This window comes from Drosophila rhopaloa, unplaced genomic scaffold (assembly GCF_018152115.1).
Source record: "Drosophila rhopaloa isolate 14029-0021.01 unplaced genomic scaffold, ASM1815211v1 contig_2, whole genome shotgun sequence".
Taxonomy (NCBI): domain Eukaryota; kingdom Metazoa; phylum Arthropoda; class Insecta; order Diptera; family Drosophilidae; genus Drosophila; species Drosophila rhopaloa.
The window spans coordinates 15,308,826-15,451,067 of NW_025335083.1; the positions used below are offsets into that span (position 1 = coordinate 15,308,826).

At 39.8% G+C, this 142,242-nt stretch overlaps 6 protein-coding genes and 1 non-coding gene across 7 annotated transcripts; 3 read left to right on the forward strand and 4 right to left on the reverse strand.

The window, feature by feature from the left end:
* Positions 1–21,136: 21,136 nt before the first annotated feature.
* LOC108043999 lies at positions 21,137–22,316 on the forward strand. The gene is made up of 4 exons (XM_044460458.1): positions 21,137–21,212; positions 21,885–21,923; positions 21,986–22,147; positions 22,205–22,316. The coding sequence occupies exons 1-4, from the start codon at positions 21,137–21,139 to the stop codon at positions 22,258–22,260; spliced, it is 333 nt and encodes a 110-aa protein (XP_044316393.1). The 3' UTR covers positions 22,261–22,316.
* A 1,186-nt stretch (positions 22,317–23,502) lies between these two features.
* Positions 23,503–67,745, forward strand: LOC108041324 (chaoptin). Its single transcript, XM_044460118.1, has 6 exons — positions 23,503–23,886; positions 49,362–49,636; positions 57,188–57,332; positions 61,469–61,579; positions 62,028–65,304; positions 65,930–67,745. Exons 2-6 carry the CDS (start codon positions 49,363–49,365, stop codon positions 66,110–66,112), a joined length of 3,990 nt encoding a protein of 1,329 aa, XP_044316053.1. The 5' UTR covers positions 23,503–23,886; position 49,362; the 3' UTR covers positions 66,113–67,745.
* Positions 46,644–47,231, reverse strand: LOC108040143. The gene is made up of 2 exons (XM_017117437.2): positions 47,163–47,231; positions 46,644–47,108 (listed from the first exon to the last, which is right to left on the reverse strand). The coding sequence occupies exons 1-2, from the start codon at positions 47,227–47,229 to the stop codon at positions 46,711–46,713; spliced, it is 465 nt and encodes a 154-aa protein (XP_016972926.2). The 5' UTR covers positions 47,230–47,231; the 3' UTR covers positions 46,644–46,710.
* A 33,856-nt stretch (positions 67,746–101,601) lies between the features above and the next one.
* Positions 101,602–101,685, forward strand: Trnal-uaa. Its single transcript has one exon. It is a non-coding gene; the product is annotated as a tRNA-Leu (tRNA).
* Positions 101,686–115,979: 14,294 nt separating this feature from the next.
* On the reverse strand, positions 115,980–121,180 carry LOC108037565 (protein shuttle craft). Its single transcript, XM_044460068.1, has 5 exons — positions 120,439–121,180; positions 118,645–120,041; positions 117,087–118,160; positions 116,555–116,906; positions 115,980–116,489 (listed from the first exon to the last, which is right to left on the reverse strand). The coding sequence occupies exons 1-5, from the start codon at positions 120,790–120,792 to the stop codon at positions 116,388–116,390; spliced, it is 3,279 nt and encodes a 1,092-aa protein (XP_044316003.1). The 5' UTR covers positions 120,793–121,180; the 3' UTR covers positions 115,980–116,387.
* Positions 121,181–121,582: 402 nt separating this feature from the next.
* LOC108037564 (V-type proton ATPase 16 kDa proteolipid subunit) lies at positions 121,583–122,350 on the reverse strand. The gene is made up of 2 exons (XM_017114167.1): positions 122,322–122,350; positions 121,583–122,265 (listed from the first exon to the last, which is right to left on the reverse strand). The coding sequence occupies exon 2, from the start codon at positions 122,222–122,224 to the stop codon at positions 121,649–121,651; it is 576 nt and encodes a 191-aa protein (XP_016969656.1). The 5' UTR covers positions 122,225–122,265; positions 122,322–122,350; the 3' UTR covers positions 121,583–121,648.
* A 292-nt stretch (positions 122,351–122,642) lies between these two features.
* LOC108037563 (zinc finger protein 362) lies at positions 122,643–126,673 on the reverse strand. Its single transcript, XM_044459962.1, has 2 exons — positions 125,623–126,673; positions 122,643–123,870 (listed from the first exon to the last, which is right to left on the reverse strand). Exons 1-2 carry the CDS (start codon positions 126,580–126,582, stop codon positions 123,076–123,078), a joined length of 1,755 nt encoding a protein of 584 aa, XP_044315897.1. The 5' UTR covers positions 126,583–126,673; the 3' UTR covers positions 122,643–123,075.
* Between the last annotated feature and the right edge of the window lie 15,569 nt (positions 126,674–142,242).

Below are 142,242 nucleotides of genomic sequence, written 5' to 3' on the forward strand. Positions count from 1 at the left end.
GACGGACAGACGGACAGACGGACATGGCTATATCAACTCAGGAGGTGATCCTGATCAAGAATATATATACTTTATAGGGTCGGAGATGTCTCCTTCACTGCGTTGCACACTTTTGACCAAAATTATAATACCCTCTGCAAGGGTATAAAAATATTATATGTCCTTGATTTATACAACTCAGTTCAAGAGTGGAAGTTCCCCGCTCAACATCCTATTAAACGAATGGAATATGGCTAATTGGAACTTTTCCGTTTGTGTTTCGAAACGAGAAATATTCCCGTAGTTTAGTTCATCACTAATCTCACACACCTGGCAAAGGACTCGCAATTTATTCTCTGCTCCAACTCTGTCTGTCTGTCACCTTTCCGCCCAGTTCTGTCTGGCCCATTTCGATTTGGGCTCTGATGCGATCCCAGTGATAGATGTACACAATTTCGCCCATTTGCATACGTAGTCAAACCGAAGCGAAACGCATTTGGGGGCAATCCGGAGTGGGAGTCTGCCGAAGATAAGTTGAAACCAGCAAAATGATTTTCATTTCAATTATTTATTGATTGATTTGCAATTTGTAACCGACCAAAAAGCTGCACACCTGCACATATGTACATTGTACATATCAATCGGCTTTTCCAAGGATTGATGGCATTGGAGGGCGTGAGGTGAGGGCGTGGCAGAAAAATTCACATACATAAGTGCGTGCGTGTGTGTGTGTGGCGATTTGTGCAGCTGTGTTTGCCGGAGCTGCGCATATTTAATTGAAAATGTTACCGCATTTATGAAATTGTCAATATGCAATACAAACACACACCCCTTGCCACACGCGCACACAAATATGCAGGTGTTGACGACATACATTTGACATATTTACATACAATTAGTTTGTGAAATTTTTGCACAAAAACGAAAATGTAAATTCCCACACACACAGAACAACAACCGCAATGAAAAACAAGAAAGGAAAGCTAACTTCGGGCGGAGCCGAAGTTGATATACCCTTGCAGAATACTCTGTAAATTATATTCTCCAAAATTATTCAAATGATGCATTCTTAATACTCATAAAAAATCCCAACTTCCTAACTTTAAAAACACCAAAGTTATGACATTTCCAATCGTTCAGTTATATGGCAGCTATAGGATATAGTCGGCCGATCCTTATGAAATTTGGTAGGTCGGATTGGCTGGCCAAATATAACACCCATAGAAAATGCCAACTTCCTAACTTTACAAACACCAAAGTTATGGCATTTCCGATCAATCAGTTATATGGCAGCTATAGGATATAGTCGGCCGATCCTTATGAAATTCGGCATGTCGGATTGATTAGCCAAATATAAAACCCATAGAAAATCCCAACATTCTAACTTTACAAACACCAAAGTTATGGCATTTCCGATCAATCAGTTATATGGCAGCTATAGGATATAGTCGGCCGATCCTTATGAAATTCGGCATGTCGGATTGATTAGCCAAATACAAAACCCATAGAAAATCCCAACTTCCTAACTTTACAAACACCAAAGTTATGGCATTTCCGATCGTTCAGTTATATGGCAGCTATAGGATATAGTCGGCCGATCCCGGCCGTTCCGACTTATATACTGCGTGCAAAGGAAAGAAGGGTGTGTGCAAAGTTTCAATTCGATATCTTTAAAACTGAGAGACTAGTTCGCGTAGAAACAGACAGACGGACAGACAGACGGACAGACAGACGGACAGACGGACAGACGGACAGACGGACAGACGGACAGACGGACATGGCTATATCAACTCAGGAGGTGATCCTGATCAAGAATATATATACTTTATAGGGTCGGAGATGTCTCCTTCACTGCGTTGCACACTTTTGACCAAAATTATAATACCCTCTGCAAGGGTATAAAAAGGTTGGGACACGAAAAAAGAAATCAACAAACAAATTGAAATGGTGAAAGCGGCAGCAGCGGAGAAACTTTTATGGTTTGCTCCTCGCAAATGTTCACCAACAACAATGAGAAGGAAAACAAATTTTCGGAAAAATGCATAAATAATATATGTATTAGCATAGATTGGAACCATTCAATTAGCGTGTGTAATAATAATTGAAACGTTTCCAGCCCAAAATAAACTAAAAATGTGTGCGCTGTTTGACATTAAATTCGGAAGCGTTTTAGTAAGGGTTATAGTTGACAATGTGACGGTTAAAAGCTTTTTTGGCCTTTTAGGCTTAAAATTTGTACCCAGTAAATTTATTTAAATAAATAAAAGCCATTTTAATAATTTTTAAGTGTTACAACCAAATGTATTACTTTGGGAGCTGGTACATTTTTAATAATTTATGTGGTTTTTCAAACGGTATGGTAAATCGTTTATTATTTTATGATAGGAATAAAGAGTAGTCTAAAGATTTTAGATATTTCCTTTCAAGTTCAACATCTAACCACCACCAAAATTATCAACCCAACATATATTTTTTTTTGCAGTGGAGGGATAGAGCTTTCACCGCAGCGTTCTCACTATTACTATTGGCAAACATCACACTGCAACGTATGTTTTTATGGCAAAAGACTGAAAGAGTCAACTCGAGTTTCGGTTTTTATATCAAAACACATCAATAGTCAAATATTTGAATGTCATACCCCGGTAAATTCGTTATACAATTTCCAATCGATTGGCATTCACAGCTGAAAAATTTCATTGAAGAAAAATTTCGCGAAAAATCATAAAATACATTTTTCCAAATCAACCTGAAATCAATAGTTTAGGTCCTCAGGGGCAAAAAACAGTCATTCTTTTCCGCGTGCGCCGAAAAAATGGTTAAAACCCCAAGCAATCATCTCGAGTTTCTGTTTTTTGATGAAAGCACTGGGAAACAAAGGTCAAATGTTGAAATGTCATACATTGTTGAATTCGTTAAAAAATGTTTAATCAATTGCCATTAATTGCTTAAAAATTTTATTTTTGTCCAATTTTTGCAAAAAATAATGATGTAACCCCATGAAAAAAATGCGACATTCGGTCAAATTTAAGTCCTCAGCTGAACAAAACAATAAGTTGCAGGTCAAGGTCAACGACAATTAGTTCTCGAGTTTTTAAAGTTTCTGGGACTTCCTTTATAAATGAATTTTGGTCTTGTCGAATAGGCCTTAAAGCTATTTTAAATATTTTATTAATAAATAACTATTCGCGGTTGCTTTTCTGACAGATAAACTACTGTGTGACAATCATAGCTGAACTTTTAGTTTAGTATTTCTCAATACGGAAAGTCGTCTAAATTAAACAGCAGCATTTCTGGCTACTAAAGGGTTTTTGGCTGCTTTTCTTGATTTCCTTACAACGTTAAAATATTGAAAGTCGACTGCTAAGCGTATTTAATATACAATATTTAAACATGCTTTCCTTGATAAGAAATCAATTCGTTTTACATAATCGGTAGAAATCTCATTCTTTGTCTCAGCATTTGAAATTATGTTGCAGAGACTTTGGAAAAAGAATTTACGTTTTCCATAATGTCGAATATCGAAAGTACTGTCGTTTTACATTGAAAAAGCGAACGACATGTGGTTACTTCAAACTTCAATCTGCTCGTTTTACCTAATCTGCAGTTTGCTGAATTTCCATTTACTTATTTGCCATAACTCCTGCACCAAGGGAATCCTCATAAGAGGAATAGGTTTAAGATTTCAACCTCTGGGATTGAAGCACAAAAGGACGATGCCAGTGCACTTGAAAGTTTTCTTGGCTAATTTCTTAAGGCTCATGACCACGGTCCTCGGATTGCTTAATTGGCTCCACTCCTCACTGTCTCAAGCCAGCGAACCACCACAACAAATCGCCAAGCCGCGCTGTTGCCCCTTTTCTTTTGGTCTTGTTAAATTTACAATTGCATGGATTATGTCAGAACTCTGGCAGCGTAAAGCAGCTCAGCTGAGGCTCAATGTAGTCACTCCACTTCGATTTTTGCTGTCAGCCTCCTCGACTTCGACCCCCTCCCTCCATAGATCCTTCGCTTCGATGGATGGCATGAAGAGCTATCCTAAAGAGCTTTAAATGCCAATCAGGGCTTTGCTGTGATTGTCTGTGGGTGTTGGCCGGGTTGGAGGGATGGGATGGAGGCCAAAGTGGCAGAACATCTACAATCTCGACCTCGGCCAGTTGATAATTAATAAATTTCTTGCTACAGTCTTAAGCCCAGCACGCTTTGGCTGTGTGTACTTACTTATGTATGTATGATCTGGGTATGTGTTTCTTGGCTTATGTGTTTTATTTGCTGAACATAAGGTATCCTGCAAGGCATACCTAATCTCTTCACAAGAAGTTTATCCTTTAATTTAAGATGCTTTTTGTTAAATTTTAAAAAACTTTTTTTTTGGTTTTAAAATATATAAAAGTGGAAAGCCAATTCCAAAGTATTACATTTCATTTTTAAATGTTAAGGGTAAATGCTTCATAAAATAAATTTGTTTCACAACTTTTAATTAACATTTGGGCAATATGACAGAAAAAATCTCAAAAGTTTTGTAAAAAAATACAAATTTGAAGGATCAATAAAAGTGTCTGGAAAGTAAGTCTGATGTAATCTGATTAGGAGTTTGTCTACATTTTGATGTCGAACATTCAAAATATTTCTTCTAATTTTTGGTATATTTATTTGTGACTCATTTGAACACGTTTATTATTTTTGACCTTAACTGCAGTGTATACCAAATCTCGGTCTAAAATGTCTTTAATGCCAAAGTATTGCTGTCTTTCATTTTTATACGTACATGTCTCTTTTGAGGTTGTCGCATAACACACAATATTCCGGCGCTTGTCATTTGTCTCACGTTTCTTAATTAGCTGCAGGATAATGGGCTTCGTGCACATGTCGCAGGTAAACAAAAAGAAAATTTGAAGCCACTGAGCACGAATCGCTGCGACGCGTCACCTCGAATATGCGGTGGAAAATGTTTTCCCAATTAATCGCAAAGTAATTGAAATATTTCATTAAAATCTAAGCGTAGCGCTGAAAGACAAAACTTTCTTTAAAATATACCGTAACACTCAAAGAAAAGGGGGCGAAATTCGAGAAGGGATTATAAATCAATTTGGTGAAGCCGTCCTGGTGTAACCAAAAAGTAACGGAAACAAAACATAATCGAAAAAAGAAAAGTGAGAAGCAAACTTTTACCGAAAAATTCGACTTAAGCTGCTTTTTATTCCCTCTTTTCCCCCCTTTTCAATAACAAATCCCTATATATAGCACAATAAATATATTCTTATGTGTACATAAGTCTGTCGGTTTAGGCGTTGCTGATTTGTTTTGCTTGCCATTAGGTTGTTCTCTTCTCTTGGCTATTGAATTTCATTGTCCTGTTCCCGGTGCCGTAATAAATTTAATATGGGTCATTTGTATGACATTGTATCTGCCATCCCACTTGCTCCCAAATCTTCCTTTTTCCTCCCTCCTTTTGTTTCCCTTTTCCCCCTTAACCACCTTTCTCTCTTGCCTTTTTTTTTTGGTCATTTCCCATCGTCTATCACACTGTATATGTTTTTGCGGTGACCATCGTAGGTCGATTGAAAGTTTTCTTTGCGAGTGTTGATTAGAAACTAGGAGCACATAAATCATATAGATATTTGGCAAATGTCCAATCTCGAAATTTATTGTTTAAGTAAAGACATATTTTAGACAAAACTAAATAGATTATTGATTCTAAGCTAAGCCTTCTGGTAACAAACCATATTTGTGAGAATGAAACAAGTAAAAGTTATTTTATAATAACTTTAATTTCGTTATTGGCAACAAAATAGTAACCAATTGATTTCATATTTGGTTGGTGTATAAAAATAACAATTAAAATGCTTGTGGTACATTTTTATTTGTGGTATATATGCACTAGATATCTGTGTTAGAGAAGCTGTGATTTTATTTATTGAATGTGGTCAATTTAATTATATATTTTACAATTGTTTCTTGTAACAGCAGTTACAGCTGTTAGTTTATACAGGTAATTTTCAGCTTTTGGACTGCTATTAGATAACTTATCTGACTCCCCTCGCCGTGAATTTCGGCCGTGTCCTGTTTTGCCTGCGCTTCATCTTGTGTTTTTCCCTTCGCTGTCGTCGGCGTTGCTGCTAATTCTGTTTTTGCTTGGGTTATTTGGCCAAAGCGCAAAAAAGGAGCGTAGGGAAAAACCAAGAGAAGGCCCAACAAAAGGCGCAACAAAGCGTGAGTTGACGTGGGGGGGGGGGCGTGGCAAGGCGGGGACACGTCGACCCCCTCGGAAGCCCCCCGCCACCACGTCCCTTTTACTTGTCTTTCTGCCAATGACATGTTGCAAATTAAAAAAGGGTATATGCCCGAACAATCTTGGTTGCGGTTGCCCTCTGTCGACACAGAAGAGTTTCGGGGTCAAGCTCTGGCATGGCCCAAAGTCCAAAGAGTCCAGAGGCCGGTAACAGCATTTTAATGATGCCCGTTTTTTGTTTTCCACCCTGCCGTCGTGGTTTTTCACCGCACCGAATACCAAAAAACCGAAAACAAAAAAAAAAGCCCCCAAAAACGGCTACAACAATCGACATATACATAATTTGATGACAAACAATTTGGGCGCATGTTGTGGTGTCTCTTCTATTTAAAGTTATTGCCGGCAAACTCTTGAACTTTCCCTTTGGAGACCGACCAGCAATGCTGGGAGTTTTGAAGAGATGAAAAGGCACGGGAAATATGCCAGCGAAAACATCAACAGCAGCTCAAACTTCTTAGTTAGCTTTCCTTGCTCTTTTCCTTGAGAATTTCCCCCTGCACAGAATATAGTAGAGAGTGACTAAAGACCGGCAGCAAGTTAAGTGGAATTTAATAAATGTTCCCTTTTTAACTTTACCTAACATTTCTTTGAAGTTATTCCTTGGTTTCAGCGACAACATCAAGAGCAAAAGCAGCCCCAAAAATGTGAGACTGAGAATCTGTCAACAACTTTGGGGCTAAGAACCATCTAAGCAGCCATTCGTTTATCGATTATGACTCATTAGGAAAAGTAAATAATATCCCAGCGGGATATACTTAATGGTCGAAAGAGATTTTTAAGTCAACAAGTTTATGGTATTCTAGGAACTCAGCAATACAATAATTTGAAACGTTCTTGGAATTGTTTTTGTAAAAAATAAATACAGACCAATTTGTTAAACGAAAAAAGAATTGAACATTAGCATCAGAATGAATTACTATATAGATTTTTATGTTATCAATTTTTACGTAAAGCCATCCAACGCCTTGATGTGCCCTGATTTGCTTACATTAACCCAAGAGAGTGTCTATCTAAAAGAGCCCAAAATACGAAGCTAAAATCAGGCCTCGATCCATTGCAATTGAGACAAGATGACAACAAAGCCTGTCGTATCCGGAATGCTCGAGGGAATTGCCTCCAGGAACATTTGGCAGTCCTTGACCCGAGAGTTGCCTTCGATTATGCCATTTAGCAGTGCAAATAAATACAATACCGTTTCGCTCGCTGTGTGTCTCACTTTCAATTGAGTGGGCAAATGAGGGCGGTGGGTGGTGGGCGGTGTATAGTGGAGGGGGAGGACACGGCGGAGTAGGTGGAACTAGGATAAACAACAGCCGAGCGAAAGGAAGGATGTAACTTGGCAAGCAAGTAAGCAAGCAAGCAAGAGGAACTCACGACGGGCTTTTGTTATTTTTAACAGCAATTTCCAAGAAAAGCAAAAAGATGTCTTAGCAAGGAGCGCTCTCCAGTTTTTGTTGTTGCAGCTGAGCGAAAATATATTTGCCGCCATATTTTGAGACAATATCCCTCGCATTTGGGAAGCTGCTTACATGCAGGAAGCAACACTCATGTGCCCGTGTTTGTGCTGCGAAAGCTACGCATTGTGCTTCCGTTTCCGCTTTGTTGAACTCCACTTGTTTACTCGATTTAAGGAAATATTACCGGCACAAACAAACAGAGTGCAACGGCGGCGGCAGCAACAACAACATCAAGGTCTGTTCCAGGCAGACAAAAGCGGATATAGATCTCCTCGCCGCGTCTCCCAGGTCAGTTTACACCATCCCCCCCCCCCCCACACACAAAAAGTACCTTCATATATGGAGCTGTGTGCGTCCAACAGACAAGTCATAAGTTTTTACGGTTCGTTGCAGACAAGTAGTAAGAAATTTTTATGCTTCCCAACTTTCTGTAATAACTCCAACACAAAAAGAAGGTTGAAAAATTGGCAAAACCAGGAAAAGCAACGCCGAGGCATAAATGCTCTAGGGAAGGACAAGCAAAAAATTTATAGAATTTAAGCAAGTGTTAAAATGAATAAATTATAAATGAAAATTAAAGTGAGCGCAGCATTTATGCCAATGTAGATTTTTTTCTTTCAAAACAATTGGCAAATGAATGGAGAATGTGAAAAAATTATCATGGTAATGGCGGTGGATTTACATATTTCATAATATTTTTATATGCATTCAGATGTTATTTAGTGGTATAATTTGATTACAAAATAAAAAATAATGAGTAAAAATTAAGAACATATTTATGCATTATAAAGTTAACAATTGATTGAGGTTTTTGTGGTGTGCTTATAGAGTTCTATACAAATTGAAAATTAAAGTAAAAAAAATATAGTATGCAACAAGTATGGACTTTGGTTGGTGAAAAACTTAAAGTGATTTACCTTTTGTATCCGCATACTGAATAGCTTTAAGTATGGTATATAAATAAAGATCGTCCTTTTAACACTTAAATTAGGTTTTATAAAAATGTTTTATAAATTTAAAAGTTGCTTATAATAATTATATTAATTGAAAACTTTTGTCAACTAAAAAAAATTAAAAATGCTTATGAATTAGCATAGTAAAGATATTTTTAAATGACTCCTGTTCTGCTTTGTGCAACTTGCTTGAAGAAAAACTAAATACAAAAGAGTAGACCCTCACGAGCGAAAACTTGAACTGGGAATGGCCGAAGACGGAGTCTGAATGGTGGATGTTGGGGTGTTTGGGGCCGGAGCGTGCTTTTGCATGGAGGGATCGGAGCAGGTGCCTCATAAGTTGCAGCTGAGCAGATATTTCGTACTCGAGTGGAGCTGAAGGTGAAACTGGTGGTGGGGGGCCGAAGAAAGCTGCAAACAGACTGAGGCAAATTAAGTGGCAAATAAACAGAACCTTACTTGCCGTATTCCTTTGGTTTCCCTTGTGCTCATGCTTATTTTTCCGCTTGCTCGGCCTTTGAGGCGGCATAAAAAATGCATAACGAGCTTTAAAGTGGTTCGGCATTTTAAAAAATTTAAACGTTTCCCCTTATCCAACACCGTTCATTCGCTCTGTCTCACTCTGCACATAAACATAAAAAATTCGCTTTATTGTCAATTTTAATACGTTTTTGCATTTTATGCGATTTGCTTGAGAGAAGTTTGGGGGCCGGTTGGTTTATAATCCTTTTTTGCCTTTTGTCATAAAACCAAAAAAAAAAAAAGAAAAAAAAAGAAAGGGGAAAAGGAAGTGGAAGACTTTACGAGCTTTGGCTTTTGCCCTTTTGACATGACATTCAACAGATTTACGTGCGCTCGTGCCTAATTTAAGGATCAGGCAGCGCATCAGGATGCGCAGGATGTCAGAGTCAGAGATTTTTGTTCTTAACCTTTCTGGCATTTAATCGAATTTTATGCATAAAATAGCAATTCCTCTCCCCTCCGCGCTTTGATCCACTCAACTCATCTCATTTCATCCTTCCGCTCAGTGGCAGCCACTTAAATGGATTAAAAACTTTTCAATATAATAATGTCATTTTAAATTGACAGTGAAATCAACTGACGAAGCTGTAACACTGAAATGTTTGTTCGCACAGTTTGTGAGCCATCCCTTTATCGTCCTCAGCGGGGTCCACACTCGACAGAAAGGCTTTGGCCTTTCGCCCAATCGTTCATATATGAGGACCCCTCTAAGCCGCTTACGCATTACGAAAACTTAACTTTTGAGCCATTTAAATCACTGTTTCGATGGAGATCGAGTGAAAAGGGATGCCAGGGGAGGATTTGACGGGGCTCTGGCATCAATTACAGCGACAAGCGGCGGCAGTTGGCCTAATAATGCAGAAAATGCCAAACAAAGTGTTTAACGTTGTCAATTTAACAACCTCGAGCGCTTTTTTATGGGTATTCCCCATTCCTTAACCCCCCTTCGGCATCGTATCAGGTCCAACCCCACTCCCTCTGTTTGCTGGTATCTTCCCGCTTTTTCAACTGCTAACCAAAACAAAATAACAACAAAAGACAGCAACAAGCATCAGCAAGGAGTAAAGTTAAACAAAGGCCATAAAAGCACAGTGGACAAAGATATACAGAGATATTGGGAAAACAAAAATACCCCTCTTTCTGTTATCTGGAAGTATCTTGACTACTTGTAGATTACTATGTCTATTTACTCAAAAGAAAAAAACAAGTTTGGAAGTCTAATAGTTTTTAAGTAAAAAACAATACACCTGAAAAATCGAAATAAAAACCTAAACAAGCCTATCGATAATATTTAGTAACTGCTTAAAGATATAATTTTTGAAATTAAGCAATTTTGTAAACTATTGAATCGGCACGGAACTGTTATAGAAATATTAAATATAAATAAATAAATCTTTTTTTCTTCATTTTAAAGTTCTGTTTTTCCAAAAATATTAAAACTCTTGAAAAAGTGGAAACAGTTATTAAGTTATTATTAACTATTTTTAATTCGATTCTAAAATTACTATTGATTGTAAGAAACATATATTTTCCTCACCCAATAGTGAACATATTTGAATTGTTTATTTTTCGCAATGATAAGCACATGCACTTTTTTCCCCATTTAACCACTTGTCTCTTTATTGATAAAAATACTATTTTTTTCATTTATTAAATTATAAAGGTCACACACAAACGTATGATTGTTCGTGCGATTTTCCGCACAATTTGCTCCACTGTTCGACGCACACACAGGCGATTTGGCCGCGCCAGAGATGCCGCATTAGCCGGATGGCTATGTTGGGGCGCAGGGGGGATTCTCCGGCTCCGGTTCGAGCTGTAGATCCCAGACTTTGGGCTCCTGGCACGCCGCAGATGCTCAGCCACCCACACACACACACACAGATGGCCGGGCACGCACACAACCTCCTTACACACACACCACCGCAGAGACACGCGCCGGCAGACAACACACATGTTAACATAAACGTCAAACACACAAAGGCCGCCCGCGAAATGGGAAATGGGGAGATGGAAGTGGGTGGACGTCTCTGCGGAGGAGTATAGGTAATCGAGGTGGAGTGCCGTCATGGCACTACAACTACAACTACTGCAGTATAGGCTGCAAAAGTCGTAAGCAGGGAGCTCCCGTATAAATGGCCGTTCTAGTTGCGATTATCTTTCTCCGATGAATACAGACAGCACTGGCTAATAGCAATTGACAAGATGGGGAGAAGAAAAAAAAAGAAAAAAGGACAAATACAAGCCCTTAAGTCAAATGCCCCATATGAAAGTATTAAAATATTGCATACTTTTCAGCGACCTTTTGTCGTTCTAGCATAATTCTTGTTTAACCGCTAAAAAAAATTGGTATTATAAAAACAAAGGCTTTTGTTTTTCGTTCAGAAATCTCTATATTTTAAACTGTTTTTACTTTTTGTTTACTGGTAAGATACAGTTACAAAATTATAAACTTCAAAACCAGTTTCTATTTTTGGCACACTACTTATTTTAGATTTTAAGAAGCGTATTCATAGCCCAGACATAAATGCAATTTCCATAAAACAAATGTTTTAATCCAGTTTGGAAGAGATACCAAACTTTAAATTTCAATTAAAATGGGACATTTTAGGGTGAAGAATTAGAGGCTTCTATAACTTTATATTATGATCCCGCCTTAGGTATTTGTACAGAGTGTCCACTGTGGATAACGGGCTTGGAAAGCAGCGAAACGTTAAGACGGTTCTATTTTGGCAATTGATTGCCGTTTTTCTTCAGCGGGAAATTTCTCTCTTGTGTATAGACGTGTATGTGTGTTTTTGTGCGGCGAGTGTGCGCGAATCGTGATTGCTATCTATATCCATGGCTACGCCGGCGTTATTGTTCTTGCTGATGACCAGCACACCATCCCACATCCCAAAAATGCCACTTCAGGCGGACAGAAGTTGGAAGTTGGGCACCTGGTCCTATTGGGCGTGGTCTACAACTGCGATATCCATACAGTACATTAAGCTAACTAATGATGCATGCCGAAGACAACAACAAGGCCAACAATGTGGAAAACAACAACGCGGACAACTTAAGCTGGGCAGATAAAAAATTATGAACGCAAATCCTCTCATCCACTGTTCGGGATGGCCAGGATATCTAAGGACACGGCAGAGCAGAGTTAATTGAAGTCATAAAAAAAGCAAAGACAACAGCAGAAGCCGTTGCAAAAACAAGCAGCAAGCAAAACATCTTTATCAGCTTTTGTTGTTGGTGGTGCGTGCGAATTGCTCCCCTGGTTTTGTATGTTTATATGGCCAGTGATAAGGACTATTTGTCATGGAAGCGAGAGAAGAACGTCCAGAGATTAAGCCGCATATTCTTTATATACTACAAGAACACTTAACCATTTTTTTCCTTTGTTCCTTCCCACTGTTTATACGGCCCATTGTCGGCTATCGACAGCTACATAAAATTTAAGTATCTCGCATAAATTGAATTGTCCTACAGATAGGTCCAATGATCAAAGGCAGAACAAACTAAACAAATGGACAATTAAAGTTTGCCGCTACAATGCATAACTGAGTGGTTAGAAATATTGTGAAAGATATTTTTATGCCACTAAAAACACAATGTTAGTTATATGCCTTTATCATCACAGGTAATAAAAGTTCTAGCTTTCTAGATTAATTTTTGTTTAAATTACTTAACTTGTTAGTGTTAGCTTCAAATGTTTAAACGATATCGAGCAGTCAATAAAAACACAAACAAAAAAAACTTCAGTCATAAATTCCATACGAAGGTGTCTTTAAATTTGTAAACATAAACATTAATTAATTAAATTCAAGAAATTCAAATTATTCATTCATGATTACCACAATTGTATTGGGACAATTTGGAACTACATTTTTTTAAATTGAATGATATACTGGTAATAAAGTGTATTATTGAAAGGTAGAGGATATTATTCAACAGCTAAACATTTCATACATTCGTGTGTTTTTAGGTAAGTGGCTGTGGTATTATTATTGTGCTGGGTCAACTATATCAATGGGGAAACAAACATTTTGAGTGGCATTAATTATTCAAAGGCCTGAAACGGAATACTGTGTTCTACACAAGTATGTACTCCATATTTTCAGTTGGACTGCATTATCCAACAGTGTCCTGCACTCAAAGCTTTACACACACCAATAAACGAGAAACTGAAGGATAAAAATGTGTATATGACGTTGTTTCTCACATCACTTTATGTGGGCGGTGACCAAACAGAAGTATAGCATGCAGAAAGCCAAAAATTACTTACACTGTTTGGATTTTAAATTGTTCCTACGCTGTCAATTATTATGTTTAAAAAATCAAAATATTAAGTCGCTTTTGGACCACTTCAAAACAATCTCATTGCGGAGTCAGTATTGAAATAAAATAATTGGGCTTAAAACTTGAATATAAATCATAAATTGTTTTCCATAACTTTGCTGTAGCACATCTGAAATGTGTATTTAAAAATCGATTTATTTCTGATATGGCTTAAAATGCCATATCCATTTCTTATCATTCGTTTTAGTCTATAAAGGGGAAATAAATTCCTTTTGAATTTAACATTTAAAAAATTAATGGGTATACAAGAAGTTCAATAGAAGTTCATTTGTTATATTTTGCCAACCGGGCACCCAGTTTTTAATTGTTAATGCTAACAAAAGCTAATAAACATGAAAAACTGCTTTGGCTTTGTGTTTTTTATGTTTGGCTATCGTTTTTGTGAACACGAAGAACAACAATGCATTTGAATGGTCCTTTAACCAGACCACGCCCAGTCATTCCACCGAATGTCCTGTTTGTTCTCCGTGGGCATGAGTGGATGGTGTTTCGGATGGAGTGACATAAATGTGAATGAGTTGAAGTTAAAGTGTGTGAAGCTGGTGCTCCAAGAGCTCCAAGTGCTGCCCCCAAACAATAATAATCTTCATTGCCTCCCCTCCACCCCGCAGACATGTCCTTGATACACCCAGCTCATATCTGTCTGGCTGCCGGCTGTTTATTCCAACGAGGAGCAACATGTCCCCGGACGATTATTGTCCGTCTGTTTGGCCAGTTTGCCAGTGCATCTGTTTGCCAATTGATGTAACTGTAACTGACCAAAAGCGTCGGACGTCTTTTTGGCTGTCTATTTAGCCCAGAGATTCGGCCCCGCCCCTCGCAATCGTAATCCATTTCCCTGCCAAGAGTGTCTATTTGCCCAGCAAACCACTTCAGATGTATGCTTTAGCTCGAATTTGACCCGAAGCGGCCTGATTTCCGTTCCGGCTGCGTTTTATGCCGTTTCCCTTCCAATTTCACTTCCACTTCCCCTTCCGGTTCCGTTCCATTCCGTTGTCCAACTAATTGGCTGCTTAACAGCAACAACAACAGGGGCAGCAGGACATCTGTCCAAAGGCTGACTGCCAAGTGTCTGTGGCCAAAAACGAATGTGCAATTTCAATTAAGATTATCACATGCATTTAATAAAGCACTTAATACTCTTATCTGGCTTGTCTGGCATATTTAAATAGAAATCGATTGCCAAATTATAATAGAGTGTTTTTATCTGGGGTTTTAAAAGTGAAATGCAGTATAAGTCGTATACTTGCAAATAGCGACAAAGTTCACAAATAAATAATTACAAAATTGAATACATGAGCAAGTTTCTTTTTCAGCACAATACATTTAATAAAAAACGGCATTTCATTCTTATTTGTTTGCCGATATGGTTATAAAAGAACTTCTTGTATATTACCAGCCATTGTTAACTATGAAGAAAATCACATTGTAAAGCCTCAAACAATAGTAAGTAAAACTAGACTCAAGTCAAAAACAATGGACAATAGATGCATTTCTCAACAAAGACCACAAAAATGAATTCAAATTTCCTTTATATGAACAAGGTGTTGAGATAAATCGTTTGACCCATTCAAATACGAATCTAAATTTATTACATGTGTCTTGCACTTTACCCTGTTCGAGTAGTTTTAATTTCATTGTTTTTGGCGAAAACATGTAATTTAATAAAGTGGTAAAAGTGCAGTTATTCGGCCAACATGATATGCCATGCTCATGGCGCCCGCAACCCTCTAAAATCAATTGCGGTTGTTCGTGTAACTATTTGGTTCACTGGCCACCACTCTTTGATGGAGCAGGACTCGTCGGCGTGGCCAGTGGAACAGTGGAGCACTGGACTCAAAGAGGAGGACAGCAGGAGGAGCAAAAACAAGAGCAGGAGGATCCGGACCAGAGAGAGAGAGGAGCACGTGGCGCCACTTCATGCAATTCACATGAGCGGTCCACAGCTGTTCGCCTTTGGTCAGGACTCTTGAAAGGATGGGCGGCATGTCCTTCTGCATAGCGTTGTATGTAAATGAGATATTTTGCGGTCGAGCAGCGTGGGTGGGCGACGGGGCACGTACAAATTCAAATGCGGTTGAAATCTGCATTAACTATTGCAATTAGTGCGAAATTTTGTATAAATTATGTAAAGAATAGTTTTTGGCACAGAGTTTTCTATGAACTACAACTGTGTCCGTGTGTTTTTTGGTTAGATTTTGTGTTGGAAAAATATTTTAGCCAAATGGTTTGTTCATTTGCCTGTCCGTCCGCTTAGTGTGTATATATTTGTGGGCGTGGCAAGGGGTTGTTTGCCATTTGGTAGCCAGTCGGTTGCTGCATAATGCAATTGAATTTAAAATCTAATAATAGGTAGAACAATATCAATTGATTTATCATGTGAACCAGCTTTACGATTGCTCTTCAACTATTTTGATTTTATTTTGGAACAAAACGCTTGACGTGCGTTTTGTAATAGTACAAATTTTAGATAACTTTTTACTACTTTAAAAATTATTTACTATTTTTTAAGCTGTGCACCTAAAACATTTATTTGAATCTTTAATACAAAATTTAATTTAACCAGATTTCAATGAAGAATTATTGTTTTTAAATAATAATAAATATTATTTTATAGATTTATAGATTTTTAAGTAAAATTAAGCATCTATATTAAAATGAATATATAAACAAGAAAGAAAAGCTAACTTCGGGCGGAGCCGAAGTTGATATACCCTTGCAGAATATTCTGTAAATTATATTCTCCAAAATTATTCATATGATGCAATCTTAATACTCATAAAAAATCCCAACTTCCTAACTTTAAAAACACCAAAGTTATGGCATTTCCAATCGTTCAGTTATATGGCAGCTATAGGATATAGTCGGCCGATCCTTATGAAATTTGATAGGTTGGATTGATTGGTTAAAAATAGAACCCATAGAAAATCCCAACTTCCTAACTTAACAAAAACCAAAGTTGTGGCATTTCCGATCAATCAGTTATATGGTGGCTATAGGATATAGTCGGCCGATCCTTATGAAATTTGGTAGTTCGGATTGATAGGCCAAATATAACACCCATAGAAAATCCCAACTTCCTAACTTCACAAACACCAAAGTTATGGCATTTTCGATCAATCAGTTATATGGCAGCTATAGGATATAGTCGGCCGATCTTTATGAAATTTGGTAGGTCGGATTGATTGGCCAAATATAAAACCCATATAAAATTCCAACTTCCTAACTTAACAAACAGCAGAGTTATGGCATTTCCGATCAATCAGTTATATGGCAGCTATAGGATATAGTCGGCCGATCCCGGCCGTTCCGACTTATATACTGCGTGCAAAGGAAAGAAGGGTGTGTGCAAAGTTTCAATTCGATATCTTTAAAACTGAGAGACTAGTTCGCGTAGAAACAGACAGACGGACAGACAGACGGACAGACGGACAGACGGACAGACGGACAGACGGACAGACGGACAGACGGACAGACGGACATGGCTATATCAACTCAGGAGGTGATCCTGATCAAGAATATATATACTTTATAGGGTCGGAGATGTCTCCTTCACTGCGTTGCACACTTTTGACCAAAATTATAATACCCTCTGCAAGGGTATAATAAGAACACAACAAAATTTTGTATATGTATATTGATTCTGCGAACTTAAACCGTCCAAAAAATAAGTTTAAATAATTTATCAAGCCCTATCAGCCCACTTGAGCACTATTTATTGATTTCATCAAAGGACTGTGTTTTCCGTCACTCACGCAAAAGAGGAATCATTATTTGTGAACAATGCTCCGTATGCGTGATATTTGGCTGTCTATCTTTTCCCTATTCGCTCAATGAGCGCTCTTGTTTGTTTGGGAGAGTGGGGTGGCCATCCTAACATGTTTGTTGTAAATTTCATTTAGATGTGCAATTAAATTTTAATTAGTCTGCCTCTTCTATTACTATTCACGCAAGTGAGCCAGGAGGGGAATTAGAGGAGTAGCTTTTGAGAGAAGACCCGATTTATATTTCTAGTAATATATTGAAATACCTTTAATTGGGTAAAGTTCATGTTAGGGCTTCCGTGCTATTATACCCTTGATGTGTGCGCTTTAATTTGTTTTCGTCGACTATTTGCTTCCGTTTTCGAAAGCATTTTCTGTGCTTTGTGGTATTTGTAGTTTGCCACCCCGGCCCATCATTTGCGGAACAACCTTCAGCTGGTAGCTATTCCCATTTAACTGTAATCAATTAATTCATTATTATTCGTATTCTGCTTTCGAAAAACCTGCCACTTTGCTTTATTGCATGTTGAAGTAGTTTTTCATTATTGGCTCTACCTTGTTGCACACTGTCGGGGGGATCATTGAGTTCACCGGGGGGCTCCAGGGGGCAAATGCACAAACTTGTCGGCAAGTTTTCCAAGGTAATTCACAGGCAACTTGGCTCTGCTTCTTTTATTTATCCCCCACTCCCCCCCTCACTTCCTTTCTGTTCAATTTCAGTTTTGTTGAAGGCCTCTGGGGTAACATTCCAAACAAGATAGCTGAACCAGAACAACTGAGGCGAAATCTTTTAGCCTTTAAAGGATAAAGGAGCATTGCTGCCGTGCTTTGTGATTGCTCTGAGGATGGAAACAGACATGTAAAGATCGCTTTGGCTAGCCAGATAAATACAATTTAAATGATATTTAAATGAATGGGGCTTGATGAATGAATTCCGATCCTAAAAAAATATTTACAAAACTTATCCGGTTGTTTCATAACTCAAGGCCTCATCATTTAATTGGAAATTGAATAGAAATGAAATAAATTATGATATATTTTAATGGTGTAGATAAAATTAAGATAATTAAAATGCTAATTTTATTTTTATTTATGGGCATTATTAATATGTAATGTCTACAAAAATACGTAAACTGGTTGTTAAAATAAATAAATCAAAGTAAATCCTTTATTCTAATTTTAAAATCAAGAATAAATATTTTTAATTTTTAAGAGTTTGTAGTGTTACCCATTTAATATGTTGTCTTGTTTCTTTCCTTCAATAAAACCTCAACCATAAGTTTTAACGATAAAACTGAACAGGTGTTGATGCTGTGTCCAATCTGATACATTATCCGACAAGTGTTATAACAATTGAAGTCCTACAGTAAAATTCCAAGCCCTTCGATTTGAACAGAAAGAAGTAGAAAAAAGGAAACCTCTTGTAACGATTGTCCTGTCAGAAAAGGGGAAAACTATATTCCTGCACACATCGAATGCTGTTTTTATTGTCGCTGCCATTTTCATTACATTAACCGTTTGCCAAAGCATTCAACTTGCCAACTTCCACCAGTTTTACCTGTTTTTGTTTTGTTTGTATTATTATGCCAGTTACTACTGTTATTTTTCCTTCTTTTTTCCGCCGCCTTTGCAACAGTTTTACTGCGCTGTTTGTTGATTTTCCAGTTGCTGATGCGACAACCCCCTTTGAGCCCGCTAATCCACCCACCTGGCCAGATGTGGGGACAAAAGTTGAGCGCTTTTGCCGTTTAAAACATCACAAGTAGGTTTGGGGGGATCATCAGTGACAACAGCGAAAACAAAGGCATACTAACTACTCAAACAGCTTTCTTTTTAAACACAACTTCCCGTAAAATCCAGAACAATTCAGAATCCCCTCAGAGTCCACATCAATGGGCATATGATAGGCCCGAAAAATCCAGACATGTCGAACCCGTGCATCTCATCGCTGACCCCGCTCAACTTCGACAGGTCAGGCGTTTTTATAAAGCCATAAAATATACACAAACTAACTGAGAGGTCGGGACCCAACGCACACGTTTTATTTTGCGCCAAAGGGGAAGGTGGTTCAGATGATTGGGGATAGGAATGGGTTTAAATGTGGGGGAGGGATGGCCTACAGTCTGGGACCTTAGACTGTCAACGGCCTGCTCCGGCAACCTTTTTAAATAACTACAGTCAGAGGAGAGGCTGAAAACTTTGTGGTTCAAAAATATATATGAAAGTGAAATAAGCAGAGAAAAAATGTATGATCCTTGAAATCATATATATATTATAATTTAAGTCAGAAGATTTCCCATGGTTTTGCTTAAAAACTGAAACTTACATTTTTCGGGCTTATAACCATAAAAATGTTGTTTTAAATTAGACAAAATACGACGCATAGACAAAAGGATGATTGTTTTGTGTAACTAAGCCCCTAAACCATCGATTTATTTAGGCTTGGTACCGATTTCCGCACTCGTAATTTGTAGAATAAATAATTACATTGGAATAAAATAAAATTTTATAGCTGAAAATTCCAATCGATTAGCAATTGTATAACGAATTCGACAAGGTAAGGCATTTCAAAATTTGGGTATTATTTTCCATGGTCTTGATAAAAATAAAACGACACTGAAGTCGATTTTTCGGGCTTTTGGCAATAAAAAAGAAATAAAAGGCCATTATTTCCCAATTGTTTTGAAACAAAAATATAAGATATGTAACTGATACTTTTGCAAACCCATCAAGCAACTCTCGCTTTTCTAGCTTTTTGAGTTGTTGTTCGTGTTCTGTTTTTTCTTCGGTTAAAGGGTCCTGCTTATGTTTGGTTTATGTTTTTTTGCGGGCCCATTCTCAGTTTCGGACTTGGGCTTGCCCGAAAGATTTATGTGCGTAAATTTCATGCTGACGGCATCAGGTGATTTAACACTTTAGATAACTTGGAACAGTTTATAGTCGGAGAAGAAGTGTCCCCCACTCTTTAAGCTAACAAATGTCGAGGTCGCTTGGGTGAGTTCTGAGGACGGGTGAAAAGTTGTATTTTTATTATTTTATTTTATTGCGCTTACATCTTTAAATAAGTTTGCTTTGGCCGCCCTCTTATTGGGTGTGTATTGGGGTCCTTTGTTCGGAGATCTGCCCTTCGGAATTGATGCGTCTTTTGGGGTCATAAAAATTACAAAAAATTTCGCTTGCCTTTTTGGGCTGATTGCTGTGTGCGATTGAGCATCGTTGGTCCTGTTCCCAGGACCCAGGTCCCCTGGCGTTTCCTTTCGTCCTTTCCTGCTTGTTCTTCTCTCGTCCCTTTGTTTGTTTGTTGTCCAGATAGGATATAAATTATATTGAGCGCTTTGAATTAGTTTTTTATGTGCCACACATGTAGTGAAAATGAAATTAGATACGTGTTGGGTACGAGTTAATTTGAAGGCACAGATTTGCCCTCATTCCAAAACAAAAAATAAAACTTTTCCCTGATTTGTCTTCGATTGATAATTGGGGGAGGTGAACAGGAAGGAAAAGAGTTTCTCAACCGAGGGATATTTAAAGAGTTTACTTTAGTCGCACAATGCTCAACAATTGCAAACTCCATTGGGGAAAGTTCATCCTGCAATCGCTTCAGCACCACCAACAATGGCAAGCAATTACCAAAATACAAAAAATACTACAAAAATGGAACCAGAAAAAACCGAACCAAATACAAAAAAAACAAGGGAGATTGCAAAAATTCAACTCCAACACGAAAAGGGCAAGCGCGAGAAAGGAAACGCAAAAAAGCGAAAATAACATGGAATTGTTAAGGAACTGCAAACTGCAAATCCATTAAACCACAACAAGAACAAGATGAAGAAGCATAAGGATGAGGATGAGGATGAGGATGAGCAGAACCCAGCAGAACGGAGTACAACTCTGAACTGCAGTACGTATTGAATCGAAATGGGGAATGTCCTGACACAATTGACTGGAAATTGTTTGTTAAATGTACAGCGCGTTGAACGTTGAGCACCACGAAAGACACTTGTAAACGTATTTTTTTGGGATTAGCCGATACGGTTTAAATTGAATTTCCATTAACATTTTCCAGAAAATGGTAAAGCTTTCTAATGCGATCTTCTCAGGCATACCTAATTAAATGCTTTTAGTAAAATGCCATTCACTATCCTCCTTGCTTGTAAACAACAGCTTTATTTAAATAAATAACGGCTGCTTTTATTATAATAATAATATGCAACTACGTTATTTTATATCATTCACCACATTGAGTTTTAACAATATAAGGATATTGAATATCACAGCACTATTCAGTCCTTTCATGAAGCTTATTGAAAATTACCGTGTAGTTATAAATGCGGCGAATAGGTGTTAACATTTAAATTACAATCCTGATGTTGTTCTGAATCAAATAACTTTTAAATTCGTTGACAGTTTATCATAAAGGCATTAAAGCTACGAGTACTATTGAGACATTGACTAATAAACATAAACATTTCTCAAGTATTCAAGCGATGAAATTAGTTAGTTTTGCTTTTTAAATGCATTAAACCTTAACCAATTGGATACTATGGTCTTTAAAAAATTCACTTTTATTTAGCTACTTTGAATATGAAGTTATACATTATTGTAAATTTGGGTAAGCCATAGATGTTGACTTGTCAAAAATATATGATTATATATATTATATTTTCGAATTAGTTTTCATGTTAGTCGGTTTTGGATGGGGTCTAAATTGCAATAAGCCTTGTGGACCGTGCATTTTGCCCACCTGCAATTATGATGGAAAATGTTATTATGAGGGCGTCAGCGCCTGTGGATTGGAAAATGAGAAGTGCCGACGTAAGCAGAATAAGCTTCCCGGTGAGTTTTCCTAAAATACTTGAAGAATTCCAAATACTGTTTTTTTATAAATTTTAGAGTTCATCAAATCCGATTCTGGATATTGCGACGAAGGTGTTAAAATGTGTAAATAGTAGATTGAAAAAATGTGCTCCTTATTGATTTTATAAATACAAACCAATCAAACAAATGTTAAAATTGCTATTGAATAAATCGGGAGTTAAAAAATTTCGTTAATGAATGATATAAGATAATAATCAAGACAAAATAAATAAATGCGCTTAGAACAATGCTTTCTTCACCAAAACGAGTCGGTTGGGAAGTGCAATGACTACTGGCACAGCTAAAAGTCGAATTACTCCCTAGCTTGACCAATAGAAACCACAAGAAGGCAAAGATGAGGAAGATTCAGATCCACCACCCCCTGAACTCCCAACAGAGCAGCCCAACCGAACTGCCCAACCATGAAAAATTTAAACTTTGCATCCAAGCCATTTATTCATCCTGCTTGGCATCTGCCATCATATCTTAGCATGCGGTTCTGCCTTCGTCCCCTCCCTCCCCCTCTTCTGCATCTTAAAGCTCCCATCTATAACTTCAACCATCTTCGTGGTGATGCTCCTTTTTCCAAAGGAGCTGGGCAGTGGGGTGCACCTTAAAAATTAATTGAAACATCACTACCGGCTAATATTGTATATTAAAATGAGCAAAGGAGCAACAAAGCGGACCGAAATGGGCCGCAACGAGATGGGGCATATAAAACTTTTGGGGTTAGCTCAGTGCTCTAAACACTGGCAGCAACTTGCAAATTGCCAGTGTGCGTTGCCATTTATCAGTCTTAGTTTCGGGATAGTAGGGAAGAATGTTCCACAATAAATTCGAAGAACAAATTTGGTTGCTACTGGAGTTTATTAGCTGGAAGCCGGTATTTTGCGGTCAAAGGGCAAACTGAACTTGAATCCGGCCGGTCTTTGTAAACCCCCCACCCATCATACATTCATCTTCGTCTTTCCCCATTGCCATCAAATCACTGTCCAGTCGACGAGAATTCCTTTTGAATACTCCGGCTGATGGGGCAGCATTGCCAGGTGGCAAATTAATGTCGGCTCAGGCACGGCGCATGCTCAGATTCTCCGGCAATCGGGGGCACTTCGGGTTTGCTTCTCCCAAGCGATTAGTGCCACGACATGGGTCGTGCCATCTGGTCTCGGGTTTTGGGTCTGTTGCGCCTAGGACAACAATTTCCGTATTGCATGTTGCTCGCGTGCCGATGCCGTCGTGTGATCTAAAACGAAGCGAGTGTCGAGGTCGCCAACGTGCCATAAAATGCGCATAATGTGGCACGGATGTGCCAGTGCACGTTGGTTATTTGGCGCGTGAGCATCGCACATAGAGTCGCCCTGGTGGAGTGTGGCAAGCCGTATTGATGTTGCTCGTGTTGGTGCGCGGCCGGAAAGCGGCAACATCTCGTACTTAGCCGGCCAAGCTTAAATCGCGAAATGGTGACCGCAAATGGATAGGCTTCAAGGGCCCATAAATATTATATATTTTTCGGTGGCCTGCTCAGATTTCAGTGCCTATGAAATGGAAAATAATCAATCGGTGATTGCATAGTGAAGTGATCAGTAATCAAACTCAAGTGGCTAGAAAGGCAAAAAAGCAAACAGAGAAAAGTAACCTAGGCACATGCAACAACTGGATACGGATACGCTTTTCAAGCCCTGAAAAGCCGCCGACCCACGAACCCACCCACAAGTCAAGTACGTAACAGATTGATGTGGCAGTCGCCGTCCCCATCTTGAAAGCACCACCCCATGGGCCACCCACTGAACTGCCGACCCCCTCCCACCCGTTGGCCACTTGACTAAAAGTTCAATTTCCTGCAAGATGCTTTAATTGAAGCGCACAGTAAACAAGAAATAGAAAGCAGAAAACAGAAAACAGAGTGGGGGCAAGGGTCACTTGCCGCCTCGGGTGCCTTCGCTCTGGTCAGTCATTAGTCATTTGCTCATTTCCGCAAACGCAGCCCGGATGTGCAGCACTTGTCAGCCAATAAACAACCTCGGCGGGGGGCGGTGGTGGAAAGTGGGGGTATGGTGGGTGGTGGATACTCCGCCCACTCACCCACACTCCAAATTAAATGTGGCAAACATATCAACGTCCATCACCCATTCTGATGGGTGGTCAATGCATTCAGCAACATTGCTGGCGGGTCCACAGATCTGTTGGGGCATCCAGGAATTGCCACTGTGTATTTGCATTGCCCCCCAAGGAACTGGGTGAAAATTCGATTTCGTCCATGGCAGGAGATCAGAGTGGACTTCGGCATCCGTTTTCATCAAGCAGATGAGAGCTCTGCTGCCTTTCAAGCACCACAATGGGATCCTTGAAGGATGTATACAAATTATCAGCTATTCCACAATGACTTACCACAACTGAGTTGATTTGGCTTAGAATTTGTTTTACAAAATAATTATCATTTAAAGAAATCTAACTTGTCTTTTCCCAATATCAAAATGCAAATTCAAATATATTTTGTTGGCAGGGGAATAAGGTACATTATGCAGTTATCAGATATAACAATTTTATCAAAGACATGATAATTTATGGTCAACAAAAGTAAGTTTTCTTTCTTGTAACTTTTTAAATGCAGTAAAAGGAATTTGGAATGAAAATTTTAAATTATAAATTATTTTATTAAACAAACTCAATATATGTTCGGAAATAAATAACAGAAATTAAATAAATATCTTATTATCTTTAAATTAATTGCTTATTATTCCAATTTTCCACCTTGACTTTTATCTGCAATGGTCACCATAATCATTCCTAATTAAGATCCCATTAAAGATTATTTGAATCACGGACTCTTGAGCATTAAAATATTTGAGTAAGTCAAAACTTTTCCCATAAACTACTTTCCTCAATCCGATTGTTTGGTATTCAAGATGCTACCAAGGAAAAGTGGAACGACCCAGTGAAATCTGGGGAACGAGTGTTGCAGTAGTAGTGGGTGAGTGGGTGGCATGAGGAGTGCCGACTGCATATGTGTCACACATTGAGTTTCTTGGACAACAATAACCAAGACGGACAGGAGCAGGGCGCATCGTTCAGAAAGAGCAAAAACAGTGCATAGGTGCTAAAAAAAAAAAAAGAAACAACGAAAAAACAACAATGACACGGGGGCTGGGGCGAAAAATGTTGAATGGAGGGAGGAGTACCCAAGCTAACCCAGTTTTTTCTACGCTGCTTCTTCACGGCTCAGTTTTGTTTTGGGCCTCTTTTTTTTTTTGCCAGCCGCTGCTGGTATATTTCTTTTTATGGCTTTTACGGACTGCCCGCAAAACGACGACGACGTCGAGGACGAAGAGCCTCACTGACAGCAGAAGAAACGAAAATATTTCGACCAAAAACTGCCAGACTTGGATCACCCACTAACCACCAAAAACACCCACCCACCCAAGCAGCCCCTTTGATGAAACCTGTTTTGTAATTGTTGTGTTTTTATTCCGTGTATGCGTGTTGTTGCGGATTTCTTTGGCTTTCCGAGCGTTTTCTGGGCCCTGGCTTTTTGCCTGGGCCATTGTCACGTAAATCTGTGACAGAAATTAGCCTCGTTGACAAAAATATGCCTGCTTACACATTATTTGTACAAACAAATAGACGGGCAACAGTTAATGGCGAGCAGAGTGTCGTCCCCGAGGTGCCTCTGGGTGCTATGGATTCAATGGGGTTTTTTTTTTGGGGTTCTCTGAGGGGGTGTGTGTCGTAGGTCTGGAGAAATTTGCATGGGAACTGCGCCAGTTGCCGCTGTTGTTTCTTGGACTGTTATGCCCGGATTCCTTTGGTAGTTTTGTGGCTGTTGTCCCGGCTTTTCCACTTCTTCTTGTTTTATTGATCTGTTTATGCTTTAGGACCTCGGTCCCTTTCCACCCCCGCCAACCCCTGTCCAACCCTCATCATGGATAGACAAACAAAAAAGTTTTATTTGTGGACTAATAAAAATGCAAAAAAAAATAGGAGATGCGGGGACCGCAAATGTGTTTTTTTTTGGGCAAAGTTGTTCCTAGGTTAATGACCAGACAGGCGTGAAAGCAATCATAAACAGGGTCCACTCATTTTCCCACTCTTCACACTCGAAGTTAATTTACCTTGACCGGGGTCGGGCCTCCTCGGTAGAAAGTTTATTCTGGTTTTTAATCAACTCATTATGAACCCGCTTCCTGGAATCACAATATACATATCATGATGTCGATAAATTTATTTGCTAGCTCACGGCATTTCTGATTGACGGATGGACTTTCGATCCGATTTTTGTTTCCAATAAAATGTAATGAGCTTAATAAATCAAATAGTTGCTTAAAGCTTTAAAAATAATAATTTATAATATGCTTTTGATTTCGGGTAACGAGGTATACACTGTTTTTTAATGAAAATTTTAAAGATAATAAAGTGGATAATTAAATTTAAACTCTAAATGTGTATTTATTTTAGTACGAAGATAGAAATGCTTTCTGTGCTTTAACAAAAGTTTTAATGAAATGAAATGAATACAAAATCAATACGCAAATTAGAACATTGTATGGGGATGGGTCAAAATTATAGCAACGAAATACCAAAACTGGTCGACTTACGCATTATAATCCAAAAATACCAAGTTGAAAGTCAAACTACTGTCAATAGCCTGAAGTCTACAATTTCCAAAACCAGCACTAATTACTAGGACCTAACCTTAGCCACACAAAATACAGAGTCAATCTATCATGCTATGGGTGTTTCTCTGATTAACACGAAACCTTGCCCAGGCCGTGCAACAAAATGATTGATGTCCACTACAAAATTTTCAATGTATCGCCTCCCCGGCCACGCCCATCCTGCCCCTAGAATATTTCCGTTCATTCACGCTGCAGTCCAGCTTTTACTACGGATCCTAAACCTTGGCTACATAAACTGTTTATCGAACCATTCGCTTTTATGTCACAGCAACTGATTGATTTTTAATTAAACGTCCACGATTTCACTGATTGACGCTAATCATACGCTTGATGGGCTTAAGCCCGGCCACGCCCCTACTTATAGGGCGGTTACAAAAAAAATGAGCATTTTCCACTTTAATTCGTACACAATGTATGAAAACACATTCGACGGAAATTAGATATTTATTGAGCGAGGCGTTGTCAGCCAAACCAATTTAAAAGGTATTGGCAAAAGGCGAAGGGCATTGAAAAGGGGAGCGTGTGGAAATCGAATATTATCCAGATAGTGCCGAAGATCCATTTACGTGACTCGGAAATGCAAATAAAAAAGTGGAAAAAACCGCTTCCAGTTTGTTTTTTTTCTGTTCTTTTATTTTTTATTGAATTGTACATAAAGGAAGGAACGTGGGAAGTGGTTGCGGGCAGGGGAGGGGAGGGGCAGACCGACATAAATAAACCTCAACTAAGTCGTGTGTTTTGACATAGATTTAAATTGACATGGTTGTGTAAACAGACCGGGGAGGAGGATACCAAATGCAGACACAAAAGCAGAAACAGACGGAGAGGCTCACACACATTCCTCATTGAAAGCCGCACACAAATTCTCGGCGTTCAAGGCATTCCCTGGAAAAGCCCAATCCCTTGATTCCCCCCTTCCCCTCTTTCTTCCCCACCATGTTCAATATGAGCTGGGGCGAGAAAAAATAAAATAAAAATGCAAAATAGTTCGTTATTTAACATATTTGACGGCTGCCCGGCTGCTGTCGCTGCCGGCTCGTAAATGTAAATTGGCCGGCAGATATGGAGCTGATGACAAACAGGCCCGAAGCCAGAGTCATAGCCGGGGAATCTAAACGGGGAATCCAGGACAGGACGCACAACCTGGCATGGAAAACACACACCCATGGACACACAAACCCTTTGACAATTTTGTTGCTGCCTTCGCTTCGATGGCTCGTTGCTTTTTCTCCGGGCTCCGCAAAAATATTTGCCACGCAAATAGCTGGAAAAGTATTGCCCGATTATGTTTCTCTAACTGGGCACACACGCAGCAGTCAGCAAATTGAAAGGCAAACACGCACACACACACACACACATAGACATGGTCGGGAAAAAGATGAACAGGCCAAAACGATTTGAGAAGGATCCGAAAAAAAAATTGAATATGGGGGGAAAACTAGTGGCGAGAAGATGGGATAAATGGAGAAATGGTGAAATGGAGAAAAGAACGCAGTCTGGCTGCTTTCTATGAATGTCAATTGGTTGTTGCCCGGATGGTAAGCGGAATGGCAAGCTGTCCACGGAGCGGGGGGGGAAAGGGGCCAATTTAAAAGGGCTTACTTTTTAATGAAGCGAACTAAGGACGATACCCAACCCCAACCCGAAGGGTATGCAACACAATCGCTATAGCGACTATGATAAATGGATGAGCATATGTCGGAAGGAGTAAGTGGGTGCCTGGCCATTGAGAAAGTGCCAGCTTATTGACAGAGAACGGCAACGAGAATTGAAATGCTAGATGGGATGCAATTAGATAGGGCGTAAATGGAGCATGATAATACGTCATTATGCATTGTTAGTCCGATAAGTGAGATGTGTGTCGGCAGAATAATTATAACTAATGTCAGCTCGTTACTTGTGAAGGAGTTGCCCATGAAGCAAGCATTGTTTTAAATACAGCAATTTTATTGTAGCTTTGATGGCTATTAAACAGAATTAAAATATAGTAATAAATGTAGTGGTTACTAAATATATACCTAAGCATCTTTATTAACAATGACCTCCAGCATAAAGTATTTTAAATATATTTGCCATTTTTAATTCTACATCACATTTTGATGATGTTTATGGTATTTATACCCGTTACTCGTAGAGTAAAAGGGTATATTGTATTCGTGCAAAAGTATTTAACAGGTAGAAGGAAGCGTTTCCGACCCTATAAAGTATATATATTCTTGATCAGGGTCACTAGCCGAGTCGATATAGCCATGTCCGTCTGTCCGTCTGTCCGTCTGTCCGTCTGTCTGTCCGTCTGTCTGTCCGTCCGTATGAACGCTGAGATCTCGGAAACTATAAAAGCTAGAAGATTGGCATTTTGCATGCAGATTTTAGGAGTTCCTACGCAGCGCAAGTTTGTTTCAAAAAGGTGCCACGCCCCCTTTAACGCCCACAATCGTTTATATACGATTTTAAAAATTTAAATATTTCGGAAAAGTAAAAATGCAGTTTTATTGTGTTTATCAATACCTATCGAAATGTAGAAGAAATTTTTCAAATCGGACCATTCGTTAAAAAGTTATGCGTGATCAAAGTTTCTATCTCCATCTCCCTCGCACTCCCTTTACCTGAGTAACGGGTATCTGATAGTCGGGGCACCCGACTATAGCGTTCTCTCTTGTTTTATTTTGGGATGCATGTTTTTACATTTTACTAATCAAATCACAGCCTACTAAAACACAACGAAATAACAAGATATGTATTTCCGTTAAGATCATATTGCTCTTGAAAACATATAAGAAAAATTATTCGAATTAAATGTTTTGATCAAAGGCTATAAAATCAAGAAAACTGAAATATAAAACTATTATAAATCATTTATGCTATGTAGCAATTTAGATGAAAACTTCATAATTGATTAGCAAGTAACATTTATCGTGTGTTTTGATGCGATCCATTCACTCGGTTTCCGCTGTAGCTCTTTCATTGGTTTTGCCGCAGTTGCCAGTAGCCACAATCTGACATATTGGAATGTCAAACTAATGAGGTTTCCAAACCAAAACGTACTTACCCCCAATTGCCGCAGACCAGGCACCATGCACTGAAATGCGAGGGAGAGGAGGCGGGGCGAAAAGAGTGGGGGAGTCCAAATCAAATCACATAACATGTCAGCCATGTTGGCCACCGCCCCCCTGCATGCCACACCCATCCATTCGCGGGGTCCAACCATCCAAGCCATCCAATCCAGCCAAACCAGCCCACCAAACGAACTGAAACCAACTAAAACAATTCCCTTAGCTATGCTAATGACGCGCAGTTTCCTCTATTGTAAACTACCTTTTGCACTATTTCAACCTCTGACGTCCCCTTTTTTCTGCCCCCTAAGCTGTCACCTGTCCCCACGAAACCCCCTCGAAGCACGCTCATGCCATTCTTGGCAATGCCACTGCATTCTCCTCTGTTATGCATGCGCCGAGGTTAAATATATGTTCTGTTGTGGAGCCTATGCTAATGTGGTTGGCTGAGTGGGAGGGGAAAAGAGCGGAATATTTAAGATCTGCTTATGGTTCGCAGGCAGAAGCAGTCAATATTTGTGTATGAATTGAAAACAGTCTTGGAAATACATGGCACAGATATTTAAGACTGCCTCAATAGGTAGGAATATTTTTGGAATCGATATATCATTAATATTGCCAACTAAAATTAAAGTTCATAAAAGTGGTTGAAAATGTGGGATCAGAAAATTATGCTACAATAAATCTGATCCTGGATCCGCCACTACATAATAATTAAATTTTAATAATTGGAACTGTCTTTTATACTTAAGTTATGGCGTCAAGAGAACATGCCGCCAAATGAATAGATTTATCTTGATTAAAACCTTCTGGAAATATTTTTAAAGCAGTTTTAGTATTCCGATAGACAGAAAAATCGTTTGAGGAACCACAAATTTTAACTGAAAATAGGTACTCTTTTGAATAATTCGATGTTTAATTGAAACTGATGGTTTAGCTATCGCTAAGGTAGATTATTGGCTAAAAACGATTCCCAAAGTAAAAAAATGTGACTACAAATTTGGGGTTACAACCAACCAATTCTTGGAGACAAACATTTATGGGTCATGTAATCTTCGCTACGTCAATTTTATATCAGAGAAGTTTTCCACACACACCAAGGTACTTGAGGAAATATTTATGTGCAGGTATATGCATATAGCTTCCAATTCGCAGAGGTAGTGGTTGTGAGTTGTTGTCGACACCATCGTTTGGTTTGTTGGACAGGATTGGGCTGTTGCCGGTGCCCTCGTCTTTGGCTTGGCTGTCCTCGTCCAATATGTGTCAAATGCAAATTTAAATCTTATTGAAAAAGGGGATTATGTGACAGCAGCAGACGCTGCTAAAAAAGGGGGGGTGCACTTGGATTTTCCCTGTCCCATCTTGGCTTTTCATTCATTTTGCGGGTTTTTCCTGCTGTTGGCGCAACTAAAAAATGTCACTCCTTCTGCTGTAATCGAAGCAGGAGTGATTGACTGACTCTGAGTGGGAGTGTGCGGTCCTGCAGGGATATTCTCGTGTGTTAACTTTCGAAAGTGTGTGGAAGGAGCAGATGCAGCAGCAATAGCAGCAGCAGCCAGAGACCGATTCTCATTTGCATCTTCTGCTGTCTGCCATTTTTAAATGCTTTTCCCTATCCTTTCCAGCTTTGAATGCCCGTTCAGCTTCCATTCCGACTCTGTTGGTTTTGCGGTTCCTCTGTCATTGCACTCATATCATCATTCTGGCATCATCCCTGCCTAAGAGTGGAGAATATAATAGAAATTCAACTTCCAGCAGTAGTCTAATCCCCCGCCCGCTGCATACATTTATAACACATACAATGACATGACCATACAATATTTCCCTTTTCTTTCTTTTTTGGCACAAAATACTTTGCGCTTCGATGCTACCTCGTCCTGTCATCTCCTTTTGTGTGTGGGAGGGACATATTCAATATTTTCCAGCCATTGAAATCAAGGATCGGGGCAGCGGGTGAATAAAAGGACGCTTGTATATATTTCAAAGCTTTGTTATCAATATGTCGCCTGCTTATTGAAAATAATACAATATTCGTGTATGTGGGATATGTAAGGATGCCTGGCTGAACGTAATATATCTTCCTCTGTTGTCTTCCTCATTGTGCCAAGTATCTTGCAGATGTGGATGTGTTGGGGCTCTGTGCGAGCTTGTCACCTGTCGGGGCTTCGGCACTTTTGGGACATTGATTGTGAAATCATCATCATTCGAATTGTAATCCTCGGCGTTTCATTCTCAAAATGTGAAATAAAAACTTTTTGATTAAACTACCAAACAAATATGATTGTATCAATACTTCAGGCTGTTTGCTTTAAATTATATGTTATATGTATGCGTTTTGCAATAAATATGTGCATTGTGAGAAAGGGAAAATATTTTGTTAACTTGTTCGTTTGTTTACACCTTTGTTTGCTAGTTAGTTTTGTTTACTTTCGCCTTTTGTAACCAAACAACCAATTCCAATAATGGCCTGTGCCGTCTTCTGTTGGTGTCATTAAATATGCCTACTACCAGTCGGGTTTCTTCTGGGGGTTTCTTCTTGGCAAAAGGACTTTTCTGAAACTGGCAAATGCCCTGCACGTAGCCACATAAATTCCCCTGTTCAAGCTCTTGAGGCTCTTTTCTTTATACATATACATTAAACATTCCTTTCCAAGCCGTGCCATTCAATTCAATACCATTCGATTCGGTTCGACAATTTATGTAGCTGGGAGTCAAAGTCCTTGGCTGTGGCCTAATTGAAACATGCCCTGCAAATGCATTAAATCCCCAAATAGTAGCCATATAATGAAGCTGATTAATTCAATCAGTTGTAATGTGGCACGCCCCTTCGGTTATTGTACGACCCTGTTTGGGTATTAGGCCCAAACAGTCTTCCTCCGGCAGAACACAGGTTAGGTTGTCTTTCACCATGTTAAGTAGTTTAACACGCTAATGTGATTGAGCCCTAATGCCGAGGGTTTTGCCTCCGGAACACCCGGTGATAGATCAATGTATTTATCGTAACAAATGGACCAAGTGTGACACGTAAATAGATCAGCAAAACGTCTTGTTACCCTAAAAATGACAACACAATTAATAAAGAAACAAGAATTAATCTAACTACTGAAAGTGTAGACTTTTCTTAGAAGCTAATAAATAACAAAATAAAAAACTACTACTAAGTTTAATCAAATCAAAATCATTAAAATGCCCAGATTGCTTAGAATTATTTTGCATTATAAAAACGTTTTCCAATTTGTTTCAGACATTTGTCGCAGACAGCCCATTAGTATGTATTTATTATGAACAGACCGGATTACAAACATTAAAAATGTATGCAGCTCGCAAATTAATTGAGAATTAATGTCCAATAATGCAATGCAACCAATTTGTTAGTTATAAATGCTAATTTAAATATGTGCAAGCTGAGAAATAATTAGAAATTAACTTACTCTTAAAATGCAATAAACATTTAAGTGGATATATTTAGTTAATAATATATAAATTAACTGTTTCGTTGTTGTTTAAGCAAAGGTAAGTCGGTTGTACACATTTATGCCTTTTATAGCTTCTCTTCATTTATGTTCGACCTTGACTCCTTGGAAATCCACTTCATATCTATCAAGGAATCGCGTCGTTGATTCTCTGTCGTTGTCAAAAGTCAAAAGTTCAGTCTGCAATTTGAACATGACATTTGTCAGGAGACAAACACATGGGAAAGCGAGAACGTGGGAAGATGGGATCCTGCCAAGTGGGGCTGTAAGTGGGAGCGAGAGGCAAGTCGACATGGCGCCATATCCACTGAACCTTAAATCAAGTTGTAAAGAGGCTGGGCCAAAGTGTTTGGGGATTCTCTCTGCTAGTACCACACGGAGAAAAATACACAGCAATATCTATTCTATTTTTGATTTTGTCTATAAGATAATTTTTTTGAGTTTCATATAAGAAAATAAAATTAACAAGAAATACAAAAAGAAAAATTAACATTCCAACAAGAAATATTTTATTTTCACAGGATAAAACTTAAGTTTTATAATCCAAAATTGCGATTGTTTGTTTGATTTTAAGCCACAGTCAATAAAATCTTTCTAAGGTATTTTAATTTAAAATTGAACATTGGTTTAGTTTGAAGGATGGTGCTTAAAAACAGTTTGGACCAACCATTTTTTTTTAATATTTTTTTTCTGTGCAGCAGCAGCTGTTGATGAAACGACAGCAACAATATAAACAGCAGCAACAACAACTAGAGCGACAGAGCAGCGTAAAAAAGGAAAGGAAAGGAAACAGAAAGGAAAAACATACCAAAATGAAGATGGGCAGCTGCGAGGCATTTTCACACACACAAACGGACTCACACTCATTCGGACTGACACACTCACACACATGCGGCTATAAAAGTGACAAATGTTAAACGAAATGTAAAGAAAAACTGACAGCAGGAAGACGCCACGTAATGAAGCATAAAAAGTACATTTTTCAAGACGACTGCGAATCCAGCAAGAAAAAAAATAGATCAAAAAATATATAATGCCGGAAAAAGAAAAACCATAAGTGGATTCCCCATTGACGAATAAAAAACAAGAGAGAACGCTATAGTCGGGTGCCCCGACTATCAGATACCCGTTACTCAGGTAAAGGGAGTGTGAGGGAGATGGAGATAGAAACTTTGATCACGCATAACTTTTTAACGAATGGTCCGATTTGAAACATTTCTTCTACATTTCGATAGGTATTGATAAACAAAATAAAACTGCATTTTTACTTTTCCGAAATATTTAAATTTTTAAAATCGTATATAAGCTATTGTGGGCGTTAAAGGGGGCGTGGCACCTTTTTGAAACAAACTTGCGCTGCGTAGGAACTCCTAGAATCTGCATGCAAAATGCCAATCTTCTAGCTTTTATAGTTTCCGAGATCTCAGCGTTCATACGGACAGACAGACGGACAGACAGACGGACAGACGGACAGACAGACGGACAGACGGACATGGCTAGATCGACTCGGCTAGTGATCCTGAACAAGAATATATATACTTTATAGGGTCGGAAACGCTTCCTTCTACCTGTTACATACTTTTGCACGAATACAATATACCCTTTTACTCTACGAGTAACGGGTATAATGAAAAGCGATGATTATCCTAAATGTATTTTAACAAGAAAGGAAAGCTAACTTCGGGCGGAGCCGAAGTTGATATACCCTTGCAGAATATTATGTACATTATATTCTCCAAAATTATTTATATGATGCATTCTTAATACTCATAAAAAGTCCCAACTTCCTAACTTTACAAACACCCAAGTTATGGCATTTCCGATCAATCAGTTATATGGCGGCTATAGGATATAGTCGGCCGATCCTTATGAAATTTGGTAGGTCGGATTGAATAACCAAATATAAAACCCATAGAAAATCCCAGCTTCCTAACTTTACAAACACCAAAGTTATAGCATTTCCGATCAATCAGTTATATGGCAGCTATAGGATATAGTCGGCCGATCCTTATGAAATTTGGTAGGTCGGTTTGATTGGCCAAAAATAACACGCATAGAAAATCCCAACTTCCTAACTTTACAAACACCAAAGTTATGGCATTTCCGATCAATCAGTTATATGGCAGCTATAGGATATAGTCGGCCGATCTCGGCCGTTCCGACTTATATACTGCGTGCAAAGGAAAGAAGGGTGTGTGCAAAGTTTCAATTCGATAGCTTTAAAACTGAGAGACTAGTTCGCGTAGAAACAGACAGACGGACAGACAGACGGACAGACGGACAGACGGACAGACGGACAGACGGACAGACGGACAGACGGACATGGCTATATCAACTCAGGAGGTGATCCTGATCAAGAATATATATACTTTATAGGGTCGGAGATGTCTCCTTCACTGCGTTGCACACTTTTGACCAAAATTATAATACCCTCTGCAAGGGTATAAAAAGATTGATTATGTATAAGACCAAAAGGTTCGCATGTACAGGTTTTAATAATTAGTGACTATTTATTGAATTTGCTTAATAAATATTAAATCATTTATATTATTTAATTTTTGATGACTTGGAAAAAATCTATAAAATTTGTTTAGTTTAAAATATTTAGCCACATTTTTTGTGCGGATAATCCAATAAAATGTTTCAAATATTTTTGCTCGTAGGCCAGAATGCAACCATATTTTCTCAGCCCGCAATAAATTGCCTAAATAAACGAACCAAATTTGATCATTGGCCTTGGCACCCGAAGTGTAATCATATATGTATGTGTATTTGCTTTTTCTGGGCTCTCAGATATTTATCGATGGAAAACTGTATGTGCTAGATTTCAGCATTGCCTTTGATTACATTTCCGTATGCATTGCACAAATTACATGTGGCTCGGCTAGCCAAGCGAATTTAACCTGATCAGCTCAACCCACCGACCAATCGCTGTGGTGAAATCATAGCATACCTTGCGGCGCCAGTCGACTGACAATGAGTCCTGGCAAAAAGCAACGAAAACATTGTCAACGAACCCTCGTCCTTGCCTTCATCGCATAATCGAAATTCATTTTCACGCTTGTAATCAATGCGACAACGCCCCAGCAATGCCACGCCCAACTTATGCAAATCGTTGACTTCGTGCAGCCTTCACCCGCTCCTCCACCTCCTCCTTTTCCCCCCCTTTCCCCTCCCCCCGCCACGTAATTGCTAAAAAAATTTGTGCTGCAGAGGAAAAACTTGGAGTGGGGGAAAAAAATGAGAACGACAAACCGAATTTAATTTGTTTTTCGCTCGTTTTGTGCAAGCAACTTTCTCGTTTTCTTGTTGAATTCGTTTTCAATACGCAGACATATACATATATATGTTTTTTCTTCTTCTTTTGTTGTCTAGCTTGTAATATTTATTATCGAATTGGTAATACTGTGGGCCAAGGGGAAATCGGGCTAGAAGGGCAAAAGACATGACGGCGCGTTGCGAGCAATTTCAAAAACTCAAAGTTGAATTCAGGGACCACCTCCGGCATAAGTTTCAGTCGTAACTTCCGCTTCCTTTTCGATACCCTTCACCATGCCCTGGGCCTAGTAAAGGTATTCTATGGTTATAAAGTTTAAAAAACAAAAAAATATATTTAAAATGTGTCCTTTTCGGCATTTTTGTCGAGAACTGAAGAATAGTGTTTTTTTATAGATAGAACATAAGTTAGTATTAAGTAATTATAGAGAGGGATAAAACTAAGTAATTTTACAATAAACATATAAAAATAAGGAACGTTTTAATTAAAAGCAGCAATTGAATGAATATTATATGTGAATATATATATGAATTTCTATTAAGCAAAAAAACTAAGAAGTTGTCCTATTTATTAAGCATAGAGCTTTTATGCAAACACGAACACCAGTTAAAAATCCAAATTTGCTATCCCATTCATTTTTTTAAAAAAGTCTGTATAAATTTTTCGATTTATTACCCACTTTAAAAAATATTGTATAATAGTAGGGAAAAAAATCTCACAAGCTCACATTCACTTTTTAAATGAAACTATTTAAGTAGAATTTAGAAGATATACCATTTATGGATTTTATGAGCATTGAATGAATTACGGGTCATTTCTTGAAAGGGTATTTGTAGCTCTTGGCCCGAAGCTAGCCGTTGCCACTCAGTTCCTTTCGTTTTTCAGTTGCTGCCTTGTTTGCTGCAGGTCCTTCTGCTCGCTTCTCACTTCTCGCTCCTCGTTCTTGAAATGTTTGCTGCGATTGCAAGGACTGGTCGACTCCGATCCTTGGACTGCCTTGGGTTGTTGGTCGGGACATTGGTATGCACACGCGTGGACCTCGCATAGTTGTCCTCGACAGGAAGTCTAACCTAACCCGGGCATATGCCCTGCACGTATTGCCCTTATAAATTGTTGCCAAATACATATAGTATATGTATATACGGGACACATATATGTGCGGAGAGGACTCTCCACCTCAATTTCTGCCAACAACTTGCCCCTGCCCGCCGGGGGAATGCGTGCGTATGACAGTTGCAATTGTACTTTGGATTGGGGGATTTCGGTATGCACGGAGGACAATTGCACAAGTCGTTGCAAACTTTTCGCCAAGCCATGTTAACTGCCAGTCAATACACGAAATGCGAATGATATGGCTTATTTGTGTCCTACGGATGTTGCCGTACCACCGTTCCCGTTTCCTGTCTCCTCACTGAAAAGCCAAAACCTTATGACTTATTCAGTTGATGTTCGGTTTGAGTCCTCTCCGCCTGTTGTCTTCAGTGGAATTGCGAGTTTCTCTGACTCACGTCATTAATTATACGCCACGTGTCGCTGGCCAGGCAATTAAATTCTCGCATTTAATCAGAAAAGCGCCTCACAACGTGACACACTCACTTGCATGTGGGGATATAAAAGCTGGGCACCTCAAAAATTAACTGCATGCTAAATGTGTGCACTTCTGCCAAAACAAATAGCCTAAGACGTTTATATAGCTCGATTAGACCAAAAATATATTTACCGAATATTAGAATAATTCCTCACTTTCATGCTATCTTCACCTAAATAATGTATTGATATTGTGCTGGGGACTAGAATTTAATAGGCGGTTTGCTTTCATCCATCAATATTTGCGGATAATAAACATTTATATTTGGACTTGTGATATTTCTCACACAACGTATAATGTACAAATAATGCATTGATAATTGGTTTAAACTAAAGCTTGAAAAGTGATTTGCTTCTATTAAATTATTCTTTTCCTCAAAGAACAATAAATCAATTTTATTGTTTTAACTAAATATATATCTTATGATAAATATATCAAATATATATAAGTGTAGTCATTGATTGCATTATATAAATATATGTGATAATTTTTGTTGAACTTCAAAAATTAAGTTATAAAAATTACATTTTAAAACATGTAATCTTAGTAAAGTTGATTTTAAAATAATCGAAAATACATCTTACCAAGTCAACTGTGAAAGATTATCCAATTTCCGTTTCCATCAAATTCTGACAATGCCCACTATAATGAGCTTACATTCATCGCATCCTGCAACTTTAATGCATTCATTAGGTTTATAGCTGCGAACCGAATATGATCTGGTGCTTTCCCAGGGGTTACGAACCCTGGGGAGTCATTGGCACACATTTCATCGGAATGTCGGTGGCTGGCCGTTGAATTGGCCAAAAATAAATGAGCGGTGGGACTGCGCCATTGACGTAGTCTATTGGGAATCGGATGGGGCGCCATAACACTGGCCAACCTGATGAGCTAAACCAGGGTTCCCTTACCAATGGTGTTCGGTATTCGGTATTCCAGTGAAAGCTTTACACTTTGACCTTTCGACCAGGTCCTAAGTGGCGGTCAAGTGGCCGGCATAATAAGGCGACGATGGGCCAAGTCGTTTAAATATTCCAAATCCCAAGTATTTCGCCTGTGCGTGCGCTCACAATTTCCAATTTAATTATACACCTGACCGAATTTGAATATCCCGCCCATACCTCGCCCGTACATCTAAACACACACCGTGTAGTTTTTGAGCGGCCATTCACATGGCTGGGACTCGTAAATTTAACGCATTAAGATATTTAAATAATGTTTGTCCCTTCCTTCCCATTCGCTGGTTTATATGTGAAATAATTTTGGGTAATGGCAGCAACGTGATTAGCTTGAATCATGCCACAAATTCATAAATTTTAACTGGGACAACCAAGGTTTCGCCTCTCTTTTTCTCTTTACCGCGATTTTCGGTCCTTGTCACCCTTAATTTCTTAATGAAGCCATTCAGTAAGCGAAGTGTCGCTAACCTGATTTCTTGCTCTGTATTTATATACCCGTATAAACAGAAAAGTGTGTTGCTTTTGCGGTTGAAGTGGAAGATGCTTCAAGGAGCAATACAAACCGCAGATAGGATTTTATTAGGGTTGCCTCTCCCTTTAATTAAGTATAATTAATAAGGTCCACGTAAGCTGTATTTTGAATTGTAAATTGAAACATGTTTCTAATTTATTTAAATAAATATATAAAGCTTAAAAGGTTGAATAGTTTCTATAAAAGTAATGGACTATTAAATCATTCACAAATTACTTAATTACCTATTTTATTAAATTTAATTTGGCTAGGCAGACTTCTGGGAAAACGATTTAATTTTATTTAAAAAGTATTGTGTAAAATTGTACCAAAGAAACAAATTGACAAGCAGTCATAGAAGATGATCTAACTTCTGACCAAAGTACTTACAATTTTCAAATTCAAATGTTTTCTTCAAAGCACTCGTAGACTAGATTATGTTCAAAATTGGGCACCTAAATTGTAAGCTTAATCCCTTAGAATTTTATTCTTGCTAATAAATTCGTTTAAATGGTTGCAACCCTCAGATTCGATTCAACTTGAGCAAAGCAGAACAAATTACATAAAGATTTAAATAGAAGCTAAACCAAACCTTTGCTCATTGTTTCTTTTGCACTCAGAATGAAAATGTTTTAAAAAAAAATCGGCATGACCTCTTTTACTTCCACACGAACACATATTTTACTTCAGGCAACATTTTACCTTTCAAATTGTGAATCGAAAATTTAAGACCAGGCTTTCACTAATCCTTTGAGTTGTGGAGATGCGTTTGAGCATTTTTCTGGTCTTGGATTTGCCTGCCAGTTTCCGTTTGCATTTTGATTGGCAAAAACTCAGCTGAGCATGGCAAAAATCTGCGTAAGGCATTAATGGCTCCGGGTAATTTGCACTCACATGCACAGATTTCGAGCAAACACACAAATCATACGTCAAAATCAAAATTAATCCCGTTTGTGTTATGTAGAGCAATTGAAATTATGTGCTTAAAGGCTTAAATTCAGCCTAACAAACAAGCAAATAAAAAAAGGGCAAAACCAAAGCACACAAAAAAAAAGAGCGCATAAACCAAACACAACAACATGCTGAAAACAGAAATGTAACAATCCAGCAACAATCCCCAAACGCAGCACAAATTGCGTATGTTCCCTCGCACATTTCCTCTTTTTATCCGGCTGCTGCCATTATTTGTGTTTTTATTGCTTCTCATACATGAAACAAAAATAAAAAGCGTAAGCGGGATGCCGAGTTTGGGTGAGGTAGCCAATCGGGAGCAGAAGAATGGCGGTACACCCGCCATTTGCAGCAACTGTGTCGGTGGCACTTGAAAGAATGGCATAAAACGCTGCTGACACACAATGACACAGGCAGCAGCAACAAGCCCAAAACAATCCCAAGTGATCGATCTTTTTATACCCCTGGTGAGTTTTTGAAAAGGTTTTTCTAAGGAAACCATACGCTGATTAAATAATTTATTGCTTGGTATTCAAAAACAGGTCAATATTTAGTTCAACTTTAATCAAGATTGATAGTAAAGCTTGTAATCTACTCTTATTGAAACAAATTCGCTAATTAAATAATTTATGAAGCTTTACAATAATTAAGTTTATTTTTTTACTATCAGAACTATTTAGCAATATATTTATACAAACAGTTTTTTGAAAATGCTTAAATGGGATTTATATAAATGTAATGTAATGGAATGATAAAATGATTTTTGGTTGACATTGTACTCTAATGAGTAAAGCAAGCTTTTCAGTAAGTACTCAATTATTTCTCACCTTTTCACAGTTTTTTTTTTTGGGATATTGCCGGATCCCCAAAGCAGCTCAGCATACCCAGCATATCGGTTATAAAAGCAAACAATAACAGATTTATTGCATATTTTGCACTGGTAATTGAGATTAAACAGTTGCAAAAATAAGAATGAAAACAGCCGCTTGGCATTTCATAAACCCAGAGGTCGGCCATAAAGGCAGGGCATAAATTTAAAAGCTCGTATATATCGTTTTGCATTTTCCCTTAGTCAATCCTTTTTCGCCCCCATCGATTCTGGGGCCAATCATTTAGGCTGCTCCCCCCAATCCCCTCGCTTTTCCATTTCCATGTAATTCATTTTAATAATTGTCAAGTGCCTCACTTTATTTATGACAAACTTTTAATGATTTAATTGCTGGCCCAGCAACGTCCTCATTGCTACTGCCATCGTTGTTATTGTGGCTGATGCTATTATTGTTGCAATTGCTGGATTTGCTGCTGCGTTCGCATTTAATTGATAAATGCGTTGGGCGGAATGGGCTGAGTGGGCTAAGTGGGCGGGGCGCCGAGTGCGAGGAGCAGGCAATCGAGCGAGTTGCCAGCTGTAATTATAGATGATTTGAATAATTCAATGCTCATGCCCGCCCGTCCGTCGCGTTTTGTTTACGCAATTAATTGTGCGGCTGTGTGCCCGGAGAATAACAACAATATACTGAAACAGTGGCCCGAAACGGAAAATAAAGCCATGGCAAAAAGGGCCCCGAAGAAAACAATAATTAATCCTTGGAATGGCTAAGTCAGCAAGAATGCTATGTTATGCGAAAACTTTAAATCTGAAACCGATTTTTTTAAAGCCATTTCTATTCATTACTTTTAGAGTTACTCTTCTTTCTAATTATTCGCAGTGAATACACAACAAGGAAACATTTTGTGACTTAATCATAATCTCTTATTTTCTATGTGCAAGTCATGCGAATTAAGAACAATTTATAATTAGTTGCCTAAAATTGTATGTTTGGTCAAGGTGGCGGACCTTGTTACTTTATTTAATTATTTCATTCTGAATTTAAATATATTACCATTCTATGAGACATTACTTATTAATTGTTAATATTAAAATCCTTTTGTTGGTTTTAAATTGAAGGGATTTCGGTTAAAGCCGTGATTTTTTTTGGATTGGTGCTTAGAGCCTATTTCTAAGTTAATCGCTTATTGGCCACATTTTTCTTTTGAGACTTAAGTGGACTTATAAAGAGAGAGGTTTGTCTCGTAATGTTAAACATATTTTAGAAATGAAGGTGTTTATAATATTTATGTCACCTAGAGCCACTGTGCATGTACGATAGGGTTGCTTGGTCATCACTCGTTTGTCGGCCTATACTTTCGGCTTCCATAGTGCACTGTCATTTGCTTGATAAGCATGGAATACATATATCCAAAGCGCCGCCACACATCGGAGCACCGACCACGCCCACCACACAACATGACACGCCCGAGGCCTCCAAAACCCGCCCTCAGCCCCTTCCCCCTGTTCACCAGTCCACCCATCTGACGGCCTTGGATAGTTTGGCGTTCGTCGTTCATAAGCAATTCATGTGCTTTCCGTAAACACTTCAATTTAATTTTAGTGCCGCGGGCGCGAAATTGCTGCTAAATTATTTAGGCAAAGAATTATTAGAGCAACCCTTTCGAGAGCGTCGAGGATCTCCCCATAGATGAGAGTCCTGGGCATCCTGTTTCAAGTTCAGGTGCGTCGGTGATTGCCAGCGGGACTGGAATTAACGGAGGTGTCAGCATACGGTGCAAAATTGTCTAGTTTTTTTCCCCGTTACCGTTCCCATTTCCGTTCCCTCGCCGTAGACTGCGTCTCCGTCTGGCACATAATTGCGGCAAGTCGAAGATAAATTACCCAAACTCAAAACTTTGACCTAAGCGCCGTTTCCGTGAGTAAGATTAATGATGCGGCAATTGCCGAACAGCTAGCTCAGAGCAACCCAAAACGGCCAGCAGTAGCAACTATCACAGCAACAGCCACTCGACAACTTTATGGGATTTGAATCAAGGGTTGTGCTTTGGGTGGAAGGGTGGTTGGCTGGCAACATAATAATTTCGAACGTGGGAGGTGGGTGGTTGACTGGGCGCCACATGTGGCACTTTCCCCCACGCTCCCCGAATTCCGCACTTAGGTGCGAATGGGTGCATATTTATGGATACAGATACTGGGGTACTCAGCAGAAAAGATACATTTATTGCTATGCCATAAACTTTGAGTAATAAATTTTATTTTTATTGTTCTGACTGACTCTGGTTGACTGACTGACTGGCTGGTTTTTTGGTTAGCTCGACTGCCAGGGAATCACCTTGTTAAGAGAGGGCGTGAGGGTCGCTCTGCCAAATTGGCATATTTATGACCAAAAGCAGTTTCACGGAAAGGCGCTGCCAAAATAGCAAAAGCGATAAACGACACTTGAATGAACTGACTAAACTGTGCCAGTCTGTGTGTCTGTGCCGATGTGCTGGGGTGTGATTTATATGGCCAGGCAATCGGTTCCGAACCAAACTCGTTTTGGGGCTAAGTTTCTTTTTAAAATGCCTCGCAAGATGAATGTATCTTAAAGTTTGCGCCGTTCTGCTAATGGTTTCATAAAACCCATTGCATATGTGCAGGTCCAATGCCGAAGATGGATCGCTTTTCATCTGTCAAGGTGTGAGATATGGCCAAGAAGTGGCCTTAGACGTTTGCCAGCAAATCCCAACCAGTTGAATGGATGGCTACATAGTGAAAAATTGGTAGAATGATATTTGCCTTGAGAGCCAGATATGAGGACTAAAGAATATATCCACATAAATATCTAAATTATAAATAAATGATAAAGGCTGGTATTTCCAAATTGAGACAGGCATTTAAATATTTTATAACTCGAACATGGATTTAAATAAATGTAAGGCTTTAAGTGCGGTTTAATAAAACACGAAATGTCTCTATTACTTAATAACAAAAACTAAGTCTTCTGCAAGGATATACTAACCCACTCATTTTCTTAAAATACTCCTGCACGAAAAGGGCTAGGAAAACTTTACCGTATCCTTAATTGACTTGACGCCGATTAACTGTAATGTATCTGGAGGATATTATACATAAGGCGCATGCTTCTGTATACAAAGGATACAGGCACACCTACTGCCACGTAATCGCGCACCCAAGAACCTTTTCATGTTTGGCTGCGTTAAATACACGCTCACAGTTTGTTAAGTTCATTTAAAGTTCTGATCCCCGTCTGAGCGACGGCTTTAAAATATTTTTTTTTGGTTTTTTTTTTCGTGGGCGGAAGCAGCAACATAAATGGGAGCAGCTTATGGGGCTGAGCTTAAAACCGACATGCTCACATATGCATGCTCTGTGTGCGGGGAGGCAACTTACATATGTTATTATCGCACAAACTCGCAAATTCTCGACAGAGATAGAGCGAGCGAAACGGGCGGAGAAACTGCGAGCCAACGACTCCCAAATGTATGCTACGTTTTTCAGCATTTTTCATGCTGCGCTGCGCTGCGCAGTAGACGTCGCGGTCGACGTCGCCGTCGGCGTCAACTAGCAGGACATCATCCCCAACGGACGCTCATCATATTTATCCTGGTCCTTGTCCAGGACTTTCTTGCTCCTGCTGCTGTTTGTTTTGCAGCTCGTTGACATTTCATGTCACTGTGTCACCGGCATAAAAAATTAAAAGTATAAAAATGATGCAGACCTCGGTGAGCCCTCACTCCTTGGGCAAATCGCTGGCATTATATGCGTAATAAAAACTTGCGGTCTACCCCGCCTTGCAGCCCGCCTCTTGTTGACCTTTTCGTGGCATTCGTCCTGCTCCTCAAAGGAAGATGATGGCAGCAAAGGATTCCTCAGCGATAGCGGCAGTGGTTGTGGGCCACTCACACTGAATTGTGTAGTTTGCTCTTTGGCCTGCTCTTAAAGTGTGAGCAAAGGGTATCGGATACTTTACGGGAATTGTCGCATGAATAAGTAATGAGCTGAAAACAAACTGATTGAAGGAATACAGAATAATAAATAGTTGCCTAGGAATAGTTTCTTTTGAAAGACAGAAAATTAAATGGAAATAAAATTAATAAGGAATGTTTTAAGTCCTAAATTAATTTCAAAAATCTGTGATTTGCTTTTTGAAATTATTTTTAAGAGTATCCCTGATTCAGCGAACTTTCAACATGTTCTGTCCCACAATTTTGTTCGCTTGTTTTTAAAAAGTTTCGTCCGACAAGGTTGAGGGTCAGATGGAAGCAACGCCCGCATCTGCTGCGTCCAACTGTGGCGAAGGAGGGGGAAGGGGTGGAGGGACGGAGGGGCGGAAGGAGGCGTGTGTGCGTGACAGACGCCGTTCTCGACTGTCTCTATCCCCCAAGAATTCCACTCCCCACTCAATTCTGACCCCAGTTGTTCTTGGCCCAAAGCGATGCCTGTTTGCTGCTTGTCTGTCAGCCAACAAGTTAGTCATTTTCTGTATCAAAAAAAAAAGAAAAAGAATAAATAAAACGCAAATAAAAAACTTTTACGACATATTTATCTTTTTCGTTTTATTCTGCCGCCCGTCGTCCAACATCCTGACTTCCTCGAGTGGGAACAAAGTCGGCATGTGTGTGTTCGGAAGGTGCATAAAGGTTGATACCACCTATATATACGCACTCAACTGTGTGATGTATCATTTGTTTTACATGGTCCAAGCGAGGAAAAGAGACTTCGATTTGTCACCATCAGCGTAATGAAAAACAATCAGCAAAAGTGCCGGGCGGCAAACTGAAGCTTTTCTGATTGGTTTTCTCTCGCTGCCTGGTCGGAATTTAATGTTAAGTGCATATGGCAAATGACAGTCGCAAGATTAAGTAAACAGTTGGCGATTTGCCTGACAAGATTAGATTTATTAAATTAGAACATATTTATTAAATCGAACCACAAGATGGATGGGTAGAAGGCATGCCATCCAAATTGCATATTTATTTGATTGTTTCATCAAATAGTTATATGCTAAAATGATTTTTTTCTTTGCAAATTACGATAGCAATTTATATTGAGAAAATAATATACGTAGCCAAGTATATGGCAAACATACTCGGTAATCAGAAGTTTAGGATATCAAGTTACGATTTAAGAGAATAAATGTGGATAAAATCATTAGGACAAATTCCGAACTGGACGAATTATTGGTTGGTTCTTCTTTTATTAAATTTGGCATTATTACATAATTATGCCCAAGGTGATGCTTTTGCTTGTACTGCGTTTGTACTATTTTCCTGTTGGACTGTCTTCCAATTTGTTGATTTTGTGGTATCATTTTCATTTGGCCCTGCTGCCTTTTCATTTTTCTGGTATCTCATCCCCAATGAGGGATATGCTCTCGCTGGCATTTCGACGAAAATTTTGCTCAACACCTCGCACAATCTCTCCAATTCCGCGTTTTCAGCACTGGATTTCTTGGCCAGATTTCTATGGACAGGCTGCTTAGGAGTTCGATGTTGGAGATACTCGGACCCAAAGTAGTGCATGCGGTGGTAGTGACGTCGCAAATGCCCTTGCGATGGAAACGGACCGTAACCATGAGTTTCATGCAGTTTGGGAGCCATACACTGCTCGTAGTATTCGTCTGGCAAAGGCACGATGAAAGTAAACGAAAATAGCAAATAATTAAAGCACTTACCAAGGGACATGTCCATTGTGATAATTTGACTATGCAGCTTTACAATTTTTTCCAGACAGACTGACATTAAAACACATTGACATCTCATTAAAAGCAATCATTTTTTCCGGGTTGCCCTGGTTTGAATAGTGCAACACTGTGGTAAGCCTAAAGTATTGCTTTCGATAAAAACTTATAGTCTGTTCACACAGAGCACCATTAATCATTCATTTGGCGGATATTCCATATGGTTTTAACTCATTTTCTTTTTGATATGTTCACAATTATTTTTTATTGCAGCCCTAAATTATTTACATTTACATTGCAAATTTAAGCTACAAAAACGTAATTGCTTAAAAAACCATTGAACATTCTAAAGATATTAAAATTCTTGTAATATATCAGTAAATTTTAAAACATGTTTAGTGTTTTCATTAGCAATAATGCAACCTCAAACAGGTTGCTTGAATATTTAACCAAAATTCACGTTTACTTGGAAAAATTGATTATTTAATATCCTACTACAACTCAGATAAATATTTGAGTTTCCTTTGTTAACAATGTTAACAGATGGACGACACATCTTATTATTTTTTGCCAGAAACATTATAAATAAGATATTTTTAAAAGTAAGTTGCAGGGGAGCGGAAAGTAGAGACACTCTCCTCGTTTTTTTTGCCAGCTCATGATTTGGATTTTTCCTTTGAAGCCAATTTGAAACTTAAACCGTATAGTTTCCGTTATCGAGACCTCCCACATCATATATTTTTGGCCATATTTCATTATGTATTCTAATATATATGACTTATCCGAAGCTTCGAGCTGCCTGGAAATAACTTACAGACTTAGGCAAATTGGAACGGGATGGGGACTGAGTGCCAGTCTACCTGGGCTCTCAGTTTCTTTTTTGGCCCCTAGTTTTATGGCTGGTCGTAATGTGCGCAGGTACCCACACTCACGCCCACACCCATACCCAAGCCCACACACACTGGCACACTCAAGGTAAACCGTCGGGAGTCTTAAAGCTCAACAATCGTGCTAATGGGCCGTACTCGTCCTTGTCGCCATCGTCTGGTATGGTGAGGTTCCATGGCGGAGCCGAAAGTTTTTATTTGTTATTATATACTTTGGCGTGTCAAATAAACATCACACATCTAGCGTACATGAAACATGTTTTATATGCGACTTCTCTGCGGCTGTTGAGGCCTCTACGTGTTGTGGTTGCGCACTTTCTTCTAGCTTTCATCCACACAGATAGAAAAAAAGACTAAGATGTCGTACTTTAATTAAGGCAAAACGGGATTTTTAATAAGATTTGAAGTTTTTTTATGGATAAGAAAGTATTTCAAATAATTGATCTAATTGGCAATAATTTTACATTTCCTTGCTGAATTCAAGGTCATTATTTTGAAGTTAGAAAGTTTTTTCACGGTGCATTTTTCTTTTTAAGGCTAGGCATTTCCATGTGTATGAAAGATTGCATGGCAATGGATGAAAGGGAGGGCTAGGAGGACTGTGTCACACGACTGCGACTCATTTGCATGAGTTGTCGCAGGCTTTTAGTCGAAAACTTCCTCCGTTGTCGTTTGGCGCGTTGGGTGCAGAGTGAAGGGGGAGTTCACTTAAGCCAAAATATCAACATTGGTTCAAAAGTATTATGAAAACAATTAAATCAAGCTAATTGTTTTTATCCGTCGGTTTTATGAACGAGATTTTTGAGAATTTCAGGATTCACACGACTTTGGCTAATCAATTATACATATAAGTTATTAAATTCAAATAAAAGTAGGTTGACCCATTTTAGCCAAACGACAGGCTCTTAGAAGTATTTCTTTAAGAATACTATATAATATAATTAAAAAAGAAATATATATTTTTGTTTTATGCGAGTAATTAAAAACATTGGTTAAGGAAAATGTCGTGTTTTCTTTTCCTTTCTCATCTAAAACTTTTCTTCTTTTTTGATGCCACTGTGCGAACTCAACGCGTGTGGACTAACGTTAATTTTATGCCATTTCATTTGCTTTCGCTTTCCAAACGTGTGATTTATGCAAAGCAGCAGCGAATAAACAAATGCCCCCGGGCAAGGTGTCTCCACACGGTGGATTTATGTGGGCCAACGTGATGAAATGAAGGCAAACTGGGGGCCCACTAGATTATAAGATGGTATCCATGGATCGCAGCTGTCTGAACCGCCAAATGCTTTACTTTCCATTCCAGGATGCATCTGTTTCTGGTGCTGATCTCGTGCCTGGTGAGCTCCACGCACTGCTGGCAGTTCGACGGCGGAGGTCATCGGCGGCCCAGGAACTCGGGAAGGGGTCCACCGCCCTCGTCCGGAGGCAGGGGATCCGCCGCATTGCTGGGATCCCAGCAGCAGGACATCCTATACGCCTGTCCACTCAACTCCATGTGCCAGTGCGCAGGGCTGCCCAACGAGACAAGCACACTGATTGAGATTAATTGCAACGAGGTGGCCCTGTACAAGTTTCCAGGTAAGCGACCCCGTCGTCTATATCCTTCGACTCCTTCGATGTCCTTCGACCCCTCAACCCCCACCCATCATGTATCGCCTGTCAATGTGTCCCTCCCGCTTGTCACGCTTTATTTATGTGGCAAATATTTTCATTGCCAGTTGGTCATAAATTGCCTTGGCCACATCACAGGACAAGGACTCGCCGGCCGACTTCCTTTTCCCCTTTACCATTTCCCATTTTCCATTTCCCATTCCCTGACCACCGGGAACTGCCTGTGGGCTCTGTGTGCTCCTGTCGCCTCCAGCTGGAAAAATGTAATTTTTAATGAAGCCTCAAACAGCTTTGTCGTGGCCCACAAATAAAATGAAATCTTACATTTAAGTTTGCCAATTAGTTGTAAAAATAAAGTTTCCATTCATTTTATTTTGTTTTCTCCTCTTTGTCTGTCCCGATTTTCTTTCTCCCCTCCTTCTGTTGCTTTGGACAAAGTTTTTTAACGATTGCTGTGGCAAATTCCACGCAAATTTTGGTAGTTCTTATACCTGGTAGTTATTAAGTGCAAGGGTAGATTGTTTTATGGCGTGTAACTAAACTGGTTTTAATATCATTAGAAGGGGAGTTAGCTGAGGCAAAGATTAGCTTAATGCGTTCAAGAAAGTGCTTTTATATATTTTGAACTTATTATTTGTGTATCCAACTACCAAACGTTGTTAAGCATTAACCTTATAATTGGTTGAAAGTTGTTTATATGCTTCCTACTTCTCTGGAAACTTTCTGAGTCAAATAAAGGTTTAAAGCTCCTTTTCGAAATTAATTATAAAGTTTCTACAAAGCTCTCGAAGAATTCATACACTAGGTATTATATAGTCGTAAGATCCAATCAAGACTTTTGCTCCCTTTTTAAGTAATGAATGAATGGCAAGTTTCCATAGCTCCATTGTCATTTTCCATTTCCATTCCCTGCTCAAAATGTTTCTCATTGTGGTGGCTTCTTTTCTCCTCGGTTTATGTATGTTTGAGTCTTGTGTTGAAAATATTACAATTCTACACCCTGCTTCTTCTTCGTTAACAACTGTGACACGCCCACAGAGTCGCCTTTTTGGCCAAAGTTGCCGCATAAAGTTGCAAAAAAAAAAAATACAAAAAATAAAGGAAACAAAATAATAAACAAAGTTGTTGGCAAAACACACAAAAATTGGCCAGACATTGGCAGCACCGGGAATAGAGACAGGAAGAGTGGAATACTATTGAAAAGTTTGTCTCTTGCTCCGTGGTTTTCCCGGTGGATGTGGGGAATGGGGGGAAAACGGACAGAGGAAGTGGCCACTCCGCATTGGCAATTTATCCTTCGTTTCTTATGCAAAACTTTCCAATTGCATCTGCATTGGATTTTGCTTTAATGAAAAACTTTAAAATATTACGACTAATCGAATTAAAATGAATGGCACGTCGGAAATGCTTTCCCAAAATCTTTTTCTTCATGTATCACAGGAAAATAAAGTGTGATTTTAAAGCTTAAGGCATTGCACTCGAAACAGATGTCTCAATTTGAGGACTATCCAAAATATCTATGTATACGAATTTTACTCTATATACATATATATATATGGATGACGACGTTGATGGGGATGTTAGCGACAACGATTGCATTCAAGCAGCAGAAGAAATGTTGCAGCTGGAAAACTTTTGGCAATTAGCAATTCTAATGCAAACGGACACACAGAGACCGAGAGATGCGAGAAAAAAGGAAGAGAAAACACTTTGGTTGACAGCCTGGCTAATTGCGTGCCACGCCCCCTGCTCGACACCAGCCCCTCATCGAATCGACTTCCTGGCTGGGATGTCACCATGTGGTCGAGAAGCCCGAAAAAAATAACCGAAAACTATGCACCCAGAAATTTTAAGAAGGGGCCGAGAGGGAAACGAGGAGCTTGAGAAGAGGATTTGACAACTGTAACTGGGGACCCAAGGACTAGTTGAAAATTCATTTAATATCTCAAAATTTTCAGTGCGTCGCTGTCGTACAGAAAATGCACCAGTGGCACTTTTGTTTCTTTAGTGCTCCGAATATGTCCGTAATTTAATGTTGAATTTCTATTGTCTATTGGGCAATGGGGACATAAAAAAAAAATGTGAAGCTACAATTTAGATTTATTTTTAATGTTTCATTTTCGGGTTTCTCCTGCTGGTCACTTTCACGCTTGGCCAGAGGCTTTTTGCTAGATATTTGCTAGATAGCAGCATCCTTGGTTCGATTCGGCCGCAATTTTCATGCCGAAACTATTTGGGAGAAACCGAAAAACGAAAATAAATGACGACAGTTTGCCCACATGCCGCACGTTTCCTGCGCCCGTTTCGTTGCTCTCTGTATTTTTTCTTTGTTTTTCGTCCGGTGCAGGACACAAACTATATGTATATAAATGGTAACTTCCCAGCCCATCACACCCACTCGGTTCCTGTCTTTAGTTGCCTTCCTGAATGCCGGGCCAAAACAATAACTTTTCAGCTGACGTAATCTTCATCAACACACGGACGCACAGGCTCTTTGGTAGCAGATTGGACCTGAGTTTCAGGCAGCTTTAGTTGGTTTATAGAACACAAATTGCTGAAATGATTGAGTTGAAATTTAGGTCTATACAATCCTAAGACAGGTTTTTCGGTATCACATAAAATGACTCTGCTTTTAGCAGTAGTTTTTAGCTTTTAATAGCTCTAGAAATAAGTGCTCCAGCATCAAAATACAAGATACCAAGCACTCTATTTGCCATATTCGATATCTGGATATATTTTAGATATTAAATATGATTTATCCAATGTCTTGGAAGGTCGTTTAAAAATGGAAAATCATTGTTTTTCATATCAGACGTCTATTTTATTTCTGGCCTGGAAGCAACTCAAATCTTAAAAGTGATATTTAAGTTTTAACAATTCTACAAAATATTTTAGAATGCTAAATATTATTTCAAGGAATTTAGCAATGCAATTTTGGTTTTTGTATAAAGTCTAAACAACTCGAAGAAATTTCGGTGGTGTCGGTTGAGTTAATTTTGCATCGCTGTGCTGCCATGCCCTCTTTTTCCCCACTGACACATTGTTGTTTGTGCTTTATTTTGTTTTTTCATATACTCGGTGGGGCAAGTTGAATAAACACTTGGCAAGTGACGCAAAACGAGACGAGAGCGTTGGACGTGGACGAGAATACAAACAGCTGGGGAGGATGGGAAGTTTTTGGGGGCGGCAGCGGTCTTCGCTGGTCTGCCTGGAAGCAAAAGTAAATAAATAAATATGCTTGGCATTTTGTCAGAGAATTGACTTGCGGCCATAAAGCACAAGCCAACGTGCTACGGAAGGACTCCAGAAGGAGTCTCCATCCTGGAACCGTATGGCCCATTCCCCAGTTCTCAGTTCCCAGTCCCCTTGGTTTCTTCCCCGAGTTCATTTTAGTTGTTGGACCCTCAGGCACCGGGCTAGAAGTTTATTAACGCCATATGTGTTGTTGCCGTTGTTGTGTTGGTTTGTCCACTCATAACAAAACACTGGCCATAGCTTAGATATGCACACGCCCCCGCACACACATGTGTACTATACCATACTACTATAATATACTATATACGTATATATTGTGGAAATATATATAGTGGACCCTGCATGAGGAATGCGCTGGACTTGGCCACGTGTTTGCTGCTTGGTCGAGGGAGGAGCACGCGTGTCAACAGGGCGTATGATTAATATTGTATTAATATGCGATATGTAATTAAGATGTAAGCTGCTCTATGCTTATATTACAGTTTGTCGGTGGTCATACCACGCATATTTGTGTGTGCACGTCCCACTTGCCATATACGTACGCATGCATTGACATTGGAATAAACAGCAATCTAAACGTATATGATCTCGATCAGAGTTAGATTAATAATATGCGGCCAAACAAATTTATTTGGTCAACATTCATTTGTACTTTGTGTAGTAATATTGAAAAATATTCCACTAATTAATAGATTATTGCTATTTGATTTAACAGCTTAATTTCCCATTTTCTATTCAAATATCACTACACTGATTTAAATTAACTTTATTAACTGAAAATTCAAATAAGTTTATTATTTGTAAATTTTGGGGTATTTTCTAAACTATTTATAATAATATTCTTTTTAAATCTAAAAGCATTTATTCCTTTACCAAAAAAATTAAAACATTTCGGATTTGATAAAATTTCTTTCATATATTTTTAATGAAATAAAAGCTTTATAACTTTGGAATAAATTGAGGCCTGTCTTCTCTTTGAAGATTAAATAGGCTTTGAAATGAAAAATTTTATCCGATTTCTCAGTGCAAGACTTGGTTTTAGGTTACCATAAATATTTATTCTTTTCGTAATAACAGCCATTAAAATAAAAAAATTAAGTGACAAGACGGCATAAAGAAACAACTTATTAATATTTCCCATAAATTGATAACGATCGTTACCTGTTTTCGGGCAGCGGCCTCTGGTTCCCCCATTAATGTCTTCAATTTTTGTGTGACTCAGAACAAGCCCGTGGGAGACATCAGAGCCGCAATTAAATTACGATTCGTTGAGCATGTGTTAATTAAACGGGAGCAGCAGGGGAGGGCCCGGGTCCTTGGAGTGCCCGTTCCCGGGGAGAGGGGAATCCGCTCTCAAAGGAATTGGTCACCCAAGGCGACTCTGGCATGGAATTGAAGCTCCTGACGAACACACACACACACGCTCATGCGGAAAAGGCGGGGGAACGGTGCGGGGTGGCCATGTGTTTTAGCCTGATTATGGTAACGGCTGCTGCCGCTGCCGCTGCCGACCAAAGGGAATTTCCATGTCATGCTTGTCAACTTAAATTATGGCCTGACCTTACCTTAAGCATTCTGCGGGGCGGGGATCGGAATGCCACCTCCCACCTCCTACAATCCACCAGCCATCAGCCATTATCCACCGCCTGCAACCTTAACCCTTCCGCCAACATGGTAAATATTTTTCGGTCGAGTGGCGGGTCTTTACCGCTCTGTCTCTCCTAGAAAATTGCCACAAAACTGAAAGAGAAACTGACGTGAAACATGAAAATGCACTTTTCGCTTTTAATTGAAAAATTTCCTTCTCTTTTCGGTTCGTTGTTTTGTGTATTGTCATTTTTGGGCTTTTTTTAGACCGGCCAAAGTGGAGGGGTATCTATTTTTTTTTATTCAACCGATTTTCCACCGTAGTTTCCATGCTTATATCACTGTGTGCGTATCTGCACTAAATACGAACAACATGGCCACATTAAAGTCAAAGCGAAATTCGCTACTAATCCAGGATTGTCAGAGATTGACTCGATCATCAACGTTTTGGCAGAAAAAAAGGAGTGGGACAAACTTGACTGCCGAGCGAAATAATTAAACATCAATTTGATGAGTTCAAACTGAAAAAGTTCCACTACCAAAGCATCTCGACAAAGAGAAAAAATACTGCACAAAACGAAAACTGACCAACAATTGATTGTTTCTTATAAATATTCAATGCGCCAGAGAGTGCAAAAATCAATCGCTCTATGTTTGCCTATTTTTTTGTGCGCAATGGAATATTTAATAAGTGAAAGCGCACTGATTCCCGATGAAACTTTGTTGAGGTTTGACTGGCAGGGAATTAAGACCGAAAAAAATATGCAAAATGCATGAAATCGTTCAGGAAAAAACATTTGAAAATTGTAAATCGCTGAATTGTTTTTTCTCAATCAACGAAAACATATCCTTCATTTGATTTTTTTGTTGTCAAGATAATTAAATCATCCTAGACATATTGCAGTTGCATTTAGGTTTAAGTAATCCCGAGCATAATTTTATTCATTATTTTTTTTCAAATTAAAAATTCATATTATTCAATCAAATTGAAAGCTTAACCGTATGTGGAGTTAAAAACATTTTTTGTTAACTCCCTTAATCGATTTGGCCATTGTGGTCCATAAAAATTTCATAAAACGAGGAAATCGAGTACGTTGCGATTCATTGTTATACTTGGCCAAGATGTCACTGTCTCCTGTCTTTGGCACAGCCATAAAATGAAATTTGTTGCCTTTTTTGGTCGCTGGTGGGTCGGTTTCTTTCCTGCAGGCACTGCCCGGATGCTGAGCCTCTGGCCCGACCGGAAAACGCGCACAAAAATCGAAAGCGTGGCTCCATCGCCAGCGGGGAGTTGGTTTTGGGCTACAGGCCATGGCCACGCTCCTTCGGTCCGTCGATTCGGTGGGTAGTGGGTCCATTGTCTGATGGCACGCTGATGACCCATTTGCCTTAACGCGCTGGCGATCAAAACTGCCAAAACAAAAGCCATCATCGTTAGACGGGGAGAGACATCTATGTATCGAGCGGCATAGGGAATTGACGATGGTCCGTTCCGGGCATATTCCCTTGTTTATGGTAAACGCTTCGAATGCCGTTTAAAATCAATTTGAATGATGAACTGATGGCCAACATCGCGTCGAGCTCTCTCACTTTGTGAAGCGACTCGGATGCTCGAGTGCCTCCAATATCAAACCAATTTCCCGACAGGCACGGAGAAAATCGTTGTGGCTTTCAAGTATTTGTAATAAAAGAGACAAGCAGTAAAATAAGCTTAGAAATTACATATGCCAGGGAGTAATTAAATTTAAAGAAACTTCAAGTTGTTAAATTGATTACAATTTTATTTAAAATTTTTCAGAGTCATTATTATTTATAAGTTTAAAGAAGATATCGAGACATTCGGCCGAGAAAGAATCAAAAAATATACAAAATATAATTATACCCGTTACTCGTAGAGTGAAAGTGTATATTGTATTCGTGCAAAAGTATGTAACAGGTAGAAGGAAGCGTTTCCGACCCTATAAAGTATATATATTCTTGTTCAGGATCACTAGCCGAGTCGATATAGCCATGTCCGTCTGTCTGTCCGTTTGTCTGTCCGTCTGTCTGTCTGTCTGTCCGTATGAACGCTGAGCTCGGAAACTATAAAAGCTAGAAGATTGGCATTTTGCATGCAGATTCTAGGAGTTCCTACGCAGTGCAAGTTTGTTTCAAAAAGGTGCCACGCCCCCTTTAACGCCCACAATCGCTTATATACGATTTTAAAAATTTAAATATTTCGGAAAAGTAAAAATGCAGTTTTGTTGTGTTTATCAATACCTATCGAAATGTAGAAGAAATTTTTCAAATCGGACCATTCGTTAAAAAGTTATGCGTGATCAAAGTTTCTATCTCCATCTCCCTCGCACTCCCTTTACCTGAGTAACTGATAGTCGGGGCACCCGACTATAGCGTTCTCTCTTGTTTTTCTTCTATTTTGTTTAAATAATTTTATGAAGTAGGGTCTTTAAACATTAAAAAAAGGAAATTGCCCTTCATGTGAGCTTCTTGGTGTTCTTTTAGTGCAAAAACTGTTCAAACACTTTTCTATTTAAAGGCCACGGTTTGGTAAACTTAAATTTGGCTGAAAAGACTTCCGTGACGCAGACTTATCATATTCCTCCTGAACCTTTGTTTCGTGAAACGTGTAATATTTTTCATATTTTTCATATTTTTCACATTTCCTTTTCTCTGCAGAGTTCATGCATAGCAGTGTGCGCTACATCGAAATGTCCAACACTCATCTGCAAAGCGTCGACGATGAGACCTTCCAGGGACTGCGTCTCAAGACACTGAAGCTAATCGACAACGAACTGCAGGACATATCCGAGCGGAGTTTCAGGTGAGTGCCCGTCCCCACGGGTGACGAGTCACGATGGTGACCCCAACGCACACCTGGCACTGGGGGAAATGATGACAGGACAGTTGGCCGGCCTATTTACATGACCCCTTTTTCACCTGGGCGCGTGAGAGTGTGTGCATGCGTGTGTCTGCGAGTGAAGAGTGCTTTGTATATTTTTACAACATAAACCTGCAAGTTGTAAAAAAGGCGTAAAATTAAGTTTAACAAAGCGAGGAGGGGTGGTGGCGCGGCATTTTCAGCGGGGCACTCAGGCTGAAAATGCAAGCGGAAAATGCAAACTCACACACGCAGCGGAAAACGCAAAAAATCCAGCGAAAATGAAAAACTTTCAAGCGCTATTTGTTTGAGTGTAAATAATCACAAAAAGAGAAAAGGAGAGCAAGATATGGAGAGGGAAAAGGAAAATTTAAATGCTAACTCTGAACAAATAAATGCTCTACGCTGAAAAAATATAATGTGGTAGAAAATTGTGTACTTTATTTTTTAAGTAGAACAGTAAATTCTTAAGAAATTTAAAAAATTGTACCCTTAATAATTTATTTTATTGTAAGTAAGTATAGTAAGATTCATAGTTTTTTTGTTGCTATTTAGCCAATTCATATCCCAAGAGTAAAAGCAAAGTAATAAAGTAAATTCTTGAATAATAAATCGGTTTATTTTTGGCTAACAATTCGTGAAAACCTTTTAAAGTGTAAACAGGTAAATAGAGAAAAAGTTAACGTACATTTGGGGAAATGTGCTTGTTGTGCTGACTGTAGTACAGTGAATGCAAGCTCTTATTTCGTCAGCGTTTTGTGATTCAGTTCACATTACACATCACACATTTGACAGTGGCTGGAGCTTTCTGTTCGCCCCCCTATTGGCCAAGTTATTTTGTGTGTAGAAGCGAAAGGGAGAGATCGTGGGAAAGAGTCGACCGCATTTGCCAGCCTTTTTCGGTTTTTTTTTCTGCTCTTCATCTTATACGCTTTTTGTTGCCATGAAATGAAACGCGAAAATTTTTAACGAGCACAAAGGATAACCAGAGTTGGGGTCACGCCCCTTAACCGCAGGCGACCGCCCACCCGCACACACATTAAGCTGCTAAAGTTAAATGGATGCCCACAGTTAACGGCTGTGTGCAGTTTCCACGCTGCAGGAATGTGAAGGGGAGTCAACTAAAGACACAGTTACACACTCCGACGGCATTAAGAATTTAAATCAAACTAATTAATGCTCATAAGGCTGGCAAATGTGGTTAAAGTCTACCTTTACCCACACTCACCGCTCTCATCCTCCTTCATTTTCTATAACCGCTTTTTACCCCCTATAACGGTCTTTATAATAAACTTCTCCAGCGATGTCAAATAGTAGAAAAGTTAGTTGGGGCAACACTCAAGTTGATAAAACCAAACATGTATATATAAATAAGCGTCGGCTATAAATATGCATTTAAATTGCTTAATTAAAATGTTATTAATAAACGACTGTATCACTTCTTAGCTGAGGTTTATTAGTGTTGAATTTAAATTAAGCTTTAAACTTTAATCTGGAGTACCGGAAAGTATTTTTAAAGTAGGTAAGATTATTAGTTTAATATATGGGTTTGTTTTATAGCTTAAAATTGTACTTTTTATTTTTGTTTAATTAAGATTACAGAATTATTAAAATTTCTTTTACAGGAATATCAGAAAATGTAACTTTTAAATATTTGTTATAAATTTTTGTTTAAGCTTATTTTAGTAAGAAAATGTGTTGGTATTTATTTGCTTTTGTTGACTCTAGTTCATGTTTGACCAGTTACCCATTTTTGGACGCATGTTTGGACAGTTTCATTCGCATATACATACGGATATACATATACTAAACTTTCCACTTTATTTATACATTTGCGTACCTTTATAATACCCACAAAAGGAGCACTCAAGAGAAGACTTGATTTCATTTCGGTTGCGGACTATGATGCCATGTGTAAAAGTTCTCATCAATATTTAAGCACTTATGTATATCAAAAATTGCTAATTAATAATTTACAGTGCTACATTGCTAAATTAAACACACGCACACATATGCCACTAGCCTCATGTGGGTCTGTTTATGGATTGGTTTGTTGTGTGTTGCGTGTTTGTTGCGTGATCAGTTGCAAAGTGCCGATAAATGCGCACTTCTCCGGTATTCCATGTATTCAGTACATATGTACACACCGAAATGACATGCCAATGGGGGGTTATCAGGAAAACTAGAACAAAAAGAAAATAACTAGAATAGAAGAAAGGTAATAAAAAAGTATTCAGAATAAATTTATAATTTTAATTTCTTTTTTTGCGCTTATGTAAATGTCTACATACCATTGATAACCTAATGTAACTTGAGCTTATGTAACTTGAGCGTTACTTTATTGAGCGTAGTTAAATTGGTGTAAAAAAAGTGTAGTAAAATATCACGATACCTACTTGAATAAAAGTTTTAGTGTTTTTATATCCTCTTTTTATAGATTCTTCTTATTGAATGAAACAGAGCAATAACATTATTAATTTGTAATTGGATAGTTTTGGTAGTATTTTGAATATAAATTATAAATTTACACAATTGTAACATTTGATGAAGCCATTTAAAAAACTGTGAAATCAGAAATCAGCTAAGAAATCTGTTATGTTTACTTTAATTGTATTATTCTTCCGTGAGTGGACATACTGATTGTGCACCCTTTCACAGTCAGCTATACTCCTAATTCGTTACCAATAGTCATTTAGAAGGCTTTTGATGACAAACACGCTCGCACAAACCGAATCACGCACACACGCAACCTAAAATGTCACCCGCAAAGAAAGCCAGAATAACAACTACCGGCAAATGGCAAAAGAAAGAGGAAAGGGCAGAAAAGAGAAAGCCGAAGTGGTTAAAAAGGAGCCGCAAAAATTTGGTTTTGCGTTTGATTCCTCGTCGCATAACAACAACTTCGGGGGACCGGCGGCAAAATCAACAACACCAAGAACTACAAAAGGATGCCGCTGCACTTGTTTTTTGTTATGGCCGTTAAAGAGGAGGCTGAAGCCTGTTTGGAAAACCTCGTGGTTTTCATAATTGAGGTCGCTGTTACGCCCGAACTCTGTTTGGTTTTCTCTTTGCACTCGCAAACTATGAACATTAGGGTGAACCTTCCCTTCAAAATATAACAACTAATATAGAATAAAACGTACATGCGTCGTATGAGTAATATTTCAGAAATATTACTCATACGACGCATTGACCAGTGGAAGTGCCTGGCTTGTTAAGAATTTGCCACAACCTATCAAAGCCTAAAGAAATCAGAAATGCGTTTGCTAAACTCTAAAAATATTTAGTCCTTAGTGACAAAGTGAGTCCTTAAACAATTTTTTTTTATCCATGATTATTAAAAAATTACTTATACGACACGTAGACCAATTAAAGTTTTAGACTTCAATAGCACATTAACAAGAGTATTTACATTTTTTATTTCTATGATGAGGAGGTCAAGTGAACGACAATTTTTAACAAATAAATGAGGTTTAATAAAAGTGCGTTTGCGTGACAAACTTCATTAGCATCTTGCAAGCATGAAGAGCCATTTTGAAACTTTTTTTTACGCATGCCTTACGGGCACTAAAAGCACCTTTTAAAAACATTATAAAGTTTAAGTTTCACTGTGGTCCACTCCTGCATATGTGTGTGTGTGTTTGTATAAGTTTGCGGTGCGTGTGTATAACTATTAATGGAGCCTAGAGAGGAAGTGGAATGAGAAATACGGGGAACTGGGAGCTGGGAAGTGGAACTGGGGTCTGGGAGGATAAGGCAGCTGGGGTCGCCCGGGTCGCCGTTGCTACGCGTTAATTAAGTTTAAATATTTGTTTTCCGACTTGTGTGTAGGATATGTCAAAAGGCAGGCAGCACGTCAATTTATATGAGCCACGGGATGGGGATGTTGATGAGGGGATGACGTCGACCCCAAGCGGAAACTGTTGATAGTTGTGAACAAAAGTTTTAGTGAAAGTTTTAGACATTATATATTTTTGATAACTAGTCCCCCCTGCAGCTCGTGCGGAATGATTTAGATGATAATCATATAGGCTTCTCGTTCTCTCGCCCTCGTTCTCATCTCATATCTCCCTTTGCAGCACGATGACACACTCGCTGATGACATTGGATATCTCTGGCAACAAGATGCAGCACTTGCCACTGGATGCACTGCAGCGATTGCATTCCCTATCGCGACTGGTGGCGCAACGGTAAGTTTGAAGATTTCCAGTTTCAAGGTTATTCGAAGCCAAGTACTGGTATACATCCTTCTAACTTAGAACTACACTTTACATTAAGCGATGGAGGGGTAGTCATTTTCTGCACTTATACTTAATATGTAAATAAACATTTAATTAAATTAAATTATATTTACGTTCAATTTATAATGTTTTATTGTTGTAACTCGCCTTTAAAACAACGTCTCACCGAAAAACAATTAAGTGGTTAACAAGTATTTCCTATATTTTAAATATAACAAGAAAATATTAACTCAGTTAGTTACTTTCCTAAGAATTGTATAAAGCAACATGCCTTAACCATGCAGTTTCTAAATACAGTTTTTTTTGTGAATAGTGACAAAAATTCAATTAGACAACAATGGTGTAAAAACCAATCAATATTTTATAAATTTAAAATTGAAATTAAATCTTCTTACAGCAACCACATAACCACCTTGGATGGCAATTGGGATGCCCAGCACGATACCCTCCGATCGCTTCATTTGTCCGACAATGATATTACGGAAGTGGCGCCCGGAGGTGGATCGATGGAGGTGGTTTCCCAGAACGACAGCAGTTCCCAGCCATCGAGCTTGGCCGCCGTGCAGACGAGATTGGAGACGAGTAATTCCCTTTACCCACCGTCACCCAGTTCCGGTGACCGAATGGCAGGGGGTCGTCCCTTCGAGCAGCTGCAGAAACTACTCTGGTTGGATCTGTCCAACAATCGTATATATCACGTGGCTGGGAACTACCTTCCACGATCCTTGGTGACCATGGACTTGTCCAGCAATCTGCTCACGGTCTTCCCCCAGCAACTCTTCGAACAACTGCCGGAGTTGCGTATTGTAAGCCTGAGGGATAACCTGTTGCGAAGTGTGCAGTGGAAGGAACTGCAAGTGAGACCGCTGCGAATGCACCTGGAACGCCTGGATCTGGGCCAGAACTGCATTGAAAGCCTGGAATCGGATTATTTCCAGCAGAACTACTCGGATGTTCATCTAAGGGCCCTAAATCTGGAGCAGAACTTCGTGACCCAGTTGCCGGAGGCGGTATTCAAGGCCACGGGCATAGCCCACCTGGTACTAGCCTTCAATGCGATCAGTCGCGTGCATCCTTCGGCTTTTGAGGGCCTAACGGAAACTCTGGAGTACTTGGATCTCGAGAGGAATCGTCTCACCACGGTGCCGGTGGCCCTATCCTCGTTGCACCACCTGAAATACCTCTACCTGACTTCCAATCAGATAAGTCAGCTCAGCAATCTTCCCTCGTTCACCGAAAATCTCCGCGTACTTAGTCTGAGTGGTAATAACTTCACAATGATCCCCGTTCTTGGCCTGAAAAACTACACACAACTGTCTTACTTGAACATGGGTTACAACTCCATTCCGGACATCCCCGAGGGCATATTTGCCGTGGATTCCTGGGGCAGCAATCTGCAGACTATTCTACTGCGGAATAACAAGATTACCCATCTCCACCTGGGCTCCTTTGCGGGACTCGAGCAGATTCAGGAGATTAGTTTGAGTTTTAACGACATCACTATACATCATCCGCTGGTTTTTGAGAATGTCTCCAAGACTCTCAAAATTCTGGAACTCTCGTTCGCCGTCTTTCCTGCCAGAAGTCTAGAGAGTCTCGATCCACTGGATGCCCTGTTGCCGCTTTCCCAGCTCATTTGGCTGGGTCTGGACAATAACAACCTGAAGCACGTCTCCAATGAGTCCTTCGCACAGATGAGGGAACTGAGCTACATCAATCTGAGCTTCAACCAGCTGAAAACACTGCCCCACGGACTCTTTCAGTCCGATGTTCACAGCCACCTGGTGGAAATTGATTTATCCTACAATGCCCTGGAGCGACTGGAGGCGCAGACGTTTCATAGCCTCGGGGATTTGCAGACACTCAATCTGCAATCGAACCGCCTGAGGACAATAGCCCGCCACGCCTTTCACAACCTGGAGTTCCTACGCTACTTGGACTTGTCACACAACCGTCTGGTCAACATCTCCCACGGAGCCTTCACGGTTCTGCCCAATCTGGCTGCCCTGGATCTGATGCACAATCAATTGTGCTCACTGTCCTTGAAGTCCTTCCTCTATGTTTCCAATACTACCACGCCACTGCGCCTCAATGTGAGCCACAATCACATAAACAGCTTTTACGACGAGCTGAGCAGCTACATGTACATCTACCAGCTGGACATCAGTCACAACCATGTGACCAAGTCGGATAGCTTTACGAACCTGGCCAACACGCTGCGGTTCCTCAACCTGGCCCACAACCAGCTGGGATCTCTGCAGAGCCACGCCTTCGGGGACTTGGAGTTCCTGGAGATCCTCAATGCGGCCCACAATAATCTCACCTCGCTGAGGCGTCGCAGTTTTCAGGGCTTGAACAGCCTGCAGGAACTGGATCTGAGTCACAATCAATTGGACCAGTTACAGGTGGAACAGTTCTCGAATCTGCGGAAACTGCGAGTCCTGCGCATCAATTCGAATCGGTTGAGGGCACTGCCGCGGGAGGTGTTCATGAACACTCGCCTGGAGTTCCTGGACATAGCCGACAATCAGTTGAGTGTGTGGCCAGTGCCGGCCTTCACGGACATCGGGTTCACCCTACGCTCCATCCAGATGTCCCACAACAATCTGGAGTACCTGGACGCCTCGATGTTCGTCAACTCGCAGTTCCTGTACGACATCAGTTTGGCCCGCAACCGCATCACCATTCTGCCGGACAATACGTTCAGTTTCCTGAACAATCTGACCAACCTGGACCTGTCACAGAATCCCCTGGTTACCACCAACCTGCGCGAGGTGTTCGTGCACACGCCGCGCCTGAGGAAACTCAGCCTGCACCACATGGGCCTGTATGTCCTGCCGCCGCTGAAGCTGCCCCTGCTCTCCTACCTGGACGTAAGTGGTAACTATCTGCAGGAGCTGTCACCACTGGGTTCCCTGCGACATCTGCGTCACGTCAATGTGTCGCACAACAAACTCACAAATGCCAGTTGTGCGGCAGAGCACCTGCCGCCTTCGGTTAGAGTGTTGGACCTGGCCCACAATCCACTGCGCCGGATAACGTTGCACGATCTGGCCAGTTTGCGGCACCTGGCCGAGCTGAATATCCTGGATGTGAAGGTGACCAATCCGCAGGCCTTCGCCAAGCTGCGTTCGCTGAGGAAGCTGCATGCCAGTTCGCATGCGAATCTCGGCGAGATTGTGTCCAGGATGCCGGGTCTGCAGCAATTGAGGGTGCACTGCCTGGAGCCGAACATTGGGCAGCAGCTCTTCGCCAGGCTGGCGAATAACACGAAAATCCGGCTACTCGAGCTTTATGGCGGCAATGTGCAGACCATCGCTCCGGATGTCTTTACCGGACTGTCGCGCAACCAGCGGCTGCAGGTGAAGATCTCGCACACCCGCATCTCCGACCTGCCGCCGGGCATCTTCTACGCCCTGCGCGAGGTGCCTCACCTGTCCATCGACATCTCGCACAATCGCATCAACGCCCTGGCCGCCGACAGTTTCTATCCGAACAAGAGCTACTGGGATGCCGTGGGAACACGGAGCATCATGGGCGGCCTCATCACCGCCCACAATCCGCTGGAGTGCGAGTGCGGGCTGGTCTGGTTTGGCCACTGGCTGCGACGATGGCTGAGGGAATCCGCCCAGATCAAGGTCATCCAGAAGGACGACCTCAAGCGCATGGTTCAGGTGAGTCGGTCTGCCTGACTTTTCCCTGCTTCACATTATCTTTAACCTTGTGTAAATCTTGATTTTTGGCCAAAAGTTACCCCTATCGATTGCCGATATGCGCGTAAGCTTTTATATGTTTTTAATACTCCTTATTTAAGGGTATTTTTGCAAGGTGGAAAATATTATTTTTCATTGGCTAAATAAATAAGTTTATATATTCGTTGAAACTCACATTATTCGAAATTTAAATTTAGTTTTCTTATAATAGCAGTAAATAATCTCATTGTTTATTTTTTTTAAATTTGGGGTATTGCAATATTTCATTATTTTTTTAAATCTATACCTCTTAAATTTTGTCTGTTATATTTAACCAAACTTTTTGTTCAAGCATTCAAAACAATAAATTTGACACTAAGTATGATTTGTAGGTTCAGTTTTCGATTCAATTTATAATTTCTAATAAATATTACTGATTTACCAATAACAGCTAGCTATAAATTTTCTGCCTTAGTAAGGTTCAATTAATTTTCATTTAAGCTTTGCAATTATATCCAAACTTCGGACAATCGAAGTCTATTTTATTTTGAATTTTTATTATAAATCTTTTGTAGTCGCCTAATGAGAATCCTTTTAATTTCCTCAGCGCGCCCGTGCCAACACCTGCCACGATCCGACATCCGGTCGGCACCTGCCCATCCTGGAGATCTTTCCCGAGGATCTGCTGTGCCAGGCCAGCGCACTGAGCAGTTCCGGCCAGCGGATATTCCTGTTGTCCTTCGCGATGGCACTTCTGCTGCCCGCTGTGATGACCACCATGACCCTCTGATGTTGGCTTTAGTTGCCGGAGAAGTATGTTCTTTGCACTTCGAACGGGAGGAGGAGGTGGCCGTCCTAACTGACTCCGCTCCTGAAGATAACCAACTGACGGTCACTTGTATGATATGTACATATATAAATATACATAAAACCTTAAACTAATCGGTAGCTACGAATTTTTGGGATTTAGCTAATTGTGAGAGGCAGCCCCGTAACAATAAAGATACAGTTAATTGAAAGACAAGCAAATCGGTTTATGTCCACTCGTAATTTATAAGTTTTATATAAATACGAACAAAGTATATTTATAAGTAGTGGGACAAGTCATGTGCTGGGCTGATAGACTTTTCAGTTTTACGTTCAAGTTTCTTCCAACTACTGACTCTAATTTTTATTGAGAAAATGTATTAAGCTCGTCACCAAAAGTAATTTCTTCCGCTCAGAGACTTCCAGCAAAAAGTTAAACTTACATAGTTGTCTAAACTTGAAACTTATTCATCCGAATAAACTGCCCTTTACCCTTCTCCTTTTGTCGCCCAATGCATGACGTTGTGTCTTGGCCAACATTTGAAGTAATTAATGCAATTGATTACGTACACAGAACCATACATACACCAGCGAACATATGATGATTCCTAACACACTCACACATTTAGAGCCTAGTTAATAAACAGTTTTGCATCTCCATAGATCAACCTAGAATCGTAAGTTGTTAATAATAGTTACATAACTATTTTTAAAAAGAATTCGCAAACGAAACTAATAATATGAAGTCTAGTTTTATTTGCCTATAATTTACAATTTAGACAAGGCCAATAAGTACATTAATTATAAATATAAATACACATTTAGATAAATCGAGATATATATATAACGATATATACTAATAATATAAACAATTATTGGATAGCAATTATCAATGGTTTTTTAAGCAAGAGTAGCGAACATTGCACAACTAACAGCAAAACTAGAAAAACAGTTTGCAAACTTTGCGGGCAGTCAAATTTTAACAACACAACATGCAGACATATATAAGTACATATCAGTTTGGCAAAAAAGAATAATAATGGTAAAATAATGAAAAACATAATCGTGTCATATACAGACATACACAACTCCAAGCAATTTAACGGAGAGGAATAAATTACAAAATAAAAACTTTCCCTTTGTTTTTTTCGTTCATTACTCACCAATTCATTGAATTTTTTTATTTCCACCTTTTTATATTATTTCAGTTACAACAATGACAATCGTGATACTAATTGTAGTTGTTTACACGACGATGATGCAAAATGCACAAGTAAAATAATAATGATATTGATAAATAAACTATTGAATGAGACAAAGTGAACAAATGAATTATGGCAAAACAAACACTTTGAAAAAGCTGCTGGTAATGCAATTTTTTACCTAACCATTATTTAAGTTTTTCACCCAACCCCAACAGCCCAAACAAAACAAAAACCAAAATGGAATTTTTATCAAATAATATTGTACATATCGCAAACGGAATGGAATGTTCATTATGTTTATTCAAGCCAGCCTTTATTTCCAATTATTTTTTCATTTAATACACAGCGGCTAAAAAATACGAAATTTAAAAAAGGAGAAGTTAAAGTAGTGAATGGAAAACAGAAAATGAATATCGACACAGAAAATTGAATATGAAATAAATATAAAAATGCTAGAAATATTAACCCTTTGTGTTTAACGTTGATGGGAATTGGTTATAGTTTCCGTTTTAGTATCGATTTGGTGACAAAAGTGTTCACATCCCCATTGTTTTGTTTTGACCCCCCCATCAGCCGCAGACCCCAGAGATTAGCCCGCAATAAGGACTCGTGTTCAGGTTGCTCCAACTCCAGATCCGGATCTGGGTGCCCTGCAGCTGTTGACCCTTTTACACATTTTAGTGTGAAACTTGACTCGGGGCAAAATAAGTTGCGGGAAATTATGTGCGGGAGACGCGGTTGCCCCAGGTGGCACGACTCTCGCCTCCCAACATGTAGCACTTTCCCCATCTGCCGCCCATAAATACAGCAGAGAGGAAACGAGCAGCGAATTTACAAGGAGCCGCAGTGGCTGAGGAACCCCTGGTCAGGCCATAATTGGATTATCGGCGCTCGAAAGTGTTTCAACGAGTGCATTCCATTGCAACCAGATCTTTTTCGCCACCCCCGACGGAATAACCTTTTGCTTGACATGTGCTGCAATCCGTGAATACCCTTTGGTCACAATTAATTGGTCATTTTTGAAAGACTTATGCAAACTTGTTAGAAAAAATAATAAAGTGTGGCCAAAAACGAATTATCAATTTCTTTTTTGTACAAAATGATTGTCTATAAAGCAATATGCCATCAACATTTATAAGTCTTACCAAAACAGAAGAATAACGTACTCCAGATTGGGTGTGCCTATATTCAAACGTTTTTTTACTATATACCCAATTGTTGAAAAATGCATTTAAGCTCTTGGATCTTTATACTTTAAATAAATAATTTAATAATGTTGTAAATTAAACAGTAAAGTAGTAAACTTTAGCTTGCAACGACATTGTGTAAAAATATTTTTTGCCTTTTCATATTCATTAAAAAAATTACAACAGACCGCCCGAGAAGCTGCTCTTTAAATAATCCCAACCACTGATGCCCCTTTGAGGGTATTTTCAGGCTCGTCAAGCCGGATTCCCTTTTCAGCTTGTGTGCGGTGTTCCTTGTTGTTCGAGTGCGTGTGTTTTTTTTTTAGGGGATAACTGAAACCTTTCAGCGCTTTTAAGGCTTTCCTCTTCGCCCGCTTCCTTTCCGTCGATGTGTATAGCCGCGAATCATGGGCCTGCATGGTTGTTCTTGTTGTTCCTGCGGAGTCCTTTATGCGGCCCGGTCTCCCCATGCCGGAGATTGCATGTCGATGCGACTTAATTGCATTTCAGACAGTCCTGCCGACGACGAGCTGTTTTTCCGTGCCCGGGTGTACGAAATCCCCCTCTTGCACATACGCCACTTTCCTCCGCTCGCCTTTTGCAGTTTTCCCCTCGCCATTTGCCGTGTTGGGCGGAAGGAAGCGGCACTAAGTACAAGTTGTCGGTGGGGATTGCGACTGCAGCTGCAGCGGCAACTGCACCGGCTATTAAAACCTGCTGCACAGCCAAAAATATATAAGCCTGATAAATAAAATATTTTTAAAACACAATACAGAGAAATTTTTTTTGCAATCAATTTATTTAAATGGCACCCATAGTAATTCAATTGTCAACTCATTGATATTGTACTACTTAGAGCGTGTTTTGATTTATATTTTAATTATCCAATTATTCTTAAACTAACCATTTTCAAGATGGTAATTACAAATTTAATACGAAATCAAAAATAGCCGTTAGTAAACATAGGAAGTTAAATGATTTGAGAGGATATTAAAATAATATTTTGTTGTCTAGTGGGGGGCTTCAACTTGCAAGTTCCCTCCGTTAGTCCTCTTTTCCAATAGTAAAAAATCAGAACTTATGGGTTTCAGCTTATGAAACAGTAAATATATTTTGTCCAAATTCCTTGAACATTTTTGTTCGGTGTACACATACTGCAGTCGGTAGCACATACTACTACTTACTGTTTTTACCTGTATCCTGCCTAACAAGTATCGATATTGTTTCAGCCACATCTCAGGCGAAAGTGAAAGGAAGTTGGCTGCTTGGGGAGCGCCATTAGGAGTTGCAGGAATTTAATAGCCACCAAGGAGCTGACGCCCGAAAAACTAAACGTTAAGTTTACCTCGCAGGCATGTTGCAACACATTGGGGTAAAATACGAAGGAGTTTGTGTATGGGCAACAGGAACAGAGGACTGGGGGTTTGGGGGTCTGGAGGAATTGGGCAGAGCACACTTGGCTGTCAAACCCGGCGACGAGCAGGTAAATCCAAATCCACCCAATTTGCCTGGCACTCGCCGCCACTCACCATAACTAATGCAGATATGCCAACTATCGGGGATTGCAGAGGGGCGAAGGGGAAGGCGGGACTAGCAGGACTAGCCGGTGTAGCAGTAATGGCAAAAACCGCCGACAAATCTGCTGCATTGCCCTAACACACACACACACACATTTACACAGACTCGAAAATCCTGGGAAGGAGGTGTGGAATAGAAACTGGGAAACGAGAAAGGGGACGCTTCCCGTCGCGCCAGCGGGCAAACTAACAGAGTGCTTATTTTAACGAAGTTACAACAACTTTTGCAATACAAACAGTAATACCAGGGCAGATTCACACTCGGCACAACAGTCCTGGCAGCAAGGATACACGGATACAGATGCAGACACACAGGCGTAGATACACATCCACGGGCAGTGCAGCTCACCGCTCCTGAAAGTATGCAACAGCATTGGATATGCTTGAAATTAAATGAAATTGGCGAAATTAAAATGCTCTTTTGAAGAAAAATAGCCTTTGGTTATTAAAAGAAAATAAATACGTTTTTACTCATTTATTTTTAAATTTATATTTTCTTATAAAACAAATTAAATATGGGTTTTTGGGTCATTCCATTTTTCTAGATATATTTTAATTTTGCTATTTGTGAAAAGGTTTTTGTTTAATGAAATGTTTAAAGCTATTATCTGTTAATAAATTTTAGCTTAGTTAACAATATTTAAACATTTATTTAAAATATAATAGATGGTTTTTGTTTCTTTTCAAATTTACAATTTAAATTTGTAAAGGTTTAAGGGATATGTAAAATATATGGGTGTTTCTACTTCATATTTCCAGTAAGCCTAGTTCGGCTTAAAGACTTAGAACTATACATTTTCCACTGTATTACTTTCTTGTCACCCAGGGGACATCAATCCAATTGTTTCCTGCGTCACAACGAATTTCCTAGCATTTCCCCCAAAAGGAAAATAAAACCGGGAAAGGGCATTCAAAAAATTCAGCTAACGTGTGTTAGTTGCCATTTCAGTTCCGTTAGAGCGTCGGTTAGGGCCAAACTGCAGCCATATACATACGGACATGTGGGGCAAAATGGGGGAGGGGTGGGGTACTAACTGGAAGCGGAGTGAATTCGAGCTGTGCACCACTAGAAACTTTACGACATGCAAAAATTGTGAGCAGAGAGCGGATATAATTGTCGGTCTTCTCGTAACTTTGCCGTGGGGAGCAGATTAGTTGATTTGTACACACTTGCACACACACACACACACACACACACACACACACACGGTCTGTTTGGGGCGGGAACTGGAGTCCGAACCACACGGAAGAGTAAAACGAATCCTTTTAACCAAATGATATGCACTGAACAATTGTTCACTGCTGCACTTTTTTCCCCCCACTATACCATTCCCATTTTTGGTATCTATGCGGCAGTGTGTGTGTGTGTGTGTGTGTGTTTGACCAAATGTGGGGCAGTAAGGAACAGTTTGTTGTTGTGTTTGTTGCACTGGGCATTGCTCTAACTTTTCCACCACATCGCAATTTAATTTTATAGTCGAAAACACACAGAGCAGCGGTTTCACTGGGCTTCCGTGTGGCGGTGCAGCAGCATTCCAGGCGGGGATTGGGGACTTTAGACGGCATGGGGTATCTGGTGTCCTGAAGCTTCATCCGGTTTATGGTTATTTCGGCGAGCGAATCAAAACTAAATCATAAACGATTAGCTCGCCGCTTGGCTACACTGATTAAAGCAAATAGAGCAGGAGTCCAAGGAGTGTGGCTGGCCACCTTCGAGGATTCCACCGTCGGGACCTGGTCGATGGCTCCAGCTCAAATCAGTTGGCAGAGCATACATGACTGAGCACTGCAGATGATTCGACGAGGGGCGTCATGTGAGCCCGGCACAAAGAGATGAAAGAGGAAAAGTGGATGGATGGCAGGATATTGAGACCATGACGTTGATGTCCACGAAGGGGGAACGGAGGGCAAGGGTAATGGGCAGAGGTGGCTCGGGACAGGCCAGAGAGCAATTATGTGATTTCTGAGTGCGACATTCGGCAGTTGCTCAGAAGAAGGACCCTTCAAGGTGGAAATTAAATCACAGTCTCAATCAATTCATTTTTCGACACAGTAAAGAAGTGGAAACCATCAATTAGTCAAACTGAACTTGTCAACTATGAGATTGATTCTTAATATTGTGCTACAACAAATTTAAAATAAATCTTCGGTTGGTTTGGTTTAAGTCATTGCTTTAATCAATTGATTTTTGTGTATAGCTGTAAAGCAGTTCATATCATAGCTCATATTTACTTATAATAAATATAATATATTCCAATAGATTGAAAAAATAAAAACTTAAAGGTATACCATTAGGAACTACAGTTTAAAACATGAAATATTTATATCAGAAAACAAAATAGACTAGTAAGATAAATATTTAAGCGCAAATTTAAATTTGTATAAAATTTAATATAATTATAAATTTATAATTTAAATTTAAAGCTTCACATAATATATGATTGTGAATAAATACATTTAATAACTGTTAGCTCAGTTAATTGGTAGCTATTTAGTAGAATATGTAATGAGCTTCATGCTGAATTTGAATAATTACAAAATACCGACACTTTAGAAGCATTTCGGTCATTCCCAGTTATTTCCACACAAATCACTGCAACTGGATACATGGCAGAGTGCAGCTTGGTTTACAGGCCCGTGAGCATTCGGCAACGCGCATTGCTTAGTTTAATTTGAGAGCTAATGAAGAACCGTGGCGGATATGGATATGCCGGCGCACTTTCCCGCATTGCAGGCCCGTTGCCAATAGGACCCTAGCAACATGTTCGTAGAGCTCTGTTCAGGTTCGGATTTTGTGATTTTGTGCGGCCCAAACAGTAATAAAATCGACTGTTTTGGAGTCCGATGCCCGACTCGTACTTCATATGCAGTGCCAAACCCAGAACCAAAACCAGAACCTTCCCAGCCAGGGAAATGACCAACCAGCTTGCTGCTCATTGAAATGGAATCTAATCGGCTTTTGATTTTACAAGTCCTTTTCACAAAGTTTGCCGGTGGCTGGCGCCCTTCGTATCGATGTGTGTATTACTATATATGTATATATACCTGCAGATGGGGAGGCGGACAGTACTTCGATCCGTCTCTGTGGGTTGCCATTTTGCACTCGGCATAAGTATGCAATATCCGTTTCCGTTCGTTACGTTTGTTACCAAGGCTCGAACTTGAGCACAGACGCATTGAGATTACAGGGGCTTACAGGGGGTGGGGGGGGGTCTAGCAAACGAGTGGAGAGTCCTTCCAGTGGCATCCACTTTTGACTTGGCAGGTGCCAACAAACCAGAGAACGGCGCTTATTGTAATAAGCATGAGTCAAAGTGCAATTTCTTTAGAAAGTTTGCCTGCTGCAAAAATACACAAGCGCGAGGGCCTCTCAAAGGTTCAACCAGAAAGGGAAAATATACGGCTAACATAAAATAAGAGTGTTCAACTGGTAAGTTGTGAAGTATATTGCAAAGAACACTTTACAGAAGTTATAAGGACCCTTTAAAAATTATCTTGAATATATTGTTTGTTTGGACATTTATTTAATTGAAACACATACAATAGAAAATGTAAGAAAATTAAATTATGTTAAATAAATTATATACATCTATATAATAAAAGTAAAGACATGGATGACATTCTGTATTTTATTTTGATTTCAAGGAGTAACTTTCGTAGCTCACCACTCTCTGATCCATCTATAGATGCAGACACATACAAATTGCATCTTTGAGATGCTATGGCAGAGCTTAAGTCTTTTTTGGCCTATGGCACCAAATAATGTCCAGGAAGTGATAATATCAAGCTCACGAGAGCACTCGGAATGCTCGCCAGTGAAGTTCCCCCGGGACCATTCCGTACATCATCCTGGCCACCCAGCCACCCCTTTTTCCCGCTGTGCATTCAATTGGAAGCTCTAAAGCTCCCACAATGTGTGAGTGAGTTTGGAAGTTGGGGGATGGCCTGGTATCTGTGCTTTGGGTATTCCTCGCTTTATCGTACATCTGACATTTTATTATGCCACTCCCCTTCGCCCCTTCGCCCACCTCGCCCCCTTTCGGCCATCACCCCCTCCGGATTCAAGCCACCCTCTTCCGCCAGGGCAATGCCAATTGCAAAGCGGAAATTGCCGCCTGTCTGGCTTGATTTGCTGACCTGCCTTCAGTTTATTACGCCAAGTGATTTGCTGATTGATTTGTCACCTCTTGACCCTCGACCCCTTTTTCGACTTTCGCCTGCAATTGAGGTACTTAGCCCCCGTCCAATTTCAACCGCTGCATAGTTTGACAGTGACGGTGGGCCGCAAAACTAGTTATCGCAGGGCTATTTAATATTTAATTGCTTCGCCATATAATTACGTAAAAACATTAAAATATCTCTTATTTATTAGGGCAAACGGGTCGCAGTCGAGGGCCCTCGGTCCTCGGATCCCGTGTTAAAAGTTGAGCTCCACTTTTCCATCTCTGTTTTATTTTTGTTAAACAGTGGCAGCATTTTCGGTGGCAGCTCGCCACCGTTCCCCCACCGCCCCCTGCCATCTGGTATGCATTATACATTAATTATTTAAAATGTCAGAGTAGCAGCTAGGCAGAAAGATGATGAGAGTGGAAGCAGGGCACAACCACGGAGGGTACTCGAAAAAGGGAGTGAATAATTTTAGTGGGCGAACGGGCAGTTGAAATAACAAAGCGACGTTTCGGCCCAAATCTGAAATGGTTTCATCTCAGTTCGTTTCTATTTCAAGACCATTGATTTCGGTTTCATTTGATGTAATAATCTTTTTGTGCTTGCAAAAGAGCTTATTTTTTGTGACATCCTTTTTGAGTTTAACAATGTTATTGTTACATTCTACCTTAAGTTTTATTCGTAAGCCCTTTTAAAAGATTTGTTATTTCAAGCATATTTTAAGTATATATTAAAAAATAATTCTCCGATCACATATTTCACATTTACTTAAGCACAAAAAATTGATTGTAAAGAGCTATAGCACAAAGCAATAACTGTTTTGGTTTTCGAAAATAAAAATTATTTAAGAATTAATAGCTAATTGTGCTTGAATTGGACCATTGTGTTCTAAGCCTTAAAGTTACCTTTCTGTTTATAAAGATTATCAAACTGGCAACTATACTGGGTATTTTACCATATTTATATCCGCTTAAAAAATGTGACAGTTAAAATTTGTATAGGAAAAAAATTAAAATTTTTTAATTATTTCCTTTATGATGTCTAAAAAAACTCAAACTTGACAAACTTAAGCTATAGTATCACATTTATAAATCGCCTAAAAAATGTGTTAGGTGAAGTTTGTGCATTTTATGACCAGCAAAAATGAAGTTGGATCAACTTTACTAACTACCTTAATATGCACATGGACTGACTGACTTAGCTGTGCCGGTCCAGAATTTGATGCCGGAACAATGACAAGGGGCACCTGCACCGGACATACGAGAACCTTCGTTCTTTCTCTGCCCTCCGGATGCTCTGGATGTGGGGGGGGGGGGATAAGGGGGTCCAGACAATCTCTGTGTTGTCGCTGCGACTTGCCTTCTGCCTCATCATAACCTAACGAAATGAGGTTAATTAATGAATTGTTAATATCATTTGCGACCACACGTCGCCACATTCGCAGTGTGTTCTCGTCCTTTTCGTCCTTCCCATCCTCCTTCAGGCTGTGCAAACAGTTGCTGCAGTGGTCTCGCTCTGCGCCTTGGCAGCTGCAACATAATATTATTATGAGGTGAACCTGAGAGGGGGTGAGGTGGATGGTTTTTTCCGCCTGGGCGCCAGCTGCTGCAATCCAATTTCCAGCTCGAACAATGTCGGGGTGTGAGTGTGTGTGTCGGTGCTTTATTATTTTAGCAGCACATGTCTACACACAGACACACACACTGCAGCTCATTATTATTAAAATTTGTAGAATTTTTGGGTTGCAACTAAGCTGCATATAAATTTAGCAACTCGCCTTCCTGCACACACACACACACCGCCAAAAAAGCCCAAACTCTCTTCCGTGTTGTGTTAAAAGATGCCGGTGGAAGGAGGTGGTAGGCATCCTTCCTTTTCCCCAGCTCTCTGCATAATTCAAAGGCGCAACCGCAACTTGACAATTTGCTTGCAGCCGAAAACAGCAAAAGCAACAGCCACGGCAGCTGCTCCACGGGGGCAAAAGTCGCTAAAGATTTTCGGTACTTTTTCGCACACATAACTCTGTGGAAAAGTTGGCCGAATTTTCCCCAAACCCCCCAGTTTAAGCGGGTGGGTGGATTATGCTGGCAGCTCTGATGCAAAACTTAATGGGTTGGCAATCTATTTTTAAGAAGTACATTGTTCTTGGAATATTGATACCACAGAAAGTATGTTTACCTAAGAGATTAGTTCGGGGCAGAGTTCGTGTGGATCTTGCGAATTTTTGTAAAACTCTTTACCAAGGCTTTCGTTTTCGACACAAATCCATTGGGCAAACGTTTGAAATCAAACATAACTTTAACAAGTTATATTCAAATTCAATTTATATTAAATGTTACATTTTTAAACGCACCACACAATACGTTTTTTCATTTAATGGGAATTCACAATTGTACTGCACTTGTCGGTGGTCGTTTTGTTCGCAATTCAGATAAACCAAAATTGCCAAGGGAATTCTTGTTGAAAATCTGCAAAAATTTGTTAGCGCATTTGTGTCGGCATGTTTCCCCCAGGCCGTTAAATGAGTACAATATTGTAAACTACTATGGCTTGAAACTCTTTAATCGGACCAATTTGCGTTGAGCTGAAAAATAAATTCATTTTAGAAAATTCTTAAATTATTCTATGGACATTGATATAAATAAATAAATGTATGTGTTTGCTAATAACTGCCAGTTAGGATTACTTATAAAACGACCAAAAACCGTTTCAAACTTTTGTACAAAACTAGCTTTTCTTATTTCATAAATAAAATTAATTGCTGGAATTTAGGATTGTTACATTTTATGCTTTTATTTAAAGAATAGTGTTTCTAGAAATATATTATTATGCAAGCAATTTAACAATTAAAATAGCATTCATTTTAAATGGATAAACTACTGTAAAATGCTGACGATATAATACTTATCGTTAAACTTTAGAAAGCGGTTGTAGAGGAACCTGTATTCAAAGACATTTTTATTAAAGTTAGAAACTAGATAGATTGTGGTTCACAAAGACCATTACAAAAACATGTTCCAGATTTGGCTAATGCTCAGCATAATTTGAAGATGGCCCTATGCGTCTATAACAGCAACTCCATAAATGTCTCTCGCGGGAAGTTCGTGTGGTACCCCGATTACCAGGACGTGATCAGAGGAAACCCGTTTGAATTCACTAACGGATAAAATTGAATTGAGTACGTGTGGTAATTGTCGGCGGCAGCTTCAATCTTTAAACATTCGTTCCGAGCTGCAGTATTGCGAACATTAAAGACCAAATTCGGTGGCTCAGGATCTAAAACTGAAAGTCCATCAACCGTGAAATTCGCAGTCAAGCGTGCAAAGAGCGAGAGGCTGCAAGCGGTCTTAAGACCCCCTCCCCTTCCCTCCCCTTGGGGTCCTATAAAACTAACCCCTGACCCCCTTTCCCCCGCCCCTGCCTTTTGTCATGACCACTTCCGACTGAGAACAAAGCGGGCCCGCCTTAAGGCCATTAATCTTCAATGAAAGGCGTTTAATTTATTTGGTTTTAATTTAAATTTTGGCGCTACGATTTATAGGCCAAAGTTTGACGCTGCCATACGAGGCGTCGCACTTGTCTGTATTGCAATTGCTCTGGCTGCCATTGTTATTGTTGGCTAATTATAAATGTGGGGCACGCAACCGACGGTTTCAGATTGTGGAAATGGGGAGGCGGGAGGTGCGTACTCGTCACAATACTAATTGCCGACTCAGCATTAAATATGCTCCTGATAAGCCTATTTTTGGAGGAGATTATTAGCATAGATGCATCCGGCTCTTGATTGATGGCTTTTTTTAGAAACCTATTTATCATTTAAGGGCCTGCTGGAGGGGTCATAAATTAAGGTTAAGTGTTAAAGTGCGTACGTGAATTAATATTTGAAAATAATTCGTTAATTGATTTGATAGATGACAATATGAAGATAACTCCCTTTCAAATTAAATTTGAAATTAAGTTGAAATAAAAAGTGATAAGATCTTATTAAGAAAATGCTCGGTCCTTTTAAAATAAGTTCATATTAGAAAATTTAATAAAAGGATTTAGGTCAGAAACATAACCTTTTGCTAGGCATCCCTCCTACAACAAAATATCACTATTCTTTAAGACAAACAGAAATCCCATTGTTCAAAACATTTGATATATTCAAATTTAAGTTTTTTGTTTCTTTTGTAAGTCCCTCTATAGGTTTTTGTATCAAAAGATTTGCTTTGAAAGCACTCCCCCCTAAGGACACTCACAGGGCAAAACCATCTTTAAGGCAATATCCGCCCTAGCAGCGTGGTATAATCACATCCTCTGGCAAAGTTCTCAGTTGACTTGCTGCCTGTTATCTAAAAATAGACAAGAACTCAATTCAAGCATAGCCGCCTACAAGAGAACAACCGTATCTATTCGCCTCTTCCACCCAATCAATTGAAATCCACAGCGTCATTTAGCCACATTAAGCATACGCCCTGTGTGGCTATCGGTGTGCCCTGCCATGGCCTATGAGCTGGCCCAGCTTATTGTTGGCTCTGGGTTAAATATATAAATATCAATTTCGGCCGGGCAGGAAACGAAATAAAGGGCCAAAACTAAATGGCAGCCACGTCGATTGCCAGATCAATTGGCCAAATGAAACGATGCGCGGTAACTATGTGTTGCCCCTTCAATCCCACCCACTGTCTATCCCACTGCCACTGCCTCATCAGGCCACAACGCCCTCAAACAAAACAAGTTGAAAGCTTCTCCTGATACTGCTGCCCCCACAGGCTGCTTATCTACAGCTTCGATTTGCCGGCGGGGGGCGGTGCTGTTGGTGTTTCCCCCCAAAACGATGTCCCCGTCCCCTTCATCACCCCCCTTGGCAACGTTCCCAGGACGCCCTGCTCCTTCGCCCACATCGTTGTGGTTATAATTTTGTGGTCTTTTCCATTTTGCGGTCAACTCCAATTGGGATTTAATTTGTACTTCTTTGTTGTCGTTCGTTCGTATTTTATTGTATGCCAACCAGCTAACAACAACAGCAGCAACAATAACCGGCAATACCAACAATGCTCTTGCGGCATTCGCCTTCGACGCTTTCGCCCCCCTCCTCCCTTGATCATTTCCCAATTTCCCAAACGGTGGGGGAAGGGAAGGGGGTGCGCGAGTTTTTGAGTTTGAGCCTCGAACCGAAAATTCAATTTTTGTTTGGGTCTGTTCCGGTTGTATGTGTGTGTGTGTATATGTGTGTGTGAAAATGCAAAACCGAGTTTATCCACTCGAACTGTTAATGGGCATTTTGTATTTTATTTAATGTGAAAAGTTTCTGCTGGAAATATTTTTCGGGCCCCGTCCTCAATTGTGAAATGCCAGTCGTCTCATTCCCCCCAGAAGTCTAATTTGCATTGTTGTTCTTGTTGGGCAAAATCTGTTCAGAGAAGAAAAGTTTATATTGTAATATTTTAATATTGTTGGCTTGTAATTCAAGCGATTTAATTAGCCATTATGTGAAGATGGGGCCAAGCAGCGGGGTCCACTTAGAAACAAATTAGAGCAATGCTCTCTGAGTGGGCAGAAGAGGTGGGATAAGGCAGAGTTAAAGCAGTTAAGGTAATTACGCAGGGGGTCAGTCGAAGTATTGTCAACTCCAACGTGGAACAAATGGAAGCGGCAAAGCGCTGTTGAAGTCTCAACTTTATAAAGGGACTCCACTTTTTGTTGGGCCTTTGCAAACATAATTTCATTTTACAGGTAATCGAATTCAGATTGATTCAGATTTTCTTTTTTAGTCGGGTATACACCCACAATAAAAATAACCCTTAAATTGTGATGCTCGCTTTAACGTAGTATTCAAGATCCAAGTGGTTTTAAAATTCTTGTAACCTTTTGTTTATTCCGAAATTAAAATTGTTGTGAGCACTTTAAGACAATACTTTTATATATTTAAATACAAAATATATTATATTATTTATATTTGAGTAAGCGATTTTAACTCAAATAAAAAGACTTTGAAAAATTTGTTGCTTGAATCTAATCAAATGCACTCCGAAACACATCAAAAACTCCACAGTTTTAGTCGGAGTTTTCTTTGACACCACTCATAGTAGGAATTTAGTTTTTCCTACCTCAGCTTTGTTTTCTTGCATTTCAGGGATCTAAGATATAATTATCTCTAGTGAGACACATTAAAAAGTTTTCAAAATATTTCTAAGCTCTCTCAACTTGTCAAGAGTTTTCATTCTTCCTCCAAGAGGGGATCCTTCCACTATAATTTGACGTGACGCTTTCTTTTCATGTGGCGACAAACTGCTCAAGTTAACAAATTGTGAATTCGAGGCGAATGGAGCGCTGAGGACTTGCAAGAAATTGGGCTAGATGGGGTCGCAACCGAAATTCCACCATGTGTGGCAGCCAGGCAAATCAAACATTAACTAGCTGTTCCAAGAGTAATCCCAAGAACCTGCACCTTCCCCACAGCCGTTGACTTGCAGGCAAATGAACACGTTGAAATTTTAATAAGCCAGCCTAAAAGCAGCCAACGACATTTGCCAGCCAATTTGCAACTGCAGCAACAGAGCGGTTGACGAAGACGAAAAGTGGCCCTGGAATATGCAGAGGCTGACGGGATGGTAATATTGGTAGCACTGGGTAACAAGAGGGCCGGAAATCGCACACACACGGAGAAAGGCTTTAAAATACGTTTAGAAATCCCCTAACAATCACTTGAAACCATTTGCAAACCTCTTCTTGTCCTCAAATTATCAAGCAATAAACAAATGGATCGACAAACCAACTTAATAGGTGCTATAATATTTTAGGCATTCAAAATCAGCTTGGGAAGACATGCAATGTGAAATAATTATTGCTCTAGTCCAAGGAAATTAAGTTGACCTATTAACCATGCCTACAATCCCTTTTCCCCTAGCCTTATTTTTAAAGACGCTAAACAATATTACTTAACTGGTCAAATATTTATTTTGGATAGAAAATAGTACACTTTTAATATACAGAAAGGAAACCAATTTTCTCATTTTATTTAAATATTATTATATTATTATTAATAACTGCTTAGTTTAAACATTTAAAAGGTTTTATTTAGCTCATCTCCAAAATTCTTTAAGACATAAATCAAAATCTTTTTCATTTACATGAGGAATAAGATTTTTGTCCATTTTCCCATTTATTCTTTAGGACAAAAAGTATATAACTGCCAGATATTTTCTCGCAGTGTGGACGGCCCTGTGTGCTGTCTGGCGGAGACTGAGCCTCAGCTGCTGGGCGCTTTTAATAAGGTGGCAGCCACAAATTTTCGCGACGACGTTGACGATGGCATTGCATGTTGTGCCAACGTCCAAATTAGAAAAGTCGCAAAGAAAAGCAATGCAAACAGCAGCAGGAGAGGCCGGAGAAGGGGCGTGGTCGTGCAAGGCAAGGGGTAATAAGAGGAAAAGCGGGGGGGAAAACCAACTGCGCCGGAAATCAAGTGTCACGTGATACATGCAACAACCACGTGCGGCTATAAATTGCATGTGCCGAGGCTGCAGCGACCGGAGGAAGAGGAAGTGCAGGAGGAGCGGCAGGACTGGCAGGACTAAGAGGAGGGTCCTTCTTCCCGGCCTCTGTGTGTGTGTGTGTGTATGTCTCTGTGTGTGTGTTATGTTACTAATTATCTGACGGATTAGCTTAATTGGTAACAAGTGCACTTGCAGCCAACACACTTCACAAGCTAGACTCTGCGGCCGAACTACTCGAAAGTGGCATTAGCCTACTTTTCCTTTTTTTTTTTTTTTGGTTACGAGCAGGGTCTCTCTCTGAATTTTTGGCCTCCAAGTGCACATGTGTATAAGGGGCTTAGTCGGCGATGAGGACGTTGTGGCAGTTCAGCAGTCAGCCGGGCAGTTATAATTTTCACAGCCAAAACTGGGCTTAAAAACTTTTGCGGTTCTCGGTAAGGGTCCGAGTGGAGTGGCCCTCGTTGGAGGGAGGGGAGGGATGTACTAAACAAAAGCGGATAGGTCAACAAGCCGCCGAATTGGTCAGTGGTCTCAACCACCTAAAAATACCAGGAGACGAGCTGGGTAATGCAATGGTTGTGGTCAGGATCGAGTTGAATGTGCGAGTGCGAGGGCTCGACCGGATTATTAAGGCAGTCACAGTTTTCAAATCTGATTTGCTGAATGCGAAAGTTTAGCAATCGGTGGGAAAAGTTTACTCTTCCCCCTTATCTAGCTCAAAAGTTTCCTTTGCTCTGCAATTTTAATGGCTTATTTTGAAATTGTAAAATAAATGTGTGTGTGTGTTGCTTTAGATTTTCATACTTGTATATCACGGATTTGAATAATTTAATAAATAACCCTGAGGTATATTGTTAATTATACAAGACAAGATTTGCTTCCTAAGAGATCAAATTGTCCATTATTTCATCAACATCAGAATTATCAGAAAGGCTAAATTTTTAAAGCAGTTACTTCTAGAGCTGAAAAAACTATATTTTTGTAATTTTTACATCTGTTATACATATTATAAAACAGATTGTACTTATACCTTGGTTTTTCCATTTGAAGATCTACATACACAATTAGCAGAGTTGCCTTGTGAAATAAAAAGTTCCATTCATTTTCACTTTGCAGAGACTGAATTATCTATTATCTAGTTTCCCCCAGGAGACTTTTCAGATTTCCTCAAATTTGCTACTACATTGCCAATTAAAAGTTTCCATGGTCTAGGCCAAATCAGAGTTTTGCAAATGCCTCTACCTATTCCATTTGCTGGCCTGTAGGCAAATGTCCATTGCCTCTCGACGACAGTACTGAATAAGCACTGGCTTGGAGGTAGTGCAACACCTCTGGACCAAAGACTTAATCAACTTCGCCCCCATTACAAAAGGTAACCAGGGCGACGTGGTATATGCTACTGAATCGGGCAATATATAGCATACACCCGGCGAGGCACAGTTCCCCAGCAGTATCTGTCTCTCGAACTCCGGATCTCTCCTTTTTTGTCAAAGTTGTTTATTGACGCTTTGTTATGTGCTGCAAATGACAGGCGAGAGTGTCCAGACTCCGGTCGCCTGCTGCCCGGTTTTTCCTGTTTCCCCATTTTCAGTTTTCCTCCTCACTTTTTCTGGCTTTTATTGGGGACATTTTGCTGAGCTGGTTGGCTCCGATGCTTGTATAGTACAGCAGAGAACACGAACCCGAATTAGAAACGAATCAATGCAATTGACTTGGACGTGCATGGGAAATTCGTATTTTGGGGTTTCCCAGTTCACGTCCTGTTCTGTATCTTGCCGAAGGGCAAATTAATTGATTGCAATATGATTGATGACATTGCCAGACTGCGTTTCGCCATCATTTATTAACGAATCTGCTCAAGCAGCTTAATGAAAGTTTGCCCAACGATTCTGTCTGTCTTGGGTTCCATTCTCGGACATCGAGTTATTTTCGTCCAGGATTCCCCTACTACTCTTACCCCCTGAATCCGTTTATGACTTTGGGCTAGGTTTTTCAGGGACGCGCTTTGATTTCTGTATTATTCATGCTGTCGGTTCGTGGCTCTGGTTCTTTGGCTTCGACTTTTCCAATGCTTTTCATTGTTTGCAGTTTTTCTTTTGCACATGCCACGGCTTAGCATGAATAGTAAAAAGCACCGACTTTCCGCACAACACCCCGCTATCAGCTCTTAGAAAGAAGAATCATGAAAAAATACTAAGGCCAAGTGCCACGACTTTGAACTACCCAGTACTTGGAGTTCAGTTGATAACAAGGAGTTTGGTTAATGTTAGCTGAATTTAGAGAATTAAAACCTTTACCAGAAAGTTGTCTAAAAGTAACCAATTTGATTTTGAGCCCTAAAAAGGTTATTAATAAACCTTCGACTAAATCAGAATATACTCTATTTGCACCATACATCCTAGGTATACAAAAATAGTGGCATGTCAAAATTTGTGAAGAGCGGCGTCTGTGCAGTTTGAGCTTTCACTGCGTCTTTCGCTTTGATAAAATATTGATTGCGGTCTGCCCGACTTCCCCCATCTCCAATTTTAGCTCCGTGCGCGTCCTAATGCTCAACATGCGTGTCAGGCTCCAGTCTCTGCCCCCTTTTCCATCGAATCCTCGCCCGCTGCAATGGATCAGCTTATTGTTTGCGGTTTTTATTTTCGAACAGCAGCCGCACTCGCAAGGGGCATCCCGAAAAACAGCAGCATCTGGGCGACTGAAGCGTCAAATCCAACTCAAATTTTGATAGCAACAATCAGATATTGTGCGATTAACCCTTGAAAAGCTTAGGTGGCTCTTTAAGCTACTGACCGACTTGAAATGTTTTCGATCTCTTTCATGAAACGGTTAATTTTTAAAATTTCTTTAAAAATATATTTTTTTTCTCTCTATCTTTAAACATAACAAATTGAATTTGTCAAATTCTATATTTTAAATAGTGTTTATTAATCTAAACCATAACATGTCAAACTCTGAGTTATTTAACAATATCTTCTAGCTTGAAAAATTTCATACTTTTTGTCAAATTTATTAAACAAAGATCATAAATCGGACATATTAATGAAATGCCAAACACTAAAGAAAACTTATTTTATGATACTATTTCTTTAAATTAAATTTCATAAAAGTAACCTTCACAGTTATGCATCACCTTTTGATCTTCTATCTTCTTATTTTTAAATTCCATTTTGCCAATTTCCTGATTAAAGGGAAATATAAAATAATATATAAAATTGAAAGCATTCAATAAATTACCCATTTAATTTAAAAAATATATATTTTTTGCCTAAAAAACGGTGATAGCCCCTAGGGGTTAAGTCGGCACCTCGAGCACCCTCACCTCGAAATCCATGCACGCACGCAGGCATTGCTGTTGCAGCTCCAAAACGCGTTCTCCCGTTCCCCAAACGGAGTAACGTCTCATCGAAAAACAACACCCAGTGGATTTGATGTCGCTGTCGTTGTTGCTGTTGCTCATGCTGATGCTGATGCTGATGCTGCAGTTGCTCCGCAGGCCAGAAACAAGCAGACCTGAAAGGAGGCACCCGATTTCATACATATTCAACTGCCTGGAACTCAAGTGAACTGATGTGTCGACTGGGCCTGGTACTGGTACTGGTACAGGGATTGGAATTGCGATTGGGGGATGGGTCCTGGGCCAGGACTTTTCCTGCGATTTGCCGCCGCTGCTGCTGTTGGGATTTTGCGGCAATTTCAAATACAAATTGCAGTGTTTTTATGGCTACAAATGCCTTTTTGTCATTTTTTTACACTCTGTGTTCCACGGCTTCGCCTCCCATCTCCAAATCTCCATTCTGCGTCGTTCTGTTTTTGGTGTTGTAAGCAGCGACAGTTTGAACAAGGGTCTCAACGAGCATAGCGTCAGCATACGAACGGATTTCGTTTTAACATTTTCAGCAACGTTAATCCCCAATACCCAAATGCAATCGCCTGTCTGTTGGTGGTTGTGTTCGCCTCGCCCCAAAACTCCACCACCCCCTCTACCACCCTTCTCTGCCTGCCACGCGGCGGAACCCCAAAGGCCAGGGCCATGGGCCAGGGATTTATGTGGGGAGTAAACCGATTTACCCATTCTGAACGTATGCAGCCCTACAACTGTCCCCGAGTCTTTTGTTTAAGCCCTAACGCCGCAAGCTGGCTAAGGAAAAAAAAACGGGAAATCCGAATACGAAACTAAAGCCGCTGAAAAATGTGGGAACTAACAATTAAAGGGATTTTAGTTACAGACCCTAAATGCATTTTGACAGACTTAAAAACTGGGTAATAAAATTGAAATAACTGTATGATGTTACCTTTCAATACATAATATTTGCATTCACTTAGAAATTGGTTAAAGAAACTTGCAAAATGTATTTCTTTAAAAGTAAATACAAAAATTCAAGAGAGCAACACATTGTAGTTTGTTTTCCTTACTCTGTAGTTTATGGCATATTTTTCTTCACAGTAACTATTTCATATGAATTATTTAACCCACTTCTTTTTCGATGCATAGAAAGTAAAAATGTTGATTTCTGTATAAGCCTACAAAATAAAAGTCATTTATGTTCACTTTATTTCAGGGCAATGTGTTAAATTATAAATTAGTTCAAAAGCAATTATTATTTTTGCCCACACTCAAAGTTTAAAATTTCTTTTACGTATTGCAACAATTTGCTGGTGCGGTCTGGTAGCAATTTTGGTGAAATTAGACTTGGCTAAAATCGCCCAACTCAATTGGGTTTTAATTGCACAATTTGGTGACGATGTCGCTTCAATTCAATGATTAGTCAATATGTTTGCTGTTTTAGTTAGTCTCGGTTGGCCAACACGTCAACAGCAGAAAGGAGCCATTCCAAACTGCCGTTGGTGCGGGAAAGTTCACTCGGTTTATCGTCACTGGATGAAGACGACAAACGGACCACAGCAGCCAGTTATAAACCTTTGGCTCGGTGCGGATTTTGATGACGGTTCTGGCCCCTCAGACCCTCAGCCTCTCAGTCCCCAATCCTTCCATTCGATTCGGTCTGTCTCCATCTGCCGGGTGCTGCTCCTCTGAGCTGCCAACTATTTGTCCAGTTTGTCGTCCAAGGGGAAAGGTCGATGAGATGCCGTCTGTCGATTACGATGGCTGGTGATGATGATTATGGCGACAATGATGGGCACTCCGACGACTGTGACTATGATTACGACAGCAACAATACTTGATCTGCAGGATAGAGATGACTGGAATCGGAAATCGTGTGTGTGAAATCGTTAGTTTTTGGAGTTTTGTGCAGAATATCTTCACGCATATTTAGTTCTTTAATTATAAAGATTAAGTAAATGACGAAAATATATTCGGAAATTATTATCCGTTCCTTAATTAAGTATGAGTAATTTAAGTAATAATTAAAATATTAGTGCTTACAGTATACATTTAAAAAGCATACATTTTCATAGCTAGCAACGTATGCCAGATTTTATAAATTTAATTCAATATTAACATGAAAATTTAAGAAACTGAATGTTTATTAATTCTTAATTGAGTCTTTGGACGTTTTAAAGTTTTTTTGTCATAAGTGCAATACTCATGATATGGGAAACGGTTGCACCTTAAATTCATGTGAATGGAAATAATTTTTAATCCGATTAAAGGGTGACTCCATCACAGCTAAAGTCACACTGGCCATCACTGGTCTTTCCATCTCGAATTCTATCCTCTTCTCCGTCAGTCCGGCAAACAGCCATCATCCAGTCACATCGTGTGAATGTTGCTTGCATTTGCATATTCTCTAATTTGGCTAGTTTGGCAATTGCGGCCGATTTTGCAAAATGTTATTTGCCATGGGCGCCACCTCCTAACCGAGCACTCTCCGCATTTCCCCTCTGCCGCCGCCACTCAACCCCACCGCCGAATGGCTTCACAAGTATTTAGTCTATGACGAGTTGAGTGGTTTGAAGTGTTTCCCCTGCTCGGAACTGCCACCCCGAATCATGGACCCCCTTTTCAGCCCCCTTTTCCCCCTGTCACCCCCTGGCCGTGTGCAATGTTTCGTGTCGTGTGAATTTGTTTAGTGGCAAGTGGATCAAAGGGGAGTGGACGGCAGTTTGGCAAAGAGCAGTGGAGCAAAAGTTTTTCCAACTCACTCACCTGGCTTAACCTGGCCAACGTCACCCCATTTTCCATCCAAGCCACCCATTTCCCAGCTCCCAGCTGCTGTGGCCATAAATCGCAAGACGTTCGACGGTTTTTCTTCTTGATATATGGCATTTTATTAAAATACAACTGTGCAGCCAAGCCGATCACATTATGAAGGCAACCAATTTTAATTACGGCCATTACAACAAAAAGAACAGAGAACAACAGTGAAGAAGTAGCCACAATAATGGCAAGACTAAAGCCTAATGCCTTCTGGCCAAAACTCATTTAGCCGCGTTAAAGTAATTACGATTTATAGGCCACAAAAATCCGTAACACAACATAAATCCGAATGAGGCAGCGCTTCAGTCCCTCCTTCGCCCACAGAGTTAAAAATTTTAACCACACACAAAGAAAGAGCGAGGAGGACAAACAGGCGACACCTGACCCCGGCGACAAAGCCCACATTTGTGTCTTTATTACACTGTCAAGGCAACGCGCGATAAATAAATAAATAAATGCCGCCTAACAAGCCGCAAGGTGGATCAGGGGCGCCCCGGCGAGGGGGGTACTGCAATGGTAGTTAAGGGGAGTCAAGCGAAATTTGTTGCAATTCATTGACTTGGCGCAAAGGCGCAAACATAAATTTCTGCGCCACGGGCTGTAAAATATCGACAGCAGCAGTAGAGCGAAAGCAACAACATGAAAATCGAGAAAAATTAATGACCCCAACGAACCCCCGATACCCTTACCAGAAGTCCGGCATAATTAATGATCAAGGGATTAATTATCTGCGCTCCATATTCGTTGGCAAGTGGAAAAAAGCTCGCACTTATTTGCCATGTTGTTATAATGTTGCTCAGACATTTTCCCTTGTGGGATATGGATAAGTATTTTCATCTATAAAAGGTTAAATGAAATAAATTTTGGGGAGAATGAGTTAAGTAAGAATAAGTATTTTTTAAAACTTACATAATAACAATATATTTATGTCTTAGTAAAAATCATAAAATTATTGTATAAATCACGTACTCATCATTTTTTTAACAGATAAATATATACAAAAAATTATATATTTTTCATTTTACGAATTCTTTTATAGTTAAGTAGTTATGGTCGTGATTGTGTACTTTATATGTTCACCTCAATATGCAATCAAATTATCCCCAGTACATTTTAAAATTAATTTACAGTCTCCAACAACTTCCACAACTAAGTTTCCACTTCATTTCCCATCAAAAGTCAAAGCGAAAACCATCCCATAGCAGTACCTCCCGCTGCACCCTCCCGCGGTAAGAGTACAAAACAAACTTAAATGCCGGCATATTGTAAATTTATTGGATTGGGGACTTCGGTGTGGGGGTCCCGGTAGAAATGAACTGCGGATTGGGGCCTGAGGTCAGGGGTCAGGGGGCAAAGGGCACAGGAGTCTCTGCTGAGCCTTTGGGGTGACATGTGCAGATGGGGCAATCAGGATATGCCGATGGTATGGCGAATTGCGATTGCTGTTGCGATTACGACATCTACGGCAATGAGCTTAGTAATAGAAACTGGGGAAATGAGAAAAATAATATGATATGTTGCTTACATATAGGGACAGCAATTGCGAATTATAAAGGAGAAAGCAATAAATAATTATGTAATCTTTCTTTTAAAATGGTTAGAGTGTAAAATGTTGTAAGAGTGAATTTAATTGCTTAAAAATTCCTTTTGGAACGTTCTTATTATGTATGTTTCGCAATTCTTGGTCGCCAAATATGGCAATTCAACTTTTTTATTCTGGGAGTTTTAAATATCCTTGCAATTAATTTATTTTATTGATATAAATCCTACCAATTAGACAGCTTATATTATAACTTTACCTTACTTTACTTTACTTTACTTTAACTAGTCCCTTAGTTTTAAAGCTATCCGCTTAAAACTTTCCCAAAAATTGTCTTTCTATCGCAGGTAGTATATAAGTCAGAACGAGCCAGATCGGGCGACTATATCATATAGCTTCCATAGGAACAATCGGAAAAAAAAATTTTAAAAAATTATAACTTAGTTGTTTTAATCTTTGGGATTTGGAAGTATTTAAATATTATTGAATTAAAATCGGACCACAATATCATAAAGCTGCCATAGAAACAATGGCAAAATGCAGCGCAAAGTCGACACAGCTTTATTGTTTTTAGTAATATAGGCATATAAATCGAAATGTAGTCGTTTTGTAATAACTGCAAGGCTATATAAACTTTGGCTTGCCAAAGTTTGCTTCCTTTCTTGTTATACCCGTTACTCGTGTAGTAAAAGGGTATATTGTATTCGTGCAAAAGTATGTAACAGGTAGAAGGAAGCGTTTCCGACCCTATAAAGTATATATATTCTTGTTCAGGATCACTAGCCGAGTCGATCTAACCATGTCCGTCTGTCCGTCTGTCTGTCTGTCCGTCTGTCTGTCCGTATGAACGCTGAGATCTCGGAAACTATAAAAGCTAGAAGATTGGCATTTTGCATGTAGATTTTAGGAGTTCTTACGCAGCGCAAGTTTGTTTCAAAATGGTGCCACGCCCCCTCTGACGCCCACAAGCCACAAGCTGTGGCCACAGTTTTGATGCTATTATGAAAATTTTAATTGATATGTATTTGTTTCGTCAATACCTATCGATTGGCCCAATAAAAGTTTGCCACGCCCACTCTAACGCCCAAAAACCCATTAAACGCTTAAGCCTGGCTAGCGCCTACATTCCGCCTTTCATGGCCCGTGGCGCCATCTAACGGATGACTTTGGAACAGCTGACCCGGGGTCTAATTCGAGCGGCGAAAAACATACAAGAAGGCATATTTATATTAAGTTGTTTAGCTGAGTAACGGGTATCTCGAGGCACTCGACTATAGCGTTCTCTCTTGTTTTTATATGTGTTCTCAATAATATCAAAGCAAATACTGCAAATTTAAATCTGTATTAACTTTTTTATTTACATAGATATTTAAAAAAAAAAGTTTGTGATTTTCATGGATAATGTTGCATTCCACAGGATGTTAATGTTGAACTGCTTCTGCATCTGAAATATTAAAAACAGTATTAATAAGCTATTTCGCAGCACTTTATTAATTTAGTTACTTTATGGTTCCTTAGTTTTCTTCGGAGGATTCAGTTTATCGAGCCACATTCTTTCAATACTTTCGTCTCGGCAACCATAACAAGTCCTATAAGCATCCTGATTTGGAACAACTTGCATTAAAATGTAAATAAATACCGCAAGTAACCACACTATTTTCATTTTCGATTTTAAGGTGCTTGCGTGTTGATTGTTTCAGAGGCGATTTGTTACTGAGCTCGGACTTACGACGGCGGCTTAAATATAGCACATACTGCCCCAGATAATAATTCGTACTAGAGCTTTCCCCGAAACAATAAAATTATATTAATGTTTGTTTCTCAGAAGAGAATCACCATCCCAATGTACCACGAATAAGTGGTAACAGCGTATGACGTGGACCAATCTTATTTGAAAAGTCTTGAAAAAGTCTTGAGCACTGGAAAACATGTAGCAAAAGTACCACACCAGTCTCTTTTTCTTGTTTTAATTAAGCTTAAAATGCGCTTAAAGCTTAGTACACGTATATATACTTTTAGATTATCATGATGTTCCGAAATACAGACCAATTTATTTAAATGGAGACAGATAATAAAACAAATATATTGATGGCCTTCGGGTTTTCCGAACAAGTCATAGACACGTTATCAACAGTGGCAATTTAGTCTCAGTTCACCATAAAAAGATGTTGATAACACTTGATCTTTTAACCAAAGCCATCCTGTTCGTTTTTTGAAGCTTTTCAACAAAATATTGAATGATAATTAATTATTTCTTTATAATTATCAACTATAACATTTAAAAACTTTATGTAAATACCTTTAAGTTTGTAAATAAATAAATTCAAAATCATGATTGTTAGTAACAATATATATCTATATCAATCTATATAAACCTACATTTTTGCATTTTTGCTTAAAGCACATAGATATCATTGCTTTTAAGTATATTGCCATATAGTCGATTTGTAATAACTGCAAGGGTATATCGACTTCGGCTTGACGAAGTTTGCTTCCTTTCTTGTTCTTCTTATCATTCCACTAATTTAAGCCATACAAGTTTTTTCTGTTCACCAAAATAAACTAGGTAAATATATGAGTCAATTGAAAATGTAACTGACTTGCTTAGTAGGCATTTAAAACCCTTTTGAAGAAATTGTATCCCTTGAATCTGCTTCTACTTTAATTTGGCTGGCTCGGCACATTAGTTCCCCTCCTCCCAGACATTTAGCTAATCTACCCTCTTCAGACACTTTATGGGGCGCCGGGTAAACTCAGCTCGACATCCTCCCAAGGACAGATGCCCACTTTCGGCTGAGCTCAGCCCAAAGTTCACACGCCCCTGGATGACCTTGGCTATGTTCCTCGGCTATTTGTCTGGTCAAGGGTGTCCTTTAAACGCTGAAAATGCAAATCGTTCAGAAAAGCCAGAAAAATCTATCAGCACGCCAAGAAAAGAGAAAGAGAGAAAGACTCTCAACTAATTCAAGTTGAACTGCTTCTATTTCTGGCCTGCTGTTTTCACGCCTCGTTGGTGAAACTGAGGTATGAAAAAGAGGCCGGAGGAACAAGGACACCCGCTGGCTAGCGAAATGCCTTTCGTTGTTCTTGCTCACAGTTGACAAGCCCACCAGCAAAGGACTATAGTTTCGGCGCAAAAAAAAACTTTTCCAGCCCCATTGTTCAAAGTTTTTCCCAGCCAACCATCACTCACACCTCCACGTGCCCCGCGAGCTAGGATTCAGAGATTAGTCTTCCACTTGGCCAAATCTGCAGCATTGCTGGGCGCCAAAGTTATGGGATTTGTGGAGGTGGTTGGGAAAAAAGAAAGCGCGCCAGGCGACCAAGCGAGGCGATTGCCGTCGTATCCCCCTTTTCCACCTGGCCAAAGGCTATTCCCGTGGACTCACCGTTCTCGACTCCCTGTACTTGTGTCACTTTATTTGTATTAATGGCACTTTTGCATCCTGCGGCGTGGCTACAATAAGTAATTTGATCGAGTGGGTTAGGAATCCTCGAAATTCCCGTTTCCAAACTCCCGACTGCAACTGCCAGCTATGACTGGCCCATCCGATTCTCCTCTTGCAGTGCTTTGTGCATTGGCGAAATGAATTTTTAGACGACGGCACAAAGGAGTCAGAAACGGATAAATGGTGCAGAGGCCAGTGAAGAAAGACGAGCGAATGCTCTTGAGGTCCTGGCGCTGACTGAACTCGAATTACATCGCTGTCTAGATGGGATAAAGCGAACCAATTGCCGGGGTTATCAGCAGACCGGCTGAAGAGTACTTGAACCAAAGAGATTTTCGATCTGAATCCACTTTCGTCAAGAACTATAAACTGACAACGAGACTTGAGGGTCATACTTCATGGTAAACTTATAAAGAGACCACTTGCACTGAGATGAATAAGTAATTAGGGAGATGTCTCAGGAATAACCCGCCTTAAATTTAAGCTCAGAAATATGAAATAATATATTATATTATACATTTAACAAAATATTCTGTTTTAATAATTAAATGTCGTATTAGCTTGTTAAATGTTTTCCCTGAAGTGAATACATAGCCTAACATATAAAATAAGATGAGTTGCAAAAATGTTGTTTAAATCTTAAAGAAGACAGATAATAAAATCTTGGTGTGGTGGTCTTTCCACTAATCACAATAATTGTACAGAAAAAGTTTTTTAAGAAGGTATGCTTATAAATTTAATCATTTATTGCCTTCATCATCCTAAATGTTTCTAAAACTCAAAAACTAACCTTCCATGTCTGGTATTTCCAAATCAGGGCGCTCCAAAGGACATTCGAATGCATCTGCAATTGCGAGTAGAACGAACAAAAAGCAAAAGGAGTTCCCATTCAACTAGGCTGCGAAAATAACAGCTAAATTCAAAATGCAGCCCTTCTGAAAATCTAACAACGCCAGCCGACTGCAAAGGATTAAACACTTTAGATTTTATTAGATAAAGTCCAGTGAACAGCAAACGGAGGAAATTTGCAGCGGCATCGTTTGTCGTCCCTATGCCATTTAACATCGTCCTGCCTTACAGCTTCTGGGATCCCATTTTCCTTTTTGCCGCCCCGTAGAGAGCGCACACGGACATCATAAATTCTGTGACAAATGCAGGTACAAAGTGCTTTCCAGGGGCAAACTTTTGCTTGGCCAAGATAAGACTAAAAGTCTGGAAAACGTTTGTCCCCCACGTTCACCCCATTCCACCGCTTTTCGGCCTGGTCAAACATAATTGCCAAACTTTAAGCTCGCCAGTGTGAATTTTAATACCAATTGATTCGAGATGCTCGCAAAATATTTGCATTAAGCTGTCAATGTGCGATGGAAGGCCTATCACAGCCCTGATTAGCTGACATTCCTGCACTTGAGTGAACTGAGTGGAAATTCGGCAAGGAGCACGAGGTCCTGGAGCGAACAATTGTGGTCGCAATTCTCAGTTTCCGCCTTGTTTTGTCTTCTGCATAATATTTTCAGTTTAGTGCGTCAGTTGTGGTAACAAGTGAGTTGAGCTGGTTTTGTTATTGAAATGAGCCACAAACACTCGGTCGCACACACAACACAACCCCGCACACATAGATACAACTGCAGATATCGCAAGTGTATGAGGGCGAGGTTGACACTCGCACGCATGCATAAGTAAACAAACATAAACATTTGCTCCAACACGCCAAGTATAAAATGGCATAACAAGCAGCAAACCACACAAAAGCAACGACATCCAGCTGGTTGAAAAGGGGAGAATTCGGCGAACACAGCGCCATAGAAGTGCGATTTCAATAGATCGAACCTAACGATACCCTATTAGATTGCAGATGAGATAATTAGGAGTGGAATACAAAAGACCCATTGATAATAACAACACTCGAATTCATGCTCATTTCAGGCGCTGGTGTTTTCCCAATTAGGCACTACCCAAAGAGAATACTTTCGTTTTGAAAATAAATATGTGCATTCAGTACACCAGAATTTTGTTTAACTAAACCATTTTCTGGCAGATTCGTCAAAATCAATCCAAAATTAAAATCAAAATTATAATACCTGAATTGAATCACAAGCTTTTGAAAGTGGTCTACTTAAGTTACGGGCTAACATTATTAAATTGGTTTAGGCTACCAAACTAAAAAGCCATTCCCGCAGTAACAACAAACAAAAATCAACACAAAATGAAAATTAAGCAAAAACTTTTAAAAGCTGAAGTTATAAGCTCCGAAGAGCAGAGGTAGCCAAAAAAAAATTAAAAACAAAATTTTTAATGCTGAATAATACAAAATTAAACCCCAATCTTAGATATTTTTTCTAGTCTGTAAATAAGCTGAAGTGTTGTTTGTGTATCGAAAATTAATATGAAAAGTTAGATAAGCTTAATAGCCTTTACAAACCTAGTGACATTATCAGAATAACTTCTGCCGCTTTCAGGGTACAAAACCGCAGTTGGAACCACAAATTTTGTAGCTGCGCATTGCCGATGCTACTTCTTTTGCTAGTACTGCTGTTGCTGTTGCTTTTCCGCCACAGCGAAAGTTGCTAGTTTCGAGTTTGGAAGATGGCTACGATGCTTGGCTGGCACACCATCATCTTCTTCGGCTTATAACCACAGCTCCTCTTTTGTGAATTGTGTGCTGTAGTTTTTGCCAACGAACTATTGCCGCTTTGTCAACTGGCTAAGAAGAGGGTGAACAACCTTGGGCAAAAGAAGAAGCCCGCCTAGTTTTCGAATTTGACTGGCCATGCAATTAAATTGCATTGCTCGATGTGAAGTACATAGCTTCTAAGCAATTGACAGGTTGCACTTGAAGGATGACGTGTCGTACATACACACACACACTCACCCACACACACGCACACACACTTTGGCAAACGCAGGCGGGTGAACATGCAATCAATTAAATTCGTTGTAAATTCAACGGCTTATCTCCCGTAATCAATCTTAATTTTCCACTTGACATGAATCGCCCCAGGAACGACGAGGAGTATGCATGAAGAAGAAAGCCCGTTCGGTTTAACTCCCACTTCTGGGATATGAAATACATAAAAGGAAGAGACAAAGTGGGACGCACACACTCTAGGCATTCGCTCGCCTCACATTGCGTATACGCAACGTGGCCAGTGCTTTACGCATTTTAAATCAAAAATACATTTCCGGCTGCCCCACAAAGAATGCCACAATTTATGGGTAGCAAATAAAAGTGGACAAGGTGCACTCGAGGCATATGTAAAATGAAAACTGAAAATAAAGGTGGCCACAAGACTGTAAGTTGACAAAGAGACATTCAATTTATTTTGTCAACTTTTTAATTGATTTTTCTTTCGAAGATTTAATCAACTGAATAAACTAGTTGAAGATTCGATTTTAAGCTATAGAAAAGCTATAGTAAATAAAGTACTTGATACAAGGATTTTAAGCTTGACAATGTTTTTTTGTCACTTCTACAATCTCAATACCTAATCAGTAATGTCGATCAAACTATCATAAGTCTGTTTATCAGCACAACCATTAAATTCTAATTAATCTAACTAAAAAACTTTGAGATTAGGCTTAATAGATGCAATAAATAGTTGACATTCGACAAACTGTAAAATTCAGCAGCTAGAATGAAAATATTTGCACCATATTGTGAACTTAATACAACAATTGTCTTAGCCATTGCCCAATAAATCAGCCAGATGCGATTATGTGCTACAATGTTTAATCAAAAACACTTGAAATACCTTTCAGCTAACCGTTTTGCTTACTAATTTGCTGCACGCCAGTGATCAATTCTGGGACTTTGAAGATGCTAAGATATCTTTTGCCTTGCCAAAGATATTTCAGCTATCTAGTTGCAATTTGTCCATGTGCACAATCAATGGGCACACATGCCGCCCACTTTAGAGGCATCTCCAGTTGATATACGCACTGATAGACTAGTTACCGGGAGCATTACTTAATATGTGTAAATTGTGTGGCATCAACTGTGCATTGTGTGTTATCCCCGGCTATCACAACTGCCGCTCCCGCATCTCCACACCTCATCCCCTGCATCATGGGCTTCCCAGGCGAAGCAATTCATCATTTGAGCATGACGCACGCACTCCGCCCACGCACCACCCAACCACCCAACCACCCACTTGCATATATTCAAATGCATTAAACCATTGAGCTCGTCAGGAGGAAGTTACCACCGCCGCACTCCTCTTCAGTCGGGGCTTAGTCGTCCTCGAGGCAAAAGCATTTAACATGCAGTTTATGTTTGCCGCAAGATCTATTACAGGAAATTCACATATGTATGCCGATGTGCACAAATTGCTGTAAGTGGGCGTGGCAGCCCCGACTTACGCAGATGATGAGCTTGAGAACGGTCTTCACGATGGGCTTGCAATTGGTACTGGTACTGGTATTCGAAATGAGAATGAGGTATGAGGTTTGCCAAGCTGGTCCCTGCGGTAAATCGCAATCGAGCGGCAAAACAAAACTTGATTATTTGATGCGGTCTGTGTGCGAGGTTTTGCACAGTTGGCTCTGTTCACTTATGCCAGGATTTGCATTAAATATCCCTATTTAAACATGCAAGTGTACATATTTTGCAAATTGAACTAAACAAACATTACGCCTACGCAATTATGCAAGAGCTGTTGCAAAGATTTCTCAGCCTACCGAATGTTTAATTTATTGATTAACTCCAACTTGAGCATGAATGTGCTTAAAATGAAATTCTAATAAGTTTAATTACAATTCTGACTTCGAGTGAGATGGGCAGAGGTGTTAACCGAATGAGTTCTGCTAGAGGATATGGGTTTATTTTCATGAAATAACTAGCTTAGAATTACAGGCATGTCCCTTTGAATTAGTTTGATTGATCTTATTGTCAAATCATTTTCAATGCCATCTGGGCTTATTTGTGATTAGCATTTAAAGCCTTCTTTGTGGCATTGAGAATAACACAAGATTCTCAATAATTAGTAATTAGATTTTAAGAAAACTTACTAAAACCAATCTGAATGGAAATAATCATTTTTGTTATTTATACTACTATATTAATAAGTATCGAAGGTATTCATATTTTAAATGGTATGAAGCAGTTAATTGTACTGAATAAGTTACCATGAACTAATTAGTTGGGCCAAGCCAAAAGCCATTTCCTTGGTCGCTTGGCAACTTAATTTGCTTATTGATGGCTGGTGTAGGAATACCGCCTCCGAACCTCCAATCTGCATATAAATTTATGTTTGCTATAACTTTAATTACTATTAGTGCTGCCAACTATGCGGACAACAACTACAAGTGCACTGTCACTTTGGGCAATCAAACGAGAAAGCCAAGGCTAAGACGAAGGCGTTGGAAGTGGCATGGCTGGATGAGACGGGTTTTTGGCCAGCGGTTGAGCAGTGGGCAAGGGCATCCTCAAAATCAGCTCTCAATATAATGCGGCGGAAGCTTTTGTGAAATCCTTACGTCCAACTTTTTAATACGAAAACTTTTACCGAGCTTAGTAGAATGGCAACAACAACGACAACAACAGGACAGCAAGGACTAGAGCAAGGGCTCCGAAAGCAATTGCAACAGTCACTTGGTGGACTTGTTGTGGGCAGGACGACAGCGGCAGTGGCTCCGCCCCGGCATATTGCATATCCTTATGTCCTTACGGCTGGACCCCTTCCCCTTCCCCTTCCCCAACCCCTTCCCACACAAACCCTCGCACTTGGGGCGACCAAAGCCACTTGAGCAGCACAGAAAACTAACTTAATCTTGTTTACATTCTATGACGAGTTATGAAAATGAAAGGATTTAGCCAGCCACAAACAAACGCACCAACAAACCAGCCGGCAAACACACACTGAAGCCCAGAAGCCCAGCAATGGATGCTAATACTGCCATGCCACACGCACTGGGAAATGCTTAAGCGTGGCTTAGGCAAACAAAAGTTACGCATGGAAAAACTGAAGAGAACCAGCCAAGTCAACAGCATAATGGCAGGCGATCTGGGTGTGCTGGCAATCCAGTTCTCACGATTTTGCTAGCGATCTCAGCCTGAAGTTTATACACTCTTGCACATTTTACAAAAAAAATCATAAAATAAAATAAAATCATTCCTATAACAGCTTAAGGTTGTAGTTTTTAAATAAACAGATGGATATGTTTGATAAAGCAGTTCAAATATTTATGCATTTAAGGCTCACCAGAAAAAACAAAAAAAAAATCGGTTTTGGGTTCCCCGTTTATTACTAATACACACAGTCGCGTTTGAATAAAAAAATGTTTTCCAATTGGTATTACATGTCGTATGAGTAATTTATTACGAATACGCACAGTTGTGTTAGAATAATAAAATGTTTTCCAAATGATATTACGTGCCGTATGAGTAATTTTAATGGAAACTTTGAGACTATTGCGCAGCTCCAAAAACTTAAGAAAAAATATTTTGGTTTTCGAGAACATTTTTTGCACATTGTAATATTCCACATCAAACGGTGAGATAAAGTCCTTATCACCTCGCAGATGATGCCGATCATTATATGTATATTCTGGCAGTTGCATTTAATTTATAAAAAGTCATATTGTTATTTAAGGGTACAATAAACCTCCGAAGAACTCCTTTATGGTCAGTGTATGTCAAAGTGAGCAGCAGAACGAACTACAAAAGCTCGACAACAAAAACATTAGCAACATTTAACAAACACTTACACAGCCCTTTCTGGCATAAGCCGCCCCACATGTTGCCTCACCAAATTAGTTGCATTTTAGTTTTATATTTGGTTAAGTTGTTTGCTTCGTTTGACTTTGGCTTCGTTTTTAGCCCTTACTATTCCTGTATAGTATTCATAAAGGTACACCACCAGCACCACCAGTTTGCCGTTTTGCAGCTTTATAAATTTAGACAACTTTCAGTAAATTTACCAACTCATGGTCCTCATGCCCCGACCCCTGGCCACAACCTTCTGTGGCAGCCACAATTTTCCGTTAGCTCTATTTATTTATTTGTTTGTTTGACCACTGCCAGTCCCCATAATTTTGAAGTGTAAAAATATTTTCGATTGCGGTCTATGACACGTGCGCATCGTATCCATCAATATCCTGTCCGTCTGGACAGACAGCCACGCCCACCAATTTCCAAAGCCGCCTCTGCACTGGAAAATTTAATTTGCACATCATCGATAAACAGTCAACGATGACGGGCATGGGGGGGGCGAAGTGGGTGGTTTGTGGCCTCCCCAAATGGCAACGTAAATGGTTAACAGGCAGGCTGACGGGAGTTTGGCCCAGGGAACGTGTGAAACATGTTTATGATATGTGAGTTGAATCCTTTGCCAAAGCGTAAAGTTGTTAAGGACTCTATGAATATTGCATGCACATATGTATATGAAATTTGTTTTCAATTTCGGGCTTTGGTTTTTCTGCCAAAAGCTGATTCCATCAAAGGAATGAATCTGTTTTCGGATCCATAACCTGCATTACCATTTAAAATCATTTTAAATTTAAGCTATGAGCTAAGAAAAAATGTTAAATTGAAAATGAAGCGCCAGAATAAGTAAATTTAACTAGGTTTTTGTATCTTTTAAGTCCATATTCTGCTTAAAGTCTTTATATATATTTAAAATAGCACAGCAATCATATTGTGTTTTTCTTTAAGTAATTATTAACTAAGAAAATAAACTTATTTTAGCAACTATCAGTTATTCCTTATATAGACAAAAAAATATATATTGGCCATCGCAGACTGACTAAATTATAATATAAATCAAGTTAATTAAACAATCTAAGATAAACTTTTTTATATACTTTAATATGGTGTTAAGTCGATAAAGCAATATCTTTAAATCATTTAACCAGGCCATGTTGGACCACCATCAGAATATTTAACTGCTTCGATCTAAGATAGATTGAACTAAATCTTGTATACAGTTTGAATTGCTTCCGGAGGCCATAAAATATGTATATCACCTTTGCCGGCCGCATTATCGCAGCGCAACGTGCCAGCCCATTGGCGTTGCATAAATTGTGGCAGGTATTTATTGTATTTAATGTAAACTTGCCCACTTGGCACTTGGCAACTGCAAATAGGCACGCAAAGGCCACCAGTTGCGCCTGCCACTTGCCACTTGCCACTTTCCACTTGCCACCAACTGGCAACAACAGACATGTGTGGTTGGTTTCGGTGGTGCAGTGCCTTCAGCTCCTGCTGCTCCTGCTGCTCCTGCAGTTGCCTCTTCAGCCGCTGTTGATGAGTTACTGCCAAGTTGTTGAAGTTCCTGGTCAAAAAGTTGACGCAGCCTTTAGATAAAACTGCAGCACTGGCAACAGAAAGTGGAAGGGAATGGGGGAAGGAGTTGTGGGAGGGACACATTTGTACGATATAAAGTTCATTGAAGTATAAAGCAATTAGTGTTGGAAAGTAAGCCAGGCAAAGTTTCATCTAGGTGAGGCAGTAATTTGATTCAACTTCCATTTGTGGATTTTGTCTGCTGTCGAGCTCAGATTTAAGCTGTTCAGCTCAGTGAACGAATAGATTCCCTATTTCGAAAACTGTCGCCAAGTGGGGCGAGATTTTAACAAATGAATTAAAAAAATGTTTTAAGTCAGGGTAATAAATTCAAGTACGCCAAAATATATTATGTCCTGTGGGACTCCATTTGCATTTCCATTCGTATAAATCTTATTTCGGATGAAAGTTTTTCAACAGCCAGGTTGGCCGAGCGGTCTAAGGCGCCAGATTTAAGCTCTGGTTCTCGTGAGAGAGCGTGGGTTCGAACCCCACACCTGGCAAAAGAATTCAAAACCTCTTTTTTAAATCAATTTAAACGATTTTTTAATATATGGATTAACTTACTTGATAGACAGATTTTTATATCGAAAATTTAGTTATCCAAAAACTAGAGCGTCACATAAACCAATACAAAAATCTTGTTGTTTTTTGTTTGAAAGAAAAAGGCAATTTATTTATAATTTTTGTTTTCTTCCCCTGTATATTTTCAAAGAATGTGAGTACTTTGAGCAAACCTAGGCCTTTTGGTATATTCCTATCAAAAACTTTCATATTTCCGCATTAATCAATTGGCAATTATTTAAAAAGGTTAATACATAACACACTTGCACAAAAGGAAATTGTAAATTGCAATTGTAAACGTCAGAATATTTTAATTTTCATATGAACCTATTAAACTTTATTAAAATCCATTGTCCATCATTTATAGATATAGTGGCTGGTTTTTTTTTTGTGCCAATATGCAGTTTCAGATATTATTTGGCATTCCCAAAAACATTCTCGGGCAAACTTGACAAAGATCAACGAATCGCGACCTCGACATGGACATCAATAAAAAAATCATCAAGCCGCGACCATTTCCCTGCCATTAAACCAACCATGGCCATAGATAAGCTCCGCAATGTTTGCGTAAATAAATTTCATCTTCTTTTTTCGCTGTTGTTTCCCACACGACAAAAAATAAAAATGGCAAAAATGAGTGGGAGGCGAAAAAAAGGGCCCTGCATATGAAAATATGTCCATTAAAAATAGATGTGTGGCCGTTGTGCGGCAGTGAACTCGCCCAGTCTCGTCAGCTGTTGGACATGCAAATGTGCAGTTTCGCCCCTTTCATTCGCCACGCCCACTAGTTGGCCTTACCACCCCCAAAAACATCCCCGTTGCAATGGCACGCACATTTGCGGTTCATAATTTGCGTGCCATTTTTGTATGTTGATGGACAAAATCAACAAACGAACCGGGCGAAAAAAAATATTGAGCACTTTTGCAGTTACCAACTTGAATTTAAATTAAAATGCCAACGAAGCGCAGGGCAAAATTACAGCCAAGCGAACTACACACAACTCGAATGGGTCATAAACGCATAAAGTTCGCATATATTTGTATATGAATGCATGCATATATAGGGACGATAAATATTGATTGTACGGTCACGTTAATTTCTGGCAATTATGCGCGCTTCACATTTATTTATAAAAAAAAAAACATACTAAGAGATGTGAATATATGCACAATGCCCATATACGGCGTACGCGGACTGTCTGTGGGTCTTTTACTATTATTTGTTATTATTAAATATGTCTCGATAATTATCGAACTCTTTGTCGTCCAGGATCGAGCGTTAAAGCCCAACTGGCTGTGGTCGCCAGCTCGGTTGGCCAGATGCTTAAATGCACATTGAGTGGGCCAAATCGAAATGGTCAATATACAGATGCCTTTTATGCAGGCAGACAGCCATAAAACTGTATGTGCGTACTGTGGCAACATCGAGGGAAGATTTAAATATTGATTAAATACATTCATGCTTTTACAAAGGTAAATATTTCAGTTAATTTGTGTTTTCCAATTAAATTGATTAAATGTACCAAGGATAATTTACAATTTTAAAACAGTCCTATTCGGAATGCCATCTCTAAACTATGTTTACCCATTTTATGTGCAATAAATAAACAGAGAGTACATTGATTAAATCTAAAGTGTCAGTTACAAATATTTATTTGAAATAATTAAAGAAGAAAGGGTCATCTGATAAAGTTGCAAATATATTTACTGACTTTGGTTTTACCCGTTCCGAATATCTGCAACTCGCCTCGTTTTATTGCACCACTTAAAATAAATCTAATTAATTAAAACGAAAATGGTTGGGGGGATGGTTTAAAATAAAACAAAAAACGTTTGAGACGCTTTTTAAAAGTGGGCGAGGGATCTGGCAGTCTTCCAGTCAGCCTATTTGCATCTTTTCGCTCCACTTTACTCCGGCTCCATCGTTCCATGGCATATGTGCCCGCCAGTTCCCACTTCCCCAAGTCTCCATCTCCATCTGCATCTGTATCTGTATCTGGGCTATCTTCTTATGTGCCAAACCGCTTGTGTTCCGTATCTGGGCTGTGTTTCCTTTAACTTTCCGCTGGCATCCGGCGCTCGTTCGTATGCTCAGTTTACTTGGCTGGCAATTATGAGAAGCAAAATAAAAATAACATTTTTAGCAGCCAGTTTCTCCCTCCTTCCAACCAGAAGGAAAAAAGGAGACAAAAGTTTTTCTTGCCTTGGAGATGTCACCGGGAGTCTATAGATTTGGCCCTGTAACTTGGGATTGGGCTGCTGGCAGCCAGTTAGCGACAAACAATTTTTTTAGTGTAATTATCTTTTGAATAATTAAAGAAAAACGTTGGCGGAGCTTAAAAGGGAGCAGAATAAATGGAAACAGAATAAAACCGCAGAGATGCAGAAACCGGCGCCGGGACATATTTTCTAAAGTTTGCTTTGAAATATGCACAAGTCCAGTGGGCAGGGAGCGGTCCGCCCACACAACCGTGCCCACCAACCCAGCCCCAAGGGCACGCCCCTCCAACGCCCACTCCACCCACTCAGGGTTCGAAGCACACGCTCCGCACTCGTAATTTTCTTTAAGTTATGCTCATTATGCGCCAATTATTCGTGTCAGGCAAAGGAAAAATTTTTAAAAGTCAGCCAAATTAGAATTGGGCCAAGTTTCGGTCGTTTTCCGGTAAGGAGACGTTGAATGCTTGGCCCAGATTTTGCTTGGATGATTTCTGGAATCCCAATTGCCGGCTAGAGATTGGCCTGAGATTGACTTCAAGCTAAGCCATTTAATTTGGGCTTAAATGTTATTGGCTGTCTGATCGTATTTCTGATTTGTATGTGTTTTAGCATCTAATATATTAATAAAATTGTATCGATCAAAAAAAATGGAGTGTTACATAAAATACAAAATAAGGAATAAACTAAGTTTAAATTATATTCGTTAGAAAAATATAATTCTTAATTTTATATTTTCTAGGTGTCAGTATTAAACCTAATTGGCTTTGTGTAATGTTATTTTTAATTAATTGGTGGACCTTACATCAGTTTTAAGATTAAGATTAAGAGTTTTTATATTGTTGATAGCAGTCTGCAGAAACTCGTAATAAACCCATACATGTACATAAAAAAATACTTTATGAGGACTTGAAAATAAAATTTATTATTCTATTTGTCTATCAATGGTTTCAATTCCTACAAACACACTTCGTTACATATCAATATTTAATTGAGTCCAAATGGTCCAGCTGCAACCGAGTGAGAAGCGAATTAATTGAATACCTTGCATAAGTTTATATAAGCAATAGTTGAATAAAAACTGGGGTCTGTTAACACATTGTATTGTAGCGAGGAAATGTTCTTATATTTCGATTTAGCCATGTACGTTGGCAGTCAGTGGCAATGATTGAAAGAAATTCGAGGAGAGAACAACGGCAATCCTTTCAAATGCTACATTGCAGCTGTATCCGACCATTCACTGTCTGCGCTAAAATGGGTTAAGAGACTTGGCTGCACTCTCAGCTCGGCGTTTAGTTTGGTTCATCTCAGCCGAGTTGTCCCACGTGACCAGGTCCTTTTTGCTCCTTCCTTTTCATTTCCTTGGGCTCTGGTTGCAGCTGCAGTGGGACGTATTTACAGGAGACTGCTTAGTTTAAGCAGGATTGTTGTCTTAGGGACCCAAGTTGGGCTGCTGCGGCCCACTCCTTCCCTGTTGACACACCATTACTGCAGCTAATTAGAGGAGTGACCCCAGTGACGCAAACAGCTCCAGCTCCAGCTCTAGCGCCTTTAACCCCAGACAGCCCGCATCCGCAGTCGCTCCTCCGACCTGTCATGTGTACAGGACTCCTTGTTGACGCCTCTCACGTTGCCGTTGCCGTTGCCGTTGCTGATGGTGTTGCAAGTTGCTGTTGCACATTGCTGTTGCTGCCGCTGCAGTTGCCCTGCAGTCAACTGCCTTCACACTTGGCAGGGCCAAGCCCCCACCTCCTTTCCCGCTGGCTTGTCAACTTCCTTCCACTTCTCATTTGTGCGGCATTTCCGGTACAATGGCGGTAACAATGGAGGGAAAGCCCCGCACTCGAAGTTGTTTGCTGGCGACGTTTCGCTTTCCGTCCTGGCTAAACCGTTTCGCCACCCATTCTCACACCCATTCCGCTTTCCCATTCCCATTTTCCCTCCCCTATGGGACCCGACTGCAATTGTCTTTTGTTCTCAAATAGTTTTCACTTCTCTATTTGTTTCTTTCGCTGCGCTGAGTCAAAAGTTGGCTCAGTTAATTCATGAGATTTCACGGTTTATCTCACCGCCGGCTTCGCTTTCTTCCCACCTGGACTATATTCCCTATCTCTCTTTGGTTGCTCAGTTCGCAACGCATAGTTCACAGTTAATTAGAAAACTATTCAGCGAACGGCGCCGCCTTCTCAACTTTTGAACTGCAGACCAACTTGAAAACTTGGCGCCGAGTCACATTTAATTAGAATTTTCCCAAGCCGTATTATGAATATTGTTTGTCTACAAAATTCGCTGGTAATAATTTTACAGGTTTGAAAATAAAAGAAAACAAAATTAACAGACTGGATGATATTGAGAGCAAAGTTTAACTAAAAATTTGTTATTACAATCAATCTAAATAAATCGTAATTATTTGGGATGTCGTTTAAACTTTGTAACACTTTGTATTCCTTCTTTTTTAATCAAATTTTAATGCAGCTTAGTAGTTGTATACTTCTTCATTTTATGTCATGTAAAAAATTTGACAGCCACCAACAAAAAAAGATAAAAGTACTTGCACCTTAACAAACAACCTATAACAATAAAAAGCTCCTTCATAAAACTGATACTATAAACACAATGACCCAGTAAAAAACCAGAACCTAAAACCCAAATTTTCATCATCATAGATGCATCTATTGAAATCTAAACATATTGTTTTTCCAATTAAAGCGCCGCCGCCTTAACTAACTTGAATAACCAATAACAGTGATAAGAAATGTAACCAAATTGGGGTCAAGATTATCTGAAGGAGATTGAAGGGCGAGAAACTAAATATTCCATTGCTTCAGGCGAATTTATGTTGAGTCTATCCAATCTATTCCCCCGTTGAGATAAATAAGCAAAAGTTGTAAACAAATATTTCGAAACACAAAAAGTCGTTCCATCAACCGCAAAGTGTTTTTCTTTAGTTATTTTTTTTTTACTCTCAACCGGAAAATTTATTGGATGCAGCCAAACTGATTTGATTAGAAACGCCCCTTTCGAATCTTTAGTAAACTTGTAACGCCTCCTTCAACCAGCTTCTGGCTTTTCTGCTCTGTTCTGGCCATTTGTTCGGCCTTCAAGCTCAACGCTTTTGACGGTCGCCTGCCCAAAAGCAATCTCTTAATTTGTTTACAAGCTCTGCTTTCGGCTTTTCCTTTTGGCCGTTCATCTTTCTCGCCCTCGCCATCGTTTGCCGGCTTTGCAAACCTCAAAAATATGTAAAAAGCCAAAGACTCGACGTCGACGTCGACTCGTTTGCAACATTTGCAGCCCCAATGGAGGAGGTTAAAGGAAAAACGAGGAGACAGGGCCAAAATGGAGTGGTTGAAGGGGCGGCTCTGATAGAGATCCTGCTTTTATTTGTTACTTAGCATATTTTCACCTTGAGGGCAAACAATCTCCCACTAGGCGCACACACATACACAGCTGCACGACCACACACACACAGCTACTATATGCAGTTGGGAGAAAGTAATAAATATTTTTTGCTGCGCCACTTTAGCTGCTTCAGCTTAAAAAACATTTCCACTATTTTTTTCGTCTCTTTTTCTAAAGATTTTGTTAGTTTCTTTGGCACTTTTATTACTCAGATGCTCTCTGTGGTGGAATGGGTAACATTCTCCTAGCATAAGGTAAGTTATATCAAAGCACAAGTAAAATAATTGGTAAGCCTTAAATAATAACGTTGTATGATAAAATATAATTCAATTTTAAGTCAATAAGCTATTTCTTAACGAAAGGTGATAAAAGTCAAATTCTGTTAATTGTCATGGCATGTAAAAAATAAATTGATTTTTGTCGGAATGCGCAAATTATGAATTTATTTCATGAATAATGAAATACAAAACTGACATATTGCCTTTTTAGATGTCATTTTATTCCTCTGTTCGGTAATGATATACATTCAACAATTAAATGATTTTTAAAAATCTGAAAATAATAAATATTTATCTATCTCGATACAAAATAAACACAAGTCCGAAGAGAACAACTCTCTATATTTATCAATAGAGTTATTCAAACACTATACATAATTAAAAATGGATGAAAGGACTTAGCCACACTTACATGGCCAATTAAATCCTTAAGTTCACTTCAAATGCCAACAATTTTCCCTTCTTTTCCAAGTGAGCAGAGCTACCCTGACAAACTGAAGTGAATGTGAATGTGAATGTGAATGGGTCCGGGTAAAATAACAAGAGTATCAGGCATTTCATCACCTCTTCGATAAGCTTTTCATACTCGTGCTGTTTCACCTATTTCACTTTCCGCACTCAAACGGCGGTCGTTGGCTTATGCTGGCAATGTATTCCAGCCACCTTGCGCCCCCAACCCCACTTTTCCTACCAATCTTATGTACATGCATATAAATTATATATATTTATGTGTATTTTTGAATTTAAATGATTGAATTGCCGTGTGCCAAGCAGAAGAAGAACGAGCCAGAACAAACAGACAGTCAGAGAGAGATTGAGTCTGGCTGCCATTTGCAGAAATATGAAAATTACCTTTAATGTGAAAAGGCAGACAGTCAAACAGAGACGAGTAGAGTTTTCCGTTTTTCCACCGGCAGCGTTTTCACGCTGCCATCTAGATAGGCCCAAAAGAAACGCAGACAGTTGGAGGGCCATGAGCTCTATTTTATTTTTGCTTCATGCCTTTATATTTCTGTTTTGTGTTTACATAAAAGTGAAGTGAGGCAGATTGCGCTCGAGTGCGTTAATCAGCGCTCCTGGGCAGGACAGCAAGACCAAAGGACATCGGTTACTGGGACTGCACACAAAAAAACTGGTTAACTTGGTTAAGTTAACTGCAAGCAGGCGCAAGTTTTTGAATCTCTAACTACATTACTGTGCTGGGAATAGTGTTGCCAAAAAAGGATCTTAAATACCAAAATATATCAAATGCTAAGCTAAAACCATACTTCTCTGAATTATTATTCTACGTCATTACAACCTTTAGCAATTGCAAATCATAAAAGCTAGGATATCTATTTATTTTCCATGCTCTAATTAAAATCTTTAAAGTACCAAAATTCCGAATATGGTATAAAGTTTTATCTGTTATCAGCATAGAAAATTGTAGCTTTATTAGGATAAATAAAAGTAAGTCTCTTGATTAATTAATTAATTATACAAAAACTACAAATAATAAATAATATTATACAGTTTTTTTCAGATTTAGTACAACAAATGTGAACTATTATGTGACATTTTATTAACCTGTGGACCTATTACAAAATTTACAGTGGAAATACTTTTTCATTGTGTATGAACTGGGCCAGTTGATTCTGCTCTCAGCACCAACGTTGACTTTTTCCCAACTGGTCAGTGTTCAGGGAAAAGCGGGGCATTGAGAGGGTCTGCAAAACAGATTATACTGATTTCATGCTGGAAAATCAAAAAATGAACGTGCGGCAATTTACATACTTAAGTTGGGATTACGGGGGAGCAGATTTGTCTTCTCTTTTTTTCCCCGCTTTCCTTTTTGTTGATTCTTTTTTTAGGCCCGGTCTTGGCAAATTTATTGGCCACATGTTTCGCCAGCCACCTTCGTGAGTTGAACAATTTGGCTTTCCTTTTTTGTTTTTCCATTATATTTTTTTTTTTTGACAATATGGCTTTTCGACATTTTGGGCGACTACAAGGAATTTCCGGGGATTCAATTTTTAATTGAATTCTGTTGGCATTATTGTTGCCGTTGCTGTTTAGCATTTTGTTGGCTTTGCCTTCACTTTAGTTGGATAATTAAAGTGCCCCAAGTCAATTTCAGGGCATATATATTTTTAAGAAAGATTCAAATTTTTCCATCACTTGATTGTTTTTAGTGGATTTTACATTAATTCTGTTTTGGTTTCCCTATTTAAGGTTTTGTTTTTGGTGGTGTAGCATCAAGTTGATAATTTTCATAATAAGCGCCAGACAGCAACAATAATTACATTAAAATGAGGCTGGGATTCTTTTAGAGGGGAATTTTATGGAAGCCTTGGCGCCTTGCAAATTGCAACTCAAGTGGAGGGCGACCGCCGGAGAAGGGGTTCGACAAAATGAAAGAGAACGGGAACAACATTAGAACACTTAAGCACTTAGCTGCCCCACCCCATCCACCCCCCTCGATTGCCACTGTAGTAGTGGGTTATCTTCCCTGTCCGCTTTTCTTTTTGTTGCATATTCCGAGCACGTTCCAAAAAAGCGATTCCCTGGAATTTCTCACCCGAAGCTAGAAATCGCTTAAAGTCTTCGTTTTATCAATTTTCTTATTCCGTTCTGTTGTTCATTTTCCATTTATTCCTGTCTTGTGTCTACTTTGCCAATGGGATTTTAATTAAGTTTAAATTACAGATATACAAAGTTTACAAATCTAATGATTTTTTAAGATTTCCTTAATTAGGAAATGTAGAAAATTAGCAAGTATAATTTAGGTTTTTAAAAATAAATCTTGAAGATTTTAATGTCAATTAAACTGTATAAAATATACAATGAATTTTTCGATTTATATTGGCAAAGATATATTTAACATTCAAACACTTGGCATTAAGTTTAATTTTAAGAGTGCATTCCTTGCTTTTATCACCTCAAATTTACCTGAACTTTTTTAAATTTGCATGGTTTAACTACTTAATAATTGGAAAGTCCAAACGTATTCGAAAATGAAATTGTTTTAACTACTTTATCTGGAACACCCTTCGACAGCGGGATGCATATGAAGGGTGGTGGGCTGAGAGGCCCCTTGAATCTGCTGCTATATGCACTGTATCCTCGTTATCCATTCGTGTGTTGGAGGGTGTGCATCCCGTTGGAGCAGCTCATTTTTGTTATTTTTATTGTAGCTCTGATTCGCGCTTTATTGCATTATAATTGAATCTTGGAGCGCACAACTAACGCAGGAAACGTTGGCTGACTGGCCACCGCTTCCCGTCCCAGCTGTTGCACTTAATGCCAAGTGTTTAAAAAAAGAGTGAGAGGCGGCAGCAGATGGAGGAGGAAGTGCAAAAGAAAAGAAGTAATATTTACTTACTCCCTACACCGTTCGACATTCGCCGCCATTCATCTCTTGGAAAAACCAACCGAACGCCCACCCACCCACTATCCATCCACCACCCCGCTGTTCATTTCCCTTATTGCCAGTGAAATGCAATAAAAATTGTTTTCCCATAGACTCTGGTGACGGCGGCTAAGCAAATGTTGTTGGAAATGAGCTATAAAAGCGGGAAATTGTATTTTACAGTAATTTCTGCAACACACAAACTAGCTAGCTTGCTAGACCTGTTCTCGTGTTCTGTAAAAGTCCCCTAACCCCACATCCTGTGACCTTCCGCCCACCAGCTTTCCATGCTGCTGTCGCAGATAATCCGCTGCTGAGTTGGCTTGTCTTGACTTGGCTTGACATTGGCTTTGGGTCGACGTCCCGCTCCGCTTTTTATACGGTTTGAATCGGGTCTGAACCACCCTCCCCCTCAGCACAACCACCCATCTATCGTGGCTTTATAAGCTGCCAATATTAAAATGATGACAAGTTTATGGCAAAAAGGAAAAGGCTTCGTCAGGCAAAGGCACCAACGGAATATTGGTAAAAAAAAAAATATAGAGCAGGCGGAGAAACAGATGAGTGAAGGCGAAGCGAAAATGCAATTCATGGCAAGCTGATGTCTCGTGGCTTTATTTATAAGCAACCCATCATACCGCCCCCACAGCCTTGAACAATGAGAATTATAAAATTCCTACCTCGTTGCCCTTTGGCTAAAGTGATCAAGAAATAAATGCATAAATAACTAAGTGAAATTTCAGAAAGGCAAACAAGCTACTTGTAGTTCGAGGACATTCCGTTGCTCTGAGTTGACTGTTCATTTGGTGGTGGTGAAGTTTCAAGGCAACTTAATCAACTTGTAATCGAATAATTACAACTACAATATGGCTTAGATATGTCTATCCAATCCGGAACTAGTTAACATTTCTTTACTCAAAAAGTAATTTCCTTATATGAAAGCTAAATAGCTTCCTATTTAAATAACTTATAGTTATAGGATATAATTTTATTAGTTTTTTTAACCTAACAAAACTTTAAATTCAATTTATTCAAGCTAAAATTCGGTTTCACTTAAATTTCGATATTTAAATAACGATCCAAAATAATGAAAGAAATCGGTTTGGTGACCCACCAAATTGTCTTTTCTGGCTAAAAAATTTACGTACTTCGTTTTTGGTTCATTTCCAAGTTCTCTTATTGCATCTCTGGTGCAACAAGGATGGCTGCAGGAAAAAGAACGAATTACATAAATAACTGCGCAGTGTTTGTGCCATTTTGGTTGCCACATTTGAATAAAATATGAATAAAAACCGAAATGCATTTAGTTGGATGGCGGAAGGGAGTCTAAAGTGGGGTTTCAGCGACAGATAGGCAGTGGGTGGGTAAGGCGGCAATATCTCCGCATGTCCTTCGCACTACCCACTCCCCCTTTCACTCACAAGTGGCTCGACCAGTTTGTCACCTTTTCGCTATAGAAAAGGTCTTATAGAAAGGCGAGACTCTTCGTCGCACTCGTTCTTGGGTTTTATCCTTTTCCCTGCAACTCACATGCACAAAGAGATAAAATCACAAGCAGATAAAATGATACAAAAATATTTAATCGTGTGAAATGTTATTCATATTATTATTCATATTCATTCGATCAAAATTTGTCTATATAATATATAAGCAAAATCTCGTATTAAAGGTATAACCAAAATATTTGTATTTATTTATAAAAATAAATCATTTAATCGTTAATCTTAATTAAATTAATATGTTAATGTTATATAAGTATTTTGATTTATTTTGATATACAGGAAGCCGATTAGTTTCGTAAGTAGAAAATAAAATTAAAGTGTTATCCTGTAGACATTTTTAGCTTTGGTAAGTTTTTCTCTGTGCAGTTTGTCTCCGCGATTACCCCGATATTTCCCTGCTGCCTTGCCTTCGCATACAGATACGATAATATTTGCATTCAGTTGGGCCTCCTTTCCCAGCCCCCCGCCTTCCATTACCAGTCCTGTTGCAGTCTATTTCTTTTTTTATTTTGCTGTCAAAACGTCAGCAATGTCGTCCTCTTAGTCCGCCTCGTCCTGCCCTTGCTTGTAGTCCTGTTCCTGGTCTTGGTCCCCGTCTGGAAATCGTTCCGGAGCGCAGCGTTCGCTTGGCTTAATTTTGGCTAGGGAAAAGTGCATAAAAAATCTGCGGCGAATTTGCAATTTGAATTCGACTCTGCGACCTCTTCCTGTCTCCTGGCTCCTGTCTCCTGTCTCCAGGCCCTTTGCATACCGTACCTATGAATGTGTGCTAGTGCCTGTGTCTCCTTTATTGAGCCCAGGACATGGCCGTCGTCTCGGCTAGGAGGCCGTTTCACCTCCAACCGCCCAACAGCCCAACACCCCTCCCGCCCGAAAAAAAGGCACCCTTTGCTGAGAAGTCTTGGCAGGCAGTCAGGCGGCTATTTAGGAAGTAATTTTCGCGCTTTCATCGCAACTTTTTCTTTTCGCATTCGCGCTGTGTCTGTCTGCAGATCTTTTTGGGCACGTTATTTGTGCTCCTTGATGGGGCCGAGGCTGCTCCTTTAATGCATTTTTAAAATGCCAAAATGCGCAAATTGAAAGCGACTCGCCGTCTTGCCAACCGCTCTGCACCCATCCTTTCACTAGTCCTATTTTATTTCTGTGGTCGCCTCTTTTCGCCCGGGTCACGTGTTCGCAGGACACAGGACACGCTTAGGGTGGAGAAGTTAGGTGAGGACACGACTGGGCCACACGCAGGCATAATTTCAGCCACTGCACTCAGACTTAATGAATATTTTAAGGACAGCTTTCATATTACCTGCCACTGCATATGTTATATGCAGAGATGTATGGAAGTTCGCCCAGGTCAAAATGTCACAAATGAGCATCAAATGTTTGTCAAGTTACTATTTCTTTTTTTCGGCTAACGATAATGGCAAAGTTCATAGTAGAGTGCCACGATGTGGAAAATCTCATACCATTAACACCGGAGTTTCCTTAGGATTTGAAAAAAATTAATGATTTTCTATGTAATCAATGTTTTTATTTTCAAAAGCTTGTTCAACTTGTACACCTTATTTTCTTTTAAAGCCGTCAACTGTAAGTAACCACCTATTAAATAAGTTTGTACACACTATCTAGCTATAAATAAAATATGTACACAAACCATATATTTATCTTGAAGCCAGATACATACATTTCACAAATGGACTTTAAGATCAATCAATTTTTAATGAACACCATCATAGCACAATCAAATCAATATTCAATATTTATTTTAATAAACACCAGTAGCGTAACTTGCAGTTGCACTTTTAAAATAATTTATAGTGCTTAATTAAACACACTTCAATCACATTTTTGAAGATAATTCCTGCTATTACTCAATTGGTATTTAACAACCACGAAAAATTGACATGTATTGATAACACATAAAAGTAAAGCCCATAATTTAACACACCATCAAAGTGAGCTTACGCATATAATTTAAGTCCACACTCATCTAACCGCAAAAAGTAATTATAAACAATTAAAATTTTCTGTTGGTTTAAAATTTAAATATAAAATAAATAACTGTATTAAAATCGTAATTGTTGGAATGTTGAGAAGCTCAAGTATGATTCGAGAGCAGATGCGCACACATTGGCCATGCCACTTTTCTTTTTTTTTTTTGTGTTACTTGCCATAGCACATAATTAAAATTACACACATTTTATATATGTACATAAAATCCAACCCTCTCACACGCACATGCAGTGGTTACAATTGACCCAAAATGAACTCTTTACCCCACGATCTCGCGGGCTCTGGCCAAAAACCCCGGCCCAAGATGCCAACCACAATTTAATCTCCCTGGAATTATTTCCCCCAACCCATCAGAGCCATCGTTTCGCCTTAAAAGCGTTCTTTCTTTTTCGTTCATTTCGGCCCCCGCACCGTCCGGATTTCTTTGTATTTGTTAATAAACTCCCCGGCAGACTAAATTCAAATTACGCACACATCTTGAGAGGCTGAGTTTGAGTGGGGGCGATGTTGGCAGCCATTTCGCTTATAGGCTGCTCATTATGTCAGGTCTATATTCATATACGACTTGCCTTTCGCCTTTTGCCTTTTCCCGTTGCGTTCTTTCGTTCCGGTGAGTGCGTGAGTTCGTCTCATCCCGGGGAATCCCCCGCCACTCTCGACTAGTCGTAACATTTCATCTTTATTTTGGCATTATTCCCTTGGCGCCGCTTATTGTTTTTCGTGAAAATGGCAACGGCAATGGCAACAAATTAGAAGCGTGTGCCCATAGCCCGAAACGAGATGGCAACGAGTTTGGGGACCCATTGGGAAGGGGGGGTTTATTTTCTAGTTTCCTCGACTACGAGGACCAGCGCAGGTGCAATATCCCTTGAGCACCTCCACTTGGGTTATATCCAACGTTAATTATCTAATGGTGAAGCTCGACCCACATTTTTGGTCATGCTTTTAATAAAGCCTTTATATGCAGTTCGCACTTTTTTGGCGTTATTAAAACATTTCAAATTTATTGGTATTAAAACTTTACAATTCCCATCTTCTTTTAAGTTGCCCATTTTAAAAAATCGAGCGTTATATAAAATCAGCTTGCAGCACTGAATTTAGGTTGTTAATAAAAGCTGAAAGCTATAAAACATATTTAATTGATGGGCTCACTAAAGTTGCTTGCTGCAACACTATTTTTAGTTTTCAGATAATTTTAATTTTACTATTTATGTTTTTTAAACTTAATAGCGCAGTGAACTTTTCTAAATCGATGAAAGTGTAAATACAGGAAAGTCTAAATATTAAAAAGAACTATTCTTTTACACAAATCAAAATTCATTTGCTGTAAATTGCTATTGCTTTTACAATATTAATGTATTTTACTGAATCTGCTACCATTATTCCGATTTCAGCTGTAACTACTTATTCTGCAGCCAATCAATAAATCAAACACAATATTTGCCCTCTGCTCTATTTTCTCATTTATTTATCCCTCTGATCTAATTCTTTTTTATTTAGTTAGATGCAACGTGGTCAGAAGGATTCATGTTGGATTAATTCATCGTACAACAGATTAATTAACAGCATTCTTCATATTTGTGCCTGTGTATTCCACTTCACTCCATTCAGTATTCAACATTTAGCATTCTAAGGTTCAACTAACATTCGTTATAATTTACAAAATATACGCAATAACGGCAATTATCCTTGTGTATTGTCCTCGCAGCGCATTCGGCTTTTCCTCATTCAGGATCAATCAATATTTCCTTCAGGCTCCTTTGCATCCGTTTTAAAGTATAATTATCCAGCGCCAACGATTAAACATAAAGAATATCTCTGTATACGAATATCCAGATGGATTAGTTTTATTTCTTCAAGCCCCACGCATTGTTACTGGGAACCGGGACACGACGTTGTCCGGACTCTCGTGCCAGCACCTCCATAATGCTCGTAGCGGGTAGCCAGCACTGCGAATAAATTAGGACAAGTAAGAACACAGATTTGAAAGCCTCTTTCAGTTGCTTGAACTTACCCTTTCCTTATGTGCAGTGGCCACCACATTACGATTGGGCTCCTTGTCATAGGAAACCGACTCTATGCCAAATATCTCGCACAACTCGTGCACTAGCTGCCTCTTCTCGCGGTTCATCGTGGGGAAGGAGTGGCTCCTTGACCGCTGCTTGCTCTCCTTGGCCAGTTTCACTAGATCACTTAGCGTTTCGTACACGCTCTTGGTAAGCGCCGGATTTCTCTTTGCAAACCCACGAACAAACTCCGAGTACTTGGTCAGGGACTTTTGCTTAGTATCGGGATTTCCTGAGGACAGGGCCACGGCCAGGCGACGATTCCTCTCCAGCAGTCGGCATTCGTCGTTGCAATCCAGACTAAAAGATAATAGATCAATTATTACATATGTAATATACAAGGGGCCTGTTACAGAAATCTCTTTCAACCAATTTCAATTTAAAGTGAAATTGGATTTATTATTCAATAATATTTTTCATCAAACAGAGATTTCTGGCACTTCCTTTTTTATTAATTTTTTAGGGATTAAGACGACTTACGTTCTGTTGGACTTGTTGGCCTTGGCCGGGGCCAAGATTTCGCTGAGCTCCATGTAATTGCCGCGGGACATCTCTGCCATGGATGAGGCCAGCTGGGCAGTGGCTATGCGGCTGTGCTCCCTAGCCAACTCCTGGCAGCTGCGGCTCTGCTTCCGGTGGCCGCACTCGCACTGAACTTCCACTTGCTCCTTGCAGGGAGTCTCCGGGCAGGCTCCTTCGTGACAGGCGGCCGCACACTTGTGACCACAGTTCGATCGCGGCTTGGTGCAGCTCTGGCGGCAGATCTCGCCGGTCGTCTGACAGGCGCCCTCGTGGCACGGCTTGATGCACTTGTGGCGGCCACATGGCAATGGTTTGCCACAGGCTAGGCCACAGCTGAAGTTGGGCTGCGAGCAGGGAATGGTCTTGCGCTGCTCATGGTTGCCGTGGCAGAACTTCGTGGTGAACATCATGCAGGGCGGACACGTGGTCGCCGAATGGCAGTTGTGCTGGGGCGGATGCTCGCAGGGATGGGAGCGCGAGCAGGGGCGCTTGCAGATTGGCTTCTTGGTGCCGCACGGCACTGGCGGATAGATTACTTCGGCGCCACACTCACAGTAGAGCTCCTCAAAACTACTGCGGTAGCATGGCGGACAATTTCCGCGGTGGCACGGCTGGTCGCACTTGTGTTTGCCGCAACTCAAGGTTCGGTTGCAAGGCAGCGGACATGCGTGATCTATGTCGATGCAGCACTCGGCATTGCACTTGTGCTTGCCACAGCTGCGCTTCTTGGTGCATCGTCGCTTGCAACGGGCATCGTCCGCCCGACTGGACAGCTGCCGACACTTGATCATCTGGTCCATGTGGCCGCAACGACACTTAACAGCCGTTTGCTTGGGACACGGCGGACACTGGCCCAGGTGGCACTTGCTGCCGCACTGGTGCGGATGGGCCGGCTTTCCACAGCGTAGTGTCCTGGAGCAGATGCCCTCGCAAGTGGGGATGGGATCCAGGCAGCTCGAACGCTGAGCGGCCGGTACGGGCATCTTGCCACAGGGACAGCTGGTTATCTGTTCCGGACTCAGCTTGCAGGGTCTAAAAAAAAGTAATTTATCAGTTTAAGAGGATAAATATTTTTAGTCTTCTACATAGCGTAGAAATGACCCATCTGCATAAGCTTTGAATAGTTTAGCATACAATTGACTTGTATTAAGGCTGTAAGATACAGTGAATGTTGCACAAGCTCAGTAGTATTTTTTACTATTTTAAAGAAGGCATGTTTAATGCACATATTTTAAGCCTCAAAATGCCAAATTTGGTGGTCTTAAAACTGAGTTTCTAAAAAATGTTGTGTATCATCAAAAATTAACTATGATATGAATTGCCTTTATACACCACAAAATGTTAATATTTTTTTGGAATGTCTTATATATCGAAACCACAAACTTTTAATATTTTTGGAATTTTTATGAACAATACAGATTTAAATAATATTGAGCGGAATGAAAATGCACCTAGTTAAAAGGGCAACTTTTCGGTTATATAGTTTTTAGTTCAGTGGGTGGCAATTTATTCTTACCTACAACTGCCCGCGTGGCAGGAGTCCTTGCATTTGTGGTTTCCACAGGGTAGCGGTTTTCCACAGCTCTCCTTGCACGAGTAGCTGCGCTTGTCCTGGTTCTCGCGCGTACACTGCACCTGGCGCTCCTGTTTGCCACAATGGCAGTGCTGCTCCACCTGATCGGGACACGCAGCACACTTGCCCGAATGGCACTCCGCCTTGCACCGATGCTCGCCACAGTTTAGCGCCTTGTCGCAGATCTCGCCGCACAAGAGCTCTTCCTTCATGGCGCACTGCATGGTCTTGGAACTGCGTCCGCAGCCACAGCTTCGAACCACATTGGCCTGGCACGGCGGACACGGACCGGGGTGACAGAGCAAGGTGCAGGCGTGACTGCAGCCCTCGATTCGGCAGCAGACCTCGCCGCAGCTGTGGGCCAACTCCGTCCGCGACACCGGCGGGTTCTTTAGCTTCCCGCAAAAGCAGAGATACTCGCGCGGCAGATCCTGTAGCACATTCTGGCAGGCTGGGCAACGCCATCCGTTCTCAGACTTGGAGCTGCTCGCCCAGGTAATGGTGCACTTCAGATGAAGCAAGTGGTAACAGTTCTGGCACGACCAGGTCGGCTGATGCGCCTTGATCGCCTCCACGCACACCAGGCACTCCAGTCGCCGCTGTTCGATATCGCGGATGAGTTTCTCACGCTGCGATAGCTTCTCGTTATCCGCCGGCGGCGGCGGTGGAGCTCTTCTCGGGGAAATCTGCTGATGCTGCTGCAGCTGTTGCGATTGCTTTTCGGGCGATGGGTGGGCACTTTCGTTGCTCGTGTCCAGATCGTCGGCGGCCCGTGGAAAGCCGTTGATACGATCCCTGTTGCGATTCCAGTCATCCCTCCGTTTGTTGCTGCGATGATTGTCGTAGCGTTGCTGTTTCTGCGGCCTCCTGCGATCGTTTCGTTCGTAGCGATCCTCTCTTTCCCGTCGATCCTCCCGATCATCTCGGTAGTCGGAGCGCCGCTGCTGACGCGTGCTTCCTGGACGAGAATCTCTATCCCGGTCCCTTTCGTAATTGTGGTTCGAGCGGTGGTTGTTGGCTCCTCTTTCCGAAGCGCCTTCGGCTTGCAGAGCCCTGGGTCTTGTCTCATTTATGGCAGTCTCTAGGCTGGCAGTGCTGTTCCCGTTCGTTGTGGCTGCTGGAGTCTCGTCCAGACTCAGCTTGGCCAGACTGGGCACAAATTCGGGCGCCGAGGCCTGCAACTTGGAAGCGCTGAAGTCAAACGGATTGTTGCCGAACGGTGTGTAAAGACTCGAAAAAGTGCTGCTGTTCGGGTTGCCCGATCCGTAACTGTTGGTGAATGCGGCGCTAGCGATGCCATCGCCATTTTGATACGATGGGAATACGGGCTGCGAGTAAAACTGTTGAGAGAATAGTGATTGATATTATTTATATCAAGACTTTGATCAAGACCTGATTCATAAAACGTGATTTAACAAGAACTATAGGTGAACACTCTTGCAAAAGATTATCCATTAATCAATGTAAATTCTTGTTTATTTAAAAAATGTGAATGTGAAAGTTTGGCACGATAATTTCAGCTATAGTTAAAAGGTTAGTTTCTTGTTTAATTTAGGTATGCAACTATTTAAGTTTGACTTGATTGTTTCTATGGCTACTCTGGAATATAAGCATCCTATTTTAAAGAAATAAAAGCCATAGAACTGAAATCTTAAAATCAAATTATTTTATACTATATCCTCTATGGAGAAGGCATATACAAATAGGTTGGGAGCGGTCATGAGCTGAATGACTCACATTTGAAAAGTTGTTGGAGTTCGCTGATGCCGCTGGAGGATTGAGGCCAAAGGCTCCTCCGCCGCCGCTGAGGGAGTAGTTTGTGTTGCTGCTGGAGCCAGTGCTAGTGCTTCCCAGCGGATGTTGCATGGTGCCTGCGGCACTGGAGGGCGTTCCTCCGCCCAGATTGTGTTGCATGATGAACTGATTGAAGTTCACATAGTTGTTGTTGCCGCTGTTTGGAGTGTTGGACCCACCCTGGTGACCTCCATTGCAGGCGGCCATGGAAGGGGACTCACTGCCAGGTCCTGCTGATCCTGATCCTATTCCAGCCCCTCCTCCGCCGTTGGACAACTGCTGCCAGTACTCAGCCATGGGAAGTGCAGTGGTCAGCAGCACCTCCTGCCGCTGCCTCCCCTTCTTTGCCGGAAAAGTCTCTTCCTGGCCGCCGCTGGCTGCTGGGCATTTGGCAGCGCAACCTCGGGCTCGTCCGCAATCCACGGAGCACTCTAGTTTCCAGTCACGCAGCTCCAGACACGTGTGCAGTGATGAAATTATGCCAAATGGCGAAATTACCCGAATCGAATGAACTGATCGATCGGATTTGGTTGATGGCTAATGCCAGCCAACTGGACGCTACTCTGCCGGGGTGCGCGGGCACTTTTTGCAAGGTTTTTTGGCGCTTCCTGCGTATTTTCCGCTCGCTTAAATGTATTAATTGCTAACAAAATTAAAGATGGGTTAACGACTGAAGAAAGTATCGATGTATCGATACACAGGGTCAGTGTGGTTGAAGCACTCGCTAATGCGTCGGAGTTTTAAAGTGTGACCCTCGTACAGTTATCCGAAAAATACCACGGTTGTTGATAGTGGGGACTCAACCCATTAAATAAAGTAAGGTGGCAATATTGTCTGACATGAAAAGCCGTTAATGCTTGAAATATAATTTAAATACTCAATTATTAATTTTTTAGGAAATTTCAAACTCTTGTAATGATATTCTTCACAAGTTTTTCATAGATGAACGTTTACATTTCGACGTTTTTGGATATCACAGTTTAAGGTTCCTAAATACTATGTAATCTTAAGAAAATTTTGTACACGTTTTTTTTTTTCAGAATCTAAATAGTTTGCGGAAACCAGTAAAAGATTTTATAAGCAGAAATTATTTCTAAATCCCTTTATTTTGTGATTATATTTGTTTTTTCCTTGTGATTGGAACACCAATTTGTTACTTTATGTTGACAGTATACAAATATATACCGATGATTAGGCCGTAGAGGCCCAGCACCTCGGCGAAAATCAGGATCAATATCATGCCGATAAAGAGGCGTGGCTGCTGGGCGATGTGTCGCACACCCACGTCGCCCACCTCGCCCACGGCGTAACCGGCAGCCAGTCCAGCGAATCCCACCGAAAGTCCTGCGGCCAAGTGCACATATCCAGTGGGCAGCGAATACTTGATCGAAGGAGCCAGTTCGCCTGAGAGCAGTACGGACACCACCAGGCCATAGATGGCAATGATTCCTGCCATAATCACCGGAATAATCGACTTCATGACCAATTCCGGACGCATTACGGCTGTGGCGGCGATCCCAGTACCGGAAACGGCGGTTCCGTAGGACGCTCCAACCGAAGTTAGTACACTGGAAAAGACGACGCCCATTACTCCATAGAATGGCGAGTACGGGGGATAGCGATCGAGGATCAAAGCGGAATCGCTGGTTTCCTTTAGCTTAAGGCTTTCGATGAGGCCGACGACGTCCAGTGTTCCGGTTCCATTTATCACCGGATCTGTTTCCTCCATTTTCAATGGCTTAAATCTTTTATAGGGCTTATCGCCACAAACTTGAAAAAATTATTCTTTTTGGTAATAGGGTTTTTGGAATGATACAGATACTTACTTACAAGAGAATGCTTTGTATTGCTTTGCTTTGACATATGAATTAGTCTGACATAAATAAAATCACAACTAGATTGGGAATATTCTAAGGGCAATTCGTTATTATACAATTTATGGCCATTTCAAATACTCTATATCAATTTATCAGTAAAATCTCAAAGTTGTCTTTTCTTAAAGACTTTGTTGTATTTCAAAAATCATTTTTAAAATAGAAGACAAAAAATAAAACCATTCAATAGAGTAAATTATGGGTTATATTTATTGACTACGTGAATTAAATATTACACATTTTAAAGTAACAATTAAATTTTGAGATTCGTTTAATAATATGAAGGAAAATTTTCGGTAATTTAAGGCGAAAAATCTTTATCTAAAATGACACGACATAGTTAAGTTTAAAAAAGGCATTTATTGGCAATTTTATTTTGGTTCTGGTATATGGACAATTTTTATTTTATTGAGTTCTGTCAAGATCAAACTTCTAATACACTTTTTTTTTATTTAAACTTTAGATGGATTTTTTGACACATAAAAATAAAAGTTTTAAGATACTTCAGTGCAATTAGTATTTGACTGAGCTTGTAAAGTTTTCACTATTTAAATATATGTTCCTTATAAACTTTTCTATTAAACAGAATCTGACTTAAATATGCTTTATATAAATCCTAAAATGAATAATAACAATGGAAGAACTATACTTGGTAAGTGCTACAATTTTGGTTGATACTGCTCTCGGTTGCGATCCCTCCATCGATTCAGAATGTCCTGAGATTGCTGAAAAGGGTTTGCTGAGTGGGCGGAGGTGGTCCAGGTGGAAGAGGACCAGGTGGTGGTGGCATCGCGAATGTTGGAGCCATGGCCATGGCCATCTGTTGAGGACCCTTTCCCGCCGGTGGAAGAGTTGAGGAGGCGACTCCATCCAAAGGACGATACTGGCACTTTTTGGCGTGGGTTCGCATGTTGCTCGACTGCGTGAAGGCCTGATTGCAATTCGGATGTGGACAGACATACGGTTTGCAGCCGGTGTGGTAATTGAGGTGCGTCTTCAGGTGGTGCTTCTTGGTGAAGGCCTTGGGGCAGAGGGGGCAACTAAAAGGCTTGATGCCCGAATGCAGACGGTGGTGCAGGGTCATGTTGCTGCGATCGGCAAAGGACTTGCCACATACGGAGCACTGATACGGTTTCTCGCCACTGTGTGTTCGCATGTGCTGTTTCAGCAGCATTTTCCTCGAAAATCTCTTTCCGCACTCGTTGCATTTGTGCGGTTTTACCCCTGTGTGAATGCGGACATGCATATTGAAGGCCACTCGCTGGTTAAACGACTTTGGACAATACGGACACTCGTACTCCTTCCGATTCCTGTGGATCTTCAAGTGGCTACTGAGGTAGCCCTTGTCGTTGAAGGTCTTGCCACATTCGGGACACTCGGCGGCGAATTCCTTGGTTCCCCGGTGAACGGACAGGTGGTACTTGTAGTTCCTTAGCTGAGAGAAGCCCTTTCCGCAATCCGCACACTCGTACCGCGGCGATTTGTGCGTCTTTTCGTGAGCCTGAAAAGGGGAAAGATTAAAAATTAATTAAATTGCTCAATTTTATAGTAAAGAAGGATGCATTTTAAGAAATTTTTATAAAACCGCGCCTTGCTATATTTAAAGACTTTATTGAAAATACCAAAATCTAAATGAAAAGGAAAAAAATATGTAAATCAAATGATATTAATAATTTAAATTTCATATTTTAATAGAAAACTCAAGACAAATATATGTTGATTTTAAATATAGAACTTAAGATGTTCAATTAATATAATATATTGTAATTTAATGACATTTTTGACAAATAGTAAATAGTTAAATAGGTTAAAAGGGTAGATTTGAAGTATTTTTAGTTTTTGTACACATAAGATAGATAAGACCTAAGGAACAATTCCAGTAAAAAGGAACATTAACCTTTAGAAAAACTCAAATCTGATACAGTCGAGGATTATTTAATGTGGTTAAGGGTTTTTAGAATATTAATGCGGTCTAATTTATAATGAATTTAAAAATTTAGTTTTATAAATTGAGTTGGGAACTGAACTTCTGGTTCTTTCTCTCTGGGGCCATTTTGTGAATGCCTGTCGCCTTCTCTTTCTAATATATTGGTAGCTGGTAGCTGCGCCCTGCACCCATGCGTAAAACCAGTTCTCTCTCTTGGCCCGCTTCTGTTTTTGGCCGACTCCATTTTGAACGGGCCGCGAGATTTGCATAATTCTCCGCCGCTCTCTTCCCCACTCCACTCCGATCTCAACCTTTCTCTCTGGGGCTCCGCCCTCCCATTGGATCTCTCGTTGGCCCCGCCCTATTCCAGATGGTATCTCGATTGGATGAAAAACCCGTTCGGGAGGATCTTGAATGCCTCTTGACTTTGAGGACTGGATGAACGATATTTCATTTGATGTATGGCTATATGAAAGGTTAAAGCTGTTCTTCAAATACATTTAGGTTTGCTTGTTTTGAAAGGAATTTGGTATCCAAAAATGTTTCAAATTTATCACAGCAAAAAATATTAAACTGGTGAGAGGAGTTTAGATCAGAAGTAATCCATTGAACGTTTGCTATCAACATTTGTCAGATAACAATAAATATTACAAAACTGGTAGTGGTTAATAAATTTATTAATTTGTTGGTTTAAACAATTTGTATTGCTTAAATGTTTTTGTTTTCGGATTTTGCAGTTACATTTACCAAAAGTACTTACAACATTTTCTGATTAAAAAATTGTTTTTGCTTTATTTCGAGTGACAAAGATCCTGTGTTTTTATTGGCTACGGCTTCATGATAAATTTAAGCATGGACACAAATAAAAAATTCTGAAACGTACTAAAAGCAATTGTAATTCTTTTTACAAGAGTAAAACATAGAATTCTGAAAATGGTTTAACAACCAATTTAAAACAAGAGAGAAAGAAAACTTCGGCAAGCCGAACTTTATATATTAATTATTCTATATTTTCATGCTGAAAAACTGAAAGCTATATGATAAATTCGCTCTATTTTTGTAAAACCAAAAACAATCCAAAATAAGATTGGAAATGTGCCATTCTCGGCGCTATCCTTATATTTTTAGCTTTGATTGATTTAACAGTTTTTAAAACTGAATATTATTTACGGAATGTAAAAAAGTCGATTAATATTTTGAGTTTTGTTTATCTATATTTAATAAATTTTTTAAAATAAATAACTAATCTATCTGCCCTTTTTGTTCATTAAAAAAATCTATTGATTGGTAAATCCTAAAGTTGGTAATTATAGTTTAAAATCTCACCTGCAGAGTTTCGGAGCATCCGAAGACCTTCTCGCATATCCTGCACTTGTAGCTGATCTCCTCGTTGGCCGCTGGATTGTAGCCAGCGATGCCACCGATGGCTCCACTACCACCACTGCCGACGGCAGTGGCCACCAGTCCCACCGGCATCTTGGGCACCATTCCGACGGCAGTTGACTGCACCGCATTGAAACTCAGATTGGTGACGGTGGTCAGTGAGATGTTGGTGCCGGCGGCTGTGGCAGTGGCTCCACCAGCGGCACTCATGATCAGATCCCTGACGGGTCGCACGGATCCACTGGAACTGCTCACGGAGGAGGCGGCGGGTGAAATGAGGGGCGTGGCCTGCTTGTAGCCACCAGCCTGCAATCTTTGGTAGTAATCCAGGCACTCCAGGCAATCCGGACGAGTGCAGGCGGTGCTCCTCGGACGTTGCCCCGCCGCCTGGCCATTGATCACGTAGGGGGCAAAGAAGCGCTTCTGGGTGGGCAGATTCTGGGGATGCTGTGAGTAGGGCGATGTGGGTGGTGTACTCAATCCTGCAGCTGCCGCAGCAGCCGCATAGGCGGGCAATAGATGCGGGAAGAACTGGGCATAGAACTTGGTGGCATTGGCCATGGCCACCAGATCGGGCGGCAGCATGGAGTAGCCCCCTGCTCCTGCTCCTGCTCCGTAAGGGGATGATGGCATGGTTAATCCTGGTCCAGGCTGGGTAACCCTAACACTGCCGCCACTCTTGGAGAGATCCAGTATGTTCGTGCTCGCATCCGGAGCAGGTTTGCGCTCCTTGCCCAGGATTTTACTGATACTAAAGTCGGTGACCTGCACCGGTGGCTGGGCTCCCACCGCCTGGACTCCATTGGTGGGCGAAATGCGCGCCGGCGAGGGCGACAGTTCGTAACTGCGCTGCAGCATGGCGTGCTTGAAACCCATTCTTCTCCACGGCGGCGAATCACTCATAGACCGCTGACCGATTACTGATTTCGATTTGGATTTAGATTTGGATTTGGATTTGGACTCGGACACGAGACGCTTGTTGGCCGGGAACTGTCGCGTTACGCGTCGAAACACGAAATGTCTTGGGCTCACGGCCCACAGCAGCCGTCATCGTCTTTTGGCCGGGCCTAAAGCCTGCTGGCTGTGACTCTCCCGCTCCGCTCTCGAATTTAATTGGTCGAGAAACAGGTTTCCCGGCCAGGTCTCTCTCCCAACGACTCTCCAATTAACCAGGTTTGACTGCTGGAGACAAACTGTCGCGCCTCCAATTACGAGAGGAGCTGCAATCTGCAGGCCCAGAACCATTTGGTAGTAGCGTTCTACTAGTCACATCTATCATAAAGCTTATCGCTGCCCTCAGATCGCTCGATTCGCTCTGCTCTTCTCCCATTCTCTCTGTCTCTCTTTTTGGACCTCTGATAAAGTGACTAAGATTTCGTTTTGGCCGCGTTGTTTTTGTAATTAATTGCGGTAATAAAATGTGCGCATCGTTAAATTTTCAAAATGTATTTCTCTTGTTCCTCATCCACAGCTACATCCACATCCACATCCACATCCACATTCTCATCCGCATCCTCGCCCGATTCCCAGGCATGTGTGAATCTTACGGTTATGCGCATGCGCAGCGATCATCTTTCGAGGTGATTCCACTCGTCACGGCACAGTGTTCCAGTCTGTGTGAGTGTGGGAAGGAACTGATGGCCATAAGCTAGATGACATAACCCCTTGGAATTCCCAAACGGGAGTATGCGAAGTAAGCTACTATTCTGGCCAATATAAAAAGGGTAGGAAGTCAGCCTGATAACGGTGGGCATTTTGCGGGTAAATAAATGGGTAGACAGGATATGCAAGCAAACAAGATTACATAGAGCTATGCAAAATAGATTTAACAATCTCTAGTTATTGGCTCTTCAAAGGACATTTGGTTTAACCCATTCTAACCTACCCAAAAGCTGTATCAAGTCTAGCTTTTCCCAGTTTTATATGTAGGCAATAAATTTAGTTTTGTAAGATTGTGTGAATAACATAATTTTATGTAATTTACCGAGGTTATAAAAACAATGAAAACTACTTACATAATTAAATAAACCAGGCAAAAAAAGGACAATGGAAAAACCAAAAATATATCCCAATATGTCTTTTTCTTTAAATATAAAAAGTGCGATCAGCAATTGATTGATAGAAGATAATATATGACTATTAAAATATATTTCTAGATTTATTTGCGCTTACATTGTGAAATGATACCAATCTTTAAATAAAAAAACCTCAAAGACTAGTTAGTAGTATAACCTATTCATTTCTCAACTTAGGCCACAGAGCTAGACCTCCTTTCTTTAAACTGAAACCATTAAATCCATCCCCCTTCGGACATACAATCACTTGCATAGCATCAGTAGCAACCATAAAAATGTGCAAAACAAAATGTTCCAAGCCAAGTGATTTGTGATTGGATGAAACTCTCATAAATAACAGGGGATCCAAGTCCTCGGACTCTGAGGATCCGAAGAGATGGGGTGAGCTGGTGACACACAACCAGAATTCAAGGAAGCTACGGAAACAAATGAAGTGGTATACATTTACAGCTACATGGAATGGGATCCGGTAAAATGGAGGTGATGTGACTCACAAGGATGAGAGTTCCTGCTCCTAATTGCCAATTACCGAATAGAGTTTCTATTGGCATCGCTGGCACACACAATCTTGTACACGATTTGTCCATGATCACTTACAAAACGATCTTATCGGCAGTACCCGTTTCGAGAGCCACCTTAAAATCCCCCCAAGAACAGTGGCTATCTAACCAACTACCGATCCTCCGTCCAGTGATTGATAATGGTTTGACTGTCAACACGCGCTGCTCGCTTCGGTTACCCACGATCTGCATAAATTTCGATTAAACAGGCGATTCGTTATAATTATATATATATATATGGACCCCGGAGTGGAGAGCAGCAAACACCAAAAACTTGTTCAACCTCAGAGTTGAAAAACTCTTTTTTTAGTATTTCGTTTTTCGGCTCGACTGGCCTTTCGTGGAATTCTGCCAGATTATTTACATATGCGAAGCGAAGGAAACTTAAGTTTTAATTACACTCACTAAATCATCGAGCTCCTCCAGACTCCAAACTGCAGAGACTTTGTTTTGTCGCATGACTAATGTTTATTAGCTGCTAATGGTTTGTTTTACAAAAGCTACGTGGTTGCCCCATACGAGGTTTCCCCCAATCCCTACTATCCCATCGAATCCCAGGGCATCTCATCTCCGGCCGTTCCAAAACTGTTTCACCCGTTGACATTTTGACAAATTTCCAACTCCTTACTACCGTCGTCGGTATGGAGCCTGCTCCAATGTAAGCTGATACCTATCTCATCTGGCCAGATCTCAACCTCCCCGAATCCCCTGGATCCCCATATTCCCCCCAATTCCCAATCCAATTCTTCTTCTTTGTTCACACTATTAATTTTCCGCTCGTTATTGTCGGGGATTCTCGTCTTCGGTCGACTGGGATCTCCTCCTCATTGGGGTGGTCGGCATTTATCTTATTTTGTGTGCGTTTAAAACTTCTTTGTGAGCCTCTTTAATGTCATGTGTTATCGGTTAATGATCAGCCGCGTTGCCAAGTGATTTTCTGTCAGCGGGTGATCAACTTAGCCCTGGATTTCCCCCATCTTCTCCTCCAGTTTGGTTGTTCTCCTTTCCGATTCCGTTTAATTGCCTTTGGCTGGTTGGACTTTTGTTTTCTTGGCTCTCGGCTCTTTGGACCTTCTCGTCTGCGCCTTGTTATGTGTAGCTTGACAAATGTGTTGATTTGCCAAGTTTATTTCCAGCGATGGTCGGCCCAACAATTTGGCATTAAGATTAAACGACCTTTTTGGGGTTGCTGATTTTTCAAGGTGAAAATAAAGTGCGTTACTAACTTTCAAACTTTGGTAGTGTCCGGAAATAAGAGTATGTTATTAATATGGCTTAAATTTGCACATTTCAAAATAGCAAAGAAAAAATGTAGATCGAAGAAGATTAGATTTGTATATATTCGAGAAATTAAAAATTATAATCATGAAAGAAAATTGTTTAAAAATACTTTTAAAATGTTTCAAATGCTAACACGCTTAAATAGCTTAAGTTTAATTTTATTTCTTTAAATTCTCTATACAAATTCTTTAGTAACGCCTACACCTCTGACTTTCCAATGATCTAAACGCCCTACAACATTTATGTATTTGTCAGGCGTCGGCAATAAAACTAAACCAGGGCCCTAACAACAGCATTTAGGAGGTGTTATACTATTGTCTAACCGAGATATAATTTATATGGATGGGACAAAAGTTCGCTGAAAACGAGACAGAGACAAAGGAGAGTAGAGCGCGGACAAAGCGATATTCACAATTTAAATATATGCACGCCTTTATACAGTGGATCGCAGCTTATTTCGTGCAGTTACCTAAAAAAAGTTCAAGTCGTTATTCCAGCTAAACTAAGAAAGATAACAGAAAAATTTAAATGCAGTATTTTAAAAGGGAATATTAACTTGTTTATTAAATTAAAACGATTTCCTTAATCGTAAAAACAAAATAGTTATTAAATAAAAACAAAATGTGCAGGCTTTTTTCATGCCGCAGCTTATTTCGTGCAGTTCATTCTTCTTAACTTATTATTTGTAATTTAAAAGCTAATATTTGGTATGTCCTCATTTCTGGTTCAGGACAGCTTTAAAACGATTTCCCAAGGAAGAAACTAACTTTTAAGTGGTTTCCACTGGAATTTTTGGCCATTCTTCCATAAGAACACTTTACATGTCGTTTTTGTTCGAAATCTTCCTCTTCCTTATAGCGATGTCCAATATTTCCCATAAATTTTTGATCACATTTAAGTCTGGAGACTGTGCTGGCGTTAAGACGGCATGAGGGCAGTTCCAGACAAGATAAACCTCCACAATTCCTGCTGAATGCTTCGGATCGTTGTCCTGGTAAAATCGAAATCGATCGCGAATGCCCAGTTTTTCAGCAGTTTGGAGTAGGTTTTCCTTTAAAATCTGTAGGTACATCTTGGCCATCCATGATAACTTCAAAAAAAATCGAGGTTACCCCGCCAGAAGCTGCCATACAGGCCCAAACCATAACATGACCCCCGCCATGCTTGACCGTAGCTTATAGGAGTTTGCTTTCTAGCTCTGTATTAGGAACAAGGGAGCATATTCTTCTTCCGATTTCGTTTTGGAATGACGTGTTATTTGCAGACGAGTCAAAATGTAACCTTTTTGGTTTAATATGTTTGGCGGCGACCTAATAAAGAGCTCGAAAACAAACTTTTAAAAGCTACAGTCAAGCATGGCGGGGGTCATGTTATAGTTTGGGCCTGTATGGCAGCTTCTGGCGGGGCAACCTCGATTTTTTTTGAAGTTATCATGGATGGCCAAGATGTACCTACAGATTTTAAAGGAAAACCTACTCCAAACTGCTGAAAAACTGGGCATTCGCGATCGATTTCGATTTTACCAGGACAACGATCCGAAGCATTCAGCAGGAATTGTGGAGGTTTATCTTGTCTGGAACTGCCCTCATGCCGTCTTAACGCCAGCACAGTCTCCAGACTTAAATGTGATCAAAAATTTATGGGAAATATTGGACATCGCTATAAGGAAGAGGAAGATTTCGAACAAAAACGACATGTAAAGTGTTCTTATGGAAGAATGGCCAAAAATTCCAGTGGAAACCACTTAAAAGTTAGTTTCTTCCTTGGGAAATCGTTTTAAAGCTGTCCTGAACCAGAAATGAGGACATACCAAATATTAGCTTTTAAATTACAAATAATAAGTTAAGAAGAATGAACTGCACGAAATAAGCTGCGGCATGAAAAAAGCCTGCACATTTTGTTTTTATTTAATAACTATTTTGTTTTTACGATTAAGGAAATCGTTTTAATTTAATAAACAAGTTAATATTCCCTTTTAAAATACTGCATTTAAATTTTTCTGTTATCTTTCTTAGTTTAGCTGGAATAACGACTTGAACTTTTTTTAGGTAACTGCACGAAATAAGCTGCGATCCACTGTATATACAGATCCAAAGTGGCCATATATGCATGCGATGTTGTAGATCACAATCATTTCAATTAATTCGAATATAAAATACGAAGTGGAGACGGGCGGCTTTTGCAAAATGAACCGCGTGCGCTCGAATATATCAAATTTCAATATAAATGAGCCACAAACATAAATCAAGAAGGGGAGACCCCTCGACCGCGCTAAACATCTTTGGATCCCCCCATGGACCCCCCAGATCGAAAAACACACGAGAGTGAGGAAACAAACACGCCCGAGATCGTTTGACTTTTAATGCATCCTAAAAAACAGAAAAAATCGAACCCACAAAAAAAAAACCCAAATTTTATGGACTGACGAATAGCTGTCAATGTCTCTGAAGGGAACTTTCTTTGCTGTTAAAATGTAATTTATTTTATTTTTACAACAATTCAAACGAAAACAAACAAGTAGACTGCGAGAGAGGGATGGGTGCCGAAAGTGAGAGGGAGGGCGATACTAAACATTTAATCGTACGTTAATTATGTTAATGAAAACACATTTCAAATGCAAGAATTAAAATCAAATTTTTCAATTTAAATTCGATCGCATCGCATGGACCATTTTTATTCGAAAACACATTTCATTGGAATCCAATGGGTGAGCGGGATGGCGACTAACTGTGCGAGCGAGAGCCCAACCGATCTGCTTATTGAGAAATTGTGTGGAGAATAGTGATAAATCTTCAAAAAAAAAAATAAAACAACAATCCCAACTGGGAAAAATGTTACTTTGTCAAGGGGAATGCAAAGTTGTCGCCAACGCAAACTGGTTGTTTGGCGTTGCCGTTGTTGTTGCTTGTGTGTGTCCGAAATTGAACGATTAACTACAAATTTGAGCATAGATTAAACTAACAAGACACAGTAAGAAAACTGTTTCGGTTAAATTGTAACAAAAAGGATTATAATATTACATATTTCTCCAACTTTTAGGTTGTAATATCTATAATACTTTTACGTTGATAAAACTAATTTGAGGTACAGCATCATTTAATCTAAAACTTCATTATTTTATCCATTTAAAATTATTCAAAACTGTATATCTTTATTAGTTTGTTGTGATGGAAAAAAATAGTTTTAAAAGAAGAAAAGTATTAGGAATAAGCCTGTATTCGAAGCGTTAAGATAAACATTTTATTATATAAATAAATTAATTTAAATTTAACTATTCAACGGTAGAAAAAGTTATTATAAAAAAGTATTATCCTTTATATATCCCATATGTATGAAGCGTTTCATGAATTTTTTATTTAAAAAATAGAAATCAACGTAGAAATTAGAAAGGTACTTAGAATTTAAGAAAACATTATTTTTAAATTGTTTATAAATTGTATGTCATACAGATTAACTATACTTTTTTAAATAAAATCAATTTAAACAACTATTTTCTTGAATATATATTTTTCTTTTGGTGCAGTCTCTTAACAACAAAACAAACATTTTCAGCAGTAAACTTTAGTGGTCCCGCCACACATTTAAATGCGCTACATTATTTTCTCATTAAGATCTTGCGGCGACCGCCCAGATGTTTTCGGCTTCCTGAGCAAAATCAATCAAATCTTTAACGATGTGACAGGTTAACAAGTCTCTCTATGTGTCGAAAGGAAAACGCCCAAAAGCAGTGATCCACTGGCCAAAAGCAAACTAGACTTGACTTGGTTTGGTGGTTTATTGCCTGGCTTTGATGGCGCCGACGAACGGAGAGTGCGAAATTTGCATAGTTTAATTATGAGAGTTCTTTGTGGAAACTATTTGGGTGGTGCTCGTTCAATCGCGATAAGATGAACGAGCATTTCAATCGCGATTTATGGCTCTCAAATTGCCATCCATCAGGAAGTTGTCATTCTGGCCATGCCTTTTCATTGTTGTCTCCATTTTGGCGATTCTCGGAACAAATCTTACCAAATCGGCGGGACTGAGTGATTTCAGCGTCACGATCTGTCTCATAATTCCCTTAATTTTCACACAATTAAAAAGGCATTTTCATTCACCAAATCGTTTCCTCCTCCCAATTTTACGATCTGTTCGTTTGGTTGGTGGGCCAACTTTAACGACCTTTTCCGAAAAGGATTTTCACTTTTCTCAGGCTAAACGCTGTCTAATCTGGCATCGTAAATCTGTGGATCGTTTGCTGCCTCCGTGTTTCTTCATAGCTTTTCATTTAATAAACTGAAAACTCTTCCAATGGGCAGGGGCCAAGCCACATACCTTTCAGCTAATTATCTTAATGACAATTATTACTAAAGTGCGCGTCAAGACAAACGAACAAAAAAAAGAGAAATAAAACTCCGGCTCCTGCAAGACATGACACAATAGCCCACAATTATCACAAATGACCATAATTATTATCAACAAATGATAAAACACCCAACTAAAAAAGGATCATAAAAACCACAAAATGAGTTAATAGGTGGCCGCAGTGGGTCCGAGATATTGTTAGGAAGTATTTCCCCCAGTGAAAGGAAGATCTGAACAATCTTAGTCTCTAGTATGTTAAATGATAGCACAAACCAAAATTACTACTAAATAGGGGCTCTTGGAATCGGACTTCAAGTAATCTTTAAATTTCCCGAAGTTTTTAAATTAATATGCATTAAGCAACTAAAGAGAAACTGAGCTGGAGTTACCAAAAAAGGGGTAGTATTTTATTGTATTTAAATAACAATGTGTTACACCAAAAATATGCATTAATGAAATTATACTTTACTGATAGATTTCGGTGTGATGAGTTTGAATCTGACAACAAAAAAGTTTGGTTATTAGACAGTTAGAAACCACAAACAATGTTTAAATTAAAAAGTATAGAAAATTGTTAACTAGATTTTAAGTATAACACCAAATAGATATATTCAATGCTGTCTGATATAAATAGGGATTTCCAGTGAAAGCCCTAACAAGTGGGCTGTTTTGATGTGGTCCCTCTATCGCATCTCCCGAAACAAAAGGCGGCAACAGGTGCACAATTACCCCAGCAGCCACGACAATAACAACTATGAAACATGCGTTAATAGCCAAGAGACTGGGATATGGGTGCTACTTGGAGCCCGGGCACGGTGACAAAATTAAACTTAATTGTTTTATGACAGGCCTGGACCGCCTGGCAAGGAGGTGAACGCATGTCCCACTCCATCGCCCGGTTTCGGTCTGTGTAGCCCATGGATGTCTGCCTTTGGATCCGACTCGGAATCTCTGACGACAGCAGCTTCCAAGAGCGGCAAAAAAACAGTTGACATTTTTTAGGGTCTTTAACTGCGTTTGTCTTTTTTGTTTAATTGTTTTTCTTGTAAACTATTTTTTTTTCCTTACCGCCACCGACAGCTCCCATTTTATAATATTTATTAAAAAAATGTTTTACCCAGAAGCCGAGATTTAGTGTAATGAACCAGCCTGAGGACAGCAGGTGCTGGATAACTCTGGGTTAAAGACCCCAGCAAAAGTAACTCTGAAGTCGGGCGCAGGCCTCTAGTCAACATTTCTATCATTGTTTTAAGGTAAACTTTAAGCATTTTCATGTCAATCATACGAGAGTGGAGCTGAAAGGAGGCCACAGCTTAATGAAAGGAAAAGGTTTTTGCTTTTGGTTATTTCTGGAAATCGCTTACTGAAATATGCTGTCGGGAATTCTTTGTAGAAGTTCGTATGAATAAGTTAAGTAAGTGGTTTAGAAATGAATGTAAGGGATTCCGCAAGTTAGTTGAAAGAGTTTATTACTTTTTTTAAGAGCTAAGCGTTGGTTTTTATTTAAAGGACCTAACTTTGAATGCACCTTGCATTGTGAGCCAGAAATTATAATATATTATAAGTTCGTAGATGCCCTGTAAATTTAAAAGAATTATTCCTTGACAACTAATCACAGAAAAAGGTGAATCCAATATTTATACCAAATGTTTTATAAGTTTCCTTGTACTTACTAAAAATGAATATGCCAAAATATGCTAAGCCCTACTTAATAAAAACATATAAATCTTGGTTTACCTTTTTTTTACTATGATTTAAATTTTAAAACCGAGATCCTCATTTAATGCAAATCCCTTAGTCATTACGAAACCGTTATTTATTCCTATAAAATACTTTTTCTAAAGAATTTTAATGAGATAAAATAGCTAATGCTATAAGTTCAAAACGTTTCGACATTAATTAGTGCAGTTTAATGCGACCTACATTCCTATTGAACCGCTAGAGGAAGTCAACTTCTGCCTGGCGGACATGGCCATGTCTCACGGCTGATTGTCATTTGTCAAAAGGCTGGGAAGGCGGACTGGCACGAGGGGACAAAATAACAAAATAAAAAAAAAAATAAAACAAAAGACAGATAAAACCGCCCAATTAGCGACACAGTTAAACGTCAACATCCTCACGGCTTCACATCCGGAGGAGCCGAGATCTGTCTGTCAGTCAGTCAGATTCAGTGGCAGTTGCTGTTGCAGTTGCAACTGCAGCACATATGTAGCCAGTGACGGTTACATTTTCACCATCAATCAGCGGGCGCCTGGCTCAAAAAATGCGGAACCGACAAAAAGCCACGATAAAATCACAGTCCACTGCCCACTGTCCTTTGTCCATTCTTCGATCGACTCGAGCCTTTGGCGCAATTAGCCGGCAATTATCGTATAGATCGCCTTTTCGAATCGATGGTGGTCCACAGCGATACTAGCACTACTAGCTGTGAAATTTGGTTTATTGGGCCGCTAAGATATTTTACAAATGTCACGAGTCTCAAATTTATTTATTCATGTTTTACGGCCCTCGCTTGAGCGAAACAATGCAATCGAAGTTTTCATTAGCGTCCCAATAAAGCCGCAAAGAGGCAAAAACAAAGCAAGTATTGGAATATTGTGTAGCAATATTTCATTTGATCGAAAAGCTACCGTTTCTTCGCACTAAACACAGCCATGGTCTGTTTGGGCACAAAGCTGGGCCATTGTCGCATTTATTGAGTTTCGAGTTTCCAGTGACGTATAATTGATTAACACCCATCTTCGCATCGGCCAAGCGGTTGTCTTGAGGTCTCTTTTATGGTTCTGTTATTTGACTTAGTTATTTAATACGTTTTCGCCGCTTGAGTAGCCGGAACTAAAGCCGTCCTCAATGCGAAGTGCATTTACGACCCACACTTTCAAAAATGTTAATGTAGGGCATATTTTATTTGGAAGAACGTGTCTAAAAACAAATTAACAAAGAGTTTTAAGACATATGACAACTTTAAATGAAAGTACAAAGAAAATAGTTCATTGCTGTCAAATTTATTAACGCCACAAAAATTGCACTGTCATATTTAAAATCAAAGATCTAAAGTAAAATTTTAAATTTTAAACTTTTAAAGAAATAACTATATCTATAATAAAGTTGGATTTTTAAAATTTACAAAATTTCATTTATAATCAACAGGGCGTATTAGTTATTTTATATTTTATTCAGAAGTTTAAAATAAATAATTTAAAATGATTAGTTATAGACTTCATAACTTTACCAATTATATTAAACATACACTTAAAATTCAATAATTTATTTAGGCTTCTTTTTTGATGTGTCTAGTGATAAGAAAGGGCTTCCCATTAATCCCCCAACTTTCTCTCTTCCTTCGAGGTGGCCCAATCAATAACGCACCAACCAGGCAATTTTATGCACTACCATCCCAATAACTTAACGACTGTCCCTCTGACTGGACCTCTATTGCCATTCAAATTCCCCAAGCAGCAATTGTAACGTTTAATTAATTTAATTAACTCGAGGATTAACTGCCGGAACCGAAAATGTCCAGGGGGAGGAATGCGAAATGTGAATTGCTGGCAGCCGGAGGTGCTCATCAATCCCAGAAGAAAACGAAAAAACCGATTGGGAGCTATACGAGTATATAGCCGGAGCTAATCAAGCGGCATTCGGGCAATGGCAACGCTTTGCTATGCAGTCAGCACGCTTTATAAAATAATGATCGGGGGGCTGGGAGCGTTTCAGATCGAGTATTGCGGGCGCATCCATTTGGGATGGGATCGAGATCCATCCTCGTTTTGATTGCACCCGTAAGTGCCATATTGTCACCGTTTGATCAATCAACTCAGCCGCCGCGCAAAAGGCATCTCAACTGACCGATCGTAAATGTAACTCAATCCCCATTGATGATTGTTGCGTAACTTGTTTCCAGTTGCAGTTCCAGTTGCGGTTGCAGGATAGGAGATGCAGTTTTGCAATTAGCCCTGGCTCCTTTCGGTTCTGCTCGATCTTCTGCCCATCGATCGCTGGGCCACTCGCTAATTGACAATATTTATGAACACGTACGCATTTTATCGCCCCCAGTAACCGTAATTGGGGCCGTCGTCATCGCCCACAGCTGCTGGGCCAATTATTTTCATCAAAATTGTTGACAGTTTTCAGCGTGCCGCAATGAAGAGATCTTGGCGCTCTTGGCGATCTCTAAGATCCGCAGAGTACCCAGTACCCCAGTACCCAGTTTTACCACGTTTTGGTTATACGAATGCCAAACTGTGCCATAAATTGTCACTAGATGAGAGATCTCCAAGATCTAGTAGACAACAGCGGGTCTCGACTTGCACTCACTGTTCACCGTTTGCTGTTTAATTAAATTTACTTAATTACACATTAAAGCATTCTTTGTCTTCGTTTTTCTGTTTAGTTTTTTGTTGGCTTATGCACTCAAACAAGTTCCATTTTGAGTGTTCGAGAACAAAAAGTAATTGCCATTTGACAGAAGTCAGATGATAGACATTAACCCATGGGGCGAGATTTCCATGTGTCACATGGCACATTCAGAATAGAATCGTCTTCTTTATGGCGAATGGCAGGTGTCAGGCTAGCAAATGTATGCGAAGTTAGTTCTGACTGAACATTATAATAAACGAAACGACTTTATAGTTTTTTATGCCAAATAATTTACCAGGAGTGATTTGAATCTTTCTTTTAATTGAAAACTTAGATTTTATACTTTAAACCAAAAAAATGTTTGAAGATAATCTTTAAGTGCTAAGCAAATACATTGTATATTCATTATTCCGTGTTGAGTGCTAAATATTGAGGTCAACTTAGCATGATATTGTACAAAATATTATATATTTTAAATTTATTAAAATTTCCTAAAATCATCTAAGTTATGTAAGTATTTTATGCAGTTCCGCCCAAAACGAATCAAACTTGGTTTATTCATCTTCTTTATTGCATTGTACATTTTTTGATGAGATACACAGTTAGGCTACGAATTCCTAGATTCAGAATTTAAAGAGCTCAGTTCAATTTATACGAATTTCAGTTACCCAATCTGATAGCAGTGAGTTTACACATAACCGTAATAGCGATTTCTTGAATCAAATACATAAATAAATCACTTAAGCTTTACTGGCTATTTGTAAGATTCTTCCGAAAGCAGATTTCCTTGGTCTCGATAAAAAGGTCTACCACCCTAAAAGTTGACCCTAATTGAGTTAAATACAAATTAAAACTCAGACTCGCAGATTGGTTTGCGTTGAAATGAGATTTAAATACTTGTAAAACAGTATCGAAATAAAACGTTGTTTCCGTTTAATTTGGTTACCAATGAAAAACAAAAGAAACCGGCCAGCCAGCCGATGCCTAAGTACATTTCGTTTGAAATTCAATTAAAGAATCGTGTGACCTTCCCAATGCAAACTCAAGATCGTTCTACTCTCTTTTTATATTTTTGAGAAGGGGGCCATAAAGCCGACGCTACTGGATGAGCCTAAATTAAAAGTTTTATTAGTTTGCCTCGTTTGCCGGGTGTTTTCGGTTTTTTTTGTGTATTGGATAAACGAAAATTGAAATTATCAAACCATTAAAAGCGCACAACGGCAACTTGTACTGGAGGAACGAACGGAACGGGATGGGGGCCCAGGCTAATTAAATGTAATTAATTTTCACATGCCTCAAAATTAAATGCATTTAAATCAAAGAGATCCGAGAGAGTGTGAGCTTTATATATAGCGTATGTTTTAATAGCCGCCGACCGACAAAACGACAAACCAACCAACAAACCAACCGACGCTCTTAAAAGTGATTTAAAAAGTTTCATTAAGATAAACAACAACGAACAATCTACAGAGCAATGCCGGCAGCAACAACAACAACAACCGAATGTTATAGCAATTTAAATTTTAATTTAAGCTCACAGTGGCTGGCTATGAGTACAGGTGAATAAACCATGGGGTCAGACTCGCAACTCTGACTAAACTACAGAAAAATGTCGAAAAGTCGAATCCCCACAAAAAACCCCAGTCTTGGGGGCCATTTACCGTTGCGCCCTCGAGGCGTGGCCGTTTCTGTCGTTTCATTTTTGTTTTTCGAGGGCATCCTCCGACTTTTTCTCCCTGTCTTGCTGGCCAGCAAGTATTAATGGCCCAACCAGCCATTTCGGACAAACAAATTGCTTGGCTACTGGATGGGATCCCAACTCTCGCCGTAACAAGAGATCTTCAGAAAGAGTAAAAGCCAAAATTCAATGGAAAAAATGGCGTTTAACTGTAACTCGCGCAATGTGAAACATTTTTGGGTCAGGTGCACAGAATCCGAATCCGAATCCAAATCCGGCGAGGTTTCACCCAACCTGTATATATGTATGTACATATGTATCTCTGACAACGCCCCAAAAGTTTTTGGCTCTGCCTGTTGTCCATTATCTTACGGTAATATCGCTCATAAAGCGTTGTCTGTTTGCTGTTTGGTGGCTACCTTGTTCGTATCACCGTCATCATCATCATCATCATCTGGCCAACCTTCACCATCGCCACCGAGCACAAGTACATATAGCAGCTTTGGCTCGTTATGGTTTCCTACATAACCACCTCTTTCCTCACAGACCGCCTTTCTGTGCCATTATTTCAGTGTTACTTTTCGTTTGGGTGTTCCTCAGTTTCATGTCCGAGTCGGACATTTTGATTGGTAACCTCTTGTTGAGGAATTTTTTCATTTGTATATTTTTAATGACTAAGCTTATCTCAAGACATGTATTTTTTGGCTGCCCGTTTTTTAATTTTTTAAGCAATTTCGGGTTTTTTTTATTATGCGGGCAACTGTGTGATCAAATTTTAAATTCAAAGAGCCTACATTTATTATTCAGAGATCTTAGTTCATTTGTAAAATAACCTTCAGGTTTTTTTTAAGTTTTGATATTATGTTCTTATAATTTATAACAATAATAAGGCTTAAGAGTTTTTTGGTTTTTAAAATTCAGAAATAAGTTTTGGTTAATCTGTGAAACCAAAGGAAATCGATGGTAATTCCGAATTTAGTTTTTAATTTCAATAGTATTAAGGTTTTGTTTGCCAAAAACCAATTCTTAAGAGAACTAAGCACAATCTGAATACAGTAGAAAAATGTGGTTTTAAAGATTTCTATGCATAAGGCCAGTTAAGCCGACAAAAACCCTTTCAGTAAAATTCTAAATAATATAAACTTTCTTTAGGAAAATAGGTTTCATGGCTTAGAAGTTCGAATTAGTTTTTAAAATAAATCAAAATTTTGGAAAACTTTTAAGTCCATAAATATTGGACTCTATGAGTACGTGATCTTATAAAACACATGCCACTTAATCTGGCCAGGTCCGCAGCCTCGTACCATAATGCATTCGTAATGCGACTCGTGCCCTCGTGGGACAAAGGAGGGAGTCAGCCAGATAGGGAGCGGCGATATCGAGTTTGGGGGGGGGGCTGACAAGAGGGCTGGGGATTACGGGAGCGAGGCCTTAAAACGCGCGTTAATTAGTCGTACGTGAGGAGTGCGTTTGTCAAACAGGCAAATGGCCAACGACTGCTCGGCTCAGAAATTTTATCAGCCAACTGAAATCAGTTACAGGCAGCTCACCTGCAACAATGACAAGTGTTGATGGCGATGACGATGACGATGAACGAGGTATGGGGTCTCAGGTTGGAGATTTGTACGTGGAATTGCGAGAGACCCATGTGTGTCGAGACTTGACTTGACCCGTGTCCACCATTCGTTAAGCTTGGCTATAAAACAAAATGAAAAATGTTGTTGCAAAAAAAAAAACAAAAAAGCACTACAACCAAATGAAATCGTACTCTGAAACACTTGTACCCATCGAGTGCTGGCTGTGGTGAGGGCAGTTGTTCTATCTGATTTAAACGTAATGATTAAACCACATCCAGACAGTTGCAAGTGACAGTGCAATCAGTTCTGGAAAAGTTTCACAGCTGACCCTAAACAATCCATTATCCTTGACCCCTTGTATTAAGGCGAGTGCTCTATCTGAGACGTGTACAAGATTTACATAATTCACAGTTCCACCCGGTAACAAACCAATTAAAAGGAATAATGAAATTATCGTTAAAGCGAAGGAATTTTTATGGGCTGTAATGACATGAAAAAAATTATCAAGTCGGGAAACGGTAATAAAAATTGTAAATATAAATTTTTAAAATTATTCTCGATTGGGATATATAATTTTTAGACAAATTATTTGCTCCCCAAATCTTTAAACCATTAATATCTTAAAGAATAATTGTTTAAACAATAAGTATAAACACATAACAAATAATACTGTCACCAAAATGGTGAAC

Excerpts from the sequence above, each read along its gene's own strand:
- LOC108043999 (XM_044460458.1), top strand. The coding sequence starts at position 21,137 with ATGAAGAAGCATAAGGATGAGGATGAGGATGAGGATGAGCAGAACCCA. Across the intron at positions 21,213-21,884 it reads GAGTACAACTCTGAACTGCA|CTACTTTGAATATGAAGTTA; the intron begins GTACGTATTGAA and ends ACTTTTATTTAG. Across the intron at positions 21,924-21,985 it reads ATACATTATTGTAAATTTGG|TTTTCATGTTAGTCGGTTTT; the intron begins GTAAGCCATAGA and ends TTTTCGAATTAG.
- LOC108040143 (XM_017117437.2), bottom strand. The coding sequence starts at position 47,229 with ATGTCAGTCTGTCTGGAAAAAATTGTAAAGCTGCATAGTCAAATTATC. Across the intron at positions 47,109-47,162 it reads CACAATGGACATGTCCCTTG|ACGAATACTACGAGCAGTGT; the intron begins GTAAGTGCTTTA and ends TGCCTTTGCCAG.
- LOC108041324 (XM_044460118.1), top strand. The coding sequence starts at position 49,363 with ATGCATCTGTTTCTGGTGCTGATCTCGTGCCTGGTGAGCTCCACGCAC. Across the intron at positions 57,333-61,468 it reads ATATCCGAGCGGAGTTTCAG|CACGATGACACACTCGCTGA; the intron begins GTGAGTGCCCGT and ends CTCCCTTTGCAG. Across the intron at positions 61,580-62,027 it reads TCGCGACTGGTGGCGCAACG|CAACCACATAACCACCTTGG; the intron begins GTAAGTTTGAAG and ends ATCTTCTTACAG.
- LOC108037565 (XM_044460068.1), bottom strand. The coding sequence starts at position 120,792 with ATGGCTGAGTACTGGCAGCAGTTGTCCAACGGCGGAGGAGGGGCTGGA. Across the intron at positions 120,042-120,438 it reads ACTCCAACAACTTTTCAAAT|TTTTACTCGCAGCCCGTATT; the intron begins GTGAGTCATTCA and ends TTCTCTCAACAG. Across the intron at positions 116,907-117,086 it reads GCCAACAAGTCCAACAGAAC|TCTGGATTGCAACGACGAAT; the intron begins GTAAGTCGTCTT and ends ATTATCTTTTAG.
- LOC108037564 (XM_017114167.1), bottom strand. The coding sequence starts at position 122,224 with ATGGAGGAAACAGATCCGGTGATAAATGGAACCGGAACACTGGACGTC.
- LOC108037563 (XM_044459962.1), bottom strand. The coding sequence starts at position 126,582 with ATGAGTGATTCGCCGCCGTGGAGAAGAATGGGTTTCAAGCACGCCATG. Across the intron at positions 123,871-125,622 it reads GATGCTCCGAAACTCTGCAG|GCTCACGAAAAGACGCACAA; the intron begins GTGAGATTTTAA and ends TCCCCTTTTCAG.